Genomic DNA, 139,126 nt, shown 5'->3' on the forward strand with positions numbered 1-139,126 from the left:
CCGAACAAATGTGTTTTTCGAGATACAAGCCTTCTCTTCTTTGCTATGACTCTAGAGCTGAAATTCGTATACAAGCCAGCTTTGGATACCCCACGCCTATTTGGCGCAGTAAATGCCACAGTTAACACCGCAACATCCGCCCAGCATATCGTGACTCACTCGTTCACTTTAAGCATTTAGCTTGCAGTGTTGTGCTTGCATATGTGCTTGCATACGAATAATTTGAGTTACGACCTCCGTCGTGGAACAAATTAAACTCAACGCACCACTTTACTATTATTTTTTCTCCAAAGATGAAGATCCTACAAAATTTCCCTGTTGGTCTGCTCTGTCCAAAGGACATTTGGTATCTTCAAATGAAACTTTGCAAACCTAAGCTGTGCTGCTATGTTCTTTTTAGAAGGAAGAGGATTTTTTTCTGCTAAACACCTCAAACTTGTTTAGTCTTCCTCTAGTTGTACTGTCAAGAAGCATAATATTTAACACGATTACTGAGGCCTGAGATGTAGCACTTGGATTTTTTGCGGTTTCTCTGAGCATTTCACCGTCTGACCTTGGTGTGAATTTGCTGGAATGTCCACTCCTGAGAAGATTGGCAACTATCTTGGATATTTTCCAGTAGTGAATGTTTATAGGATAATGGACGTCAAATTGTTTGAAAATGGCTTTATAATCCTTCCCAGATTAATGGGGAGCAACAGTGGCTTCTTTAACAGCTTCTAATTGCTGATGTCTTTTCTCCTTTGCAATTTGTCAACACAAACCTGAATCCTCCCGACCAACAAATTGCCAGGTCCACTCCTTTTATAGAGCTGCTGACACTTCATGATGATCAATTAATGTGCCTTTGATCATTATCATCAGCACCTGACTGCTATTTATTTTTATTATTTCCTGATATGTAAAAAAGTGGTATTTATAGTGGGTTTCTTTGCTTTCTTTTTACCATGACTGTATGTGTCTGTTTCCATGGGCAGCTGCAGACAGTAACAGCAGACTTGCACGCATGCATGCACTACAGTTGTGGTTACGTGTATGTAGACATGCATGGACACTAGAAAACACGATGAACAGTCTGAGGCAGAGTGACAATTTTAAAGTACAATTTCCAGGCTGATCCAGTCATACGGATAGATGCACTTTGTCCTAAGAGCAGCCCAATGCTCCCAGTGTCTTATCTGCCAGATTTGACCAGATTTTTCCTGCTGGTTTGGAAAGCAACAAACAAAACCCCCTGCTCTAACCACCAAGCCCCCAGTGCAACATGGCCCTTCAGTGTGTCCAAAAGCACACTATGACATTTGCACTCTATTTCATGTGACTGTGATTTTCCTTTTTGTGTGTGAATATACTGCACCATTTTTTCAACATTGTTTTAAAATGTTTTAAGGTGCATCATTTTCGTATTTCCTCGTGTGGGTTTTTGTTATTCGTCCAACATATATTTTTAATTGAAATTAAAGACTTTAAACAGGTAATGATGCACTAAGATTCGCTCCTGTTGTCAGAGCACTCCGCAAAGCCTAGCCGCTCATGTCGGAACATTTTAGTAGACACCACACTGGTAGAAGAGCACAGTGCATTCTGCGTAATTAGGATTTTGTTTGGCAGTGTCTCCAAAGCTTGTTGCCTCTGTAGATAATCCTAACAGGCTACACAATGTGTTTGTCTGAGCTATGGGAGAACTGTGAACTCAAGCCTGAGCCTGTAAGCTGCCACAGAAGAAAATGAATGAACACCCACATTCCAAACAAAGCAGACTTTAACAGAGAAAGGCAGGAAGAGAAAAACAGAGGCAGAAAGGTGGTCGTTCAAGTGATGACACACAGCAGAGCTGTGCTCTGCAGAAGAGAAATTACTTCTGCTTTTAAAGTTTCGTGCATCGGCCCTGCATTTATCCAGCTGTTGTGGTCTGGAAAAGTTTCTCTACAGTGCAAAACTGTTAGTCCTTTTTAGTATTTATTTTATTGTTTTTCCTTTTCCTATGTATAATTTCAAAATGCATTTCATGGTGAGACAATCAATGCCTCAAATCTAACATAAAAATCAAGCTCCTGGCAAAGACAAAAAAGATCCCGTCATAAATGTGCGGGTGTGCCTGCATATGCAGTTTAGATTAAACATAAAATTCTCAAAAAAGAATATTTCCCTTGATATTTATTAATATTCTTTGCACATGTAAGAGATTTCAGCCACTCATACTACAGTAGGTGACTAGAATCTCATTGATTTTCATTTAATTGCTGATGGCTATGTAAGTCTGGGACTCATTAAAACAACAGCATGGATGCAGATGCACAGCTTAGCGCAGTCTCACTTGAATCTCTGACCTCCAAGGACCAGTGCATTTAACAGGGAACTGTCTCTCATTACTTATCCTTTATCTGCTGTCTCATTATACCCCTGTTCTGTTTTTTGAATTTTTCTATTACTGTCTTTGCAATGCAAATCTGCTGCTTAAATCAGCAGCTCTGTGTATACAAAGGCAAGGGGGGGGAGAGACTCATCCTATTAGTGTTGAGAAATGTGGGCATCTGGGAAAGAAGTCAGGGTGTTTAAAAAGGGGGAAAGAAAGCTCTGAAGAATATTCCCATCATCCTAACTGCTGCTTTTTGACCAAAGTATGATTTATATAAGAGGAAGAGAGAGACTTCCATAATCTCTGCAGTGCAGCATCAGGTCTGCAGTAGACTATGTGTATGTACCGATATGCCTTCCTGGATGGTGGATGATAGCTCATATGTCATGACTGCAGGCCTATCACTCGCTGTGTTCCCTGCAGTGTGAGCCAATATGTTCAGTAGACATAGATGTGGGCATTGCCTAATGGAATCCAGTCAACATGGCTGATACCATCACCAAGTCACACTGCCAAGCCTCGATAACACCCAGCTCTCTCCGTCTCCGGAGCTATGGCAAGTGTCCTGAAGAGGCCTGCAAGATGTTACATATTAATACTTCTCGACATTTTCTGGGTGATAAGCAACCCGGGTATAAATATTATGAAATCGCTTTGGCACAGCTTCCTCTTAGAAGACAATCTCTGGCTATTTCCTTTTCATGGACATGTATCTGAAAGTAAATGTTCTGTCCTCAGTAACCTGCACTTCATATCACTGCATCACCGCATGAAAGTAAAGGATAGTCTTCCAGTTCCCTCAGAGTACCGTATATATTTACATTTTAACATTATGTGATAAATATACACCTATAAATATATAATCAATTAGTTTGGCATGAAGATGGAAACAGGGAGAAACAACAGCTGAAAGCAATAAGATCTTCTACTAACAACTCATCTCATCTTTCATAAACCAAACTTTAAATCTACTTCTAAGTCCTTGATATTTTTAACAGCCCCTCCAATGAGTCACTCATCCGACTTATCATCTTAGAGTACAGTTGATGACGGTAGTCCTTGTTTTGTTCTCCAGGACACCCACTGTGGACTGAAGGGGCACTCCATCCAGAACCTAATGTCGGTGGAGAAGGGTTTATGTGGCCCTATGCCAAACTCACAGAGGCTTCACAGCTTAACAAGGACTCCCCTTACCAGCTGCCATCCAAAGTGGTGGAGCTGGAGTCATGTTTATGGAAAAGAGTCACTAAAGAGGGAGCTGAGTAATGTTGAAGACTATCACGACAGCCTCCTGGCCAACCTCCACGTAGGAAAACCTAGGCACAACAATCAAATGGGATTGGGATGGACTGGCCTGCAGTCCTGACCTCAACCCTACTGAACACTTGTAGGATCGGGTTGGGCATGCTGTTCGTGCCAGGGTAACCAACCAACCCAGAATGGGACGCTATCCCACATCACTTGTGGGCCAAGCTGGTGACGATCATGAAGATGAGGTACCAGGCTGTAGTGGCAGTATATGGTTCTACTACAAGCTACTGAGGTCCATGTTATCTGTTAAGGTGCTAATATGCCAAGTTTCTTCAGACTTCAATCATCCAATCTAGCAAACAGCACCAAATAAGAGTCAACAGCAGAATAAGCTGTTTGGCACTGTCAAAGGAGATCTGGCAAGTTTTTCATGGATGCAGCCCACATACTCACCTCTGCTGCGCAACCCATGAATGTATTTTTCTTACAAACGTGGCACCACTTGATTTTCATTTTAATTCATTTTCACTTTGTCAGAGACCATGCACTAACAAAAAAACATTAACCTCCTAAGAGAAAAGATGTATTGTACCACATTGAGCTACTAGTTAATTTCCATCTGCAGTCCCTGGGCAGGTCAAAAACAAATAAAATTACATAAAAATACATCTTCAGTAAGCAAATTATACTAATACAAATGTAGTTGATAAGTCTGCACAATAAACCAAGCATCCCAGCTGAAATGATTTAAAACCACATGGACATATCCAACATTAATGTTAAGGGGAAATAAACAATCTTCCCAACCATATTTATTAAAAACGAGTCATATTTCTTGCGCATCAGTGTGAATCCACTGTCAAATCCAGAACACAGTTCTATGCATTTCCACACAAAAAAGACTGAAGCTGTGGAAGAAGATGCTGCTATCAGCTAAGCCCTGCAAAACAGTCCCAAAGCCAAAACAATTGACTTAAGTGTCTTTATGAAAGTGCTACTAGAAGAACCTCACAGATTAGTCCAAGCAGCTCTGATTTTCCTCCCACAGAAATGACTCTCAACTTCCACTAAATAATGCAACGTGGCGTTTGCTTCTGAAACTTGTTAAAGTGTTATCCTCTCTCTGTGTGTGTAAGGCACCAAGAAAAAAATGGAACCTGGACCACATTATTTAAAAAAAAAAACATGCATTAGTGATGCCAACTGTCTAGTCAAATGTCATTAAAATTGTACGCGGTGACATGTGTAAGGGCACCAGCATGAAAACAAGGCTGGTACGATGTGAGGAACAAATTAGATTTGTTTAGGTTCTGTTATTCAATCTGACTCTATTGCAGTGCTGCATATGTATAGAAACCTTTTGCAAGCTATAACGTGTCGATTAGCACACTTTGGAGGACATGTTTGTTACGTGAAAGAGAAAAGTACCCAAAATAAGGGACAAGAGAGAGAATCTGCTTGCACAGCTACTGTGAGCTGCATAAACACCAGGCATGTGTGGGCTCGTTTCTGTGCATGCACCTGTGTGTCTGGGTGCCGCGGAGCCTTGAAATCCAAATGTGAAATGCAGGGTGAAACGCATACAAAACACACTGATCCCCACCCATCTCTCTCTCGCGCTCGCTGCTGAGTGAAAAAAGTGTTTTATTACCTCATCAAATATGAATTGCACTTTATTAGATCACATTTGAAATTCCAGGTTGCAACTCATGCATCCCCAAATACTTTGGGTAACATCATCAGTGTGTATTTTGCCTCCTAGCTGATGGAGGTAGCTTGTAAGGGCATTTCTTTTACATTAGGAATAGGTAGAGTGTGACAATCAAAGCTATCGCAGTTTAAAATGCTGAAATAATGAAGCAGAGCCACTGTATATGGAGATGTATTTAAATGTGTGCGCCAACTACTCCAGCACTGCATGAGTTATGAGATTGCCTGATCACTTGTCATGGGCTGGCATAAGGGAATGAGGCATGTGTCATATCTTGTTTAGGCAGCCTGATGCAGTGTGTATTTTGGTGGAGGTTTCACAGCTACTCCTCAGCCTCTCAGTGCGGCTCATGTTGTTGAACGGTTCCACCCCTCCGGCTGTTAACTGACTGGGGAAGTTTCTCGGCGGATACCATGACGACAACTGGCATCCGTGCTTTGCACCGTGGCAAATAGAGGTCATCTGAAGAGACAGCACCCTTACCTCTTACCTTCGCCGCCACAGCTGCCATGGCTACACAAACCGGCAGATTCTCTCAGCCCTTAGCCATCCCAGGATGCAGTTCACCTCTCAGCAGGCTGGAGCCAAGCATCCGTTCCAACGTACATATGCTCATGCCAAAGAATTCAGGTGCCAAGAGACGAGCACAGCGTGTGCTTGCATCTTTTACACATCCAAGTCCTTTGGGCTTTACATATCCAAGTCCCTCCAGCTCGGTGTAGAAATCCACTAGAGAACAAAAAAGCCGCACACGAACACGTACACATGCGCAAATACGAATCCAATGCAATAAACGAGTTCAGCACTCCCCACTAGGCAAGAAGCCCACAGCATGCAACGATCAAAACACATTAATTATTCATCAGAAAGTAAAGATTCCATATCTCTGATGTGTGCACATCCACAGGATATTTTAGGGTTTGGTTTCTTTTTCCTGATCCTCTAAAAATCCAAAAAGTTACCAGCTTTAGGATTTATCTGTTGGTGTTTTTGTGTAGTTTTCACTCACGCTTGGGTTATTACAGGTTATCCTTCCTGTGTAACACTGGAGTCACCATACAAAACTCAAATAATTTATATTTCATTAGTTGGAGCCAATACAGTGGATGGATTTTAGAACATACCACCTCTAATTTTTCATAAATGTAAATTATTTATCTTACTACTGAACTAAAGCAGACAAGGTCTTGTGATATTCTTACATAAATAATATTCTCCTTTGCTGTCGATGGGGCTTGACTCGACTACAGTATGTGATGATGTAGCCCTTTGTTTGCTGCTACAGGCAGTAAATATCTGTCCTTGGATGGTTGTGATGGGAAAAAAATAATAGAACATAACTTTCTGGAAATATAGCCAAGAGAATTCAGCTGTAAAAAAATATTCACAGCTTCCTCTGGCAGTGAAAGACAGATTTGCTTTGAAACTGGGTTGCTGGAATTTGAAAGACTGGCTCTCATAAAACAAGATGATTTCAGGTTTGAGTTAGTTTGTAACACTTGTACAAGTTTGGGATAAAAAAAAAAATGGTACAAGAAGTGTCCAGATACTTTACTTAGCTTAAAGTACAAATAAAAGTTCCCCATTTAAAATCCTATTTAAATTTATGATACAGCCATGTGCAAAACTCTTGAGCCATTCTTCATTTCTTCATATTGTCCTTCCGAGGAGCCAGACTTTGTTTTTCTTTGCTTTTCATTCATTTTCAGTCCAGCCCTTGTAGCTGACCATTTGCCCAGGGATGTTATCTTTTGTTTGTTAAACCACTTAACACTGACCTATGAGTCATTCAAGCATAAAAAAGGCACCTACGGGATGAACCAGTGTTGTGTCTACGCATAAAAGATAACTGAGCAAAGAACCCATTTTAAATGATATCTTTAGGCCATACTATTTTAGCCTGTTAAAATGTGCTAAATTAGTAATAACCACGAAAGTACAGCCAACACTGATATTTGACCACAATCACAGTGTTTATGGACCTAGAAGTCAAACATACAAACAGTTAAAGTTTCTCACAATTCATTTCAAAGGAACATAAATGTTTGTACAAAATTTCATCACAGCTCACTCAGTGGCAGATGAACCATTACAGATGCTACAGTATTTCTTTCCCAAGTAGCCTATTTGTGTGTATATATGTCTGTGTAATACTTGATTATTCACTCTTTGATTGATTATTATGATAAATGGAACACATCCCTCCACTAAACTATTACATCACTCATTTGTTCCTATGTCTAATAAAACCCACACTGTCAAAATCCATGTAATTAGATTGAAGGGGTGGAGGTAGTACACCACCACTTCATACATACCAGCCTCTGGACCAGGACTGAGATTGCTTAAGTAGCATTGCTTAATGTAGGCTTTAGTCACATAGATAGAGACCTGGCAACCTCATTGGGAGCAAAAATGTTTATTCCCTGACCGGTTGGCAGGTGGTTTTAGGACGTTTCTTTGCCAAAAACTTCCTTGTATTACTTTGATCTCTGCCGTAATCACCAATAGTTTGTATGGAAGATGCAGAGTGTCTGCAAATACTCACCATTCACTCTCAAAGCTGGAGTCAAATTTGAAAAACTGTGATGCAAACTAGAAACAAAGAATGCCTGTCTTCAGAGTAGAGGTTGTTCCTTACTCCTGCACCCAGCATATGTCAAAAGGCTCAACTTTTACTTTGAATGTCAACAGTCTCACTTTTCAGTTTGTGTATCATATTTCATATTTTCACTCACACTTGGCAAGTAGTTAGCTAGTTTTTAGGGACACGTTGATGTCTTACATGCAAAAGATGGGCACCCCTCTAGCAACCAAAGTGACCAGAAAGAGCATTTCAGTGCTGTATTAAATACTGCCTGGCAACCAATTTGCAACCTTCTACTTGCAGAAAACACACTTCTCGCTAGAAACTGGTGGTTACAGGATATTAATAACATGTTACAAAGCTCCACTCCGTTCATTTTCCATTTTAAATGCAGTTATTCACATGGCTTCTAAAGGCTGCTTATTGTTATAAAGTTTTCATGCTAACAGCTTTTGCAGCTGATGTGCAATTGATGATCATTTCACACTGTTTTCTTTTAATGTTTAATTTTCTTCTGTAGGAATGCCTATGACAGCTCAAATAAACAGAGTAAAAAGTGGGTGAAAAACTGAGTAGAAGAATAAATTAGCCTTAAAAGTGCAAGTTAAGTCAATTTTTTACAAATATATACTTCTTCGGGAAGAAGGCCAAAAGAGTGACTTTATTTCACTCTGAAAATATCTTCAAATAATGCAAAAAAGGAAGAAAGTATAAAAATATGCTTATAAACCGGAATAATTGTGCTTACCAGAAAAGCTTGTTCTTCAGTATTGGATTCAGCTAATGACAGTGAGGGCAGTGCGAGATGAATTGACAGTGACAGTGGAGCCAAATGGCATTGCAAAGAACCCCGAGCATGAATAACAAACTGAATCAAATATTAAATTCATTCAAAAGGGGGATAACACTGGCAGTGACAGTTTAATCAATCCACATTTTGGCCTGATCTATTGTGTAACAGCTCAGACAAAGAGCACAAATGAGCAAAGAAGTCGATTTCTCCTCTGCTGTGAAACCCATCTTCCTTTCACTCTGTTTTTTTCTCTTCACACTCTTAATGTTTCTTTCCTCTTTCTATTCTGTTTTCCCCTGGATCACTTAAAGTCAATTTTCTGGTTCCATCTCAGTATATTACATTTTTGTCTGATAACATGTGCTAGTTTCACATTTGAGAGTAGTTTATATGTTGTAGAACAACAATGTCGAGTCCGCCTGCCCAATTTCTTTCCTTGTGACAGATTTCATCCTCTGTGTATCCATCTTTCTTACCAGCTTGGGCCATGATGCTTCTGAAATAGGAAGAAAAGGTCAGACCGTTAATTCACAAAGTGACAGCAGATACATCACCCAAATCTATGGTGACTTTCAGCAGTACATCCCACACATGGACGCTCCGTTTTTATTGGGAGAAATCAGGAGTGATGGGGTAGGCACAGAAACTATAAACTGATTTCTAATTGTCCGTTGCTTCTAATAACATGAGAAACAAATAACAGTAATTCTTTTTAATATACTAAATATTAGAAAGCAAATGTAGATTTAATTTGTTTGCCACTAAATGAGTCATAATTTTTCATATTTTTTTAGAACAGATGATTTCATAATAGATAAACTAAGTCTGTGGAATTGCCAAATAACACACATAAATGGGGACGTTTCTCTGGTCTTTGGGTTTTAAGTTAGAAGCTGGAGGAAATGGACAAACATATAAATCACTACCATGTCCTTGTTGTTGTTCTTTCTGCTTTTGTTAAACCAGCGTGATGGTGTTTGATGGCGCTCGTGTTTTCCATTTGCACTGCTGTACTACTTTCCGGTGCTTTTATTTCATATTTTCCTCGTGTAAATTATATTTGAAAGTACATTTTTGGGGGGCAAATTCTTCACTGTAAGTAAGAGGCCACCAATTTCAACTTGATTTCGTACACTTCTTGCTGTATTTTACATTTACCCTGCAGATTACTGCTAATGGATGCATTTTGTGTTTGATTTGCTGGTTGGCTTCACCGAATTGCGACTGATAGTTGAATATTTATCTTGGAGGCAAAATATGTTGGAAATCAAGGGAGCAGAAACTGGATATATATGCCTTTGGCTTCCACTGGGTTCCCAAATGTGCGCATTAATTTGAAACACTTTTTCAAAAATGGTCAAATGCATTGCCTTCTGTTGGCTCCCTACTGCAGCTTTTCAAAATGTGATTGATGGAAGCTCTTTTTTTATTTTCTTAACTGTGCTGAAGTAATCAATCAGCCCAGTACACATTAAAAATTAAGGACAAAGGGAAAACACAATTAACTATACTTAGGGTATGCGCTCTATTCATACTCAGCCAAACGCTCGAAAACAGATAAGACAGGGCTTAATGGTGCAAATGGATGATGACTCAAAGCATACTGCAAAAGTAAGAGTAAGGCACAGAGATGGGTTATTCTTCAATGGCCAATTCAGACACCTGATCTCAGCCCAACAGAGCATGTTTTTCAGTTACTGAGGACAAAACTGAAGGCAGAGAGATCCACAAACAAGCAGTAACTGAAGGCGGCTGCAGTAAAGACCTAGCAGAACATCTCAGGGGAGGAAACACAGCATTTGGTGATGTCCATGGGTCAGAGCCTTCAGGCAATCACTGACTGCGAAGGATTTTCATCCAAGAATTTAAAAACAATGTGGATATTTAAAATTATGTTAGTTATCCCTTTAAAGCCTGAATCATGACATAATTGCCAGAAAATTCAAATATTAAATAGTGTTTATTTAAACACTATTTTTTTAATAAATCACATTTCAATTTCCATATATGACATTTAATTTGTATCATATTTGCTTATCTGTTTTTTTAATTGCTTAAAAATGTATAGTGCAATTTATTTAGGTTTTTCAGGGGGGAAAATTCACAAATTCAGTTGAAGTCCCAAAAACTGGCAAAGTATGTATGTAAACTAGGCGTTAATGGGTTAATTCAATTACCTTTGAGCCTTTAAAAATAGGGGCCTAGATGGCTGTACACGTCCTTTGGTTTCCTCGAACAGTGCAAAGGCATTACTATATGAATATGCTGTAGATATAATGCTTTAAGTGTACAGAAACAAATGCGGTATAAATGTATGGTTAAAGTGTGACTCATTAAAAGCTCTTTGAGTGGTCAGTGAGGACAATTTATTCCAGGCTTGTTTGCACTAAGCCAGTTTTGTGATCAATAAGTATTGAGTAAGTATAGTACTCATGCCAACTTTAAAATATAATGAAATCACATGGTTGACATGTGTCATTCTGTAATTCAAACGTATCAGTGCAAAAGGTTTAAGCAGCAAATAACTGTAAAAATAAATACATACTGGAAAATACTGTAAATTCCAGTTGCAACTTTACTGTAATTGCAGTTACAGCAAGATATTTGTTGCTGTAAGTTGCTGCAGAATTTACTGCAACTTGTTTAAAGTGATTTTGTAAAGCATGAAATGCACTCTCTGCTCTCTGAAATATTAATTTAGCATTTATTTATTTCCATTTGTTATCAGATAAGCTATTTACATTTTTTAAATTACTGTGTTCAAAAATCATTTAGACATTTGTTATGTGTGAATTCTTAACCCAGATACAAAATTGACCCAAACCAAAACAATATGCACTGGTTCATTCCTGAACAATTAATATACATTTGTTAAACCCTTTGACCTAAAGCTGAAAGTCTGAAGGTCAGTCACATCTTGATGGTCTGAATTAATATCTATTGTTTTCATGCACAGAATGACAAACAAAAGCTGTCACTGTTCAAAATCTTCTAGGCCTAACAGTACAAGGTATAAAAGGACGCAATGCAAAAACTGAAAAATCTCAGTCCAAAGTTCACTTTTTAGCTTTGTCATGCTTTCAGGGACATGTTACCATCTTAAACTGTGATATAACCACATATTCTATTCCCTACAAAATTCTAACGCAGATAAAAACTTAGTAAAGCTTATTATCATTGTTATTCTGTGTCAAACTAAAATGTACAAGGTCAAGATTTGCATCAGCCATGAAAAACAAAAAAGGAGGAAAAGAAAAAAAATGACTCATTACGATGTTCCAAGGGCATATTATTAGGCAAATGTACAAGAATGACTTTTTTTATCATTAGAGTGCATTTCCATTAACAAATTCAGTCAAATATCCCGTAGATTGCAGGCAGCTAAAGCCATTAGTAAGCAGGCATTTCTTCACACCCTCTGTCTCTCTCTATCAGTCTTTGTCCTTGTGGGTGATTAGAATGCACCCTGGTTGTCTGTCTGCTTGCTCATTAATCACACTGCGAGAGACTGGGCCGAACACTAAATATACAGTTTGTCCTCATCTCAGCACTCCACACAAAGTGCTATTACAGCAGAAAACCACAAAGGGTCATAAATGACTCATAAGCTATCCTATACCGGTTGGCAGGCACTGGTTACAGTAACCAATGCACAGAGTGGAAAGTGATTATCATTTCTGTAAAATATTACACCCATTAAAAATTAAATCTTCAAGACCAGCAGCAAATATAAGTGTTCTCAATTATTCTGTCTACATTACCATTGCATAATAGCGTCGACATGGCTATAACTCTCTTCCGTATCCAACTCTTAAAACTTTATTAATTAAAATATACCAAAATTAACTGAGATATAATTATAAAAAGTATCACGGGTGTCGTTTTAAAAAAGTATTGCCTCGGATGTAACACAAACACTTTTTGACACTCAGTAACCTAAAAAATATCCTTCCTCTCGAAAAAGAATCATTTTAAATGTCAAAATGTGCACATTTTAGTGGTAGAAAATTGGTTTGCCATTAACAAGCAGGCATTTACTGTACTTTGCCTCAAATTCTGTCTGCCACCCTGTACAAAATCTCCCAAGAGAAGAAATGCTTGACGGAGCATTCAAAGCAGGAAGACCCACTCCACAAGGAAGACTGGTCCCCCTCTGTACCAGTGCAGCTCCACTTGGGAAGTCGGTCAACTAATTGTAGTCTGTGGCTGGATTCCCGGTACTATCATTCTCCATTATGAAGTGTCCTTTGGCAAAATATCAAACTCCAATGCATCCTTTTGTGTCATGAATAAAAACACTGTATTCATACATTAAGCCTCATCCTACTAACATGCTACATATATGGAAAGGGTGGAAGTAACTAAGTACAAATACTAAGTTACTGTACTGTACTACATCCTCATGTTTTTTTAAGATATTCAGATGTGTACTTATTTTTTTCTTTCATATTGTAAATTCTGGGAAACAAACTGAGCTATGCTAACTTTGTGTTATTTAAAGGCTGCATGAAAATACTCTGCAGCTTAGCTTTGCTGTACTGTAGCAGGTTTAAAGTAAAGAACAGTGTGTGACTGGTCAGAGTTAGCTTACATCAGTTGTAAAAGCTGATGATACTTGCACCTTCACACCAAGTGTTTACAGTTAGTGTAAAGCAGGGGTGTCCAAGTCCTGTCCTCAAGAGCTACTGTCCTGCAGCTTTTAGATGCATCCTAGTTACAACACATCTGAATCAAAAGAATGGCTTGTTGTTACGACCCGGCTCAAAAGCCGCAACATAAAAAAAAAGGAGACGAACAACAGAGTGTGGGTGAGAAGAGGTTTCATCCTAAAATGGAAAACCAGGTTGGCTAAAATGGCTGGGGCCACCAAGGCAAAGACTAGTGCACTGCCGGAAAGCTTGCCTCAGGTATGCTTTTATCCACACCTGACTAGGTGTGGCCAATTAGCACCAGCTGAAAACACTGAGACGATTAGAAGCTGCAGAGGGACGTAACACTTGTTATCGGGCCTTTGCCAAACTTGATGGCATGCTGAAGCGGTAATCAAGCCATATGATTCAGCTATGTTGGAGTAGGGATGCATCTAAAAGCTGCAGCACAGTAGTTCCCGAGGACTGAGAAGCAAATATTATAGCAAAATAAACTGCAGTACAATCCACGTTATACTTAAAAACTCCCTCACCATCTGGTATCATATAAATCTGGTGTATAAATCTGGCATGATGTAGTTTTTAGTCATTTAAAAAGTACCTAATCTCTCCAGCATCTCCTGGGCCTGCCCAAGGGCCTCCATTAGATGGCCAAAACATCTCACCCAGGAGTTGCCCAGAAGGCATCCTGGTCAGATGCCCACCTCAACCTCCAAACCGCTTCACACAAGGCTGGAAAAAACCCCAGTGTAAGCTTGAGGCCTTGGCTCAATAAAATCATAGAAAGTTCTCAATCCAGATAATGAGTTTTTCTTCTTTAAAATGACTTAGGATGCATGACAAATGTTCACTGATTAAATCCATTTAAAACATCACTGGCAGAATTCTGTGTTTTTGACTCTGCAAGGACCTTAAAGCATGTGTGTTTTTGTAAAAAAAAAACACTAATAAAAACGGAAACTGAAATAATTGGTGTGTCATCATTAGGAACTGACTAACATATTCACACAGAAAAAATCAATCAATCAGAATGATTTACGTGGTAAAAAAAAAAAAAAAGTACCTCCAGGGTTTGCCTGGGCATCATTCAGTGGGATCAGGGCAAAAGCATCGAATTAGTGCCTTTAGGATCATAAGTAGAATAACAGTTGGTTCAATATAGAAGGTGAAGCAGTGTTGAGAAGCAAAATAGGTCAAAATCTGATTGAGATACTATGGCATGACTTTAAAAGGGTCAGAATGCCCAAAGAATTAAAGTACTTTCACATTTGAATGATTGGAAGGGATGTGTATTTTTAGCTATTCCCAGACTGAAAGAAATCAAACTGCTTGGCATTTCTAGGTCTTGATTTGTTTTTCTTTTTTCCATTAGACATAGAGCGCACAGAGGTTACCAAGGATGCAAATGAAGACACTGGTGTTTCATGAACAAACACCCTCTGTAATAAGAGCAGACATTGTTTTCCCCTCTTGTCTTACTGGTACCAATAAGTCAGGACAGCTTTAAAAACCAAGGAGGATATTTGTGATTCAGAGGAGAGCATTCATCAGTCAACAAGCTGCCAAAACGCTCTAGAAATTCAAACAAATTGACAATATGGCTCATGTACTTCATCACTCAAATGCCAAGTCAACTTAAATCTTGTGGTAAAAGTTGAGCTGAAAACAGCATACTAACTGATGCATTATTCTCCATGACTTGAAGAATATGATTTTAAAAAAAAGAAGTAATAACTTTTTAATTCTCCTTCCTCTGTTATTCTACTTTAATGCACCTCCATATTCAAAGACAGGCCCAGGGGTAGTCATTTACCTGCAACCTAAACTCATTAGATATTATTGCTGCGTGGTTCACAGTGACACTGAATGAGGTTGCCTCTCCAATGGAATCCAAACAAATTCTCTTTAGCTGTAGGTCTACTCTGAATGTGATGGCGAACTGAGCTCATTGATAAATCAGAAAGAAAAGTAATATATCCAATCTACAGCTATTACTACTTGATTAAAATTAAAATGAATAAGAATCTAATGTTACTAACTCGGCTCACTGAGCTTTTTTGTCTTTAAATATTAAAATTTGGCTGATGATCTGAAACGTGAGGTTGATAAATATGCAAAAAAAACCTTTGTTTACGGCACTATATAGATGCTGTGTTGTTATTCTGATGCACAGATCATTGGAAGAAAAAAAAAAACACGACCAAGTATATATTTAAATTCTTTCCTGCTGCTTGGATTATTACACAAGACAGTATCAATCATTGTTGGTGTGCTTCACTTTTTCCTGTTGCTGTAAACAACCAGCCACAAATTGTGTTTGTTTCTTCCTTCTGATCAGTTCAAGAGTCTGTGGGGTGTGGAGTTCTCCCTCCAGGTAAAGATCCTTCCTTGTTGTTTGGCAGTATGTTTTTCTCTGACAGGTTGTTTGCTCAGGAAGATGTCAGCATTTCATCTGTAGCATTTTTTTTTTTTAACAGGAGCCGGTGGAGAAACAAGCTATGGAACAACGTGTACTGTAAAGTTACTGTACATGCTTCCAGTGGGGTGTCAAGGCTTTACAGTAATGCAAGCAGAGCTGCTGAGCACAGTGCACACAGAGTTTGGGCAAGGGTCAATGTACAAAACGAGTGATGACTCATAACTAGGATGTTTTAGTGACTTATCGACCTTTCCACATGCCACACTGTTTGCCTGCTTTGTATCCTCCCCATCCCCCGACTCCACGCCATTTCAATTTGAGTCACAATAATTCTCCAGAAATGCGACTCTTACTTTTCACGCTTGATTTCATATTTCTCTTCACATTTATGGAAAAAGCAGTTGTGTGTGCTTACACAATTTCCGTTAATGGCTTCGGAGATTGTTTTTGCTGTGGCTTTAGACAGCCGTAATGTGTGGGAAGTTGCTGTATAAAACAGATGTAGCCTTTTTCACAGATCATCTAGCTTTGCCTCACCTTGGAGATATGAGATTTTGCATGGCATAAAGCGAGGGATTTGCTGACATAACTCTCACTCACTGTCCTCTCTGCGAACATTATTTCCAAAATCGTTTTCAATACATGTCTTTACACCATGATGAATGAAAAACAAACCGCTGCTGCCATTACTGCTGCATCACTGTTTCTTTTCATTCTCACTGATCCAGAACATCCAACAGTAAATACAGCAGCGGATTCCTAAATGAAATCCCGCTCCTTTAACTTTCTCTTTATAGATACAGACGTACGACAAATTAAAGGAAGCGCGAACATAAAGCGCATTGTGATGTGTTGCCCCACCATGTTTTCTGCTTTGATTCCACGAGTCTCTGAAACACTGTCAGATAAATGGAAAACCATGCTCCCAACACATATTTCTTCATTTAATGTTTTAACGGTGGAGGGCAGCGCATATATAACCTCGAGATCTGTTGACCGCGAAAGCCAAAACATGTGATTCATCCAACAATTGTTTGACCCCCACGTGGCCTGTGGGTGGGCGCTCAGGAAAAAAAATGTTCACTCTGATCATATTTGCATAAATTTGTGGTGACCCTTTCTTCTGAGGCAACAAACTGATCAAAGTCTACCAAAGCCATCAGGTTTTTCTCACTGCAAAGCCCCATCCACATTTAAAGCAATTTGCGCTTTGCTTTGTAGCTGATGGTTGGTGGGTATTTCAGCCTCCTGTTACACAGGTAACCCTCTAATGCATTTACCTCCCCCTCATACACGCAGCAACCACATTATTAGGTTGCTGGTACTGGGTTGGACTCCCTTTTTACTGGTGACTGCGACAGCCATCTGAGTACGGTGAACCTATTGTCATGTTCAAGAAACCCATTTGAGAGGAGCTTTCAATTTAGTCCCATTTTGTTTATATTGGGCCAAATCACGACAACAGTTGACTCAAGGAGCTTTATATTGTAAGGTAAAGATCCTACAATCAGACAAGCAATCACTTTGGTGACAGTGAGAAGGAAAAACTTCCTTTTAACAGGAAGAAATCTCCGGTTGCAGAACCAGACACAGGAAGGGGCAATTTGGGGTGAGTGGAGAGAGAAATGTCAAAAGACACACTTAGAGATTCAAGATGTGCCAAGAAAATATCCCCCACACCATTACACCAGCACCATCACCACCACTAGCCTAAGCTGTTGATGCAAAGCAGGATGGATTTATGCTTTCATGTTATTTATGGCGCACTGGAATCTTCTACTACTGTGGCCCATCAACTTCAAGGTTTAATGAGTTTTACATTCAGAGATGTTCTCCTTTGGTTGTAACAAATAGTTCTGCTGCTAGCTTGCTGTTAGCTCAAACCAGTCCAGACATTTTTCTTTGACCTTTGACATCAACAAAGCATTTTTGCCCCAGTGAGAGTGAATGGTACTGCCCCAGAAACCATAAGGAGCAGTACCATTCACTCCCACTGGTAGTCAGTTCAACCATTGGCCTCAAAGTTGAGAAAAGCTGAACCTCTGTACCTGCCCAATCTGGGTTGCTAAAAGTTATTTTGTCTGTCATCGCTAATCGCTAATAGACTGTTTTCCTGCTTGTCTTTAAACTCTATCGCTAGCATCACTTAGATCACTCAGAATTCAATGCATGATAAAGATTTAAGGCTAAGCTATGTAGCTTTGAAAAGAGAAAATATCACTATTACAAAGAGAAGTTAGCCAAGAACTACCACACAAGTTTGCTCCCTGCAGTCTGCAAAGTAGTCTCGTCTGACATATCAACCCTAGCTATAGTAAGCTAATATTAATATTAACTAGATGTAGCTTTTATTTCTGAGTCAGTTGCCTAATATTTATGACTTTTCCCTACTTTTGCTATTAAGGTAGTGAATGCAAGAGAAAATTGGGAAATGTAGGGAAACCAAACTTATTATTTATTAGATTTTGAGGCCTACTCTGAGTAAAAGTTGCAGAGCCGTGCTTTAAATATTCAATTTAACTCAAAGCACTAATGGAAGGGGCAGTAGAACTTCCACATGCCAACTTAGTCTCTTACTTTCTAGTAAGTTTTACTTCAAGAATAGATGTAATAGTTGTTGTTAATTTAAACTTGTACTTTTCTTTACTTTTAGGCGACAGCCAAATCAAGCTGTAATCACTAGCCTAACTAAGCTATGTTTGTGTTTGTTTGCATAGATGTAGAAGAACATCTCACAGCTCAGCATGACTCCAGGCTTGGGTCTCTTAAATTTTTTTCGAATGCACCATTCAGTGAAAGCTCTTAATATAAAACCCTCTAAACACTTTGTGCTGTGACGTGCCCTTCTAAAAGAAGTCTGGGGGTCAAAATGGCTGGTTGTGCAGAGCCGTATTCGCTTTTATAATAACTTACTGGAGCCTGACCTTACATGTACAGGTAAGGCGTGAAGTGAAGTTGAGCATGACATTTATGGGTCATATCTGCTGTAAATGATTGGAGAACCCCGTGTCTTTGTGGTCAGAGTTAATGGGGACGTCAGAGAAAAGGTGAAGCCGCGTCTCATAGATGAATAGAAAAACATTCCAGTGAACTTTTCTGTATAGTGACAATTCTACATTTTGTGTGTAATTGGTGCCAAATTTAGCTGATCCGTCTCTTCAAATTCACCTAAAAAAGGGAGAGAAGATCAGAAATCAGTAGCTTTAAAGCACATATTGACAGCGATTGAGATCATGACCTTTCGCTAATGTGATGGCTTCACTAACCTGTGGTCATCTTTGCCACCATGCGTGACATTAGCACAGTAAAGGTCAGTGCAGCATAACCTTTGGGAAGTGTCACCTTGTTGCCGATCACACAACCTCATAAACAGCAGCAGGATGCAAAAGCTGCCCTTTAACACTCCATCTTTACTGATTGACTGTGAAGCCTGCCTGTTCAGTATAACCCGTCTTTGTATCTGTTGCACAGCTAATGCAGTGTCTTCTAAAGGAAAGAGCTCATTAAGTGAGACTAACACCCTGTAACTTGGTCGCGTTAATGATTGGTATTCTACCTAAGCTTAAATAATACACGGCAGGCATGAGAGTTAGTTATGTTGTGCATGCATGTGGAAGACTGCACAACAATTGTCTCACTTATTTCAGATTTCAGATTTTAATTAAAAACTATGTTGAACACGCCCCAGGAGGAAATTACTCAGCGAAAACAAAATGTATACATAACATTATCTTAAAATGTCAAAGACATGCGTTGCCTTTCGTTCACGTTATAGACAGAACACAAAAACAAAACAAGGTTTAACCACTGGCCATTAAAGAGCCATTAGTTCAGCTGACTCACCTCTTTAAGGAGCATTTTGGCCTAAGGCGCAGTGACGCACTCTGGGTCCCACCGTGGTTTAGTTGCTGCCAAAATCTCAAAGGTTAATTCAAAGTCAGCACCTTAATTCTTCAATAAATCATCCTTAACTCCTAATCATTTCCCTTCTACATTTGAATGTCAACAGTCAGCACAGGTAGCACCTCTTCCTGTCCTCAAAGCACCTTGGAGTAGTAATAGCTTAACAAGCTCAAGTCTATTAGCCAAATATGATAAGCTTATGGATCATAATGATATTGGCTATAATCCATTTTCAACAAGAGCCAGCAGCTTAAAAATTCAAGGGAACACCTTAGCCCGCTCCGCTATCAGAGAGCCAGTCCCTCAATGCTTTTTTAGGCACTCAAGTAAGAATGAATTCATGCTGTCAGTTCTGCTTGTCAGACATCAGCGTTAATGGGCATGTGTCCATATTCATGGGCTTTAAGGATGAAGTGTACTCGTCATAATTTTCAGTTTTGCGAGGTTTATGAAATCCTGGTGATGGATTGAGAGGCTCCTGGTTTTTCTTTTTTTTTTCAGCTTCCTTTCCAGTCTTTTAGCACCACACTGTGCCTCAAACCAGGCATAACAGCAGGTGGAGCGTGTGCATCCACTGCAAAGACTTTCTCTGAGTTAAGTATGTGTGGCATGTTGCTGATGCTGTCTTTTTTACAGGTTACGCACACAGTTAGCGAATGTATCTGAGGGTCTGATAGGGTTTATAAATGTGATTGTGAGTGACAAAGACTGTAACCGCAACCTAGTGAAGTCTTTCAAAGTTGCTCTTTGTTGTGTTTCCTGCTTTGCATCAGCAGTTTGAAATCAACTTAATATATAAATTAATCAACAAATTTATTGACATTTCACATTTCTAAATTACATTTCCTGTTTGAAAGGTGTAGAAATAAACATTTTTTTATAAGGTACACAAAAGTGCCTGGCAAAATTTCGAGCCAGGCTTATCATCCATATATCTGTCTATGGTATTTACGTGTTGTCACTTCTTTTGATGTAATTATCAGATGAAGCACTTTTCAAAGCCCATTTCTTGCACCTGGATTAGCATGACCCCTAGACATATTTTATGCAAATACCTTTCATCCTATCAGACGCTTCTCACGCTACCCAGCAAACAGCCTTACCTCCTCTCGTTCAGATTTAGTATTCCTGATAGCTAGTCACAAAACAGGAAGGTTTTTGTAATAAATTCAGCCTGTTTTTCTTCTATAAGTAGTGGTTCATATGCACTGACTGTAGGTTGTTCTGCACAATAATAAAGTGAATGGTTTATGGTTGGTTTACACAGCTTGTATATGTATGTGTATGTATGTGTATGCATGTGTAGCTGTATATATCCACACGCGCATGTGTGTGTGTGGGTGAATTGTGTTGCTTACATTGTTGAGATATACATTGCTGTGCTTGAGAGTCACCATCTACCAGAACCAAATTCCTTGTATGCATCTGTGCATATGGCCAATAAATGCGATTCTGATTCTGATTGGTGTCTTTAATGTGTGTCATATTGTCTTAATAGCACAAACTGACGTTTATTTAAAGGACTAAATAGAATCAATTCAGTGTGTTCAAAGTATTGTTATAATAAAGCAACTTACACTTACCACAAAATTAATGAAATTAAATAAGGGAAGATTTTAGCTCACTTGATCATCGCAGTGTAACAGAAAGTCAGTTCATTACTGTGAGACGAGGAGAGTCAAACAGGGACCAGCAGGACCATTATCTGCTCCTTTGCATGAGGGGAGCAGGAGGAGTCCTGCTACAGTGCTGTAAAATGACCTCCAACAGGCTACTCGTGCATGTTTCCAACCAAACCTTTAGAATCACACTCCTTGAGTGTGGCATCCTTTTTTCAGATTCACCAGAGAACACCAGTACTGGCAGATCCACCACTGGCATGACAGCAGCTTCACAATTAGCATGTGTGACATACACGACAGAGTCTGGAGACACCGTGGCAAGACATTATGCTGCCTGCAACATCACCCAGCATGACTAGTTTGGCAGTGGCTCAGCGATGGTCTGGGGAGGCATATCCTTGGTGAATGCCAATTGAGCTACATGGTGCTGGCTGTAAGCACAGGTCCCACTGAAAGATATCACACCCTCATGCCACCTTCATGGTGTCTGATTCTAACAGTTTGGTTAGAAACATGCACAAAGGAGCAGATGGGGTCCTGTTTCTGGGTTGGTGCCTTTCAACAGGCCTGTGTAAAAGCCCATCTCCTGGGATCTTGTCCACACTCTTGAGACTGTGCTGGGAGACACAGCAAACCTCCTTGAAATGGCACGTATAGATGTGGTCCTGGAGGACGACCTGGTTCCTGCCAGCAAAACTAGAGAAAAATCAGCCTGGAGGGAGAAAAAGATAGCAGTGGTTTGTGGCCTCCACTTGCAATACCATTCCTTTTTGAGGGTTGTCTTCTTGTTGCCTCGTTTTATAAATGCACTTCTCACCTTTGGTATAATCATTTCTTTCAGATGATCCGTTTGCTCACAGCAAGAACCAGAGTAATAGCATTGCCAAAACATCACGTTTATACCATTTTACAAACTATACCCCCCTCAGTGCCTGCTGAGAACACTCTTGATGCACTACTCCACCTACATCCATTTATCTTTACATGGTGGCCCCGCTGATTTCTGATTTATAATATCACACTTTTTCATTACTTTCACTGCATTTCAAATAACCATTAGTGCAATAGCGTGTATATATATTTCTGAACTTCATGAACTATCCTGGGTCTAATCCCTTATTTAATCCCAGGTGGATCAGGCCTTGGGGATCTCCCCCTCTTTGATAAAGTGTACCAAAGCAGATGAAATGGATTCACAGCAGTTTGTTTCCCAACTGGACAGACTGATATCCCTGAAGTTAAAGTGATTTTGTGTTTTACTGTGATGGTTGCAATAACAATGCATGGTTGTCAAAGACACTATGATCTTGGCATACTGCTTATAACTTTACCGGTGTCTGATTCTATGTTGTTATAAGTAAAACTGCCACACCACCACCTTCGCACTCAATATGTACAGCTAGGTACAAAAGTTTATTTTGGCTACTAGTGGAGCTTCTGTCAGGCTGAACTTTGAGTAAATGTGTTTACATGTCAAACATTGCAGTTTTTTCACTGGAGGGCCTCGATAAAAGGAGTTGTTTGAAATGTTTATTTGCTTCATTTATTTGCTTTTGTGTCAGATGAGAAGATTATACCACCCTTGCTTGTAGGTTGAACACAAAGCCAGCTTTAGTGCTAAAGTTAGCTTAGCATGAAAAGTTAAATGTTATTTTTCAGGTTTTCTTTGGATTGAACAAAGGGGGTAGCACCTGCGAGCTTTACAGATGTTGAGGTTGTTTGTATTACTCTTTAGCTGTTTTTCTGTGTTAGATCTTTAAGATCTGCTTACTGCCATAGATGATGATATACGGTATATAGTCTCTTTTTGATGGGAAGTCATGTGATTGGCTCACCTGTGCATATAGTTCCTTTGTGTATTGCTGCTGAATGTTTGGATCCTGTTTTCAGTGGAGTTGACTGTACATGATGCTGAACATTTGGTAAGCAACTTACACTGAGGGAAAAAGGAAAGAATTACTACATCAGTTTTTAAAAAATATAGCACGGCCCTGACTGAAAAGTCATTTTTCAAGCTGGACATCAGCATAATTCACTAAAACTGACTAAGTGATTTGTTTCTGTAGCTTTCCCGTCTCCATCTTTTAAAACTGTACTCACTGTTTCAATCATGTTCCTGAAAAAAAAAAAATGCTGCCACTCTGACTGAAGTTACCATAAACTTTCAGCAATTCATCATCCACGCCATATTAAGCACAGATCAGACGCCATCCACGTTGCGAATTAGATTTGCAGAAGAGAACTCCTTGGAGATAATCACTTTCTCATCACCAGCAATGAACGTGTGGCAAATTCAGATGTGGATATGATGGGTAAAACAAGCCAGATGTGCAAGCGCAGTCCCCTCCCCCTCACCAAAATCTATTAGAATTCTGTTGTTGCTTTTATCCGAGTGCAACAAGAGTTAACTGACAGCAGCAAAAAGTTTTATCAAAGCTGATATTAGTAGGGAGCATTCAGCAGGACAGGTTAGTTTCTTTAAGAAACAGTTTTCTTAGCGCTTGAAGATTAAATCTGCTGGGAGCCATCATCTTGGAGAACATTTTCTTTCTTCCTGACAGTCGTGCTGCTCTGTATCTGTGCTCCAACATTGTGCCGCCAGCAGCACAAGTGAGTGCTGCACCTTCTTAGCCACGTCGCTCTTGATAAAGTCTCTCACGGTTTAAATGATAAAAATTCAAAATACAGGAGCTTCCATTATACTGAATTGCACAGGGTGCTTGCTGAGGCAAAAAATACCAAATGTTCAAAGTGTCAAAATTTGGTGTTAAGCTAAAGGTCCAACAGTTTAGTAAGGGTGAGTTTACATGTCAATGGTTGTAGTGCAATGAACACACTCTAGGTAAGTGAGTGTTTCTGGCATGACACTGCCATCCAGTGGTGTGCTCTGTGAAGTCACCACACCACTGTGAGAACTAGTGTTTTCAGTAATGTAACAGACGACAATACCGTCGGCATTTCTTTAATAAACATTTGCCAAAGGTGGAGGAGGAGGGTGGTTGACAAATCATTTTAGTACAAAAGAAAAGAAAGAAAAAAAAAACAGGAAAAAAAAGAAGACATTGTTTTCTTTTCAAACTCCGATTATGCTTCTTTGTTTTGCTTGTGATTTTACAACACCTACTGGCAAAAAAAGGCATGTGGAATTCAAACAGCCTTTCTCCATGAAGCTGGATCAGATTTGGTGCATTCGTCTGAGAGGTTACTACTCCTTATTCTCTCAATTAGCTTGTTGTGCTCATGACTAATCTGACCCAAATGGGCCACCACTGTTTGAAGATAATCTTGACAATAGAAAAAGGAGGACAACATTACTTATGGGTTATATTCCTAATTGTGCAGATGGAGCACATCATCCATTTCCTTTCATAACCAAAAATAGTTTCCGCCTACTTCACTCAGTAGTGCAAAACATTAATACTAGTCTGCTCTGAAGCAATTACAGAAAGGCTAAGGTAGAGTTTTAAAATTTACCCAGCCTGATAAATGTACACTCAAAAAGATCAGAGTTTAATTTAAAAGACAGCAGAATAGATTACAAAAAAAATATGAAAATGGTATGAGCAATAAAAGCTCCTCCGATGTTAACTGTCCTTCTGCAGCGTATTCCACATTCCAGACTGAGGAGGAATACAACGCCTTATACAGATTTAAGTTATTAAAAACTTAATGTGCATCTCCAGATCCATCTAATCTGGTCTAAGAGGCTTCAGGGTCAACCCTTTCACCCATAGTCACTTTACATATTTCCAGTCTTTCAGAAAGGCAGCCCTCGGCCTCTGATTGTTGCCGTCGAGTTCACATGTGGGACAAAGCCAAGGGGTAGTGGTGGAGCCCCGACTTGAGAGGGGGAGCCCCAGGGTTGTCCTGGTGCTGGGATGGGTGGTGGAGGAGGTACACCATCCTTTCTTGCCATGGCATGGTTGTAAAGGTGGATAGCACTGGGGTTAGACTGTCCCTCCACAGGTAAAGGGCTGTGATTGTACTCAAAACGGTGGTCCTTGTCCCCAGTGAAAACCATACTGCTGGGTCCAGAAGCTCCGGCACTTGGAGGGAATGGGTCGGGGTGGGCTGGAGCAAGAGCCCCAGGAGCAGTAGAGGAGCTGGCAGCCTGTCCAGGCCCACTAAACACTTCTCTCAGAGTGTGAGGTGGCAAGCCCCCACCCAACATATGACCCATGTAGCTTTCCCCAAACCCTGCAGGTGTAAAAGGTGGAGGAGGTGGATGGCTGTATTCGCCACCGTATCCAGAACCTTCTGCAGTGGGCAGAGGTGGATAGTCTGGCTCTGGGGGTCTCCCTCCGTCACCTGCACCTGCAGATGCAATAGGGGGGGCATGGCCTGTCTTGGGCTCAGGTGGTGGCTGCCGGTAGTCAAGGTCAGCATGTGGAGGTGGCTCCGGAGGCTCTGGTGGTCTCTGGTCTGGGGGCAGGATGGACACCCCACTTACATCAGACACTGAAAACACAGTTGCACAATGTATTATATTGCACATGTATAATATTAGTTCACTTTTTGATGATCAGCTAATAAAAAACTCCGATTATTTTCATTTTTAAAGCAAAATCAGAAAAAATATTTCTGCTGGTCTGACAAGATATTTGACCTTCAGTGGTATAAAAGTTAAAGAAAAAGTATTTGTCAATCTACTGAGGTACACAGACACAGTGTGTTCAGAAGGCAGCTCACCTGGTGAGACAGGACTGGGCTCAGGAGGCTGTTTAACCTCTGGAGGTAGAAGCGGTGCTGCAGCTCCAGCAGAGTTGGTGCTCTCTACTCCTTCTCCACCATCGACTGGTTCCTGCCTTTGTGTATGCTGAGCCTGGAGGAGCTGAGCTAGCAGCATAGTCATGGCTGTCTGTGTGGCAGCTGCAGCCTCGCCTTCTGGAATATTTGACGGAGCAGACATCGGGGGCGAAGGAGGTTTGGGCATTGGAGGAGTACGGGGTACTCCTGCTGGGGCTGTGGGTGGGGGAGGCTTGGCAGTTGCAGGCTGAAGAGGAGGCTCAGCTGGGTCAGTGGGAGCTAAGGCTTTAGAGAGCTGCTGTAATGTCTCTTGGTTGACCTTTGAGCTCATGGACTGGACAAACTGGGCTGTGCTGACTGCACTCTTTGGCTGCCCTAAGAAGTTCAGGAGAACTGCCAGCTGTTCCTGGGTTAACTGTGAGTTTGCTCCCTTTGGGTCTGTAGGAAGACAAACGACAAGATTGAGCAGAAGTCATAACACTGATAATATCCTGAATGCAATATATGAAAGCAAAAGTTCCTTTAACAACTTCTGGCCATATCATATTTATAAAAAAGGCTTTTGTTTAAAATAACTTCATTTCGGGAAACAGCCGTATATATTATAACCTTGCATGACAAGTTCTATCCTTTTTTAAATACATAAATCTAATCGATGACATATTTACTTTTCCCAAGTGAAGAGAATGGAAATATCAGTCTGCAAGATTCATTACTAGAGCAAGAACCAAGAGTCACATATATATATATATATTTCTGTGGAAGGAAATTACAATATGAGCATAAGTGAGTTTGGTTCAGTGTGTTGTCTAGCAACACGGATCTTTTAAATATTTCAGAGAAGAAGGCAAAGGCAGATTAGTGAATAAATGAATGACTGAGCTACATTCCGGATGTAATGGCTATTTAACCGAACAGTGACCTCCAGTTTAACCTCTAGTTTAAAGCATGTTAGTCTGGTGAAAGCTGTAATGTTTTAAAAAGCTCATTTCCATACATTACCTCACAGCTCAGAGGTAACAAGTTGATTTTTAAATACATCAGACTATCCGAGTTTACTTTTAGCTCATGAAACTAAGGTATGAAATGAAACCAAGTGTAAGACGACAACACCTTAAATAAATAAAAGCAGTCGTCAAACTCACCTAGCAGAGCAGAAGCAGCTGCATTCTGGGCTTTGATGGCTCCGGGGGCAGACAAACCCTGCGGCGTGTTACTGCGACTGTCATCAAGGCCCAGCTCTTTGCGGGGTGCCTTTGGAGCTGCCAGTTCTTCCGGCATCTGCTTCTGTCGCCTGCGTTTCTTACTCCACAGCTCATGACAGTCCTGCCAAAGTGGGAGACTAAAGAAGTGGAGAAAGTAAAAGATCTGATGAGCACAGCAACACTACAGGATGAACATGATGATGGAACATGAACCCAAACGTACTCTGGTGGAGGCATCTTGTCTGGATCTACATCCTTGAGAAACTCGCTGCCCAACGCCTGTTCAGCTGTGCAGCGTTTGCTGGGGTCCAGATTGAGCATGTGGTCAAAAAGATCGAGGGCAGCTGGAGGGATGCTGAACAGCAGCAAAAGCACAGGAACATGTTTAAAATAAATGCTGGAAGGCCAAATTCCACAGATACGACTTACAATAAGAAAAAGTAAACATCAACTTACAAAGCAAACTCCTCTCGTAGTCGTCGCCGGTACTGCTTCTTTGGTTTCATGGTGTTGAAGAAGGGAAGCTTTATGACATCTGGCCAGACTGCAGGACAGGGGCTGCCACATATGCGGCTAAAAAAAAAAACCAGAAAGGCATTTTTTCTAAAAAGTACAGTAAAGAGCAGAGGTAACAGAGGTAAAGCATTACATCTGTGTACAGCAGAGCTCACTTCTTTCTCTTTCAACCACCAATGTGTGATGGAAATATGAGGAAAATAAAATGTGAGGAGAAATAAATGTATTTCTTTAATTTCAAAGCTCACAGGAGGGAAACTGTATCTGTGGCCCTGTGTGAGAGCCAGTCATGGTTTAGGAATTTAGGCTATGCTTACCTAATAAGCTCTAACTGGGCAAGCTCCTGGTTAGCTTGAAAGATTGGCTTCTTTGTGAACAGCTCACCAAGAATGCATCTTTAATAGACAAAATAACACAATTCATGACACACATATGCCACCTTTCAGATATTCTTATTATTAAATGTTTATGATTAACAATAAAAGTATCAGCACTTACCCACAGCTCCATACATCAATAGCAGGTGTGTACCTCTCTTCTCCCAGAAGTAACTCTGGGGGACGGTACCATAGTGTGATCACTTTATTGGTATATGGTCGACTGAAAATACAAAAACAAAGACAACATCTGTTTATTAGTATCAAAATCACACCCAAAAGATACCGGTAATGATAAATAAGTATCTTACATAAGGTAAGATTCAGAAATAGAATGTATGAGGGCTCACCTCTCTTCAGAGTTATACAGCCGAGCAAGACCAAAGTCTGCAAGCTTTATTTGACCTCTGAGTAGAAGGGAAAAAAAGAAAAGAAAAACACTGCTTAAAGCGTACTTGAAAGCATCCTTAGCAAGGTTTTAAAACATGAAGCACTAAGTTCTTGTAAATGGGTAAAAAAAGGCAATCTTACTTGTTATTGAGCAGAATATTGGAGCACTTAATGTCTCTATGAAGAAAGTTCTTCTTGTGGCAGTAATCGAGTCCCTCCAGCAACTGTCGCATGAAAGACTTTATGTGGCTCTCATTAAAATGAACGAGACCAGACTCAAGCAAACCCATCAGGTCGTGATCCATGTACTCAAATACAAGATAAAAAGCACCTAAGACAAAAGGGAAAGAAAGAATTTTAAAGAATAAATAAATATCTTTTAAACTATTTTTAAAATTCCACTAAGTATCATAAATATTCACAAAAATATAAATTACCTTTATCATTCTTGAAGTCTAGAGCATCCTCTTTGTCTGTGACAATCTCCTTCATGTTGATAATACTTTTATGGTTCAGTTGACGTAAAATTTTAATCTCTCTGATGGCTGTAATTGGGAAGCCTTCCTTTTCATTGTCAAGTCGAACCTTCTTCAATGCCACCATTTCAGCTAACAGACAACAGAAAGAAATACATAAAACAGATCTTTATGACAATATTGACTTGTATGTCAAAGAAAAACTGCACTTTCTGAAGAATACACTATGAATCAGTGCCAAAGTTGGTGTAGAGGAATTAGGAGAATATTAATCTTCAGTAAAACTCACCGGTGTCTTTATCTTTAGCTTTGTACACTTGACCGTAGGTTCCTTCCCCTGTGATTCCAATGATCTCGAACTTGTCAACACAACGTTTTCCCCAGTCTATGGCAATTTCCTTAATTTCACCATATCTTGGACCACAGATTCTGGCAATTACAAATTTAATTTTACATTGAAATAATAGTAACACAGAAAACAGCAGCAACAGCACAAAACAAAAAGTGATTTAGCACTATATACATCAAGAACATACTTAGGTCTTCGGCGAATTGTTTGGGACTTCTTGTCATCAGATGGGCTCTGGGTAGAATCTGTGCTTCCAGGAAGTTCAGGGGGCAGAGGCAAGTCTGTTAAAAGCTGACGAGCCTTTTTCTCTGACTTTTTCTTCCCTGAGAGTGAGCTGTCTTTCAAGCTGCAAAAATGTTGAAAGAGCATTAGCATACTGAAACAGTCTGATCATATCTACAGAGTACAAACATTTCCTGGTCAGCACATCCATACCTTTCTCCTTTGTCCATGTGCTCAATAACTGTTTGGGGCAATGGCAGCAATGGGAGGGTAGACATGGCTTGACCTGTGGTACGTTCCTTTTCTTTGCCTTGTCCAGAGGCTGGTGCTTTCCTCTTGTCCCGATGTATAGAGTCATCCTTGCCCTTTACATCCCTGTCCCTGCTGGTCTGGTGCTCTGTTGTCTTCTTGGATGACCTCTCTGAGGGTGACTGAGGCTGGGTTGATGTGGGAGTTCGGGGTCCCTTCTCCGGTTGAGGTGGAGAAGGAGGGCGACCCTTTCTGGAGTTGTGATTCGATTTAGGGCTGGGCTGATGAGCGGACGAGGAACCCTTGGTGGGAGTCGATGTATTGCTCGAATTCTTGGCCTTAGCAGCTGCTTCTGCAGCTTTAGCCTTTTTCTGCTTACTGAGTTCAGCAGCAAGGCTAGTTTTGAAGGTGAGCGTGCTTGGTGAAAGACTAGATGGCCGACTACGGGAACGAGAGTGGCGGTGTCGGCTGCGAGAACGTGAATGCCTTGAAGTTGAATATGGACTTCTACTGCGTGACCTAGCAGATCGCCTGGAAAGGAAATGATGAGAACAGCATGTTCAGTTGGTACATCAAAAGCACTTATAATTCAAGGTATTTCAGTCAGATTAGCAACTGCAGTGACACATGCAAGTTGTTTTTTGGGTTGTTTTTTTTTTTAATGAAAAATGAAACAGTGCAGCCTTATTATAACAAATCTAATAAAGTCACCACACCAACAGAGCATGTGCAACAAATTAAACATGTTCAATTAGCTGCGTAATAACAACTCACCTGACATCAGGACTTGGGCTCAAGGACTTCCTATATGGACTCCGTGATCGCCTCCGGTTACCATAAGGACTTGAGCCAAACTCTCCTTGTTCATAAGGACTGTGCCGACCGTAACTCGGAGACCTGCGCCAGTTCACTGGGCTCACAGGTGATCTCTTCCTTTTGTTGCTCGAGTATGAACTGGGTGACTTGGGGGCACCGTACGACCCATACATGTCTGCATCTCGGCTGTAATATGTGGAACTGGGAGAAAGTCTTTTGCTCGCATAAGTTGGACTTCTTCTAGATATCAGCTGGTTATAACCGCCAGGAGACTGGTAGTTATATGAATATGATGTCCCATAGGGACTTTCTGATTTAAAACCAGGACTTCTCCTGTATGCCCTGAGGTCCTCACGATCATCTCTGTAAGACTGTGGAGCATCTCTGTATGCAGATGGGGGCTCTTTATCAGATCTTGTTTTACTTCTGTGCCTTTTTGAATCCCTTTTATCAGCAGATTGTGAGGACTGGGATGTAGATGTCCTTTTGCCATTCCTGTCACTGCTCCTTGTAGTGTCTCTGTGATTTTTAGAGCCACTCAGGCTTCCTCCACTCCTGGCTTTTGAGGAGTCCCTCTCCCGACTGTGACGGTCTTTTTTCTTACTTAGCTCCTTCTCTTGCCTGCTTCTCTCAGGTGGTCCTCTTGTTTTCTCGTCCTTGCTGAGGCTTACTGCCTCCCGCTCTCTGGGGTGACTTCTGTCTGGGGATGCTGGTCCATTATAGTCAACATCGCTAAGTCGGTCCGCTGTGAGACTCTCAGCATGGGGGTCAAGTTTAGGAGACGGGCTCCCAGAAAAACGCTCTGACTGGGAGCTCACGTCATCGTACTCCACCAGTGTCCGAAGTTCAACATCTTTCTCAAAAGCACTTCTTCGATCATTGTCAGGGTCCTCTATTGTACCGGTATGCCACAAGCCTCTTTCCTTGGGTTGCCTGCGTTTCTTTCTTCTAGAAGCCGATGAGCGCCTCTTCTCACGGTGCCTGTCTCGCTGAGCGGCACCGCTCCCCGGTTTGCTACGCCTGTCCTGCCTGCTAGCATTTCTCTGTGCAGAGGGGCTCCGTCCCCGACCCTCGCGAAGCACCTCCGAATTAGGCATTTATCTCCCAAATAAATGCTACCACCACGCTAAGAATAATATATTCTCTAATTTACCAAAGCTATGTCCCTTGGTGTGTCGTGGAACAAAACATTGGGCTAGCTATGGTGACAGGCTAGTCAGCTAACGTAACAGCAAAATCACAGGTAGACAGCCAGCCAGCTAGCTAGCTTAACGTTAGCATTACAAAGCTAGTACAGTTCAGATTGAAGATAAAGTGAGTTAGTTCAGAGGGAAATTAATGACACTTAGTGCCAGCACACTCCGGCTCATATCAAATTCACAAAATGATTCTTGGTTACAGAGCCATACGATACTCAACCATTGTGTTCCAGGACGGACATCTCCCAGATTTATCAGCTAATGCTAGTCGGTTTAGCCAGCTAGTATTAACTGGCTAACTGTACTCGGCTACACAGTCGCATTCCGTTTCATGGTAAAAGCACAGGCCTAAAGCCTCTCTAAATTTAAGATCCACTTTTTCTAAAACGTTATCGTCTGTGCGAGCATGTAAATCCATTTACCGAATAGTGTTAAAATGTAAGTAGTCAACTCCGTCTCCTTCTCACAAACTTCTTGCCCTCCATCACACTCCGGTGTGCAACAAGGAAGTGAACAGCACGCGAGTTGGCCGGATAGTCCGCGGCTAACCAGCTAGCCGCTAGCAACTTAGCCAGCTAGCTTCTCCTTGTGTGGAGTTCAAGACAACTCAGTCAACATGCAAGAAAACAATGCCATTCAAAAACACGCCTGCGTCCACGTATCTTGCTGGACTGCTACCTCAGCTGATTGCAGCATTACCCGAAAGTAGCAAAACCTCTGCGTTAAATAGCTCAGAAAAATCTCTGAATGTGTTTATATTAATATAACTTTGTTCCCAGTACAGCTAACGGTACAGCTCACCCGGGCCCAGGCTGCTTTCAAACTACAGGCCTTGTGCGTCGCTGTCAACCAATGGCACTCGTATTCGTAATCCATTGGTAACGTCACAGCGAAAGGGAAACCCCTACCATCAAAAAACCACCACATAATATGATATGAAAATGCGATATTAACCAGAGTGTACAGGAGATGGTTATTTTCTACGTATCCAGTAAATGGAACTACAGGTTACGTCTTTCCATTGATTACAATAAGACCAGATGCTGCCGTCACGCGCCGTTAATCACAGTTAATCTGTTCCTCATTCCTCAGTTTAAATGATTAATTATTACTATACAGAATATGGTCATTTGTCAAGGGAATGATTGGAAAATTAAGAAGTTAAATTTAAGTATTAAAAACAAAACAGATTTTCTTTTTATTAAAGAAAAAAAACTTTCCAAACCTACCTGGCCTCAGGAAAAAGTAAATACCCCTTAAACCTAGTAACCTATTGGGCCACCTTTGGGTGCAAGAACTGCAGTCAAGCATTTGCAATAACTGGCAATGAGTCTCACACATCAAAGGAATTTCGGCCCACTTTTCTTTGCAGAACTTTTCACATATGGTCAGGTAGGTTTGGATAACCTTTACCGAATACATTAAATCATTTACCAACTGCATTTTGCATTTACTCAGGATATTTTTTAATAATATTAGAAGATGATCTGACTGGCAATGCACAAGCTCAACCGACACCTTAGTTTGCTCACTATTGTACAATAACATTTCAAATTCTGTGTGCGCATAGATACATTTATATGCAATAAAACTAAAATACCTTACAAATTACAACATCATTCATCGCAGACACGGTGTAACACCTGCCTCCCTCTTCCCGCTCCTCCACAACCACCCACACATGCAGGGCCTTGGAGTGGGGGTATGTCACCAGGGTGCAGAGGAGGCTACCCCCCCCCCCCCCCCCTGTCCCCTTCTGGCTGCCTCTGCCTCAATTTTATCCCACAACTTAGACATTCACATTATTCACACTCTCATTACACATACATATAGGATCTTGGGGGTGGGCACAATCACGGAGTCCAAATCACCATCAGGGTTTATACCTCACCCCTGACGTCGTTGCCCACCTCTCAATTTTAAATACACTTAGTCATTGAGGGTTAGCAGGAGGGACTATGCGCTTACCTGCTGCTCCTTGGCAGGTAGCTCCATGCCCTCCTGGGTTTTAATTGCACCTTAGAACACATATGCATCAACACTACAATGAGCGGGTGGAGGGAGGTTTGGAGTCTTCTCCCACCCCCATTCTCTGCGGCCTGCTGGAGCGGGAGGGCTAGTAGGAGGAGTTGGCCGTCCGACTGCGGTCTGGGGTGTGGGGCCTCCCTGCTGCTGCAGAGTCGGGGTGGTCTGCCTCTCCCCACCGCAGGGAAAAGGGTAACACCACCTGGGTCTGGGTGCAATTCCCCCCTCCAGGGGCAAGGGTACCTAGACCCGGTTTGTAGAGTACGCTTGGGGAGTGTGATTGTGTGTACAGCGTCTCTTTATGTCTGTCTCCACGTTGGTTGAGTGTGGAGTGAGTGCATATGAGAGCATGAGGGTGGGAATGGATGTTTGTGTCTGTGTGTGCCTGTATGTCTGTGTCTATATGTCAGGTTGGGTATCAGACGCCACCTCTCTGGGGACACCTCAGGCCCTCCAAGGTTTGGAGGCCTATCTCCACCCACCACCACTTCCCCTGCCGGTGGCGGACTCCCTCAGGTGTCGGTGTGTTGGTGGTTCTTTGTGTCTGGGGGTGGGCGTCCGGGTGCACACCGGCTCACTCCTTGGCGGCCGCTTGTCGGGGCCTGGGGCCTGGGGCTCGCTCGGGCCCCTTTGGAGGTGGGGTGCCCCCGGCCTCTCGGCCTAGGGCTCGGTCACTCAGGCGCAGCTGGGGGCCGGCGGAGCTCACGGGCGCGTCACTGCAACTCCCCCTGACTTCTGCTCCGCGGCTGCTGGGCGAGCCCCCATCTGGGACTCTCCTCAGCTCTTACTGGGACAGTGGCGCGGCTGCCCCTCTGTTGGTCTTCCATGGTCTCTTGTGTTCTGGGGGCCTCTGGATGTCTGGAGTTTTGATCTCCTCCATACCCGCTTCACACCCTGGAGGACGGGGCTGTGGCCCCCCCCACACTCCCTAGCAGATCATTACATGGAGAAACCTTTGGAATGCAAGCATGCTGATCCACACAGGTATGCACACATGGGTATTCACAGACGCGGACTAAAGCTTTCTTGGCTGCTGCCTCAAAGCACACTGTGCGCTGTCTATCTTGCGTGCTGCACAATATCGTTTATTACTTAGTAAATACTGATATCTATGACTAGCTAGTTTATTGTGATGGTGCTTTGTTTTCTCTATTATTATGTTGCTCTTTGTTGTTTGCTGTCTCCTCTGTTTGTTTTTTTTTTTGTTTTTTTTCTCCATACAGGTGACCCAGGAGTTTTTTTTTTTTTTTTTCCTCTCTCTTCCCCCCCCTTCTCACCGTCTCTTCTCCCCTTTGGTTTTCTTTCTCTCTCTCCCCCTCTCTCTCTCATTCATTCCCCCTGTCCTATTTATTAAAAAAAAAAAAAAAAAAAAAAAAAAAAACGACAAAGGATGAACTGAAGCTCTGCCATCACGTAATGTCACATACTGCTGTTTCTGATGTCATTTAAAAAAAAGAAAAGAAAAAAAAAAAAAAAGACACGGTGTAACACGAGAAAGATACCTAAAAGCTAAAGCAATTTTTTACGTTTTTCTCTAAACCAAATGCACAAGCTGAAATTGTGACAAATATATTTATTTACCTGTTTTTATTGTTATTTATCCAACAAAGACACCAATAAATGTTACTTTTTCATTTTCTGGCAAGTGTTTTTGTGGTGTGTTTTTATGGACATGTCTTGCTATTTTCCTGGCAATACAGGCCTGCTGAAAGACTTCATGAGTTTCTAAGGAGCTTAGAAAGAACCTAGACACTTCAAGAGCTTGTTTTATGACCTTAAGATAGTGCTTTTCCTCTAAGAAAGATCAGGGTAAGGAGATAGAGATTATCCATGTTTATACATATAACACAGCACTTCAAAGTTCACCTGTTCAGTGCAAAAAACAAACGTATCACACAGAACATACACAAAGTGTTATTAGTAATGTCCACTTTATTTGCCATTTCCAAACTCACAAAAAAAATGAATTGAAATGTAAGCATCACCTCTTGTATTCACAAACAGATAGGCTACATTAGTGGTTATGTTAAAAATAAGTAAACATGAAGGAAACATTTAACTGATGGCATACATACAACCATCCAATCAATTACATAGATACCTATAGATTTCTTTTTTTACTCCAAGGGTATAGAAAAGGCAAAACAAGTTATCTGAATACCCAGTAGGACAGTTCGCTCATAGCGTTCACACAAACATCTGTTTTAGTATTTCACTGAAATTTTTCGGGCTATCAAGTCTATTAAATTAATATGTGGAAACAAAGTAACAGCAGTAGAATGATTATGAATGATGTCTCCTTGAATAAACAAAAACCCACAACAAACAACTGAAACAAGAAAGACTTTGTTTAGCCAGTGTTATAGTATGCAAGCATTACGGTAGTCACTTTATGTAGGGCAGCTTCTGTAATCCTCAACAATGAAGACACAATGCGGTTAATGTAATAATCTCAAGCTAAAGAAGGAGAGTAATAATAAACTGGGATCTTTATGCTCATTCCAGTTTCTGTGCGTGGCACTTTAACTTTCAGGGCGTTTCAATCATTATGTGGTGTACTGGAGTTTAGCCCTTAGGACATATATTAGAATAAACTGCTTACCAATCAGTTTGATGCCACCTCACGTTACTGTTTTAAAGTCCAACTCCTCCTACTATGTGCTTTGCTGTAGACATGAGTTGCATGATAAACGCACATTAAAAAGACAAACATACAGACAAAAGAAAGCTTCATAGCTGTTGGATGACACACCTTTTTCCAAACTGCAGTCAGATCTGTAAATGGCGCTCCAGCTCAAGTGCTTCTAGTTCTCAATAGTTTCTAGACCCAGTCAGTGTTTTAAACTGTTTCCAAGTTTCACATTTCCTCTTTGCAATTACAGCAAACATTTTGCATAGACTCCAGTGTTGGGCACGTTATTGGTTGTGGCAATCTTTTAGTGTAAATGGTGAGCAGCTTATTAAGTTAACGATTGGTAGTGAATCAGAGAGAAAAATGGCAACAACCTCAATGTGGCTGTTTAACTTTACTGAAATATTAAAAACAAATAATAAGTTACTAAAAATAAATTATATTGTTCACAAGAAAAGAAAAGAAAAGGCTCAGTCATAAATTAAGAAACAAGGGGCAGTTTTCACAGTGTATTTTGGTCTATGCATTCTCAATTTGCCAATTTCTATACACTGTTTCAACCTTTGCCTCTAAAATGCCATCTACAAGATAAAATGAACACATTCGGCATGTTACTACAGCACTGTAACACAGGGTAGCCTTGCACAAAAAGTAGCAAAGTAGAACGCCAGTGACCTCTAAACTCTGCAAATCATTGGCAGTCTAAGATTACAGGCAAACAGGATGAGTATGAGGGGATGTTTCACATTCACAATGGACAGAGAGGCAACAGTGACGCACTGCACAAGAATTACTAAAGCCCTCATAACCTTGCATTTCTTTCCCCAGGCGAATCAGACTGAAATCTCGACGCTTCCCGACACTCCTTTTGACTTTTGCAAAGACTGTAGTGCTTACTTTTGATGCTCGTTACAGCAAGCTGTCATTCACTTCAAATAATAAGTGGGCACTTGTTTGTACTAGCTAGCGTTTTTCTTTGGCGACTAAAACTTTTTTTGGACAAGTATCACCTCACGTCTATGCAGCCTGCAGTCTCATTTTCATTTCATGCCTTAAAAATGATCTATTCATTAATTTACCCCAGCTTTCCAATTAAGGACTTTTCCATTTAACAAAAGGAGATACAAGTTTGCAGATTAAATGTCAGGAAAAATTATAAATGAAAAAAGACATTTTTTACATGTTACAATGTGTTTCTTTGTTTTTAAAATTAAGATGTGTCAGCATGTAAGGGATGTAGTGTTATGGAATCACCTTTTATCTGAGCACCAGGGATTCCTTTATCGCAAAAAAGACAATGCCAAGTGAGGTAAAACTTCTGAAATGTTAGAATTGAAAAAGAGTTCAAGTGTTGCAAAATCCCTCACAGATTCAAGGGTAACAATTAATGTCCATTGTGCATTTGAGAAGACTCAAAAGTCTGTGGGGTAAGGGGAGAGATTAGTGGAAACATTAGTGCGCTTATCTTACACTGGGTGATATGATAGAGGAGAAGAAGGGAAATGTTTGACGTCACGACTAAAAAGAAGTATACTTAACTGTACAACGTAGTAAAACTGAGGTGTAAAACGACAAATAGGAATGGCATCAAATTTTGTCTCGAGCTTTGATAATGAAACTTTTTTTCTAATTGAAAGGTTTCATAGGCTCAGTGCAATGTTCATCTCCTCTGTGGCTCTTGATGAACTCTGGGTTGACACTACACTGCCGAGTCTGTTAACTAACCCTTCTTACCAAAGATGGTGGATTAATTAAAAGGGATTGGGGCTTTCCAGTACTGAGCTCCAGTTACATCTTCCCTGTTTAAACCTTGGCGCTTAGACTTTCATTTAAATCTTTTTTTCAACTTGCACTGCACAGCTCTCTTAATATGTGTGTTACACACACACACACGTCAGACTTTACAATGAAAAGTTTTGGAACATTTCAGGACTTAGCCTCTCAAGCTTAGGTCTAAATTAAAAACACCACTGAATTATTACACTCTGTAATGTGGGCAGAGTGAGAAAGAGAGAGAGTACATAAATTATTTGGAGTGTCAGCACATAAAAAGTTAGAGCTATAAATGGTGTATGAAGCGCCACCTTACTACTTCCTGACACATGGTCAGATGTCCTGTTAACCAGGAACAGAAGGTCATGGTCAGGTATGGGCACAAAAAATTAAATTAAATTAAAATTAAAAAAAAAAAAGCAAAAGTCTGAGAAATGCGTATGTACATAAGCAGCGAGCCTGCTCCCTCTAACGACTATAAAATACAGCATCTCTCTCTAATTCTCTTGGCCAAACTTTTACTTTTCTTCTTCCCGTTTTTCTCTTTGCTGTCCTCCATTTTTCTTGCCCGGATCTCTCTCATTAGGTCGAAAAAAACCTGTTAACAGGAGAACATAAAAAACACAAGTGTTCACATTTCTGTGTTTATGTGTCTGTTTTGCTTGGTGTCAGCATAGGAAGGAATTATTATGTTCAGCAAGTTAAACAAACCTTGTCAACATTGGCACGAGTTTTGGCCGAAGTCTCCACGTAGCACACGCCCCACTGCTCTGCACGTGCCTTTGCCTCATCTGCGCTAACCTGCCGTCGGTCGTCCAAGTCTGACTTATTACCAACCAGGAGAAAGGGCACATTCTCATCCTCCTTCACTCGCAGAATTTGCTCTCTGCAAAATGAACAGGAAATCTCATTCAGCCGTGAATTATGTAAATAAACAGAGCGCTGCATGGTAAATGCACAAAATCCTTACTCATATGAGTCTAGTCAACCTGATGGAAGAAAAACCTTGAGTTGTGATGAAGTATCAAAAAAGCAAAGGAAGAAGAATAGCTTAATTACATCCTAATGGATGGGTAAGTGCTTCATTAAAAGAATCTAAGTGGCTGCACCTGAAGTCTACTGTTGCTGCAAAAGACTCCAGCTCTGTGATGGAAAATACGCAGAGGAAACCCTCGCCACTTCGGAAGTAGTTATCCCGGATGGCTGCGTAGTCCTCTTGCCCGGCTGTATCAAGGATGTCAATTTGCACCTCCTCTCCATCCAGCACCACTTTCTTCCTGTAACTGTCTGCTTTAGTGGGCTCGTAGTCTTCAACAAACTAGAAAACAGAAAGAGATCCATTATGCCAGAGTTTTTTTTATTAAAACCTCAAAACTGGAATTTCAGTTGAGTACTGTGATGTGAGCAGCTCACCTCATCATACATGAACTGGAGTGTAAGAGCTGATTTGCCCACTCCTCCACTGCCAACCATTATCACTTTGTGAAGGGCTAGAGAGTTCTGCCCTTTTGGCTTTGCAGCTGCCATGGCTCTGTGTACCGAGAGATGCAAGTATCAAAGGGAGAAAGTGCAAGATGGCGGGAAGGGATTGTGAAATGTGAGGACTGCAAAAATCAGATCCAAAGACTGCAGGTCCAACAAAGGGCTGAATGATAGTTCCTGTGGAGAATTTAAAAAAGAAAAGAAAAAAAGGAGAAAGATGTTGCATCATATTTTCCAGTGCCTCCAGGTTCCATTTCTGCATTTTGATTGCACAGTCATCATGGTAATAAATCCCAAACCAATAAAAGGCTAAAAAGCAGAAACTACAATTAGACTTGAGACGTCGCACAAAAGAATGATTCTCGGTAGCTTAACAAGAATGCAGGAAACATTGTCATGACACAAGACTGACGCATTAGAAATGCAAATTTATTTTCATTATAAATTCTGCTCTGAAGCCATTTGCCTGTGCAAATAGCACCTATCCCTTACTGCCTTAAGCAGTATTACTTTCCTCTTTACAAACGCGACCGCAATACCACTTGACCTGTTAACAATTCAGGCCATAAGTATTCAGAAGTAACAGAAATCAGATCACACAAATTGTAAACGTGGCTCTAATTTCCAGCTGTACATTTTGTTTTTACATCTTGGTTAGTTGTGAAACACAAGCTGGAGAAAGCAATAGAAGTGCAAGTTACTACTGGTAGAAATATTACCCCTGGCATAATTTCCTCATACAAGAGACAAGAAATAATTTTCTTGTCCATGCAAAGACATTTACTAATCGATTTTATTTATTAATTTTTCCCTCTCAGATGTCTGAAGGTACACAAAGATTTGAAAGATTTATGAATATGTTGTTTGAATCAGTTTTAGGCCTAGTCCAGCAAAGGGATTCCTAACTTCTCCCAAGAAACTAACTCTTTAATTCCTGTGTAAAAACAGTTGTTAAGGTTATACCAAACAAACTGGTCGAAACATGACCCTCACATCACAGATGCACTGGCCAATCTACAACATAGCAAAAGGGTACATTTAACATAATCTTAAACCTCTTTTGCGTGTTGCTAAAATACCGAAACACAAATACCAATTCAGAAAGGCGCCTTGTGGGTGCAGTACTTTCGGCAGCCAAGTGTCACTACAAATACACATTGGAGCCTGAGGACCAAATACTGCTTGTCAATAGCACAGAAAAGGTAACGTTAACTACAAATAAAGCACACAAATTCCACTAATAGAACAGTTTTAAGTGAACCTGCCCTAAGAAAAGGGAGACAAGTTTTGAAAAGTTGGCAGTACTTTATATGTCTTTGACAATAGTGGATAAAATGTGACACATGATAAAGCCATTGAGTGGCCTCTTTTCCATACTGGACTGTCCAAGAACACTATAGAAAATGCATACTGTCCAGAAATGTGTGTTCAAGCCCTTTCCTAAAGGCCAACACAAACCCTTTTGGGGGGGGAATCAGGGATAAGCATGGGCTTGCAGCCAATTCGTCACTACACAAATTAACATAAAAGGTTTATATTTACTGCAAGTCAATAGTACTATAAAGAACTGAAGGAATGTTGCTTTACTTTCATCTATTAAAGCTGCAAACATCTCTTAACAAGTTGTTTTGAGTGGAAGTGAAAAGGGAACTATTAACGAGTCAGTCGTTCTGGGCTTGGAGAGGCGTTTAACAACAATTTCTAAACAAACCCAAGTCACCTTATGTAAAGACAGGGAGACTGTAGAGACAATACTATGCCTTCAGTTTACAATCATCAGCACAAATGTGGGTGGAAAGTCAATACACCAGTTAGACAAATTAGTCAGCGAGTCATTATTTAGCAAATAAAAAACAAACAAGACGCCACACCATAAGCACACCAAGAATACAAAAAAACAAAAATACTATACACAAAAATCTATACATAACATGAACTGAGAAATCAACTATTTAACCAACTATTTCAATAAAAGAAACTAGCACAGCAAATGTCAGTGTACACGTCCCTAACAACAACGTTAACTTATTAGCAACTTAGCTGGTTGACTGCTGGGCAATGTGGCTAACAAGCTAACTATGCTACCGGGCAGGTAAATGCCACCTGACATCAAAGTAACATTTCAGGATGAAGATAACATCTGAAAGACACGTCTCTAAAAGCGGATATTCTGCAACAGATGTTCGCTCGTTGCTTCCAAACTCAGTAGCTTCCTCGTTAGCGAGGGCGAGTGTGGACACACAGGGGGGGGGGGGGGGGGTAAAGGGGAAAAAACGGCTAGCGAGCAGCTAATCATAACTAAATGATGCGACGCTAATAAAACTGAAAGACAAGCAGGGTCCGTTGCACCAGTACCATGTCTTGTATTAACACAAATCCAAAAATAAACAGCACTCACCTTGGCAAAAGGTCTGATGAAGCGGAATTTAAGGTGGCGAAACGAAAAGACTCAGCTAGCTACTTGTTAGCTCATGGCTAGCTTTCTAGCTAACTCCAGAGACCCGGCTGGTAGCTGTTAGCAGCAGACTGACTGCACGTCCTGTGGGCTTGGCTCCGACTGACAACGCCCGCCTGCTTGGGAGAAGCACACAGCGTCTCACTTTGACTTTAGTGTGTGAGTGTAATATTTTCTTTCAGATAAAAAAAAAATATAGCCCCGGGTATGGACATATCAGATAATTACCCTCGCAGTTGAGCATACAGTACAATGCAGATTAGGAACAGCGGATGAAAGGTACCACATAACTGATTAACTGGCTAATCCGCATAAATAGTGGCAGGTTTGTTCAAAAGGAGAAGAGTGAAGAGACCTCCACATGCCAGGTATGTCGGTTTGAATATAGTGTTCTCACTAAATAAACACACAATTTAAGTTAAAAAAAATGCGCAAATGTAAATAAAACATCTTAAAATGGGAAGAAAGTTTAATTTTATTTTTTTCCCATCTATCTCCTGTTTTTCGACGCTTTAGATGATGGACAGGGTCACAATTCCAGAGCTGTGTTTGAAGTTTGCAGAGAAGAGTTGGGCTGACACTTTTCAGCTTGTCCGAAGGTGTATGGTGAGGCAGACTTCATTAAATAAAAATGAAAATGCCTCTACTCAAATGGTCTATTTGAATCATTTTAGTTGTACGGTTAGGGTTTTTTTTTTTTTTTTTTTAAATCTCGTCTTACGCAAAAGAGATTACTCATTTTATTTCTAATTTAAACTAAGACCCCCTCCTTTGTTTTGTTTGGGGTTTAAAGGGGGTATGTTGCGTTATGTGGCTGGTTAGTGCATGGCTCTGCTAATATGATAATGTGGTGTGAAATGGTGTGGCTATCCACTCAGAATGAGATCATTCATCCTGGAACACACACGGCTTTGTTTTTTTTGATCAGCGGTCTTTTTTTTTTTTTTTTCTTCTTCTTCTCTTTTTTTGCATTGACTGGTATCACTTAACCTACTTGGATTTACTTATCAAGCACCTGGTACAGTGTATGGAGTAAAGCCTTCAAATCAAAACAAAGTAGTTTGACTGTGGGTTGTTGGTTATCTTTATGGCATTGGCTTTGATTCCACTTTTTAACAGCATCCCTTTTGGCCAGACATGCACTACTGCTGGCTTAATTAATTTTCCTTTGCACTATTTATTGATTCTTAAATAGAGGATGTCCCTCTTGTACATGTATATTATTTGGTTAGAGGTTTGAGAGTTCAAGCACTGACATGAGGCAAACGGGCTGTACTCTGTGCAGTCACTATTATTATTGTTCTATCTGTATGCTGGGCCTCTGTGAGAAGAGAGGGTTGGTTAGTTTTCTTTAGATTTGTCATGGGTGGAGCAGCAGGGTAGATAATACTTTTGGATTAATGTGGAGTGGAGCTTGGCAGTGGTCAGTCTCTGGAGTGTGTTGAAGAAATGTGATTGCTTGGTGGTCTGAAGTGATGTGTGGTCCAAAGGGATAAGGCATCTGGGGCTAGTTATCAATTTCTCTTCCAGCAGTGATCTTAAAGAGAACTTGTGAAGAAGTGGGGTTCTTCTTCTTCAAAAAAAATTAAGTACAATAATTTCAAACTCCTAGTTCCAAAACATTTGTTTCATTAAACACACACATCCCAGTATGAAAAGCATGCAAATGTCAGTGTTTTCCTTGAGATGGTGTCATGCAGTTTGTGTTGCATGGTGAGATGGGCAGACAGGACCAAAGGCTGTTTGCACAAGACTTTGCTTTTGCCATACAAACAGTCCATTGTTGTTTTCTTTGTCTCTCGCCTTTGTTCCTATAATAGGAGAAATCCAGAGATGAATCCAGATCCCGTAAGCCACTGGAAAGATCCCTGGAAAAACTCCAGGAAGAATCAAACGGTATGTGAGTAACATGTGTTTTTATTTATTTATTTATTTATTTTTTTGAAGTATTTTTACTTTACATAAGTAAAATGAATCTCGTTATGTTTCAGTGTGCACCATCAACACCACAAAGCTCCGCCTAGAGATTATCGCAAAACAACAAGGGTATAAAACTGACCTCCATGGCTTTGTTTTTGCTTTTTAGACTCATATCTTTCCTCATCTGTTTTTCTATTAATCTACTGTGATGACACCTTGTTATCCATATGAATCTTTTCTCCCAAGGATGAGTTTTCATTTTGCTGAGGCCACGTGCTATTTATCAGCTGATTTATTCTACGTTGAGGTATTGTTGTTGCCGTGTGGTGAAGTGGAGGAGGTGAAGGTGGTCCCTCACGGAGAATCCCCTGTTGTAAGTGGACTGTGCTGTTTCCAGCAAGTCATTAGAACTTCTCACCTTTTGCTAATCATGCTGATAAAATAAAACTGTCTCTTAGCCCAGTGAATCCCTGCTTCAGCTGCTAAGGTAAGGGAATGGATTGCTTTTAAATTTACATTTTTCTTGCAGTAAGCAGTGCCATTATCCACTAAATTTTTTTTAAGAGCATAATGACAGCACTAATGGTTTTAGCTCTATTTGCTGATTGTGCTGCTTTCTGGGTGCACAGGTCCAAAAACTTTGCCGCCTTCTCCCTGAAGTTACAAGGCCTCTTTGCCCAGTACAACATCCCTGGAGACAAGTGCCTACCTCAGCTTATCAAATATTCTTTAGCTCTTATAAATCTGAGGCTCTTGTGATCATTTAGCCATGTGTTCCCTTTTTTCTTTTCCAGTGAAATTAAATTTAAATTGTTGGCATCTCTACAGTGCCTTGGGAAAGACTTATGGAAAATCGCTCATTTGCCAAGGTGTGTGACAAAGCAACAACTTTCCAAAAGTCTGTCTGCTTAAAACAAAATGAATTCCTGTTCAGTGCTTCAATTTAAATTTCATAAACCAAAACGCATGTATATAAAATGATCAGGAGAGTAAATAATTGTAGCTCTTCATATAAACTGCAGTTTTGTTTTTTTTTTGTTTTTTGTATTTTTTCCTCTTTTCAGGGAACAAAAGTATTTTGACCCTGAAATGGACTTGATAAACAATGGCAGGATAGGGGATTTAATCATGGGAAAAGAAGGTATAGTTACACTTGTATATTGAATTGGTTGTATTTAAATTATGCAAATTAAATTCTAGATCAAGAGTGTCAAATATAAGGTGCGGGGGCCAGAATTGGCCCAGTAATGACTCCAATCTGGCCCACTGGACGGCTTTGGAAAATGTGAAAGATGTAAAACTTGTGAAAATAAAGTTTTACAACTTTCCTTCTGATAAACACCTCCCCCACAGTCAACCACACCACACAAAGTAATAGATAAACAATTAGGTGATGTAAAAGTTTTCACTGTCTATTATAGAAAAGTCATTCAAATTGAAGTTAAATGTATTTACACTGACAGAAAGGGAAGTGTCACTGGTCTGGCCTAATTAAGAGGAAACTAGGCTGAATTTGGCTCATGGTGTAAAATGAGTTTGACATCCCTGTTCTAGATTGTCCTTTCACCATGCGGTTCTTTATTCCTCCAACCAATGGAACAAAAACTTTGGTGTCAGGTAAGCTTCTGAGTTTAAAAACGTGATAAATTGCGTTCTCTTTCATTCAGTTCATTCAATACAGGTGTCATCGGAGATGTTAAAAGTAATAGATTTTCCTCAAATGACAGACTTGAATCCAGTTGTTCAAGCCGCCCAGGTTACTGTAGTTGTCAGCAATGTGACCCACAAGCTTCAGATGGCATCTGTGGTCCCTCAGCCTCCCCAGCTGGATCCTCAGGGGTATCTGCCTGCTTTCTGATTTTTAATCTCTCACCCAGCGGGACACGTTTCATTTTCCATTTATGAGTGAGTCTGACTGTCACTAGCGTTGGTGTTAATGGAGTACAATTGTGTCCTGGAGCAGTTATCCTGTGTTTGTTCCGCTGAATGAGGTGCCAAATGAAATGCTGCCTGCCTGTTTCCTGCTTAAACTGCAGCCAGCTATGCCCGTGACGCCGTCTTTTGTAAAGAAGCTCAGCCAAATTACAGGTCAGGGAGGCTTTCATGAGTATTTTGTGAAATGGACATGAAACAAAAAGCCTGCTCATTACTGCTGCTCTGTCTCCGATTATTTCCTACATGTGACTGTACCAGATGTTGACCTGCAGTGGGCACCCCTACCCAAGCTTCTCATGAGAGATTCATTAAGCGCAAACAGCTCCTGGGAGATGACATGCGAAAGCAACATGATTTTTACAGTGGTATGAGGATACTATTTATTATAAGTGGAAAAGGTAAAAGAGGGGTTAGTATTTAATATGTAATTTATGCATTAAAAAAAAAAATCAATGTTTATTCATCTAGACTCTTCCTGGTGGTGTGATGCATAGTTATGTTTTCCCTGGAGCTGCATGGGATGTGCCTGCCCACAGGGGGGCTGTGGTGGACAGTGTTCCCTTCACCCACCCTGGTCATGTCCCAGCCCTGCTGGAGCTGCTGCGCCACCAGTGTGCCATTAACACCCTGCTGAGGAGCTGTTTCATATTTCACTGTGCCAGTCCAGGTAGGAGTGTTTTTACATTACAAAACCGGTCGACACAGAGATGGTGTAAAGTGGGCAGCAAACATTGTTGTGCTTAAAATATGTAACGCTTCATTTATGCATCTTACCAGGTTCAGTTTGTGGCCTGCATTTTGAAGTCCTTCCAGAGTCTGACAGCAGCTTTTCTGTGACCTTCCAGCCACCTGACGCTGACTCCCTGGGTGTTTGTGAGCATTAAGTTCATTTCAAATTTGGGAAAAAATTAGCTGTTTTAAAAGTTTATCCTTTTTAATATATCTATTTTTTTTTTTTTTTTTTTTTTTTTTTTTTTTTTTTTTTTTTACCTATATGCAATAATCAAATGCATATAGGCATAAAGACATGGTCAAGACAACCTGCTGAAGCTCAAACTGAACATCAGAATGGGGAAGAAATATGGTTTAAGTGACTTTTCATTTGGCATGGTAGTACCAATTGGGCTGGTCTGAGTATAAACTGCTGATCTACTGGGAGTTTTTGACATCACCACAGTCAGAATCATGTTTATGGCCAAGTTTGTACACAAATAAGGAAATTTGTCTTGGTGTCAGGGTGCAAAATCTCTAAGTTTTGCAGAGGATGGTCTGGGAAAAGACTGCAGTGAGTGGAAGTTCTCTGGGTGAAAACACCTTGTTGAGGTCAGAGGAGAATAGCCAGAGTGGTTTGAACTGATAGGAAAACAATGGTAGCTCAAATAGCCAGTTGTTGCAACCAAGATATGCAGAAGTGCATCTCTGAATGCAGAACACCTTGAAGCAGGTGGGCTACAGTAGCAGATGACGCATCGGGTGCTGCTCCTGTCAGTTAAGAACCGAAAGCTAAAGTTGCACAATCTCATCAAATTTGGACAATGGAAGATTGTAAAAACATTGCCTGGCCTGAGTTTGCCTGGTCTATTTTTTTTCTGTGACATTCAGATGGTAGGGTTAGAAAACAACAACTTGAAAGCATGGCTCTGATTTCCAGTTTCAGGGTGGTGGGGGTGGTAGTGGAGTAGTGAAGGAGATTTTCTTGACACACTGTGGTCCCCTTAGAATCATTTAAATGTCACAGCCTTCTTGAGTGTTGCTGCTAGCAATGTCCACCAGTGTACCCATGACTCCTTCCAGCAGGACGAAGTGTCATGCCACAAAGTACAAGTAATCTCAGCCTGGTTTCTTGAACGTCATCATATTTCCTGCAGGGTTCGTTTTTTGGCTATAAACATGGTGGTAGATGGGCAAATTAAGTAAAAAAAAAAAAACAAAAACCTGGTTGTAATATCAGTTTGGGAAAATGAACAAGTTAAAGGAATGTGGTGTGTAATTTAAACTGATTTGTGCCCACAGTGCTGGTGAATGTACCGAAACCTCACCAGATTACCTGCAGCTTATTTGGAGCAAATACACGTGATCCTTCCATTAATGAATACCTCTCCTCTGTCATCATGAGGTATGTTTTCTGTCTTTAAGAACCATGCTTACATGCAGATGTTGGTGTAAATGTGATTATTATTTACTCACTCAAGTGTGTGTAACAATGTACAGAAATTCTGCATTATGAAGATCTGTGTGCAGCAGAGTAACTGAATGTAGTTTATTATGCTGATTCATTCATCAGCTACCTGAACAGTGTCTAAACTTTACAGCTTTAACTAGCATAACAAATGTGAGCACATGATTACATGGTAGAATTACAGTAACTCTTTCTCAACCACTAGTACTCATCCTACATTTACAAACATGCTACACACGCCAACAAAAAAGATGCTCTTAATTAAGAGGTTAAACTGTGTGTTCAACACAATGCTTGGCTAACATACCAGCAGCTTCCTTGCTGTTTGTGTTACAACTATAGATTAAACTCTCTTCAGTATGTGTCTTCATCACATTCTCCCGATTCCTCTGCGTTTACATTCTCCCACCGAGCTGCGGCACTTAACCTTTACAGCGCCTGTGTCCCACTGACGTCTCTACTAACACATTGTGACCTTGCACATTTATTTACCTGTGATTTGCTTTCTGTTTAAAGTTCCTGCATGTTTTATTAAGAATATAGATATCTGGTAGCAGACTGTTTCAACAACTGGGTTGTAAGCGGAGGGGATTTGTCTTGTTGCCGTACTGAATTTTAGCTCCGCTCCTTCTAGGAACTTTCAGTTGTTTTGTTTTTCTCCACTCAGCTGTATGTCCATCCCTGAGACAATGAGGATGCTATACAACAAGCTCGAGGACATCACCTCTGTCCCACTTTCTCCCAGCTGCTCGGCCACCACAGAGACTGAAAATGACCATTCAGCTCCCTCGAGTACAGCTGTGGCTGACACCAGCAGAGCTTTGGCCACTTTCTCCCAAAGTGCAGCTATGCCGAAGGACGGCTTCAGTGTTGCTGATTTAGCACGTTCTGCCCTGACTGTAGCCAAATCTGAATCTATTCTTGAAATAAATTAAAGTCCCTCCGCCTCCTCTTACCCACCACCCCTTGTAGACACGTTTCAACACAGGGTGGACAACAGGCACAGCTGATCTAAACGTGCATCCACAGCCTTTATGAAAACTCTCACGGGTTAAATCAGCCATAAATATGGACCAGAATAACTGGTATTTGTTTTCCGTTATCAGTTAGAGATGCTAATGTGTAACTGCAGAAGGCTGTGTTTGAGTAATTCAGAGTTCATAATCGCATCCATCTCCTGCAGGATGCTTAAATGTCACTTACTATGCATTCCAGCGTGGCAGAGATTACTGGCTGTAAAGGTCTGACATCTGACCTCAGACAGCCAAGAGCCCAGTTGATTGGTACCATGTGAGCCAATCAAACATTGTTAAAGTACATAATGCACTCTTGATGTTTTGTAAGACTCCACACATTTAAAAAATAAAGAAAAAAATAGCTTTGGTGTAGCATATGATTCAGCTCTCAAATGCATTCTCTCTAAACCACAATTTAGTTTTTGCTTCTTTTTTTTTCTTCTTTGATGTAAATTAGGTTTTGTACAATAAGAGTGACATTTGGCGTGAAAATGTAGGCGTGGAAGACCGATGTGGAATGGAAACTCGGCAGTAAGAAATCTCTTGATTGCTGCTGAGCACAGTAGTGCTTTTTCTGTGCGGAAGCCAACACGGTTACCAGTATAGCACAAATGTGAGTAGTCTGTAAAGAATTAGAAATATTTGCATTCTAACAAAGGGAGGAAATTTAACTTTTTTTTCACATTCCAAAAGAAATGTTTGAGACAAAACTCACTGGTGCAATGTTCAACTAAATCCTGAAGACCTACTGGCGATGTGCATTTAGAAAGGAATTTAACATGTATTAGGAATACGAAGTCAACTGTCAACAGCAGACAACTGGTTTTGTCCCGTGTCTGTACTTCTGCATATCCAATGACCTGTACGGCTGCTATTCATAGAAACATTGTAACATGTGGTTAAACCGCTCTCTTTTTTCAGTGGGCTTCTGTTCTCCGAATATATCAGCGATTATGTGTCCTCACTTCTAACTGGATGGGCATAAATCTGTTGAAGTCGCACCTGGTAGTAATGAGGAGTAGATTCCTTGGACTGTGATTCTTCGTGTACAGTTGGCAAACTCCAAGTGTGCAAAAATGTTTAAAATGAGCGAGCTAAGTTGCAAATAGGTAGAAATGCTGTACTTAAATGTTCCTAAAGCGCAGTTTTGGGATGTTGTACGCTTTTATTTTATTTATTTATTTATTTTAACCTCCACATCTCCCTCCCCGGCCTGCGGTCTCTTTAAATCCAAATCCAGTTGGAGGGGAGCTGCGCGTCCTCAGAAAGTTGTGTGGCCGCTGTGATTGCCCGCACTCAGTCTGATAAACAGCTGCTTACCATTTAGGGCGCTTCACAAAGTTTTCTCCAAACTCCTCCAATCGGGATTTTTTTTTTTTTTTTTTTTTTTTTTTTTTTTTTGGTCCTTTTTTTTTTTTCGCCGTTCTGAGCCTGTGGATGTTCAGATATAGAAAGTCTGCACCGCTGGAAGCAAGTCTGGGATTCTAGGTTTGCGTAATGCTCAGACGTCCTCTGCTCAACATCTGGATTAACTATTTGGAGCCAGAGCTAACGGCCCTACACGAAACTCTTGACTGTATAGCCTGCTATCTTGATGGAAAGAATCCATTTTAGCCTACTCTGGAATTTAACTTGATGACCCGAGTTGGTGCTCGTAGATTATGTATTCTTTAAAATGGGTGCGAACAATGGAAAACAGTATGGAAGCGAGGGTAAGTGCTTCAAAAATTACTTTTAAACACATTTATGTGAATGCCACTTTAAAACTCGCTCTTTTTTTTATGCAAGTATATATGAAAAACTCCCTTTTTAGTGGGTAAAAGAGGGGCTGTGATATCATCGTCTGTGGCTTTTTTCTTTTGTGTCCTGGCCATCTAAAAATAGAAAATAATGCAGAGTTTCTTGGGTCTGTAGCTTCCTCGAGCTTGTCCCTAGACGTCAGTTAGCTAGCTTAAAACTAGCACCATCTCCTCGGAGTTGTGCACTATATTTAATCTCCTTTGTGCGTTTTCTGTTTTTATGCACACTTTAATTTACTCCACATGTCTTCGAGATGTTTGGGGTGTGTGCAGTTAAAGCTGGTGGCTACTTTTGCCTTGTATTTTATATTGGTTTTAGAGATGTCACATTTATTCATAAAAGATAAGAGTGACATCTGGCGGCGGTCGTTTTTAATCCCTTTGAAAAGCGGCCTGTTGTGTTAGAAAAGTCAAGTTTGAACAAAATTCGTGTTTTTCTTTTCTTATTCTCAAGGAAATTAACTCATCTCTGCCTTATTGTGTGTTTGCCTTCAGTTAAAAGCATATAAGTGAAAGAAAGCCAGTTTAATAGGATCTCAACATTGCATAACGACTCTGACTTAGCAAGTTCTTGTAGCCTTATCGTTTGTTTTTGAAGATAAAATCTATTCAGGTTTAGTGGAGGTGGTTCTCATAGATGTGGGCACTTAAGTCCAGCTTATCTTGATAAGAGCCAGTATCAGAGATTGCAGTCCACGACCCACAGCCTGGTGTTGTTTGATTTGGAGGCCATTTCATACATGCTAGTCAATTTCATGTTATTTTTTTGTGTAAAGTCAAAAGTGCACAAGACACAAACAGCTAAATACTGTGAATAATCTTTTCTTAAATGGATTCTCATTGAGACTGTACATCTCAAGTTCACTGATTTATTTTTGCTTCACTTCAGTTTTTATTTCAATTACAGTTAACTTTCCTGCAGATGCTGTAAAATGCTGTGTTTGGGCGGAGCCTCAGAAACTGGGGTTCACAGAGGACAAGTAGACATAATGCTATTTTTTTTTTTTTCTTGCACAAGTGTTTAGACTTGGCAAAATAAAATAGCCACATATTAATATCAATGACTGACGAGACAAGAAAAATGTTGCATTGCATAGATTAAAAAGCACTTAGAGTACATCACACTTAACGGACAGACAAGTACAGAAAGCTGTTTCAGCTTACAGGAATGCAGCTCGAACCGTCTAAAAGATAACATTAGACCTTGTTTTTCATGACGTTACCACAATCAGAATCAGAATCTGTTCGCTCTCATAGAAAAATGCAGAAAAATCTCCAACATGTGGCATTAATGATCCAGGAATTTATCCCGCCTTTTGTCTGTTATCATCAAAAATAAAAACTTTGTGTTACGACCTATCTCTGCCGTGCAGGTCTCATGTGAGGTCTGATCTTCAGCATTACTTGTTCAGAAAAAAATTGTGGTCGGACTTTACCAAACACATTATTTCTACCTCAGAGCAGAAATGTTTGTATAAATAACATTCCAAGGAGCTCTCTTCCTAAGTCAATAGCTGCAGAGAAAAGGTTGGAATTCATGATGTTAAAAATAACACGTGGAGCAACTCCACCTAGGAATTTAGTCTGTTAAGGTACATGAACAGATTCTATCACAAGCTCAAGGCCTGTACTCAAGAGCTGAAGTTGAGTTGTCCTTGAGCTGTGCAGCAGTCAGAGAATACCCAGACTGAAGAACACCATACTGTGCAGTTAGTATCTAGCACAAAATAAACCAAACAGTTAAAAAATTGTGCTTTTTGTTGATTAAGATTTAAAGTCTTCAACATAAGAAGTGATATTAAAGTCTTTGACAGGCTCAAAATGAACAATCCTTATCTACGGTGCATACTTCCTTCTTAGTCCCATACTCTACTGATTTATCTATTTATATAATTTTCAAACTCAAGAACATCACTTCAGAAAATGTATCAGCCTTCACAGAACATACATATGCTAGTAATACAAACACTGATGTGTAAAATCAGTAGAATTCCCCTTTAACAGTAGATTTATGGTTCTGCATTAAATCTACACCGTAGGGGAGTTATAACCGCAAACCCTTCTATAACCCTACGCTGTAACTTATGCCATAACCTGACATGCAACTCCCTAGAAATGTAAATAGATGTTGCCTCAAGGCCCGTTCAGTAGTGCTGTTTCCTCCTATGCATTGCCAGCTTCTGCCGATCAACTGGAAGAGACAATCTCCACCGCCAGCTCAACGTTTTAGGGATGAGAGGATGCAGATGCAGAGGAACACCATGCATCCTGGCTGTGATGTCACCCACTTGCATAGGATATTTCTGTATAGATCCAATGCAGAATTAAAAATTAAGATTATACCTGATACCAGAATATACCAGAATAATAACTAATGTATTATTTGTTGTACAGCTAAAAATAACCCTTGCATCCTCAGTTTATAAATGGCTGCTTTTCCATCATGATATTAAAAAAAACTTGTTGCACATTGTTCTGTAGGTTTTGCCAAAGTTATTGCAGAAAGTGTAAATTTCTGGCAGAAAAAAAGACACTGGGCTCCAGATTCTTTTCACCTGTTTTCAGTGCTATTTGTTGATTTATGTATCTGATATCCCAATATTTTCTTTTACAAAACATTAACGTATTTCCTAACATTTTTTAATGTAGTTCTTTTAGATACATGTTTACCATCTGCTTGATTTGGCTAAGATCAGATGGTTTATGCATTTGGGGAGTTAAAAACGTGTATTGTCAACTGAAGTTGCAGAGTGCCCTCTGGTGGACAAACTGTGCAATGTTAGCACACATAGAATGTTTGAAGGGTGTTTCTCCTGGCTCATCTTTACTTTTTAAATCTTCATTTATAAATGCTAGGCCCAATATATTAGCAAATACTTAATATTGACTGATAATATCAGCTGTTAGATAAATCCGTTTCCAGAGGAATTCTCCATAACAGTCTGTCAAACATGTATCTGAAGTCTTTAAATGTATTGGAGGGGTTGCACAAAATCTGATAGGCTTCCTCAAGTGATGCTGAGGTTGGGCTGAAAGCAGCGGGCAGACAAGCAGTGGATGTGGCAACCAGGGAATGTGGAGTATCAATAAAATTGGGTGATTTGTAGCAATGACAGAGCAAAGTGTGGTGTGTACACCTCTGAGTATAACAGGTGAAATGAACAAATGAATACAACTGACTGACATATGATGGTGATATCTACACAGCCAGAATCTGGAATGCCAATTAGCAACCAGCTGTCAGCTACAAAGTGGTGTGAGATTAGCAAATTACTAATAGTAGTAATAGAGTTCTGTTTTGGGTAATGTAGGCACAGAATAAAAAAAAAAAAAAAAATTTCTGGTTTTGCTGTGTTTTTTCCTTCTGTCGACCTTGGATCCCACAATGTCAGGAGAGTAACGTAAAATTAAGGTAGTATTGCATTGTTATCGCTTGATAGTATCTAAGACCATTGTCTTAACCCAAACTTTAGAATCCTGCAGTCCATTAGTCCACATCTGTTTTCAAGTGTGATTCCACAATTAATTACACACTGGTTGTAACTATGCAGCAACTATCAACCAGCACATTATATAAGCATAAGACAGGAAGCAGGAGCTTTTCTGAAACTTGTTTTTCAATGAAAGACAGAAAACAGTTATTGCCTTGCAGAGACCGACCCACATGCCAACCAAACAGCCCCTGCAGCCACGAGTTCCTCGCTCGCTAAAGAATTGTGTAACCGGCTAAATATCAAAATATATTTGCTTGCGTTAACTCAGCCTTTTATGCTCTGCTGGGAAAAGTGGTCTGACATTAACATCTGCAAGCTCTTCATGAATATCTGACTCATTTCTGTTGCCTGGGGGGAGCTTTAACAGATGTGTCAGCTCAGTGATGTCACCGCAAAGTGTCATTCATGTTCATACCATATCTGCTCCATTGGTTTTGTATTATTTTATAAGTAGCTGTGCGATCTTTCGTTGTTTCGTTGGGCTCATTATGCAGACAGGTTGCTTTTTTTTTTCTTCCGTCCCAAGTTTTTGAGAGTTTCTTCATATTTCGGGAACTGTCTTGTCTGTTTAGGTTACTGCGCTTGATGTGGGCGTGACTGTTTGGGAACACCTCCTTAGCCTGTCGTGCTGGGCGAAAGGCACATAGTTACTCTCAGGAAAGCCACAAAGCTGCATTTATGATCTGACAGAGGAATGAAACGCCATAAACAACTTCTCCACAGGCAGCCTGTAGTCACCATGGCAGTGAAGCCTATCGTACTTTGGGAACAGAGGCAGTCATGCAAAAGGATATACTTTTTTTCACTTTAGCACTCATAGACGAGTCGACTGTGTAGAAATTCAAAGTCGAAATCCTAGAACGAAAACGTAGAAATCACTTTGGTGTGGTGTTTGTGAGACAGTGCTGACTCGCTGCAGATGATACCATTCATTAATCTCTTTCTGTGTTTTGTCACTCGTCCTGTGTGGAAGTAAGGGCTGAAGGGGGGATTTTAGAAGACTTTATTCTTTTTCCAAATGTCAAAAACGGATACTAACTCAGACGAACCAGCAGATACTTTGTGCATGTGCCAAGGCTAACCATTCCTCCAAAACCGAGGAACATAAAAGTCATAAAAGCAGAGAGTGATGAGATTTATATTTCCCTACACTTTGTGCCTCCTTACTGTATAATATACGTCATCAAAGTTTGAGTCCACCTTATCTTTAGCAAACATTCTTCAGGTATTAAACTGAAAATCAAAGTTTCGGGGGATTGCGGGCTATAAAATTGCCTCAAATGACTACAAATTTAATTAAAAAGGCAGTTTATTATCTTAACCTTGATATTTTATGTCCAAGCACTTTTGTTTTTCTTCCCTGCAGGTAAAGGGAGCTCAAGCATCTCCTCTGACATAAGTTCGAGCACAGATCACACACCAACTAAAGCTCCGAAGAATGTGGCTACCACTGAAGGTAAGGCATCTGGTGCTCATTAACCAAACTCCCCTCCCTACTTCTTCTTTCCCTCCTTTTCTTCTTCTTTTCCTCCTTCCAGCGCTCTTTTTCCTCCTCATCCACTTTCTGTGCTGCCTATTTTTGGAGAGAAACCTGTGTGTTCTTAGGATAACCTTAAATTGAAAACAAACTCACAGCTGCCATCAGAACCCAGAAACCAAAGGCATTTCTTGAGCTTTGTTTTAGAAGAAGGGGGGAAAAAAACACTTCTGGCTTCTCATTGTGGAAGAATGCTTATCTAAACTGTGGTCGTATCAGGCTCAAAGCGTTGCCAGGGCGGGTGGGAGGTGCATGCACTTGGGAGAGGTGGGCGAGAGGGATTTTGTTGGAGACAGTGAAGGTATGGGGAGTAAGAATGGAGAAGAGAGAGCTTCACCTTCTGCTCAGATCCTGCCCTTACTCCTCTCCGACTCTCTGACTCCCTCTCACCTCCTCAGCCTCCTGCTTGCCCAGGCAAGCGTCCAACTCTGCAAGAGTCACCATAGGAACTCTTTCAGGAGTGGATGTGTTACTAATGTAAACTGTGTGCTTACCCTAATGGTTTGGAAATACTTTTCAGCTGGCAGATACATCTTGAAGCCTGCTGTCAGCAGCTGTCTCGAACATTTATCCATCTGGTACAGTCGGAACAATTTGTCAGTCAAAAGAACAGAATATAACACCAAAAACATATTTTAGAAAATGTTTTCATGCATCAGTATTATAGTGCATTCCAAAAACACAGGTCCAGTAACCTTTAAGCCTATTTGCTCTACAGATTTTGGAAATTTAAAAAATTTTGGCGCACATGCTCTCAACTATCAAAACTTCAGTTATTTATTAATTATTGACTATTCACGATTAAATGTGTTCCTGACCACATAATGAGAAAGACTCGGAAATTTTGATGGAATTTAGAGGTGCCAGGAGGAAGACAGGCAAGGCGCTCTTTTCCATTGGACGATCTATATCATACACTTTTTCCACATTTTTTTTAAAGTGATGGATGACTGTATGCCAATTTTAAATGTATTTTCCCCTACTCTAAGACATCAGGTAAAAATACAGTAGTGCAAAAAACAAGGGACGAGAACACCGACGGTTTAAATGGGCTTTTTATTTTTTAATCGACGGGCCAGGGACCAGAATTATCTGATTTCCAGCCTTCTTGACCCAGACTGCTGACTGGCCGGTCAGCCACCCATGTGTCTGATTACAATTTGCTGGAAATGTCAGTACTGCTGTGCTGGTGCACAGACAAATAGTTGTGCACTCACAGCCACATGCTGCTAGCTCTTTGCTGTACCAGTACTACCGTGAAAACACTTATCACAAGAAAAGCTAAAGCTACGCAAAGCTCAGAACAAGCCACAAGTCAGCAGCCTCAGTATGAGCAAAGCAGTTATGAAGATACTTATGGAGAAAAAAAAGGGTCGATATCCTCTAAATTTCTTGCAGCTGCTTCTGTTAAGTAGCATCTCTAGTTATTATGGCTAATGTGTTGCAGTGACCCATCATTTTTAGTTTGTGGTCTCCCACATGTTTAGGGACTACAGTGCTGTGATAGTGCTCTCTTTCCACAGTTCATCAGTACTCTTTATCCAGGTCGGGTATCTTCACAGCATCTTTGTCGCTATCATCGCGATGATTTGTAGACATCAGACTTCCACTGGTCAGAATGCGTTCAAAGATGATGACTCAGACAGTGAGAATAAGATGTAAAACCCCAGTGAAGTAATCACAAAGTCACTTGACAATTCTGATCAAAAGCTGATCAAAAGCTTTATCAAAATCCCCCACAAATACATTGTGGTCTCCCTACTGTTGTGTAGGAGACTTGACCAGTGAGTCATCGGCTGTTTTGCACGCTCATACACTTTTACAGTACACTCGCCCTTTTTCTCTCATGCATTGTCATCGCCAATCTTAAATTTGCTCTGGCATGCTAAATGTAGTATTCTTGTGGCTTTGCACTGCCCACAAGAAAACAAATACTAACTACAGCGTGTTTTTATAACTGTCACTCAGCTGGAGATTTTAAGGTGTTTCTCAGAGAAAAAAAAAAGGATCACAGGGGAAACCACACATCAGACAAACTCCTCAGGAGACATCAGATTTTGTGCAAAGTTTGTGCCAAGTAGTTTCACATCTTGCTTTAAAAATACACTGAGATGTACTTGTGAGAGTGCATTGTAGGAAGATAGATCACTCTTACTCATTCGGCTTCGCTGGAAATGCTGACGCATAAAGGTCCGTCCACCGAGCAGCTTCTGGAAGTTAATCCAGAGTACTTTGTGGAAATCGATAATTGTCCTGGATGTGTCTTCTCTGAGCACAACCTGTGCAGATAGAAATATATATATATATATAGAGAGAGTATAGGCCATAGCCAGTGGCTTCCAGACCATAATTCCCCCCCCTGTGTTATGACTGAAATTGTTATTTTTTTCTCCATGCTAAGTGGGAGTAATTACATGGTCTGGAACCGCTATGGCCACAGTCAAATCCCCCCTCCTTAGAAAGACACACGCATGAATGTGCATGCACATATACACATACGCGCACACACACACGGACCCACATCCACATGCTCATACACAGTGGCAGATTACACAGCCCTTCCCCACCTAGTCCTGTGGTCCACTAAACTAATCAGGAAGCAGTCTGGGCTGTTTCCCCACCACACACTGGGAGTATTCATATTAGGGCCTCCAGTGTCCCCATGCTGCAGTATGGTCACTGTTGCATTGATGTAGTTCCATTAGTTAGTTATTGTTTTGCTCTTTGTAAAACACCATAGTAACACAATGAAAGAGGAAAACATTGGTTATACAGGAACATTTATAGAGGTGTATAAATTTATAAAAGAGTGCAACCAAAAGACACCGAATGCTATGAGCTGGAATATTATTGTGATACCTTATGAGAGCAGATTAAAAGACTATTAGAGGTCAGAGCATCTCTAATATTAACTTTGCAACATATTTCATAAATTTTATGCTCTGCCAGTAAGTGCCCAAATAAATTAAACCTATTTGAATTTAAATATAGAGTTTTCCACTTTTATTTGCCCTTTAACTAAACAGACTGCACCAGTCATGTGTTAATTCTTAAATATAGAGTAACAGACTAGATCTGTGGTGTAGTTGTTCCTGCCTCGCAGCAGTCTTGGTTGAAGCTCCTGGTCATCTGGTAGTATGCTCTCTCTGTGGCTGTTTGGATTTCCTCTGGGTGCTCTGGCTTCCTCCCACAGTCCAAAAGCAGGCTTGTTAGGCTAATTAGCAACTCTAAATTGGCTCTAAGTGTGAACGTGAGAGCGTGTGGCTGTCTGTCTCCCTGTGATGGGCTGGTGACCTCTCGTGCTGTTGTTACAAAGATTCCTTTCACTGTAGAAAAATGCATATTTCTGTTGAGACAGACATGATTGTTCTACCAGGCGGGCTACAGAAGGATGTTTTTTTATTACCCGTTGCAAGAACTAATTCAGTTGAAAGAACAGTTTTGTGTCAGGCTGTGAAGAGGTGAGATTTACTGCCAAACGGGTGACACAGAAAGAAACCAGCAGAATTGGATTTAAAAGGCTATTAAAAAACTACATTTTTGAGATGGTGTCTGACCAAATAGAGGAAATGATAAAAAAGCCTGGGGATATTGGCTGTGCACTTAAATGATAGATTGCTCATGCTGACATGATATTATGATTTTATGTTTTTTACTTTGTTTTATTTGTGTGCGTGGTGGAGTTTTGTAAAGATGTTTTATGTCTCTGTGTAAGTTGTTTATAGTGAACTGTCACAGTGTAAGTTTTTTTCCCCCTGTGGAAAAGAACAGCTGCTGCATTGATGTGGCTAATAGGGATCCTAATAAATGAAGCTAAACTAAACCCTATGACAGCTGTGATAGGCCACAGCCCTCTGGCTCCACCCATCTGCAGATGGATGAAAGGAGTATATATATGTCATTAAGTTGTGACTGAAAAATATTAGTCAGAAAATATAAAAATGTTCTAATCCAATCTAATGCTTGCTAACATTAGCTAACATAAGCTAGTTGTCATACAAGATAAAGTAAAGCCTTTAGCTATGGTAAATTTATATTACTACTATTTACTTATATGCTACTATGCTATGCTACTACTATTTATTTATATTAATACACCTGTTAACCCCTGATCTAATTATTAATCTAATTACCTAATCTAATTATTAATTTTAAAAATCTGTCTGCATGACCTTTTGGCCTTAAATTGTAGGAAATTAATGTATAAAATTAAAGAAAAAGTTCTCTTAGCTTGCTCCTCAGATTATCCTGTAACTAACCCCCCCCCCAACATTCATTTCTATATTGGATAATGAAAAACAGGAGTTTTCCAGTTATCTAATTGTTTATTTGTTACTTAATTACTTTGGTGTAGTCTCAACCCATACGGAAAAGAAATAGTAAAAACTTATATGTGATTACTCATGAAAGTGGCCACTTTCATGAGTAAATCATATAAGGCTTACGTGATTTACTCATGAAAGTGGCCACTTTCGCATTACTTTCATATATTGTTTTAGTAAGTATCCAAAACATACAAGTTTCATTATATAATTTTTCAAGGGATCTTATATCTGTTTTCACACTTATATGCTTTTCATACAAGTTTCACACAAGACAGATACAAACTTTATAAGATTTATATATATCTTTTCCATATGGGAATGGTCATGTGGGAAGCCTTTATCAGGAAAAATTGAATTTGTATCAGTTTTTGTCCTTCACATTTTCCAAGGGTTTCCATGGGGACCAGATTGGAGTTGTTGCTGGGCTGATTATGGCTGCCCAGAACTTCCCTGCTTTGCACTATCTAGAGTACAAAGCAGATCCATGAATCTGGTTTTAACAATGATCTGTCCAAAAAAGAAAAGGAGTGAGGTTTTTAGAACAATACTTGTTGTTAGCTTACCATTAAAACAACCAAAGTTAACCTTACTAGAAACTTTGTATATGCACATGGAAAAGATGTATATATTAATTCACAACCAATGCTATGCAAGTTTGCATTCCTTTTTTAGATTTTTGAGGTGAATATTTTTCTCTTTAAACATTATTTTTCAAACGATACTGTCTGTTTTTACAGCCACTGTATGTCAGATCCAAACCAGAGACCCTGGAAATGAACGGCTGGAGACTGCACCAAGTCCCATAAGGGCTGTTTCATATTTCTCTAAACAAAAACTATTGCCATCGCAAGAATTTCAAATAGGTTGTAATCATCTCAAAAACTAATGAAAACCATATTACTGAATTATCGCCCAGCCATAATATCAGTATGCAAACGGAAAGTAGACTGGTGCCTGCCGTCTTTCAATGATCAGTCAAGTATTCCAACAAAACCAACATTAGGAAGTCACACTCATTCTTTTCTTGAAAACAAACTGAGCTGGGCAGTCATCTGGCAAGATTTTGCAATACGTCTCTGTTTTCAGTTATTATTTAGACAACTTTGTGGTGGCCTGACCCAGTTGAATCGCTTATTAGTTGCAGACTGAAAGGCACAGGCTTGGGACAGTAAATCCTTCCTGTGAGATGAAATTGAGTATCTCCCAGCAGGGGTTACACAGTGACCCAGTCTGGGCCTCAAGGGTTCGCTTTGGTACAGCTGGACGCCGGGTACCTTAGGAATGTGGCTCAGACATAGTAAGCGCTAAACAGACAGCACCCTGAGGTGTTCAGCCTACATGCTGTGACTCTTGAAGACCATTTTGATGTTGCTGTATCAGCTGGAGCCTTTGCCAAAGGTTTACCCAATGAAGTAGCACAGTTTCATTATGTAAAAACAGCCAATGTTTGGGGTCAGTTCCTTCACTCGTACATAATGGCACCAGGAAGGTGGCTCAGACACAGGAGAATGGTGGGAACAATGAACGTGCTGACTTCCTCTCTGTCTGCCAAGGACCAAAGAAACAGAGATAACAGTACCGAGGAAAAACCTAATCTGTCCTTCTATAGCACTTCCAACACTGTAGTACAAGGCTGTACTGTAAACACTTTGTAATTTATATGCTCTTAACTAGAGGGTTATCAAAAGCAATTTTTTTAGATGATATTTTGCTATAAATATCTACTTTCTGCATGACGTAAGTAAAGTTTCTATATGAGTTAATGCAAGAGTAAGACTAACACTGACTGGTTGGGGCTCTGTGTAGTTTTATATAGCAATGGAGCAAGGTGACGGGTTAAAAATAAGACTAAAACTAGAACTGAAAAGCATAAAAACTAAAACTAAAACAAGAAAATCCTGTCTGGAAACAACCTGAAAATACAACGAATTGGAAAAAAACAAGTCAAAATGAAATAAAACATAAAAAAACTGCTATTTAAGATGCACTACTATATTTTTCTCACAAAGACACACTTAAACCGAAAGCTTTAGTGTACGTGGGAGGTTTGTATATGGACACCGATCCTGTGGCAAGTATGCCAGATAGATGCATTGTGTCAGCACAATGACTCACTTCACATCTTTCTATCTTTAGGCTATCTGTGTAATGCACTAGTCATATGCTCCAATGTAGCATATAAAGCATTACAAACTAATAATCCCCCTTTTTGTGGGTCGAATGCCGTGTCGGGGTCACATTTGCAGTCTAAACAGCTTCACTCCTGTCTCCAACAAGTTAATATTTTTGCTCTCCCTGGAGCAAAAGATCCCTCACACTTCATCTATAAACTAACTCTGCATACTGTTGGCCCATTTCCTTGTGTTTGCTCAGCCAGATATATAGTGTTTCCCTGTTGATTGTTGCCAGATCCTGCAGAGAGATGTCCGTAAGTGTCGCTGACTTAGGGGCATTTTTACAACAAAAATGAGATTTAAGGTGTTAGCCTCCTTTTATTTTTTTATAGCCTCCTCTCAAACATCACATCTGTTTTTTAACGGAAGATATTTAACTACTGTCTATTAAAGGAAATACTAATGCACAGAAATTCACCACCTCAACAAGTATCTGCACCTTTTTTACTGTCCTAAATTAGGACACAAAACAGCTGCCTGCAGTTATCCAAGGGCATTTTTAACAAGCCTATAGCGATTGCAATAAGAAATATCATTGGTTTGCATTTAATCCTTGTTGGAAATAGTTTAGTAAAGATAGAACACAGTGAGGAACAGAATGCCAATGCTATTCTGCCCAGATTTTCTCCATCAGCTGTCTTCACTCCTCCCCCTTCCTTTCTACCACTCCACAAGCCAGGAAATCTGAGCGAAAAAGCACAGAACAAGGCTCCAAAAGAAAAACAAGTGAAAGCAGTTTACAGAAGAAGAAGAAGAAGAAGAAGGAGGAGGAGGAGGGGGAAGTCAGTTCATAACTCTTCTGTGATTACGACTTGGTCTTCTCTTTCTCTGCTGAGAGGGAGGAAGTGCTGGCCCTTCTGTTTTGAATGTGCTTGCCATTTTCTTCAACAGGGGTCACGTTTATCAGGTCTACTACAGGAGCACATTTGACAGGAGTTGGGAAAGATGCCACCTGGAAGAAACACATGCTCGCTTCCTGTAAGATTTTGGCTCGCGAGCGATGTTTTCACTATGATCCACCTGGGTATTTGGGCTTTTATGTGGCAATATGACCGCGATTGTGGAACAGCTGAACTGACACATTGGACTTCCCCTCCCCTCATTTCACTCTGTGGTTTGTTTCGTTACGTAAGCAGGGAAGCGTCAGTTGTGGCTGAAGCTCCAGCGTTACAAAAATGAGAGGAACATTGCTGTGGAGACTGTTCCACCCTCGGGGAGTCTTTCTTTTATTAATCGTGTTTTATGTAACTATGTAACATCGCAAATGCAAAAACAACTAAACATCTTCTTTATCTGAAGCATTTGGGTCTAGAAATACACTTGTCACCATCATAGGAGGAAAAATATTAGCTCAGAATTTTGGCCTGAATGATGATCTGTACAGCCTTAGGCCTAAAACAAAGCAACTGATGAAAACGTTTTTATGAGAGATTGCTGAAAATATTGTACAAAATTATTGGAAGTTTGATACTACAAGGCCAGAAAATAGCTTTGCAAAGTCATTTTTCATTATTTGCACAAAAACAGAAACATGCTAGCTAGTCACAGTTAAACTCTTAGGAAAGTGTTTACTGAGGTCACAGGTAAATCTAAAGTAGCAGAATATGAATTGACCTCTGTAAAAACTTTCCAGTAGTTGTACATCGTTTGGGGTCATGAATAATTAGGCCTATCTTCTAAATCAGCGGTCCCCAACGAGTCGTTTGGTACCGGGCTGCGAGAGTTGAGACTCGGGTGTCAAATGTATGGTTTTCAGGGTTTTTATCGGTTTTTAGCGTTATTTTGTTATCGTTTTTTTTTTTCATTAACTCGGTTTTCCTGGATCTGGAAAAGCGCTATACAAATACAGGCCATTTACCATTTACCATATCTGGACCATCAGGTGTGTATTACAAAGAAACACCATTCCTTCTGATTCAGGGAGTAATTGAAAGTAAAAAGCAAGGAAAACAAAGACTGTTAAAGCAGTAGTACTGGAGAGAGCCCTGCTGTTGACAGGTGTGTTAACTCAAGCTAATCATCTTCATGCTGTAGCTACAGATTTAGCATATGGACAAAAGAGAGATGTTAATCCTGTCATCCAGTACTGTTTCCAGAAGTATTTTGTGGTAAAATAAATTGTGTTTTTATTATTTTTTCTCCTTAAATGCACTTGTCAGCTTTTTCCATGAGTTGGGTATCCAGGACTTTGATGTGAAACAACCTCTTTCAGAAGTTCAACCAAGCCCTTTTCTGTCAGGGGTTTATAACCAAAGAGTCCAGGCACTTCCCTTGTTCTATTGCTTTAACCACATGACATCATTACATTTGCTCCTCATCACAACCAAATCAAACATTTGGCCAAGCATTCACTTTTCCATTTGTGTCAGATGTGCTCTGTGTAGCTACGTTACCCTCCTCGGTCGTTTGACATGACTTACAGTCACGTTGCACTCTAACCCCACTCACACACTCTGCCAAAATGGTGAAACTGTCCATAAAAGAGAAATCATGCACACGACTCCCCAAACTTGGTCACCCCAACCTTGACATCCCAATTTAACGACCTTTAAAAAGAAAAATTACATCATCTTGAATTTCAATTATTTGCCAAAAGCCAGATCATCTTTGAATTGGGCCAAATCACTTGTGGACTGCAAACTTTCATCTGCATTCTGGAAAATTTGCGCACACACAAGAGCTAATTTTTGAAGAAGTGAGTTCGCGTTCGAATCTGGCTGTAGAATATCTGAGCGTCTGCTGTCCTCCTCTACTGAGGATTTATAAAGTGACGAGAGCAGGGTATGGAAACGTTTGAGGGGCTTTAATAGGTGGAAAAACTCCCTTGAGGAAATTAGTCGCATTGTGGGGAAAAACGTGTTATAGTTCTTGGCATATGTACTTGCCAAATCTGTTGCAGCAAAATCTTCAAAAAAAAAATAAAGAGAGAAAAATGCAAAGAAAGAATCTCAAGACTGAGTGAGTGTGAGAAAAGCTGCCGTCCAGAAGCATAGGTGGGTTGGGGGTTGTGCCGAGTGAAGAAGTCTATTTCCTGTCCGAGTGTGCGCATTGTGAAGGAACCAGCAGCCCTATTGTCTTTCAGATTGCGCAGTGACGTAAGACCTTCCTGTAGTGAAGGCTTTGCTGATAGCCCAGCCGCCACACTGTACAGTAATATCAACTTCCATGTATTCAATAAAATCTGAGACAGACCCAGATGTTTTTCATCCGAGCAGTCCTCTCTCTCAGTTGGATGTTTCCTTTTTTAAAGAAAAGAACTAGAGCACATGCCCCTTTAGTGCTGATAAATCAATAGCATTTTTTTCAGTCAACTCTCTGCTGCCTGGTTGTTTTTTATTAGCTGATACTTCTTCTTGGCGTGTTACTCCTCTTGAATTAATTTTGGTTTGATTTCCTGACTTATGGGTAGAAAATGAGCTTCTTTTTATTCCCTCACACTTCTGGCAGGGAGGAGCCCAGTGAAAGCTTACAGAGCAGGAGCATGTCACACGGCTAATGTCACTGAGGTAATGCATTGCTCTGTTCTGCCAGATGCAGCAGTAATAATCCTGAGAGCCCCAGACAGGGTCTTAGCAGAGCTTCACGGCACTGCAAGATCCTGAGTAGAATCCCTATAGCTTTAGTTTATGACCAGACTGCGTCAAAGTCTGGATTGACCCTGCCCGTGCACTTGTCTTTGTCTCTGGTAAAGTCTGCAGGCTCTTTTGCCAATTTATCTTCCCTCTTTCCTTCCCCACTGCTCCTGCTTTCTTTTTGAAAGCCTTCAGCTGATTTCCTCAAATCTGTTTTTGTGTGCTACTTTAAAGAAAAATATTAATCAGGATTTTGTTATTAAGTCGACCTCACTCCAAATAGCCAGCTGCGCCTCTTCATCATCCAGGCACGGTGTCTTTTCAGTGATCATTCCGATTGATTTACATTAAACTTCTGGTATCAAAGCACAGTCCAGATGTGCTTTAGAAGTGAAGCTGAGCTGACGTTAATGAGATCCTGCTGCGGCACTGCCATGGATCAGCACAGATTTGGGTATTTGTGGCAAATGATTTCAGCCAAGTATGCCATGCTGTGGCTATATGTGCATTCAAAATGCATGAGTTTCTCTTTCATTTCATTACTGTGCAGTTGTTCTTTGCCCAGGGTAAAGACCAGATGTTCCACTGTTCTCTGATTTCTTAAACTAAATTGAATCTTCCACCATCTGCACTTGCAGTGACTTCAAGAGAACTTTAACAGCTGCATAGTATTTGTTCTGCTAATGATAGGCTTGCAATGATACAGAGATATAAAACACGACACCACTGGTTAACTCGTAAAGCTGCAACTGGAAGTTACAGGAAAGTTTATTCTTGCAAGTTGCAAGTAAACCTTCTGAAGAGATCCACGTTTTCTAGAGACCTTCTGCTGTTTCAGATGGACCTTATTAGAGGAAAGTTTTTCTTGTTGTCATAGCGAAGAATATTTTGACATGTGAGCCCAGTAGCTGTTATAATTTTCTCCATAACACTTTTAGGACTTCTCATCCATGTTGGCTTATGCATAAAGCTCATTCTTGACCTCTTTGAAAGGAAGATTACAAAACAGTTCCATCTTAAGGTCCACTAATGAGTGTGTTGAAAGCTCCAGGCTGGCTTCACCTAGCAAGGGAAATATAAGCTGTGATTGTTTTGTCAGAATACTGTTGTTAATGTTCTGACTGAGGGATTTCTGAAAAAAATTAAAATGTACAGCTCTGCTATCACTTTCGAGATAAATGAAGACAGAAAACTAAACAGCAGTGACGTTTGTAGGGTTACTGAAGTTGGGCTAGCTGGTATATAATGGTGTGCTACCTGGTGGCTAGCTACACAGCTATGGTTAGCACAATATGAACACATTAGCACAGTAAAGCTGAAGCCATTCGGTAAAAGTTATTCGAGGGTGTTTCTGATGGTTAGGGACAAATGCAATCGCATGACAGGATGCTGTAAACGGACCAAACTTCAGTCAGGAGAACAACTGCAATAAGGGTTGATATGTCATCACTTAAAGACCGGATAGGAAAGTGGCAGAGTGTCCTCTGGTGGACAGACTATGCACTATCAACACTCATGGTTGAAGGGTGTCTCTTTTTTACTTTTAAAGTTTTCTTTTTTCTTTACTTTCATTTCTTTTTAAGTTTTCATTTATCTGTCATTTTTAAATTGGTCTCGATATATCAGCAAACAGTTAATATATCGACCCCATCAGGCTCTAACTTTCAATGTTTTCATTCCACAAGTTTTTGTATAGCAAATTCCGCCTGATGGGCTTTCAAACTATGTGCTTGACTGACCATTCAAGTGCTTTCATGTTGTTTCTTTTATTTGTGTTTGTATTCGCAAACCCCTAACATTTGAAAGTATGAAGAATATGTGTTGCAAATGCATTGCATGAACTGCATGAATCCCTCAGAAGACAAGAAGTACAAGGGGATCTTGTGATACTTTGTAATTCAGGTACCAGATGGATGTGAAAAATGTTTAGAGGAAAATGAAGGAAAATATCAGAAATGAGATCATTCGAGTCTTCAGTGATACCCGGATAAACAAGATCCTCACTCAGCTGAAAAACATAGACAACTGTAACACCTGGATTTCCTTAAAGTAATCCAGATGCTAGCTATCCAGAATCATGCACAGTTAAGCAACTGCGAAGCTGACTTCACTTAACTTTTCCCACCAGCTGTTTGAAACTGTGTCTCAGATTAAAGGGGTTGGGTGTAGCCTGGACTTGGAGTGCTCTTCTGATCAGTGACACATGTAATTACGCAATTTGGAAGTTGCTCCTTAGCCAGTGGCAGATGAGTTGCATGCTGAATCTATCGCATTAGCTAGGATTTGGACAATAAAGCGGTGCCTCATTCATCCATCAAAACTAATGATTCACAAAATGTGTCTATGTAATGCCTGCACACAGCTTCATGGAAAATCTGATTTTCTCCTGGATGCTGTGATGTTTTCATCGCAAGACTTGCACATATACATTTTTTTTCACATCACAAGATTTACTGCAGTATCAGGATATTTTTCATTCCCATTATTAAGTGAAACTTCACTTTTTTGGAAGATAGTTAAACATATTTTCACATTTATAGAGTTTTGTGCTGCATGGTGTGGGGTTGCAGCCAAATTATGCAAAAAAAATAACAGTCACTAGGTATTGTGGGAATGTTGTACAGCACTACTATTGTTGAGACATATTTGGACAGCTGTGTGAAATTCAAAATAGATGAGGTGTTTGTAACGACGTCAGACCATTAAATCCTTTGCATTAAGCTAAAAAATGAATTGTTATTGGAGAAATCTATTGGCCGAGAAAAGGTACAAGTCCTCAAGAGAATAGTCCTGCATATTTTAATCATAGATGGACCACCCACAAGAATGTGATGCATTATAACCAAAATGAGGTGGACTCTATCCCACAAGAATAAAAAAAAAAAAAAAAAGCCCAACATGTGAAAAGTTTTGATGCATTCTCTTCATCTGGCCAGGATTTGGATTTGAATGAGAATTTTAAAGCACACAAGAGGCAGTTTAAAAAGCAGGATTCGAGGACATGTTCCCCAGAGGATGAATCTGTGGATGTCATCAGAAGTGAGATGGGAAGCAGACTGAGCAGAAGCTCTGGTATCTACATCTGAAATACGACTGTAAGGACGGTGTCACTGCCCACCTCTCCCAGCGCACAAATCCACATGGCAGACAGGATGCTGTCTATTTGTCATGTACTGCACATGCTGACACACTGTGCAGAAGCAGATGATTGACTTACCCTTTCATTTTAACCAACATAGTTCAGTTCACACGACTGGGAGTTTAAATATAGATTGTAGATTGCAGACAGTGTTAACATGGAAATCACCTTTTTGTCAATAGTCTGTTGAAGTACAACAATCGTACAGGTCACGACCTCACCACTTACCTGCAGACTTTGCAAGTTTATTTTTGACCAAAATATTGTCTCAGATCCTGCAGATAGCTGTGAGCCCGTCTGTGACGTATTGGGTGTTGTATGACTGTTGGTATTATTTTGACCTTTTGATAATTCTGCTCAGTAATCTCCATAATGTGAATTACTAATAAATGAGGTCCTGATATTGATCTTACAGACATACTGGGCTTTCTTAAATAAACTCAGTTACTCAGAGTTTGTCTTGGACCAGTAGTTTCGGATTTTGAAATACGAGACTCCACCTCAGTAGTAGACGGACCCTTTAGAAAATAGTTAATGAATGTTTGGGTGTTAGAAGTATGAGTCTATAACCACACACTGCTAATTCACGAGCTCCTACAAAAGGCTCCTAGAAAAGTTCTTGTAGAAGAAAAGGGGACATTTGTGCTCTTCTTCTTGGGCCCAATGTTTGTAAAGAGAATTCATTCAAATGTAGCTTTTGTAAGACAACCAGTCACCACATATCTTAGGAAATTAGCTCCACGGTGTTGTCTAAATACTGGCAACCTCTTCAGGGTGTAACCTCTCACCCACTAAGTGCTGAGATAGGATCCAGGATGGATGGATGGATGAATGTTGAGACAGCTGGAATTTGCTTCCTGAAGAAATAGTGCCGAATTCTATGCACTTGCGTCCTCTGCTTTGTCATTAATTACAAATTTTTGGGCATTCAGGTGGTTCACAAGTTTGAATGTTTATAGCCTAGAAAATTTACAAACCATTAATCAGCTGCATCAAAGCAGATAAACTAAAGGTAAAATGTCTGAACTTCTGAAAAAATGTTTAAAAAAACATTTCGTTGGAATAAAAATGGCATATTAGCAAGATAAGAAATTCTCTCTTTATCCCACTGGTGGGAAATTTCTACATCGAAAAAAAGCCTACATTCAATTTTTTACCGTTCTTTAGACTCGCTTAAGACTAAAGTGCTTCATTTTCATGAGGTAAGCTCATCAAAGAGTCTCCCAAAAAGCTCTGATGTTGATGGAAGCATAAATCAGAGCTGGCTTGACACCTAAACAAATCGTAAACAACTGGCTACTCAGTAGCTTTTGCTTACTCTACCCTAAACAGGAAAAAGCATGGATAAAGGCAGGAACATTTGAACAGCCCAGAAAGCTTTAAGTGGATTTCTGCTGTTAAAAGGCAAAAAATCTCATCTTGTTATAGTAACAACCTTTGTCCAAAACTGAGACATCGTCTTTTAAACAAATTATTGGGAAGCAATCTTTGTGACGCGATTCATTTTAGCTTGCCTTTTTCACCACATACTGTTACTTTTTAGGTCAATCAGATTAGTACTAATGGTTGGACAGCTGTGGGTGACATCATACTAGTGACTTCTTGGAATGTTTTTAGTGATGACTATCAGTCCACCTAAAATCCTCAAGATTGTAAAGAATAGATTGGAGGGTTGCAGACTTCATCAGAGGAGAGCGCTCAGTGTCCCAGTGCGACAGTTCGACCCCGGGAATCAGATTCAGCGCCCTGGCTGACAAAGGATTCTGTCGTCTCACGCTAGAGTGATGGGATCCAGCCTCGTCTTCTCACAGCTGCATCTTCAGACACGGCAGCAATCAGTGCACATCTGTCAGGGCCTCAGTGTTTACACAGGGCTAACCATATATTGTCAGACCAGGCACCAAACTCCTCATCTGCTTTGCTTTGAAGCCGCAGAGTTAATCTGATGAAGAGGAACTGTGTGTGCTGCCCAAACGCCTGGCAGATAAATGTGACACACTTTTTTCCAAAAACATCCCAAAACCTGATAATAGGATCCATGGAAACGCCTCTTCACTGATGATAAAAGCTTGTGTAGTACTGTAACTGTGGATTCCAAGTTTCTCGACCAGTTTTTCCAACTTTTTATCTGTTTATTCTTATTCTGTTTATTCTGATAATAGCTAGCAAATGTAGAATGCAGTACATCACTTCCCTCTAATCAAGCAAGGTTTCATATACAGTACTAATGATATTCCTTTTCTTTACATATGAAGGTATAATGGCTGCCATTAGTGCTACTGGAACTATATCAAGTGTTATTTGGTTTTTGGGAGACTCTATAAAAGCATGAAGATGTCATTACTGTTAGTTAGAGAGTTTGGGGAACAAAACAGAAGGCCATGTGTTAGAAAAAAAAATGAAGAAACGTCTGGATTGTACCAAATATCACTGTGAAAAACTGAAAACGCTACGCCCAGATGAACAGAATCAACCTTTATATATTATATCTTGAATGCACTCTTCAAACCAGGACTAGTAGATTCGGAGACCTTAAAACCTCAATCGATGTCATAATCTGATTACAGTAGAATTATTAGGTCTCAACAAGAGATTGTGAGGCAGCGTTGGGATCGTTACTCAAGAAAAGTGAAGTACACATTACTTGTTATTGTAATGCAGTACATCACGTAATTACTCACCAGAGAAAGTAATTTGTTACACTGTTACTTTCTCATTAGTGCATAATATGATACTTCAAACGCCCCCTTACATATTTACCAGTTAACAACATAAACCTTTAGTCTGCCGAACCACACACTGATACAAATCCTTTTCCTAATAAAGACACACATATTATTGTTCTTGTACTTTTCACATATGACCACAAAGCCGACAACAAGACAAAGATAAAAAACGGCTAAGAGACAGACCCCACTATCACTCCTCAGTGCATCCGATGCATCAGATAAAAATAATGTCCATATCACCACGCCTCAGAAGCTGTATCGCTGCATGACTCTACAATTTTCCTCCTCTCGCCCACTAAAATCAGATAATTGTAGCGCAAGTGCACACACAAGAAGAAAACACGCAGCTAACAGACGGGTTTTAGCACAAGTAACGACATAATTGTAACTGCAATGTAACATGACTGTGTTACTGAAAAATATCACGACGCGTTACACAAACAAGAAAACAGAAGATATCAGGTGTCTCCCACAAATTTCAGATAAGAAGACTGGAAATCGTTGGAAACACGTCATTATCACAGACAGAAATACCTGGAAACACTGAAAACAAATCATGCTTTTTTTCTATTTTCTCAAATTTTATTTTGCATTTTATATTTATTTACTTTTTTACATTTTTTTTAACATCTTTTTGATACCTAAGCGCCTTCTCTAACATTCACACAAACACTCGGGGTTCAGCATTTGTCCCAAAAATACTTGGACATGCAGACTGGAGTAGCCAGGGATCAAACTACTGACCTCTTGATTGGTAAATGACCCGCTCTACCTCCTGAGAACATAACAGCCACACCAACAAAGCAGGAACAACCAGTTAATGAGTCATTCATTAGTAATGTTCTAACTCAATAACTCCTTACCCGTCTAGAAGATAATGACTTCCAGAAATTGTGAGTCATTAGGTTGCGATTATTTCATAATTATCTGTAAATCAACAGGACTCCCCACTTTCTGCATGAGTCATTCCTGATTAATTGCAAAAGTTGAACGTCACAAAACAGTAACTTCTCATTTCTTTAACATTAGCTACTCTTTTTGTGTTACTTACTTACAGTTACTTTGTAGTTACACATTACATACCAGTGCCTTCAGTTTTTGTCTCCTAAGTGTAATTAATTACTTTTATTAACTTTACTTGAACAATTATCTACTGTAATGTCCTGGATTGAGATTATAAAGGGACTGATTAACTTAACTTCAGCTTGTTGTTGACTCTTTCAATTAACTATACAATTATTTGAGTCCCTTATTGTAAGGCGGTATCGCAAAGGGGAAATCCCTTTTTGGTTGGTTCACCTAACAGCTCAAATATTAGCTTAAACAGCCAAAAGATTCATTTAAAAGTAAAACTTAAAAAAAACAAAACAGAAGAATTATTCTGTCTCATTTTGTTTTGTTTTATTGTTTTTATTCAGGTTTAGATTCCAGCACAAGAACACTGAGCACCCCGAGCCCGGGATTGATTCTGCCTTCCAAGTCCTCCTCCCTCTCCTCACCTGCTCTCTCCAGCAACGGCCACGAGACCAACTCCTCGTCCTCATCTTCTGCCCCCGCTGAGACGGTTGCTGTGATCCACCCTCAGCCCGGCACTCACACTCGCTCCAGACAGTTGAAAACCCACCACTACGCCCCCATCGATCTCCTCCCTGACCACACCCTCCTGCAGATCTTCTCCCACCTTTCGACCAACCAGCTGTGCCGCTGCGCACGCGTTTGCCGCCGCTGGTACAACTTGGCTTGGGACCCCAGGCTGTGGAGCACTATCCAGCTAACAGGAGAGCTGCTTCATGCCGACCGTGCCATCAGGGTCCTCACCCACCGGCTCTGCCAAGACACCCCGAACATTTGTCTGACCCTGGAGACGGTGGTGGTCAATGGCTGCAAGAGGCTCACTGACCGGGGGCTGCACGTGGTGGCCCAGTGCTGCCCCGAGCTACGCCGCCTGGAGGTTGCCGGCTGTTATAACATCTCTAATGAGGCCGTGTTTGAAGTGGTATCCCGCTGTCCCAACCTGGAACACCTAAACCTCTCGGGTAAAAAGAAACAGACAAGTCATATTGAGTAAAAAGCAAATAACCCCATCTGACTTTAATTAGAATCTTTGGGCAAGCTCTAAGTCTTAAGGAGTGGCCACTACTTGACATCATGCACATGTGTGGATTTGCCTCAAAGAACTTCTCCTTTCAGTCCTTTTTTAGTGATTTCTTGTAAAGCTGGTAGAATCATTAGAGGAGCAGGAGAAGCTCTTCCAACCTTAAGTCCCCATGTGGGAGAAGAAAGGCTTTCTTTAGCTGAAAGCAGAGCTTACCTCAACATGGGTAAGAGGAGCGGTCTGCTGCTTTCATTAAGGAAGTGACACAAATAACATTGACTAGAGCAGAGCGAGGTCTGCACTATTAGCAGCAGGAAGGAAGCTCTTTGTAGTAAAAGGAAAAATAAGCCCTTTTCAAAGTGTTAAAGACACCAGACTTTGATTGAATTGGCCTTTTTGGTCTCTAAAAACGACCGCACTTGTGTTTTCTTTGTCTGCGCTCACATTTTCATTCTTCTGCTTGATTGGCTGTAATCTAACACAGCAGGTTTTTACTCTGGCGCCATCAAGTGGCGACTCAATTAACATCAGCTTTTAAGAGTCAGTGTTGGGCTACTGTACCGCCTCCCTCTGTCATTGTAGGCTGTACACAAATAGCCTTGAAAGTGCAGCAGATGGTAATAGGAGGCCTGATAAGAGAATTTAATTGGTTTATAATTTCTTTCTTGCTGTCCCACAATAAGAGATAAGAACTTTTAAAATCATTTTTACATAGACAGAGAGAAAATGCTTCTTTTCTTACTCTTGGATTGCATTATAACATAAAATCCATGTGCATACATACATGTGAGCTCTGCATTAACACCTGTTCTTTCAACATCAACAGCGAGACTCTCTTTAATGGAAAAAAATCACCTCTGCTTCCTTTCCCTCCAGGCTGCTCCAAGGTGACATGCATCAGCCTAACCCAAGAGGCCTCACTCCAGCTGTCTCCATTGCACGGCCAGCAGATCTCCATCCACTACCTGGACATGACCGATTGCTTTTCCCTCGAGGACGAGGGCTTGCGAACTATCGCCTCCCACTGCCCTCGCCTGACTCATCTGTATTTGCGGCGATGCACCAGACTAACAGATGAAGCCTTGCGCCATTTGGCTCTCCACTGCCCTTCAGTGAGGGAGCTGAGCCTCAGTGACTGCCGCTTGGTGGGGGATTTCGGCCTCCGGGAAGTCGCCCGCCTAGAGGGTTGCCTGCGCTACTTAAGCGTGGCCCACTGTACCCGCATTACAGATGTAGGCATGCGCTATGTGGCTCGCTACTGCCCGAGACTGCGCTACTTGAATGCGAGGGGCTGCGAGGGGCTCACGGATCACGGCCTGAGTCACTTGGCCAGGAGCTGCCCCAGACTCAAGTCTCTGGATGTCGGTAAATGCCCGCTGGTGTCGGACAGCGGGCTGGAGCAGCTAGCCATGTACTGCCAAGGCCTGAGGCGAGTCAGTCTCAGAGCCTGCGAAAGTGTAACAGGCAGAGGACTCAAAGCTCTGGCGGCCAACTGCTGCGAGCTGCAGCTGCTCAACGTGCAGGACTGCGAGGTGTCACCGGAGGCTCTGCGGTTCGTCAGACGCCACTGTCGGCGCTGCGTCATCGAGCACACAAACCCCGCTTTCTACTGAGACGGGGAGTTCTTGGACTGGTCTTCTGACAAGTGGATGTTCTAATATTCCTGCTATGGTGTTGGCAGAGTTCAGCGGCTGATGTGTCAGAGCTAGTTGAAAACCGGCGTGCAATACTGGCCAGAATTTGTCTTTTTAAATTCGCTTGATGGCTGTTAATGCTATCCTTTGAAAATACTTCCACAGAATGTATTTAACATATTTATCTATACAAAAAGGCAGAGAAGTACAGTATTACTCCCCCCCCAACATCACAGTTTGCAATGTAATAACATGCTACAACACTGAGCACTGGGTACAGCTCTGTTACAGTTTAAAAGTATTGTAATATCTATTTTATTTTAAGTCATTGTCACCTTTAGGCCCGGAAACATAATCATTGTAATAATTTCTACAGCTATTCTTGAACAACAAGTATCTCTTGATCCTAAACCACTGAGAATGTAGCAGCAGCTAAGCAGATCTGGTGATTTAGACTATAGTCAGTTTCACTTTCTTTGTGTTGTGTGCATACGCACTTTATGCATGTGCGCTGACAATCACTTCAACTGAGCTCAAACTCTTATATTTAGCATTTTGCCACATGCATTTGTGTTAGTTAAATGTCACGAGTAAAGCAAACAGTGTTTCCAAAAAGGCCGGGATACAATAAAATGTAAATAAAATGCAAATCATAGAAAGTATGTTTAATTGTGCAAGGATGACATTCAGTTTAATCACAGAGCCATGCTGTAATATGTGCAGGATGTGGTTTGGGCCTCTCTTGAATATCATTACTGATGCCTCCACAGAAAGCTTAAGTCGGACATCCCACATGGATTCCAGCTCCTTTTAAACTTTGCTGGATGGTTCCTCAGTTCTTTAGCCCAGAGAAAGTATCCAGAAATCTGGCATGTTGGCTGTTATGTAATCTCAATAATGAAATCCTCCAGTTCTTTGCATTTTTTTATATTCCTTACTGCTGTTGTTAAACAGTTCAAGTAGATCTCTATCTAGTCTTTTTTACGAGTGGTTAAAAACTCTCTTTACTTCTGAAAGACTCTCCAAGATGCTCTTTTGGTAATGAACCTAATTAGCTGTGTGCATGCGGTCAAAAATAAATAAATAAGAGGAGTGGAGAGGTTCTGGATGCTGAGGCAGACAGGTAAGGTAACATCCAGAGCACACAGAACATGTGGAAACATGAGGGACGGTAACCATCTATGCAGGAGGAGCAAGATCTAAGATCTAAGCAAGAGGAATCCAGAAACCATGAACTGCAAGGAGCATTAACGTTTAAACACAGACAGGAGGAACCATGTTGTCTTTGTACCAGTCTAACTGCAATGTGGAGTTTAAATGCGTAGCAAATCAATGCACAATGTTTTTGTTTACATTTTGCAAAAGTAGTACTGACTTTTTTTTGGAAAGCACGTTTGCTCCTGAGAGGGGCTTTTACTGAAAAATAGGAATGGGATCAGTGTTGAAAATAAACAAGAACACATTGCTGCTATAACTGTGCCAATAAATTTCATGTAAAAATCCACTCCCTCCCAGCCTGCGCATGTTTATGAGTCATTAAGGTGACTGAGAATATCTGAGAATGCCATATATGGGCGTGTAACGTGCTATTCCCCTTTAAGACTTAAAAGAAACAGCATGAGTGCTGTTTTAATTCAACTGAATAAACCAAACCTGTCTATAACCTGTACACATTTGTTAGGTATACCCAGTCAACGTCTTGTTCACACTAATATCTAAAATCTAATCTGTTGTTGCCGACTGTGGCCATCACTTTATGATCACAGTGCAACCACAGTGCAACTGAGAAAAGCTGGTTTTCTTTGGCTTTTAAGAGAGCTCTGAAGCTGCTGTTGTTTGTGTGTGAGGACATTGCAGCGCAGTGAGAGTGAAAAGCAGCAGATGGAGGAGAATTTGCACATCCTGTCCGTCTGTCCACTTGTGGGGGCCTTGTGTTCTAAACACTTGAGGGGGAAAGATCTCACAAAAATTCCTGTAATGGAATGTGAACATGTTCTCTGGCTCTTGCAGGAGAGCTTATTTGCCTTAAATCAGTTACAACAATGAGTTGTATAAAACTAGATCCACACGGGTTAATTGGCTTTATCTTTGGGTTCAATGCAGTGTAGTTTCTAATGAGTCAGTTACACCATGTTGTTGAGTGTGGCTGGTTGTTACTGTTTGAGTTTATGAGAATCCAAAGCAGTGATATTCAGCGATCAAAAGCCTTTTGCAAGCAATGTTTACGTGTAATTCAGGTATGTACCTGATTTACAGCAAATAAGCTGCCAGACAAGAGCCAGAGAACATACTTCCCCTCAAGTTAAAACCTTCATTCCCCCCCTACCAGAAATCGATCCTTTTTGCTGTAGTTCCTGCTTTCTAAAAACTTTTCCAGCATTTTGAAGGCTCTGGCTGTACAGCTGTTATTACAGATGTACAGCCAGCTCTTTCTGTGGTTTCTGGCGGTGCAGCAGAGAAGCATCATTTGTTGAGTGATGACCTTTAGCAAGTGGAAGTCTAGGGCTTGGGTGAACTTGCTGCCAAATCTTTTTTTTTTTTTTTCATGCCTCAGTGAGACATTACCTAAACAAAGCCCAGAAATTCAAGATGAACTTGCTACATATGAAAAATCTTTCCGCCAGCATAGGCTGTGCTTTTTTCTCACTGCCAGATGTAAATTATCATCATGTAAATAAAGAAATAGAAGGATCCTGCAGCTCTCTTAAAGTCTTTACTTGAAAGCTTTGCGGAGGATAGGATATCTAGTAGAAAACATTTAGGGAAAAATGTTTAGTATCCTTTCACAGAACTGCCCTCTGCTTATGTGTACAGATACAGTCAGAGACAGACTTCCAGTTAGTGGACATGTAAACATGTAACGTAATGGACAAATTACTAAAATAAGGTAATCGAGATTCTGCTGGCTCCGAGGTCGGCTTAGTCATATTTCCTCATTATTTAGGGAACTGAGAATTGTGAGGCAGAGTGAGGTTTTGTTTGTTGCGCTGGTTACCACTAGAGGTCAGTAGAGGTATGCTGATTCTCAGTGCTGAGCCGTCATTGATACTTGATACTTATGAACAATATTAAGTGACTTAAAAAAATAACTATTTTTAACACAAGTATTTTTTATTATAGTCTCTTGAATCAATCATTGGTTTGCTGGAGGCATCAGTGTGTCTTTGACTCGTAAGTAAATTAGATGGTCTGCTTTAAATTTGATTTAGGTTTCCAACTACAGAATCTTTTTCAGATGTCTTTCAAACAAGCAAGGTTGGTTTCTACAAAGCAGTCTGCCACACCAGCACTAACATATGCAATGAAACTATAAGTGGAATCAGTTTCCTCAGAGTAGGCTTCATATTCAGTTTTCCTCATGCAGATGACTTCCAATTTGACTGAATGACTGCAGCAACGACACAGGAAGCTCTGAGGCTCGTAAGAGTGAGTGCAAAGGCAAGTTGTTGGCGTCTTGTTGCTCTTGCATCTTTGTGCTGTGACACTGAAAACTTAGTTACTGTAGGTCTGTCACTGAAGCTGCCCAGTTTAAATTGAAATGAGAAATACACAAATTTTGCTTGTCAGGCCTCAGAAAAAAATCAGTTTTGATTCCTGAAATTTAACAACTGAGCTTTTCAACATATCGGTGCAATATAGGGAAAATCACGTTTCCTTTATCTGATTCAATAATGCAAATAGGTAATGTTACCTGTTAAGAGGTGAGCAGATTGTCAATGAATTAGTTGCTCGTCTTGCTCAACTTCCATCATGATTCACAAGTTGTTACCTGTAAAACTATGAATGTGACTTTGATCTTGAGCACAGTTTGGATGAATTAGGTGGTTAGTGTGTTTGTTTCACTGAAATCTCACTAATACTGTAGGAGGAGTGGCGGTTCTTGTAAATTGTAGACAGATGCAGGGAGGTCCCACCCTAGAACAAACTAATCGGTCCATCAGCCGGATGAGCTGAAAACATTAAGACATTAAGTGCTTCACAGATACACATGTGTACTATATTCTGCTATATATTCAACTTTATCCTTTACCAAACACAGCTACAGTCAAAGACTGTAGCTCAGGTGGTAGAGCAGGTCAGCTACTAACTGGAAGGTTGGTGGTTTGATCCCAGTCTGCTCCAGTCTGCATGCCAAATATCCTTGATCAAGATACTAACCCCATGTTGCTTTCTGATGCATCCATCAGAGTGAGAATGTGTATGAAGCACTTAATAGCTTATAAAAAAAGTGCCTGTGTGAATGGGTGAATGAATTAGTTGTATAAAGCGCTTTGAGTGGTCAGATAGAGTAGAAAAGCACTATATAAGAACCAGTCCATATAAAGATATAGACTTTATTATTTATTCCCGTTTAACTGCCCATTAAAGCAAATATCTAATCAGTCAATATCATGGCAGCAAGTCGGTGACATGATCAAGACGAGCTGGTGAAATTCAAACTGAGCATCAGAATGAAGAAAGACGGTTTAAGTGACTTTGAACGTGGCATGGTTGTTGGTGCCAGACAGACTGGTGTGAGTATTTCAGAAACTGCTCATCTATTCATATCTACTGTGATTTTCCCACACTGCTGTCTTTGGGGTTTACAGTCTGAAAAAGAGAAAATATCCAGTGAGCAGCAAATCTCGGGGTAAAAAAATATCTCTTTGATGTCAGAGGTCAAAGGTGAATGGCCAGACTGCTTTGGGCTGATAGGAAGGCAACGGTAACTCAAATAAGCAGAAGACCACACTGGGTGCTGTCAGCTAAGAACAGGAAACCGAGGCTGCCCACACAGGCTCACCAGAACTGCACATTAGAAGACTGGAAAAAACATTGCCTGATCTGATGAGTCTTGATTTCTGCTGAGACACTGGGTGGATAACACACCACGTCACATATCTCATATTCACCTCAAACTGGTGTCTTTAACGTGAAAATGAGTTCACTGCAGTGCGCTGTATCGTGCAACCGAAATCCTTAAAAAGTCCAGTGGAGTGTGTGTTAAAGTTGAGTGTGCATTACCTAAATTAGACAATCTGGTCTGTCTGATCTTGTGAAAAAGTGATTTCAGTGAATGAAGTGCGTACGAACATGTTAAAACACAAACAGCGTATAGTTGTTTATTTTCACGACAAATAAATAAGAAACAGACAAAAATGTGCAAAAAAAACTTTTCCAAACATATATAAATACTCTGCTCAACATAAATGTATATATTATATATTATATATTAACTTCTTTCTCTTACAGGCTTGATTCTCGCTGTTGTAAAAGCGCCTGCATACGACCGACATAACATAGTGTAATATAAGTCAGAAAAACACCAGCCTTTATAATCACAGCATAGCTCGAGTTTCTTTGCCTCCTTACAGAGCTGTGATAGTTTTGATCTTTTTTAGTCCCATCACTGGGGCAAGACTCTGTTTTTTAAGAGGTTTCTACAGCGTAGTGCAGCACAGGGTGTTTACAAGTGCTAAACACAGGAAATTTCCACATTTTTGTTGCATCATTGATCAGTATGGTGGATGTCAGTAGTGTTTGGGCAGTGCAATAAAACCTGTGTCACACTCGAAGTGTAATCAGCCTATCTTGACAGTTTCATTTTACCCTTCGCTGCCTTTCTCCTCTTGGTAAGCGTATGCATCGATATTTGTGTATTAGGTTCCTCCCTTGCCCCACATAAGTCTCTCAGTGGACCCAGACTGATGCCGTGGCCTTGTTACAAGCAGGACCAGCAGAGGAGTTAGCTGGAACAGAGCTCACTTCCTCACTCTGCTGGCGATGAACACTGATCTGGCTGCTCATACTCCGGGAAAAACTTCCAGAAAGTCCGCCTAAACAATATCCCAAAAAGTCAGAGGAGTTGGTTGAGCTTCACTGCTTGTTATCGAGAGTGCACCGCCTCTGCAGCTTCATGTGGTTCTGGCTAACCTGGTGGCCCTCCGAGTTCGGACATTTGGCTTGATTTGCACAGGAGCAGTTAAGCACGGGGTGCAGTTGCCGAGTCCATGTCATCTGGAAGAATATACACAAAGCATATTAAAGTCAAGCACTAATCCTATAGTTCACATGCTGAATTTTCTAAGGTTACGAATGGTACCTGAGATCTGAGGACATGCAGCTCGTTGTGAGCTTTGGTATACTTCTTCTCCAGTTCCAGATACTTGCCCTTAAGCTTCTCCCGGTCTCTGCGCTCCTTCCGAAAGTCTTCCTTAAAGACTTCAGCCTAAATATGGACGTGAGACAAATAAAAACAGATGTCCATTAGGGGTAACTCAACAGTTTGGGCAAGTCTTATACACCCCTTACTACATTTAACCTTGGATTTTATAAGATATGGTTTACACATTCATTTAAGTGAGTAAGTGAAAAGCAGCTGAGTGGATTCGAGCTGAAGACACAAATCCCTTTTGGAGTTGCGTCAGGAAGGGGATCCGGTGTAAAACGCTGCCAAAAATCAAACATGCAGGGTGCCTGCTTTGTGGCAAAGTGGCAGCTGAAAGCAGCTATTAGCCAGACTACTACAGAGTGAATTTTATAGGTTTTTTGATTGCCTTTGGACACGGACAAGTAATACCTTTTTCCTTTGTTTTCAGTCTTTATGCAAAGAAAAACATCACACACATGAAGACAAAGCACTCACTTGATGTTTCCAGATGTCTAGTGTTTCATTGTCCACTCCAAGGGACTGAGAAGCCTGAAGCGTCTCCTTTAAGGCCTGCACAGACACATTGAAACCACTGTTAGAGCGTTTTTACTGCGAGGGTTAGAATGAGACTTCCTTTTCATCAGTGAATATCAGAGAAAGCCTGATGCCTCACCTTGTTCAGTCGTCTGATCTCCTCGTGTTGATGCTGCCCTTTGCGGGTCAGGGCGCTGTTCTGCGCTCGCAGCTCTTTTACTTCTTTCTGTGCTTCGAGCTTCTCAGAGCTGGCATCACCCTCTTCCGTCTGTGAAAAAGCATCCCATGAGGGAACCGTTAGCGCTCAGATCAAACGACTTAATCTATCAAAGAGCGGTCGGCGCATTTACCTGTGCGCTCTCTTTTCCTTTGATCACCTTGAGCTTCAGTCGGTTTAACGTGACGTGCTTTCCTTCTTCCTCTTCAAAGCGATCACACTGCTGTAATGCTTTTAACTCCTCGACCTGGACATTGGGTGCAGAACGCAGACAACACTTAAATGATAAACAAGTGCGATAATAAACCGACATGAGCTGAAAAACAACATTAAATGATGTGAACTTGCTCCTTTCTTACCTTCTCTTTGTAGTAGTGCACCATGGTTCGGTACTCTTTTGCCCATTTCTCATTAATAGAAAGAAGCTGAGTAAAAACAGAAAGACTGTGAACCTTTAAACGTGCATACGCGGGTCGTAGGATGGATACACAGAAAGTCTGAGAAGTACTCACCTCGTTCTTTTGCTCTTCTAAGATAAGAATCTGTGTTTTCATGTTGACATCACTTTTGTGAGAGGACCCTTGCAGCTGAGGCACATAAAAGAGAGAAAAACAGGAACTACTCAAATGTGGCACGCAGTAAATCCATCAACAGCCAAATGCCTGCGACTCTGGGAAATTATGCAACACGACTCCCTCTACCAACTTCCTTTTACACATTTTTGGAAGTTTTGCTTCACACTGCTTCCAGTAACCCAATGAATATCATCATTCAGTTGTGGTCAGGCAATCAAAAGGTGGTGGTTCTCTGTTCTTTTGTTACCTGTGTGTTTTCCAGCTTCACAGACGGGTGTAGTTCTTCCCCAGTATTGCACCAAAACTCATACCTGAAAAACAAATTATTTGCATCACGTTTCTCCATAAAAACTGACTCCAATTTTCACATAAGTGCTGCTGTGATGTGTCTCACCTGTCTATATTTGGCAGAGATGGATACAGTCTGTGGGCTTGTCTGTGTTTGTCAGTGTCATTTGACTCTGATGGGTCCACAGGCAGCCTTGCCGTTGAGTTTTCAAGCAGAGACTGTCAAAAAAACAAGAAGTCAAGGACATAAGGACTTACTCAGTTGTATATAGCATTTGTATTCTATTTTTATCTTATTGTATATTTTATTCTATTTTATTCTACTGTATATAGTATTTTATTTTATTCTATTCTGTACAGCTGTGTACTGTATTTATTCTTATTGTATTCTAATTTTTACTTCATAACTTTTGCACTGTCCACTTCCTGCTGTGACAAAACAAATTTCCCACGTGTGGGACTAATAAAGGTTATCTTATCTTATCTTATAAGTTTTATATGAAATTAATAATACTAATAATAATAAAAAAAAACGGTTCTTCTATTGTAAGAATAAGTACGCCAGCAGAGATGTATTTACATTAGGATGGCCTAAAATGAGTTTTTCTTCTGACATAACACCCCAGTGTAGAAACAGATATTTCCACAGGTTCAGCAGTTTCATTTGACATCAATGCAAATTCCCAAAGATATCAGCATAAATGAATATTACAAGTATTTCTGCTTTTGTCTCAGAAAACGATTAATCAGTCATTACTAATAACAATTCAATTACTCAAAGAGTGTGTTGCAGCCTTGACGTAGTCATTGTGCTCCACGGAGATACTGTGCTGCAGTGAGCTCAGTTTGTTTGTAATGGCACAAAGTGACACTTGACTCATACCCACAAAGGATGTCGATTATCTATACCCCGCGCTGTCACGTGGTTACCCGACCTCAGCTTGCACGTTCCTCGGTAAATCATCAATATTTAAACTGCCTTTAAAAACCTCTGAGGAGCTAACATGTTTATCAGGACAAGATGTCCAAGTTGATATAAAAGCCTATTGAACTCCTCCTGCTCTGAGTCCAGGTCAGTGTTCTGTACAAAGCAAAACTTTTTTTTAATTTTTTTAAGTAGAACGTCAGAGTTGTTGGATAATAGCAACTGTAATAGCGAAGTGTAAAAAGCAGCAGACTCACCATACTGCGTTTCGGAGGCGTCTTCAGAGTGTGCAGACCCGACTAAAAAACATGTGAATTGAAGCGACGCGACCGGCTCGCCTCTCAGTTATACCGAGGATCCCCTGTGACGTGGGAAAACCCTGACTGTCCAATCAGCTGCCGGGATTCCCTCCCCGGTCCCGTGCAGTCAGAATGAGTTGAGCGACTGACCGACTTTGTCGAAGGAAAGGAAAGTACAAGCAGTTAATCAACGCCTCGAGCGGTAATAGACGATGTGTTTATGGTATGAATCGATGACTAAGACAAAAAAAAAAAAAAAAAATCTGCTGTTGCACTGCAAAAGATGGCAAATCTTTATTTACGTTTTTTTAACCGAGAGAATATTTTTCTAGCATTTAAACTTAACACCAAGCTAACATTTACTGTATTTACAGAGATAGTTTTGCTTTATATAAAAAAGCATGTATAATGTACAAAAACTCAGTTAATTAATTCATGAATTAATTATTCTACCCATTGGGACAACACATTACTAGGTGTAAAACAAAACAAAATAAAATAAAATAAAATAAAATAAAATAAAATAAAATAACACTATTGATAGCTATAGATTTATAGCTTTTATAGCTTTATTTGTGTGTCCATTAACAAAAACATTTAAAAAATACTTTGTTTACTATATATGTTATACCTCAAGGTTAAAGTTCATATCCTAATTCATGTGAATGAAATTTTGAAACCATATGAAAAATTATAATGATACCAAATAATATTGTAAGAGATTCTGACTCTTGATTTTTTACAGTGGGCAGCCTCCAGTTTCAGCTGTGTGAACTCATCTGTATGCTGAGTATTTTTTTTTCTTTCTTCTTTACTTCCTGGGTGGTTAAACTGCAGCCTCTTAAAAGCCCGACCAGCTTTCAGAACCACTAATATCGAAATGAAACTGTCCAAAAAAATGCAAAACTTATGGCCTGCGGGTTATGGGAAAATCACACATCTCGCAGGCTTATCATTTACACAATCTCTTGACAGTCTGTTCTGAAAGGTGTTGACTCAGAGCGGGCTTATTTCAGGGAAGAAAGAGAGGGGAAAATACGCCACTGCTCCTCCTCCAGTAACCGGCACTCAGCGCGGGGGACTCAACCCAGAGCTAATTATTTATTATTTCTTATGGAAACCTGTGTGATTTATTCCCACATATAGGACACGCCATCCTTTTCTTCTTTAGGAGACTGGTTTCATGATCAGCATATTTTAATTAGAGATGATGTTACCAAACAGACACAGACATGTGGTTCCTCAGTGCCCTTTTTCACATCAAGATATTTGCTTTTCTTTTGTTGAAGTGGGAGCTTCCACTCCTATTAAATATAGCCAATGGTGGGGACGTTCCAGCATGGCATTATGTGATATCCCGCACTCCACCGAAACAACCATTAATTTTTGTAGCCTAGGACATTTTTTGATATTTCCACCTGAAAAAAATAAGAAATAAAAAAAAAAGAAATCCCCAGATTTTGCCAGTAAGACCAAAAATAGCCAACTCTCGACTCTATGGGTGAAAGAAACTCAAGAGAGATTATACAAGTCTGTTCCCATATATAAATGAATATTGCTACCGTCACATCATCATCATCATCATCATCATCATTGCTTTGCAGACCTGATTTGAAGCCCAAACCTGAGACCTCTACTTTCCGTGATATCCAAGGAAAGTGTGGATTTGAGAAGTCGACCAATGGTGCATTCTCAAGTGGTAGTGATTTGCCTATGATAGGGTGTGCTTGCCCTAAAGTGCTTACACTTGAAAACAGTGAGTGAGATCAGAAAGTCACTGAGAAAGTTTTCACTGAAGTCACAGAGCAAGAAATACAAAGCTGCTTTCCTATAGATTTCAATATACGTATATATATATATGTATACATGTGTGTGTGTGTGTGTGTGTGTGTGTGTGTGTGTGTGTGTGTGTGTTTGTGTTTGAGCCACAGGAATCACCTCCTGCTGGTAATGGGAAAGACTGCAGATCTAAAGCGCTTCTGCTGTCATCTTTTATCTACAGTCTATGTACACTGCACTCGCATGCCTCAGTTGTACTGTGCTGCAGACAGCTGGAAACCCAAGCAGACCCTAGAAGACTCACGTAGACGTTTTATGTGGTAACAATTTGTTAATTACATGGAGCCCCTCATTTAAATTGGGCCTGTTTTCTCTCCTTTTTTTATTCTAAGTTGAACCATAATTTACAAAATTAACTCGTGTTGAGGAAAATGTCCAACTAGTGACCAAGCAAATAAGGGTTTTTTTTTTAGCATAGACTCTTTTTGGAACTGTAAGACCCTCCCTCTACAGGCCAATAGGAACAGTGCAGCTTCAAGGCACTTCCACATTGGCTTTACTTCTCAGATTTTGAGGCCTTATCCATCATTTACATATTTTCTACATACATCAGACAAGAAACTAATTATTCAGAGAAAACCACATAAATACCAATACCAATACATTATCCTATTAAGCTTTTATCTTGCCTGTTCTATAGCAGGCACAATAAATGGAGCCTTACTTATATAACACCTTTCTACTTAACTTGAATGTCTTTGAGGTACTACTTTAGGTACTCTCTACCTCACCCAATCACGCACGCATTTATGCCTAAGTGCTTTATAACATTCACACACACTTACATGGATTCAACAGGGGCAAATCAGGGTTCACTATCTTGCCCAAGCAGACTTCAATACATGAACTTGAAGAGCTGGAGATCAAACACTGACCTTCTGACTGCTACACCTCTCTCTAAACCACCTGAGCCATACACATTTATTATCATGGTGTGTTTGGGTCATTTATAAAGAAAATGCTATCTTGACTTTTGTACTATTTGGACACAAGCTACATGTTAAAAGTGTTGGAAATGTTTTGCAACCTAAAGTTATATCACCATTTGGAGATGAGATTTAAAAAACACTAACAAAAATGTTCATTTTTACTTCTGTGTAATTAAAACTGTTATTTGGAAAATAATATAGAGAGTATATGTAGGTAGGCTTAGTAAACACTGATGTTACTAGACAACAATTAATTGTTCCAAAAAAGAGAAATTCCTGTCTTAAAATGCTTATTATTATACTTAAGTTGGCCCCTTACTTATACCAATTATTCATGCCACATAGCCATTTAATTGCTGTAATTTGGTTGAGACTTTTGTCCAATGCAATGCACAAGAAAAAAAAAACAGAGCACGTGCACAGACAGAAAGACAGCATATTAGTTGGATTTAAATGCTTGTGCTTGAGGCAACAGCTCATCCACCCTGGAGGTTGCAGTATTAGGCCCAGGCTGTAACTGTTAAACACTCATCAGTATCTGTTCTCTGTTCTAACATAATTAAATGTGGCATCGATAGTGATGCTTTCATTAGTGTATAATCACCTGCAATTACAAATTAAATTAAAACGAAGGCTTATGTCTTGACAAGGTGCAAATCCTTGTTCACAGTGTGTGTATTTGCTCCAGTGTTTATACAGTAACCAAAGGCCCAGAATAACCAACTGTAGCCTCTTTAGACTGGTTTGCAAAAGCCAGTTAGATCCCACAGACTCAATTGTTAAAATGTCCAGCATTAGAGCAGACATAAACTTCTCGTTCTGGTCCAAAAGTTGAGCTTTTTAATACTTCTAATACCTAAACTTGTGCATTGTTAGACACGTAGCTTGACTTTGACATTGCTAATTTGAATCACTAAACATTTTAACCAGGTTTTCTTTTTCTTTTTTGTTGTTGTTGGTTCAGTTTGGAACCTCTGCATCAAATCAGGAAGTTATCATGTATCGTGACTTAACAACCTGTCATGCACAGATGTTTTATATTGCTGAGACCATACTGAAAAAGCAGTCTAATGCTAAATTCAGTGCTAAAAAGTATAATGTTTAAAGTAAGCATGGTAAAGTGTCATAGTTGCTGCCTGCAGGAGTTGAAAGATTTTTCTAAAAACATTCCCAGTTCATCAGGGAAATTCACTTCATTCAGGGAATGTGATTGGCCTCTGGTTACTCATGTACTTTGCTTAAATGCTTTAAAAAAATGTCAAGCATTAACATCACTTTGTTTGGTTGCTCAGTCGGTGATACTGTACATTTTCTACTCTAGTAAAACCTTTAACCCCTCCCCCAAAAAACTCAGTCCATATTTGTCCACATTCCTGGACCCAAGAAGGATTTGGAAAGGTTTATACCCACTAAGAAGTACTAAGTACTTTCTTAAAATGTCTATGGAGGGCGCAGCATCAGTAAGCTGGGAAGTAGCAGTCAGCGGAGCAGGTAATGTACTGACTGTCAGGGGGCTGGCAGGGTCTGCTGGGTTTTTAGAAAACTTCAATCCAGCTTACTTAAATAAAAAGCCCGTTTTAGATAAATATGTGGAAATGTCAAAAAATGACCTTGAAGGTTTCGCTGTCACCACAATAACACTTTGCCACTGTCCTAAAAGTGCCACACAAAGATTATTATTAGTGTGATTGTGCGAATGGCAACAACAGTGACTCAAATCGTGACAATGTTTACCGACATTACAGTACTTGTCACAGTACCCCATGTTGTGGTTTTACACAAGGGGCCTTCTTCATATTACACCTGTGCAGTGAGAACCCCGAACGCCTCTTCCCAGCACCAATACAGCCCATTTACGGTACGTGTGACACAGCAGCTATACGCTAGAAAGGAAAGAGGAGGTTTTACTCTGCTCGAGGAGCCTCCCTCTTCCTGCCACAAGAGTATCACTCACACAAATATGTCTAACTCTGCTCTTTAAGATCCTGTCACAGATCTTTGGTTCACACGCGAAACAGATAAGGCTCTTTGTGGCGTACACCTACGAATTAAAAACCCAAAACGGGTTTGATCTTGTTCTGGAACACTTTCTCTTGTGATCAGTGGTTTAGCAGGTTTGCATAATTGCACACGTGTTAGTGTAACCTTTGCTATCGGTTTCAAGTGAAAGAAGAAAGAAAACAAACACAGCGTTTAGATGAAAAAGTGGAAAGTTAGCTAAGCAAATATTGCTTGTTGTCAGAGACTTCTTTCCATAAAATCCCGATGACTTCACAGAAAGTTACTGACGCTGAATTTGAACTTACTAAGCCTGTTCGCTTTTTAGGTTTTGTTTCAGGTTTCCAAAATCAGAGCTGAGGCTTTCATATGTGCTGCTTGAGGCGTGGAAACAGACTTTTTTCTGATAAATAATTAACCAAACATAACTGCATGACCTGTTCATCAAAGGTGTAGCTTGTTTTCAAGTATATATTTCAGCTGACCTAAATTTTCACCTAATCCCTCTAAAAAAAAAAAAAAACGAAACAAAAAAAGACTGAATAACAAATATTTTTTTAGATATTATTAGTGAAACACATTTATAAGCAGATAATTATAGTTTTAGAAATAAAACGCCCTTCAGTCACAGTCACAGAGTTTTTATACACTATAGAAATCAAGATTTAGAGTAAAAAACAAGGAAAAAGGAAATTCACAATCTTTCAGGGCTTAATAAAACATGTCTTAAAATTAGGTAAATACAACTTCAGACTAACAAAAGCATGAAATATTACACAGTGTCATTAGCTCGAAGAAAACCAAAGCCAAAATGCAGAAAGTTTCTGAAAAACTAATTACACCTTTACTGCTTCCACATAAGCAAAAGTTCAGGTTTCCAATCAATCAGTTTCCAGTTTCTCCAGCAGTGATGGCGCTTAGTCTAAGGTCAAGTTGTGCACTACTCAGAGAAACTGAACAAAATAAGCCCAAGAGCTACATCTCAGACTCTACAGGCCTCAGTTAACTTTAACTGATGTTAAATGTTAAAGTTCATGACAGCATAACTAGAAAAACACTGAACAAGTACGGCTTGTCTGACAGGGTTACCGGTAGAAAGCCTCTTCTTTCTAAAAACAATAGAACAATGTCCTTTATATCAAAGTATATAGTATATCAAAGTAATCCTGCATCAAATATGAAGCTATCTGTCCAATAAGCTAAAGCTTGGCCCAGATTGTGCCATGAAATAGGGCAATGATCACAGCACAGCAGTAAATCTACAACTGAATGGCTGAAAGAAAAAGATGAGAATTCATCTACTGCAATCTACTGAAAGTACTGAAATATCCCAGTAAAGAACAGTGGGCCTAAATTCCATCGCAATAATGTGAAAGACTGATAAAGTTACACAAAAAAAAATGTACCTCATGCTACTTCAAGTTGTTGCTAAAGGAGGTTTTACAAGTGACTGATTCATGGGCTGTGCTTGCACACTGTTTCTTGGCTATGTTTTTGTTAAATAAATAATGACACTGTGTAAAAGGTCATGTTTGTAGTTCCCCCAGGTTGTATTTACCTAATTGTAAGTCTGGCTAAGAACCAGATGGTTTTGTTTTATCTCTTAATACATAAAACATTGGAACTGACGGAGAGTGTGCTTTCTTTTTACTATGACTGTATGTATACTTTTACTGAAAATGATTTTTAACTATTGCAGACCACTGACGGTGACATAGGAAGATCCTCAATAAGGTGTAGTTTCAGTTCATGTTTTCTGAGTTCCCGTCAGTCTTTTCTATAGTTTGCGTTTTGTCCTGTCTACCTGTGCTTTTCTTTTTCTTTTCTCTTTCCCTTTGCCCGAAAGTTCATGGCAGACGGCTGATCCTCCCTGTCCCTGGTTCTGCTGGAGGTTTCTTCCCATTAAAAGGGAGTTTTCTTTCTTTATAGCTCAGGGTTTGCTCATAGGGGATCATCTTCTTGTGATTTCTCTGTAATACTGTAGGGTCTTTACCTTACAGTCTAAAGCACCTTGAGGTGACTGTTGATGTGATTTGGCGCAATATAAATAACACTGAACTGAACAGAACTGTAGCTTAGTGGTAGACCGTAATGAAATGAATAGCTTAACTTTTTACTATGAAATTAACTACTGAAACTACAGAATTTGCTAATTATTTCCTCTATCATTGCATTTCTCCTGTAAGTGAACCTCTTTTAAACCGCCCTGTTCTCTTTTTTCTTTCCCTCTAACCCTTTTGCAGGCATGCTCAGTCACTAGAAAAACAAACAAAGTACTGGTTTTACTGTCATGGTTTACTGGAACACAAAGAATTTGAGGAACATTAATTGCACATGTGCTTTTCTTACTGTGACATGTTGAAATGTGTGCTACAAGAAAGGACTGTGCATTCCTCAATCAGCCACCCACACAGAAACAGTGCTATGGTGGATGAATGTAGTGAATCTGCATGTAAAGAAGAATCACAAAGGTAAAGGCCAACTGGCAAAACCCTTTGAAAGTAGCTCCAAAACACACACGCATTAAGACAGTTTTGTCCACTTCGCAACAATAAACTGGGCTTTATTTAACCTATTTAGCTCATCAATTGATCTGGATACAAGAAGAAAAAAAACGTTGTATTATATGTGCATTATTTGACATGACAAGACTGGTTTCATTCATCTACTGAAAGTGGGAACCATACATATCAGCGGGGCATTGTCACTGCTTATGGTCCAGTATACATATAAGATGCTGTGTCCAAATTAACCCCTTAATGCCTAGTGTATCATATTTGATACATACAGTTTTTTGAAAGTTTTTGGGACTTCAACATAATCAGTGTGAATTTCCTCCCCTGAAAAACCTAAATAAATTGCACAATATATTTCTAAGCAATCAAAAAACCCCCAAAACAAAACAGATAAGCAAATATGATACAAATTAAATGTCATATATGGAAATTGAAATGTGATTCAATTTTTAAACAATTAAATAAAATTAAACAAAAGAAGGTTAAATAAACAATATTTTCAGAAAAATGTTATTTTCTGGCAATTATTTCATGATTCAGGTTTTAAAGGGTTAAATGCTGCAAACACTTCTGGTCCATGTTGACACTGACTGCATCATTATTTAGTCATCGTTGGTCAAACCAGTGTGCTCATCTGCTCTACTGACACTGTTATTATCAAGCCATCTGTGGATTTAGTTTAGATCGTTACAACTTTTAATAAAAGGTTAACTGCTTTCACTTTCACCCATTAGCACTAATTATAATAGAATGACCTTTAGATAAATCCACCTGACATTTAAGCCAAGGAGCTGCCTTTACTAGGTGAGTCAACTGCTAAAATAGGGTAAGCGGCTAATCTTATCTGGATGGGTGTGTTATGGAAGCCAGTGTTAGATGAACAGGCCTTGACATGGCTTAGCTCATTGATGTGAACGTTTTTCAAGCATCTGTCACAAGAATAAATGAACTTCCAGAGAAATGCAGAATAAAAGCTTTTGGTTGTTTAAATACAGTAATGAGTAAATAAAAAGTCTTGAGTCACCCCACATTTCTTTATATTTTATATTTTGTTGGAAAAATGGGAAATTGCTGCTGTTATTAAAATATGTGCAAACATGCATGAAAATAGAGTGTATAAGGCAAGAGTTTGTACAATTCTAATGACCATGAAAGTCTATATTTTCTTGCCATTCCTTGAAGTAGTCTTGAGGAATAGTTCTCTAGGCTTCTTGGAGGATTTTTAAAGCTTTTCTTTGGATGTTGGCTGCCTTCTGTTCTGTCGAGATGATCCCACTCTGCTTTAATATTGTTGAGATTCTGGCTCTGGGGAGATCAATCCATACTTGTTGAAATGAAGCCCCAAACCATGACAGAGACTCCATGGTGTTTTATAGATGGCTTTAGACACTCACTGTTGTACATCCTCGACACATGCTGACAATGTGAACAAAAAAACGTCAAATTTGCATTCGTCACCCCATAAGAACTGTTGCGACAGATTTTCAGTCCAGACTTTAAACAACAAAGACATGATGTGTTTGCACTTTACTGGATTCAAATGTGATTACATAACAATCATTATTACACTGAAATACAAATAAAGTTTACAACCTTGTGTCTTAACATTTTATTTTGAAAATAAAGCATATTCTGTGACCAGGAGATAGCAGCCTTCATACTCAGTGTGTTTAATTTAAAAAAAAAAGAAAGAAAAGAAAAAAAAGTTTCACATCAGATCCCACAAAATGAAAAACAATATTTTCATAATGTGATGTATTACAGATGTTCATTCGAAAAACATATTTCACATATATGTGAAAAGAAAATACTCAGTTTATTTAAAAATTGAAAAGGAAACAAGTGAAAGGTTTCTATGGCTGAATGCTACTATGTTGTGTCTGATATAATCAGACTTGTTCACCAGCAGGTTTTACATGCTATCTGTGGTTTGGAGCCGCATTCTTGAATCCGAGATCTGTTTGAACACAATCCAGGATAATAACGAGAGGTCAGTCGTGCTTTGTGAGGACACAGACAAACAGGTCGTCAGTTCCTTTGTAATGCACATGTACTTACTCAGGCACGTCTTTGCAGCTGTATGTTATCCCTGTATGTAGCGCTTTCTTTAATTTCTGCAGGGATGCGTTTTTGCAGTTTGATCTGAACAAATGGAACAGAAGCAGTGAATGTAGGCTCAGTTTTAAAATATTCATGCCCCGATTGGCCATTCTGATGTAAATTAAACAAATAAAGGACAACATTGTGGTGAAAGATTTGCATATAAGAGGAAATCTTACTTGGCATTCTTCTGTATGACCATAACAACATTCAGGCTCCTGACCTTAGGGGCTTTAAACCTCGTCACCTCAACTTTTGCAAAAGTACTGAAGAGTAAAAAAAAACAACAACCCAAAATTCAAACCACAACTGTAAGACCACTTAAAATTAACTTGACGAGTGAGATGGATTTTAAAAATGCTGCTCTTAAGATGAGGAACTGAGTCTGTGACTGCTACCTGCAAGCTGCCATCTTCAAAGCAGCTGTGATGAATCAAGACATTGATAAAACAGTTAGACAGAATCAGTCTGCTATCACTTTGTGACTAAATGAGGCCAATTTGGCAATCTGTTTGTGATTCAATGATGAAAACCACAAATCTGTTACCATCTGTTGCAATTTTGTTGCTGTCGGCGCACATAGCATTTTACGTTAGACAACAATTCAGACCCAGTGTTTTGTGTTTTTTTTTTATAAATTTATATTATTTGATTTAGTGTTATTCATGGTTTTGGTTCTTATTCTTAATCTCTCTGTGTTATATTTTTTGTTTCCAGTCTTTAGCTTTTTGTTACGGTGCCTTCCCCATGTTCCACGTGTTCTCTATGTTCCCTGTCTCCCCGGTCAGTCATGTCTCCATGTCTCAATGTCAACTGTGGGTCTTTGTGAATGTCTTACACTTCCTGTTTTAATTTGACTGTCTGATGTCCCATGCTCAGTGTTTCAGTGTTGCTCCCTCCTTGTTTCGTTTTATCAGATTAGTCCCAGCTGTGTTTCCCTCCTGTTTCCCATTCCCTCATTACTCCCTTGTGTATTTAAGCCCTGTGTTTCTCTCTGCCCAGTTTTGCGTCGTTTCCTCATGTTGCTGTGTGTCTCTCCCACAGGCCTCGTTTCCCTGAGTGGTTTTAGTTTGCTTCCTGTTTAGGTTATGTTTTGTGTTTTCTACGCTCGGATGTTCACAGCAAATAAAGCTGCCTCTTTGAGTTTATCCCCGTGGGTGCTGAGTTCTGCTTTTGGGTCCACATCTTGCCTGCTACAGCACTAACCTTGACAGAACTACTTCAGTTGCAGATTGTTAAAAAACTTTCCAACCTGATTTGGTTTGTAGAACAAGAACATTTTTTTACAACAACCTTTGACCTTGTGCAAGAAGGACAATAATAACTGTTTTTTAAATAGAACTTTTACTCTGCAGTGGCAAGGCAGACATAAAAGTCACTTTTTGCACTTAGTCATTTAAAAAAATATGAAAAAAGTGATGAATAAAGAACTAAATACAAAGGCAAAGCAAAGCCTTAAGATTCCTTGAAACTAGGTGCATATGCCAGTGTTACATTAGTGGCTCTCATTAACATTATAATGGAAGACATTTCTTTATTTTTCTCACTAAAAGTCATAAAACTGTGGGAGAAGCAGAAGCAGCTCTACCTTGTAGGATCGAATGGTGTGATGGTGGACCCGCTTAGCATTGCCGTGACATCACCACAGGCAACATCTGCATACTGTACAGACACACAAAGGGGATTTTGAAGAAACACTCACTCATCTTGTAAGAAAAAACTAAAAAATAACACGAGATTTGGTCCTGAAATTAATGTTAGTTATTTGTCTCTTCCTGTAAAGTGAGGTTTATCAATCAGAAGTCACTATTGATGTGTTAATGGAGCATGGGACATATGAAGTCCCTTATTTTGAGAAATAACTGTACTTCATACTCCACAGATTGATATTATGCAAACATCTTTGTATTCAAAACAGGAAGTATGGGGCTGCAACATATAACTGAGGTTTTACCATTTTTAACTGTCCAAATGTTGTAATAATTTTGAACAAAACAAGTTGTACTACTTTCCAAAGATTTGCTAAGAGTGTCATGAAATGGTAGATTTAGGTGACTTATGTAACAAATTCCAGGATGAGCGCTCGCTAGTTCTGGGAGAGGTCACTGTTAAGTAATAGCGGTGTAATCCAGGAAAAAAAAAGCATTTCATTTATAAAAACATTTAATTCTCTCACTTAATTTTATATTTTCCTTACTTTATGGTATTTTTGTGCTTTCTGAATTAATGCCAAAATGAAAAGCTACTTTATTTAAAGCTATGTGGCACTTGCTTTTGCAGCATGCGTCCCATAAGTAAAGGATCTTTACAAATTAATTAAACTCAAATTTATTGCAGTGCAGCATCTCTAGCTGAATGTATTTTTGAATGTATTTTTGGAGGGGTCATTCCCTTTAACAACTGAAATGCTTAACCTTTAATCTCATGGGCTCTTTTGAATGTGTGGGCTGCCACTCACTCAGGAGAGCGCTCCATGGAGACCGACACAAAACCTCATTGACAGACAACGAGACGTGAACATTTCTTTTCTCCAACACCATCACTTATACTCAGGAGGGATTTGCTGCACTCTGCAGTCCACTTGTGTGTTATTTTAAGCAATGCAGGACCTCAGGACTATACTGTTTAACAGAGAGAAAGAAAATGTAGTAAATTCATGTTGAAAACTTACAGCAGCAGAGGCACGAATCCAAAATGAGTCAACAGGGTTGTTTTCACAATTTCTTGGGCAAGCAGTAGTGAAGGTACCTATGACAACAATATGCATATTTGCTTGGGTTAGCTCCTCAAAACAACGTGCAATAATGAACTTCAGTGTCCCTCTAATAATCCAATATTAATTTTAATTTGCCAATTGGTGTAGTTCCAGATTTCCCTTGTAGGTCTGGTGCTAGTAACAATACATAAAAATAAAATAAAAAACAGAGGCTGTCAGGATGCTAAATTCACTCCCTGCTATCACCCACCCCCCAAACATACAAACTCTGACTCACCACCATTGCCCTTTCACTGACTACCCCACAGACACTCGCACATGAACCTGCCCACAATCATTCAATCACTATGATTGTGTTGGACACTGCTGTTTAAACACTTGTATAGTATTGTATTGTGTTGTACATAAGACACACTGTGTGTGTGTGTGTATATATGTATATATATGTGTATGTATGTATGTATATATATGTATATAGATAGATAGATGTTTGACTTTGACTACAAGTGGCAAGTTTAAGAAATTCTCCTCAAAAACCATGACTTGACTCCTGGTATGTAAATGTAACAACAAATCATGTCTTGCAAGATGAATTACATATATTTTTAGATTCTAGCATGATTTATATAAACAACTGTCAGTGCTCTTTTGCCGGTGTCTAGATTTTTATAGCGCTTAAATAATAAACTGTGATTCTTATCTACTGCTTTGAGAGTGTTACCGTTGCTGCCTTTTTTTCCACACCAGGTCAGACCATTCAGGGCATATCCCAACACAGTGTCCTCCAAAGTGACAAAACAATCTTTTCTCTTCTCAGTGAAACCATGGACCACAACCTTGGTTTTGCTCCAGAACATCATCTAACCCACAAACACAGATATTTATGTATTGTTAAACAGATCATGAATGATTGTGAGAGATGAGATGATTGAGATGGTGTAATCATTGATTATTACTTTGTTGCACTGAGGTTTGAAGGGGGCTGCAGCAATCAGAGGATCATAAGCTTGCACTGGAACGTTACATGGATCCTTGTTCACATAGGCCTGCTCAAAGGCACCCCATAGCCTTTGACAGTCATATCTAAAAAAAATAAATAACGTTTTTTAATGTTTAGGTGTATTTTCTTTTAAAGAAATGCTAAATATGCAAAATATTGTATCGCGTTTACATAACTCTTATATATTTGTTGTTTATGGCAGTTTATGGCAGGGAAATTGCCATGGGGTTAGACTCTGGACACTGACTGTGCACTTCTTAATGTCATGTTTTTAGTGAAGCACTTTGTAACTGTTTTTCTTTTAAAGCAAAATTCAAATATTCCAGAAGGAAACAGGCAAAAACACCTGACAGATATGTTCATAGTTCACATCTCCGTCTAGGTACTATAGGTGGAGTGGTATACATCATTTTTGATACTAATGACATGAAAACCAGCTGAGCAGACATCAGCAGATCAATCACTGACTATAATACCAATCCTGCTGTTAAGCAAAGCAGCCTTGCCACTTCATGAGTTCAAATGCAGTTAGTGCTGTATTTGCCAAAAATGCTTAAACATGCAAAGATGCAAGTGCACATGTACACATTCATTAATTACTCATTCATCATTTAGATTTGAAGCTGAAGCCCCATTTCTCTTTACAAAAATAATGAAAAGTGTAAATAAAAAAATGCTGAAATACCATCACTTACTGATTGAACTTCTTACACCTAGACAAAAACGTAGATTTAGGGTCACTTTCGTTTGTTTGTAGAACTGGTCCCAACACCGCACCAATGATTACAATAGAAAGGACAATGATACCACTTAATATGCGTTTCCATGGACGAGGAGTCTCCGCTTGCTCTTGCTCTAGCTCTAGCTCTAGCTCTTGCTTTTGCTCTTGCTCTTGCTCTTGCTCTTGCTCTTGCTCTTGCTTTTGCTTTTGCTCTTGCTTTTGCTCTTGCTTTTGCTCTTGCTCCTGCTCCATTTGTAATGCTTAAAAAGTTGGAAAAATCTAGCTTTCTGGAGAAGTCTGCTTCACAAAATGTTGTTTACTTTCACTATCACCTGAAGTTGGGCATCTATTTATGGAGATGCAGAATGACTGTGCTCACACAAACTATTCAGGCTCTGTCCAATCAGAAGTCTTGTCCACTCATAATGGAGAAAAAGGTGCAAAGGGGTTAAATGTATCAAGTTCTGATGATACATATACATATATATATATATATATATATATATATATATATATATATATATATATATATATATATATATATATATATATATATATATATTTACTATGATGTGAATATCTGACCACATACAGGTCATCATTGTTTGTTTTTCAGGTAAATTAGCACATCCCTAACAGTAAAACAGGAACTCTTGTTTTTCAGAAAACACTAAATTCAAATAGACTAATGTTTCTAATGAAGCCACAGCAGTACTAAAGGCTGTAAAGTTCCTCCTCTCCAAGTTGAGAAGCACCTGTTTCAGCTGCATTTTGTTTGTAGATTTGTGGGGATCAGTGAAGTGTAGTGGGTACGCAAAATACACACGCACACACTGCTTTCAATCAAGTTAGATTTTTGAGAAGCCAGTCTCTGGCTTTCATCTAAGGCTGACAGTGTTTACAGTACTCACTGTTCCTTTTATTGCACTCTGAATTTACTTGACACTATAACTGACACTATATCTACACATGGCAGATATAGATATTACAGCAGTTTGTGATTTAAACAGATATAAGGCTGTTTCTGTTTAACAAAGTATTTGCACATGTGTGGCAGGATGACTGTTGCGGGTCCTGGATGCATTGAAAGATAATCAAGGTCCTGTGAAGGAAAAATGACCTGTTAATGATTGACAGTTTCATAAAAGGTTTTCCTGTTAGGAACCTCTGTGTCTAAACAAGTAGCAATAAAACACACCTCATGACTTATACTGCATAGGGTTAACAACTGTCACATGATGTGATGCTTTAAGTGATCTAAGACCACTATTCCAGATTGATAAGTAACTTTGATGAAATTAAACTTCCAAATACTGAACAGTGTGAAAGGGCTTAAAATGTCACGTACTGGTCATTGTCTGTACAGGTCTGGATTGGAGGAGTTCGAGGAGTCAATTCTACAATGGATCCTTGATTGATCGAGGCAAGTTGTGTAAAGCACTTTGAATCCTCAGAGTAGAAAAGTGCTTTATAAGAACCACAACATTTTACATGTCAGCGAGGCATTGTTATGATTTCTTGTTCACTGTACTGTACAAACAAGATGCTGTGTCCAAATTAAATTCTGCAAACTCTTCTGGTCCATACTGACATTGACTGCATTATTAATTAGTCATCAGTTGTCAAATCTATCAGTGTACTCCATTAACTGAGTGTCTGCTGACACTCCAATAACACTGTAAAATATAAAACCATCCCTGGATTTAATTTAGATCTTTATGTGACAGCATGAGGGGGTGGGAATTATGTCACATGCACACACTAGAATGACAGCCAACTGGAAGTTTTTCTGGGATTCCAGATGAGACACACACACACACACACACACACACACACACACACACACACACACACACACACACACACACACACACACACACACACACACACCCAAACATCAGAAACCAAATGTACAAACACAAAACAAATTACATTTTCAGTTTAGAGCAGATAACTTCTCTGATTCAATTATTCAATACATTAAATGCACATTAACAGGCTCACATATGTTGCACATACGACTCCAACGCCATTCTAAAGCCAGAGCAAAGCACAAAGATCAAACATTCTGGGTCACCATGCATGAGACAAAAAGTCGACTCTGAAGCTACTTACTGCTGATGCGAAAATGCAAAGTAGCAGCACTTCTGTAAATGTAGCCCATAGAAACAGTAGTGGTCTCTCTGTAAAGCTTTCAGACGCCCACCCAGGCCCAGACTTCCTGTATGTTATGGTTCGGCTGTGTGGCATGCAGGATAGGCTGCAAATGCAGGACTCACGAAAGAGTGAACTAAAAGAGGCAGCTTCATTGTGAGTGTAACAACTAACTTCAAATCCAAAACAAAACTAGAAACTGGGAACAGGAATACAAACTAGGACATGTAAAATAAGGAATGGCTAGGACCACAGAAGAAAAAACACAGCATAGTAAGAGTACAACACAACAACTGACAGATGAAAACACAGGGCTTAAATACACCAGAGAGTAACAACAGAATGGAAAACAGGGGGAAAGCACGGCTGGACCTAACCTGACATAACAAGACACAGGAAGCACAGCAGGATACACTGACATAGGACACGCACTATCAAAGTAAAACAGGAAGCACCACACAATTTACAAAGATGCAGATTAGACACTGAGATGTGGAAACATGACAGACTCTGGAACAGACACATGAAGCACAGAGACAAAAGTAACTAGAAGTGGAACATAGTTTTCTGTCTTTTTGTCTTCCCTGAGATGAAGCATAGAACACACGGAGAACAGAAACAGAACAGAAACCTAGAAACCAGGAACGGTAAATTCAATACAAAACAGAAAACCATAATTAATAAATTATTACTTAAACCAAAAATACAAAACACTGGGTCACCAACACAGGACCATGACACTGTAATGCATCATAAAATCAGCATTTTTGGATAAGTGGCCAATAGGAGGCTTCAGCAGCTACAACCTATAAACACACCTGCTTATTGCAAAGTAATATTGTTAAGTCTAATTGTTGAATGTTTGTCATTATGCTTCTTAAACTTGTAAGGTCTTAGTTCAATCTATAGGATCAAGACATCCTTTTGACCCTGACCACCTCTCCAGCCACTCTGTGCTGGGGGAGGATTATTACACATCCCTTGTGAAGATTCTGTTTGATGTTTGGTAAGCTTCCTGCCCTTTGTATGGCTTCACTGTGTTATCCATGGTGAACCATACATTGGGTGTGGGAGAGACTACCCTCTTTATGACCAGGATGTTGTAGAAACAGTTGTGATCAGGAAGACACACACACACACACACACACACACACACACACACACACACACACACACACACACACACACACACACACACACACACATTCTTACATGCATACAGATGTTTACACATACACACACACATAGTGCCTTGTCTTAGAACCATTTGGGGGGTTTATGGTGGGCGTTGTTTTGCTGTGATGTGTATTGTGTGAACTGTATTCCCAATAAAAGGCAGCAAGCGGAGGCCGTCGTTGGGGTCATTTCGTGGTAGACACCGACGAGGCCTCCCTTGCAAGTAAATCGATCGATCGCTGACTGTCTTGTTTTCTTCATGATGAATAAGTCTCTAAACCAGCGGGGCTTGTGGAAACACAGACCCAATACTGGTGTTCCCAAACTCCTCCCATATGGGACATTCAGCACAAATTCACAACCAAGCGCCCTTGTACGATCTTGATCCATTCCTTCAAGCAACTCAGAAAGCTCCTTTCTAGCACCAACAAAGTTTGTCCCTCTATCACATCTTAGCTGGCGCACGGGTCCTCGAATAGCTATGAATGATCGAAGTGCATTCATGAATGCGTCTGTTGTCAAATCGTCAAGCGTTTCTATGTGAACTGCTCTAGAACATAGGCAGGTGAATAACAATCCATATCGTTTCAACTCTCTTCTTCCTTCCTTCACAATAAAGGGGCCAAAACAATCAAGCCCACAATAAGTAAAGGGGGGAGATGTCTTAATTCTCTCTCCTGGTAGATTTGCCATTTGTTGAACCTCAGTTGTTCTTTTGTATCGTCTACATTTTACACACTTGTAAATGTGTGAGGAGACCACACTTCCACATCCTAGGACCCATATTTCGTTTGCGCGCAACTCATTCATGGTCATGCCCCTTCCTTGATGGTGTATGCGCTCATGATGATGTTTGACCAGCAGAGCTGAGACATGAGATTTTTTCAGAAGTATTGCAGGATGCTTTACATCATGGTGTAAGGCTGACTGAGACAGCCGTCCTCAAACCCTGAGAACATTGGTTTCGTCCAGGAAAGCATTCAGCTGGCGTAGCCTGTTGTGCCTGCTCAAAGTGTGTTCCTTCTGGCCTCTTATTTTCTTTATCTCTTCAGCAAATGCCTCTTCTTGTACAAGTTTGATGATGAAGATCTCTGCTTCTCTTCGTTCTTCAAGATTAGTCGACTCATTAGTTCTCGACTGAAATCCCTTAAACTCTCTGACAAATCTCTTGAGCCTGGCAATTGCTCTCACCACTCTGGACCAGTCAGAAAATTTAGTTAAACGGTTTACCATTGGATTCTGTTCTCTTGCTTTAACTGCATGAACATGTGCTCTCCGAAGTTCAGGATCAGTAGCCTCAACTTCTCCCACCATTCCCACTTCATGTGGGAGATTTTGCTGCCAAAGGAAGTTGGGTCCTTTCAGCCAGTTAGATTCTTTAATTTGAACTGCAGTCAATCCTCTTGAGGCTCCATCGGCTGGGTTGTCTTCAGAGTTGACATATCGCCATTGTTCAGGTTTTGTGCTAGATCTTATTTGCTGGATGCGGTTGGCCACGAATGTTTGGAACCTTTTAGCATCATTGTTCACATAGCCAAGGACCACCTTTGAGTCAGTCCAGTAATACTCTTGCACATTTTCAATCTCCAGCTCGCCTCTGATGATATCACCAATGCGGACTGAGGTCACAGCTGAAGATAACTCAAGCCTTTAGTTTGGTAGGGGCTACTCTTGCTTTCCCCAAGACAAGTGAACAACTTATCTGTCCTGTTTCACTCACCGCTCTAAGGTATGAGCATGCACCATACCCTTTGAAGCTTGCATCGGAAAAGTTGTGAAGCTCATATAGTGAGACTTCACCAAAGTTTGATGGAAGGTAGCTTCTTGGAATCTTTAGAACTGCCAAATGAGGCAGATCTTTGAGCCATGACTCCCATTGTGGCTGGATGTGCTCGGGGAGAGGTTCGTCCCAGCTTACCTTGTCTCTACACAGCGTTTGAAGAATCTGTTTGCCGACAAGTAGGAATGGAGCCACGAAACCTAATGGATCATAGACTGAGGCAACAGTTGAGAGAACCCCTCTCCTTGTCAGTGGGTTTTTCTTTTACCTCCACCCTGAACTGAAATTCATCCGCCTCAACACACCACTGAACTCCAAGTGCTCGCTCGATATGAAGTTCTCCTAGAGCCATGTTTAGATCTTTGGTCTGAGCACATTCTTGTGGTAGAATTGTTGCAATCACACACTCATCGTTGGATACAAACTTATGTAGCCGTAGATTTCCTGTTTTGCACAGAGCTCTTGATTCCTTTACCAGGCGTATGGCTTCAGCAGTCGACCTTACACTTGTCAGGCCATCATCTACATAGAAGCTTCTTTGGATGAACTTGATGGCTTCTTTGCTGAACTTGCTTTGGCCTTGTGAAGCTAGGTATTTCAGTCCAAAGTTGGAGCAACTGGTGGATGATATGTCTTTTAATTATTCTAGGTGAATAGAACACTTAGGATGTGATTACACAACAGTCAGTATTACACTTTGGAGTCCAAATAAAGTTTACAAGTTAAGATTTTATTTAAAAATTAATACATGTTCTACCAACAATGAGATGGCAGCCATGGTACTCAATGTGTTCAGTCCAAAAAAAATAAAAAATCAGATTCCACAAAATATTGTCATAATGGAATGTATTAGAAACCTACATGTTTAGAAAAATAAATTTCACATGTACAAAAATTCTCAAATTTTATTAAAAAAGTTGCAAGGAAATGAGAGAAATGTTTCTGTGGCTATATGCTAGTATGTTGTGACTGACATCAGACATCTTCACCAGCAGGCTCCACACGCTATCTCTGGTTTGGCACCGCATTCCTGAATACGAGATCTGTTTGAATACATTACAAGATAATCACAAGAGGTCAGTTGTGTTTTGTGAGGACAGATACAAACAGGTCGTCAGCTCCTCTGTAACGCACACGTACTTACTCAGGCACATCTTTGCAGCTGTATGTTATCCCTGTATCTAGAGTTTGCCTCAAATTCTTCAAGGATGGATCTGTACAGTTTGATCTGAAGAAGTTAGACGCAGAACAGAAGCAGTGAATGTAGGATCAATATTAAAATATTGTATGCACATTGTGGTGACAGATTTGTGTATAAAGAGAAAATCTTACTTGGCATTCTGCTGTAAGACCATAACAACATTCAGGCTTTTGATCCTAGAGGCCTGAAACCTCACCACCTCAATGCTTGCAAAAATGCTGATGAGAAAAAAAAGAACAGCAGCTTAGAGTACAAAATTAACTAGATATTGCTGTCACCACAACACAACACCACATTTTTCTGATATATTCATCTATCTGGCACTTGAGCCCACTTCTAAATAATTTCCAAGGTGCTAAAAGGATCAGTAGTCACCTCAAAGAATTATTGTCGCTGCAGATATGATAGGGTCACACTAAGGAAAAACTGTGGTTGTAGACCGTGGCATTATTGGAAGTATTGTGACCATCTACCATTTACTCAGTTGTATATAGTATTTGTATTTGTATTCTATTTTTATCTTATTGTATATTTATTTTATTTTATTCTACTGTATATAGTATTTTATTTTATTCTATTCTGTACAGTTGTGTACTGTATTTATTCTTATTGTATTCTAATTTTTGCCTCATAACTTTTGCACTGTCCACTTCCTGCTGTGACAAAACAAATTTCCCACGTGTGGGACTAATAAAGGTTATCTTATCTTATCTTATCTTATCTACAATGAACTTGAGCCATGAGACTGCTTTTGAAATGGTTGCGCTTAAGATGAGGACCAGATCAGTAACAGCTTCCTGCTAGTTGCCATCTTCAAAGCAGCTCCGATGTATCAAGATGGTGATAAAACAGCAATAAGACAGAATAAGTCTGCTATCAGTTTGTGATTAAATGAGGCCAATCTAGCAATTACAATGTGTTTGTGATAAATTGATGAAAACCCCAAATCTGTTACCATTTGTTGCAAATTTATTGCTGTCACAGTATTTTACATTAGAAGAAAATCTATACTATGGTAAATGGCCTGTATTTGTATAGCGCTTTACTAGTCCCTAAGGACCCCAAAGCGCTTTACACATCCAGTCATCCACCCATTCACACACACACTGGTGATGGTTAGCTAACTCCCGAACTCTTGAGGCACGATCGCCCATATTATCTACTTACAATCAGAGTCCAGCCAGAATTTCATCGATTTGAAAAAGAAATTCTCCCACAAACAGTGATAGTTTGCTGATGGACCACAATAGCGTGTGTTGTCTGTCTGCGTTCATAAGTTAGCTGGTACTTATTTGAAAACCTTTGCCAATCTATCCGAGTCTGTGATTGTTTAGAGTCAGGTCGGCCCCCACCAGGGGACCTGTGCAACTGCCTTTCTATCAAAATTGGTCTCCCTGACGTTGTGGGCTATGCACGCTCAACCACTGAACAATGAATTGTTCACAACATCTACTTTATGCGTTGACTATTTCTTCTTCAGTCCCCTTTCTCACTCAGTGTATGTTAATAGACCTCTCTGCATTGAATCATACTTGTTATCTCTGGCTGTCTTCCACAGCATATCTTTTGTGCTGTCTTCCAAACGGTTGCAGCAGATGCCCCTCCCTGAGCCTGATTCTGCTGGCGCTTTCTTCCTGTTAAAAGGGAGTTTTTCCTTCCCACTGTTGCCAAAGTGCTTGCATTGTGCAACAAAGACAATGATAACTGTTTTTAATAGCACTTCTCTTAATCTGCAATGACGTCTTAACTTAGCTTGAAACTCAGCACATATATCACTGTTAAATTATTTGGTGGCTCTAATTACCACTAAATGAAAAGAGATTCTTTTACTTTTCTCAGTAAAAGTCATAAAACTGTCAGAGAAGCAGAAGCAGTCCTACCTTGTTGGATTGAATGGTGTGTCGATGGATCCACTTAGCATTGCTGTGACATCACCACAGGCAACATCTGCAAACTATGCACAGCATTTCATTCAGAAAAATCTTTAATCAATTTGTTCACTCAACTTTTCCTTACTTTATGGTATTTATGTGCTCTCTGAATTCATGCAAAAGCTACTTTATTTAAAGCTGTGTGTTACTTGCATTTTGCACAATGTATCCACATAATTACAGCATCTAATTGACCATTTTGGTATTTTTCCTTTTACACACAGTACAAATCAATTTTTCTGGGACTGCTGCACAATTCACCGAACTGGAAAACATTATGAATCAAAGAATATTTGTATGTTTGTTTGCTTTTTTTTTCAACTGTTGGGAAAAGTTGGCTGTTGCACAACAGAGTAAAACCCAGCCAAACTCAACCAAAGCAGGGCTCCTTTGAATGTGTGGGCTGCTGCTCATTAAGGAGAGCGCTCCATGGAGACCGACACAAAGACTCATTGACAGACAACGAGGCAGCGTGAAGATTGCTTTTCTTCCATCACCGTCACTTATACTCAGGAGGGATTTGCTGTACTCTGCGGCCCACTTGTGTGTCATTTTCACCAATGCATGACCTCAGGGCTATCCCGTTTAAAAGAGAGAAAGAAAAGCAAACAAATGTTGAAAACTTACAGCAGCAGAGATACGTCTCCAAAATGAGCGAACAGGGTTGTTTTCACACTCTGACCATCCGGGACACCCAGTAGTGAAGGTACCTATGACAACAACATGCATATTTGCTTGGGTTAGCACCTCAAAGTAAAATACAACAAAGGAGAGAAATTTCACAACACTACATAACTACAATGGACAGTAAAGAAAAAAGAACAACCTAGGGCCGTTTATGTTGTGCCCTAGCTGTCCACCCTCAGCCGCTTAATCAGAGGGTTGACTCAAAATCTTCTCTGAGTAGCTCAAATGTAAAATCACTTCTATAGTGTGTTTGGATCAATTACTAAAAGAATAAAGCCTGAAAATGCTGCTTTACTCAAAGCAAGTTTTGCATAATCAGTTATTTCCAAAACTAGAAACAAAGTGAAACCTTTCACACCTAATAGGGAACACATCCCTGATGACCCAGCTCATGGAGATAACGTGTTTTCACAGAAACATAATTTCTATCTTGAAGATAAGTGTGTGAATGTGTGTGTGAATGTGTGTGTGAATGGGTGGATGACTGAATGTAGTGTAAAGCACTTTGGGGTCCTTAGGGGCTAAGTAAAGCGCTATACAAATACAGGCCAATTAACATTTATTTACCATAAACTTATTTTTTTATAAATATATTTGATAAATGATGCTTGCTGTCATAGGATGTGTTTGTCCTTCTCAGAACAAGTGAGGGCATGAACACCACAGTTAAAGGTTTATCTGATCTGTGTGTGAGTGTATTCTTCAAGTGACAAGTTTAAGAAATTCTCCTTAAATTTCAGGGCTGACCTGACTTGCTGTTGGTATGTAAATTTAACAACAGGCCACACAAATAGCAAAATCATGTCTTGCACGACAAATTACATATATTTTTAGATTTTAGCATGACTTATATAAACTACTGTCGTTGCTCTTTCGCTGGTGTGTAGTTTGTTGCACTGTTCAAATAATAAACTGTGATTGCTTTGGGAGTGTTACCCTTGCTGCCTTCTTTTCCACACCAGGTCAGACCATCCAGGACAGATCCCAACAGAGTGTCCTCCAAAGTGACAAAACAATCTCTCTTCTCAGTGAAACCATGGACCACATCCTTTGTTTTGCTCCAGAACATCATCTGACCCACAAACACACATATTAGTGTATTGTTTTACAGACTATGAATGATTATGGCAGATGGGATGATTGAGATGGTGTAATCACTGATTATTACTCTGTTGCACTGAGGTTTGAAGGGGGCTGCAACAATGAGGGGATCATAAGCTTCCACTGCAACTTTACATGGATCCTTGTTCACATAGGCCTGCTCAAATGCATCCCATACTTTTTGACAGTCAGTTCTGAAAAATAAATAAAATTTGCTAATGTTTAGGTGTATTTTTCATTTAAAGAAATGCTAAGTATGCTAAACAGTCAAACACATTTACATAACTCTTATATATTTAATTTAAAAAAAAAAACTGGTGTCAACAAAACCAGATGATTATAGATATTATTGAAAGAAGTTCATGGCAGGGAAATTGCCATGGGGTTAGACTGTGGACGCTGAATGTGCACTTGGTGATATCATGTTTTGTAACTTTTTCTTGTTTCTTGCAAAATTCAAATATCACAAAAGGAAACACGCAAAAACACCCGACAGACATAATGCAGTTCATATCTCCACTTACTCAATGCACATTATCATTATGTCTACGTGCTGTACACGTAGACATAATGATAATGTGCAGTGGTATACATTATTATTAGATATTAACAATGTGCAAACCAGCTGGCATGATACAGAACGTTAACAGATCAATCATTGACAATAATACTGATCAATACCAGACCCGCCTGTTTTTAAGCACCTCAGCCTTGCAACTTCACAAAAGCAATCAGTCCTGCATCAAACATGGAAACATGCAAGTGCACATGTACACATTCATTGATCATGTGTCTTTTATCATATGTGCGTGCGTCTGAAAATACAAAAATAGTAAATAAGAAAATGTTGAAATACCACCACTTACTGATTGAACTTCTCACACCTAGACAAAAATGTAGATTTAAATTCACTTTTGTTCTGACGGAGAGTCAGTCCCAACACCACGGCGATGATTACAATAACAATAAGGACAACGATGACAATTAATATTACGCAGCGTTTCCTCCGCCGTTTCCCTAGTCGACGAGACTGCTCGTGCTCCATTATAAATGCGTAAAAAGTGGTAAAAATGTAGATTTCTGTCTAACAAGTGTGCCCAACAAAAAGTTGTTTACGGTCACTATCGCGCGAGCTCGGACGTCTATTTATGGAGACGCGGAATGACCGCGCACACAAACTATTCAGGCTCTCTCCAATCAGAAGTCCTGTACAACCTTAAAGGAGGTAAATGCGCAAAGGGTTGAAACGCAGCAAGTGCTCATGTATTTAAAAGTCTGCTGGACTTATGGTACAACATCAACCCAAGCATATATAAACTTTTATTTCATATAGTCTGCTCAACAAAATGTTGTTTACTGTCACTATCGTGCGAGCGCGGACGTCTATTTATGGAGACGCAGGATGACAGCGCTCTCTCTCTCTCTCTCTCTCTCTCTCTCCACATATACATATATATATATCAGATAAAAGTTTAAAACATTATCTTTCATTTGATGAAACAACAGAAAATATTTTCAGAAATATACGAAATTTTATTTCAACTACATTTTCAACCTGTTATGACAAATGAATCAACATACATACCCTCAGGACATTTTTTCTCTTTTATGTATTCCGCGGTTGTGCTGGGTTGGACTCCTTTTGGCGTACTTTTAAGATGCTGGAAAGATTCCTCTGTGATTTTAGTTTCTATCAACAAGACAGCATCACACAGATGCTGCAGATTTGTTGGCCGCAAAGCCATGATTTCAGTTTTTCATTCCACCACATCCCACAGGTGCTCTATTTGACTGAGCTCTGGTGACTGTGGAGACCATGTGAGTACAGTGAACCCATTGTTATGCTCAAGAAGGCAGTTTGAGATTATTTGAGCTGCCCATTCCTTTATAGCTGTGTTTGCAAAGGGGTGGACATTGTCAGCAGCACTTATGTAGCCAGTGGCATTTTAAGTTGTAAAAAGTTGTCAAAAAATATTCCTCATATCATTACACCAACACCACCATCAGTTGATACAAGACAAGATAGATTCCTGAGAACTGTCGTTCTCTGGATATTTTCTGTTTTTCAGAACATTCTGTGTAATCTCTAGAAGTGTTTCTGTGGGAAAATCCCAGTGGATCAGGAACATCACTGAGGTGCAGGTGAGGCATTCCTTTTCTTTCTGCTTCTGGCCACCTGTGTCTCAGTGTTATTCCACAACTTAGATGCTTTCAATACCTACACTCTAATGACACATACATATAGGGCTTTGGGGGTGGGCATACTGAATGGCATCCAGAGTTAGGTCTCTTCATTCAGCCACATACGAGCAGGCGAAGTGAGGCATGGGGTCTTTTCACACCCCTGTTCTCTCTTCATTGTCTGGGACTAGATGGAGGAGGAGCTGGCCATCCAGTCGCTGGGCTAGTCTGCTGCTGTGGGGACCATATCCTTGGTCTGGGGCAGATTGCCAATGTTGGGGTATTGGTGCCTGGACCTGAGTGAATAGAGGGTGTATGGGAGTGTGAGTGTGTGTACAGCATTCATTTTGGTGTGTCTAGATGCTGGGTGCCTGGGTGAGTATTTGTATATGTGTAGATGAGGGTGGGGATGATGCTTGTGTCTTGTGTATGCCCGTGTGTCTATGTTCATGTTTCAGGTCAGGCCTTAGACTCCACCTCTCTTAGAACATCTCAGGCTCTTTGAGGTGGGCCTATTTCCTCCCACCACACACCCTGCCAGTGGCTGGTGTCCCCACCAGTGGATTGATGATTCAGTGTCCATGGCTGGCTGCTCAGGTGTGTACTGGGTCACTCCTGGTGCCTTCCTGGTGGGGCCAATTATTGTTGGCCTTCAGACAAAAATTCTGATTTATACATTGCCAAATGTCAAAAAAAAAAAAACAAGTTACAAACTGTTCATTGTCTGTACAGGTCAATAAACTATTTTTTTTGATTATTTTCTAATTATTTATTTGAATTTGTTTGGATTTACTTAATGAATTTCACTTTCATGTTGGAAGTCTCGTCTTGTTTCAGGAGGATTCTAAAGAAGAATCACCAAGCTACAGGCTCACTGGCAAAACCCCATGTTTCTACCTGTGAGGTAAATACTTTAAAGATAAGGAATTCGTCCTCAGTGCAGTTTTATTGTATTTTTACCCAGTATAGCACTACTATGGTCCAGTATACAAATAAGATGCTGTGTCCAAATTAAATGCTGCAAACACTTCTGGTCCATGTTGACATTGACTGCATCATTATTTAGTCATTGTTTGTCAAACCTGTCAGTGTGCTCGTCCACTCCATCAACACTGTTATTATGAAGCTGTCCATGGATTTAGTTTAGATCTTTACAACTTGAAATAAAAGGTCAACTGCTTTCACTTTCACCCTTAGCACTAATTATAATATATCGACCCTTATATGAATATAGTATATAAGACAAGAGTTTGTACAATTTTAATGACCTTTAAAGTCAATACCTGGTATGACCACCTTCATTCTTCAACACAGCCTGAACTCTCTTTGGGAAGCTTTCTTGTTATTTCTTTAAATAGTCTCAAGGAAGAGTTTTCAAGGCTTCTTCAAGGACATTCAAAGCTCATCTTTAGATGTTGGCTGCGTTTTGTTCTGTTCTCTGACAAGATGATTCCCACACTGCTGTTGAGGTTTGGGCTCTGGGGAGACCAATCCATGACTGATGGTCTTCCACTGTGTGTTTTTTATATCTAGGTATGTTTTTAGAAATGTACATGTTTAAAACAACTCGAAAACATTAATTGAAACAAAGAACATTTAATCAGCATTTTATTGAACAAATAGTGCATATTCTGCCAACGAGAAAATGTCATATGGTACTCAATTTGTTTAGTTAAAAAAAACAAAGAAGTTTAACTTCAGATCCCATAAAATTAAAATGTACATTGTCATAGTGGAATGTATTAGAAACATACATGTTTTGAAAAATACATTTTACATGTACAAAAATTCTCAAATTTTATTTAAAAAGTTAAAAGGAAACACTAGAAATGTTTCTGTGGCTGAATGCTAGTATGTTGTGACTGACATCAGACATCTTCACCAGCAGGCTCCACACGCTATCTCTGGTTGGGCACCACATTCCTGAATCCGAGATCTGTTTGAATACATTACAAGATAATCACAAGAGGTCAGTTGTGTTTTGTGAGGACAGATACAAACAGGTCGTCAGCTCCTCTGTAACACACGTGTACTTACTCAGACACGTCTTTGCAGCTGTATGTTATCCCTGTATCTAGCGCTTGCGTCAAATTCTTCAAGGATGAATGATTACAGTTTGATCTGAAGAAGTTAGGAACAGAACAGAAGAAGTGAATGTAGGATCAATTTTAAAATATTGGAGGCACATTGTGGTGACAGATTTGTGTATAAAGAGAAAATCTTACATGTTGTTCTTCTGTATGACCATAACAACATTCAGCTTCTTGACCCTAGAGGCATTAAACCTCGGCACCTCAACGCTTGCAAAAATACTGAAAAGAAAAAAAAGAACAGCAGCTTAGAGTACAAAATTCAACTAGATACTGCTGTCACCACAACACTGATTTTTTTTTCATCTATGTGGCACTTGAGCCTACGACACACTCTTAAAGAATTTCTGTAGTACTAAAAGGATCAGTAGTCATTTCTCAATGCAGAATGCCTTATGTTGCAGGGATTGTAGACCGTGGCATTACTGGAGGTATTGTGACCCTCTACAATGAACTTGAGCCATGAGACTGCTTTTGAAATGGCTGCTCTTAAGATGAGGAACAGGCGATAAAACAGCAATTAGACAGAATCAGTCTCCTATCAGTTTGTGATTAAATGAGGCCAATTTGGCAATTACAAGCAATCTGTTTGTGTCTGTCTGTCAGCACACGCAGCATTTTATGTTAGATAACAAATCTATATTAACTACTTATATTCAGAGTGCAGCCAGAATTTCATAGATTTGAAAAAGAAACTAAATATTGATATAATTCCTGCAGGACAGCAATTTAACTACAAAGTGACAAAGGTGCCCATCAACTTTGCCTTTTTATACAATCTAGAACAAAACCCTTGCAGCGAGTCAAGTCGAGTCCTCTACAGCAGAAAGACAGACTGACTGCAGTGTGTTGAATCTCTCTGCATTAATAAGTTAGATGGTACTTATTCATTGTAGGCCTTACAATATATAGTGCCTTGAGGCAACTGTTGTTGTGATTTGGCACTGTATGAATAAAATTGAATTGAACTGAACTATTTGAATTTGGTTGCTGATTGCTAAGAAAATTCAATGCAGTCAACTCTTCAACTGCAACTTCAAGTGTGCTGATTTCTTTCCGAGTTGCAAGGACGCTGCAGTCCTAGTTTCACTCTATTGTGACTTAGGGCTGCTCGATTATGGCAAAAATGATAATCACAATTTTTTTCACTGAAATTGAGATCTCGATTATTTGATGATATTTATTTAACAATAACAATGTATTGAATAATGGCTTTAAAGATTGTCAAAAAATAATATAAAATAGTGTGCAAATACTGATAACATTGCAAATGTTTGCAATATAAAAAATAAATGAAAAATGTAAACATTAATGTTTAGTGAACTTCAAAATACTGCATAATATTTATGCAAATAACCAAATATCAAGGCAAGCTGTGTAGCCACACAATTGCATCAGACTGACAGTGAGGTAAGTCAACTAAAGTTGCCGCTCTTTCATTGTTTGATTGTATGTCACTTTGTGAGCGGTCTTCAGATGATTGAATAAATTTGTAGTGTTGCTCTGTGGTGCAGCTACGACACCGTAGCAAAGTTTACACACTATGTCTACTTGATCCACGTCTGACTCCGCGAACCCATAATGTTTCCACACCACTGAAGTCGTTTTAGCTCTCTTCAACCAACGGCATTCTTTCTTCAGAAGCCATTATCCTCTCCTCTCCAAATCAGGGGCGGAGCGTGGGGGTGGCTTACTGGGCTTAAGCCCGGGTTGTTTTGTCAGAAGCCCGGGGTCTTTTGGAGTGTAATTTTTTCATAGTTAGATGCCTGGCTGACAACTGTATAAAACAAAAAGTACACACAATATTCGAAGCACATAGTGCACACTGTGGGAATTTACGACTGTGCGTGAATCCCCCCTGATATTGGTATGATCCGAGCTCAGGCACTAAGCGGGCGGGGCAGCTGCTGCCTACGAGTGCGCTGTTGGAGAAACGCAGCCAGGCAGACAGAGGAGAACTGAAGTTTGACCAGGTACCAAAGCAAACCATTCATACCGTACAAATAATGTAAATATGACGGTGTATCACGAAAGATTGATATCAAACTGATCACTTGACCAATATTACGTTACTTGTTCTTCAAGTGAATCAACAATGAAAAGCCGAACAAATGCTATTTTTTTTTATAGAGTCTTATCTTACGTGTGTTAATTTCATATTTTCAGTTCTTACCCTCCCCGACTAAATCGGTTTCAGTTATGTACTGAAATATAAGAATGGACATTAGAGGGTTCTTTCAAAGAAAAAACTCAGGTAAATGTTATTTTATATATTATGCTTTGTATGTTGTTCAGTATATTTCTATGCAAAACAAGAGGGATTTCAGTACACAGCAGGATATTCACATTTGTAACCAGATATTTACACTTTAGGGAGAAAACATAAAACATTTTTACTGTACAACATCAATTTAGAGTAAACTTTTGTTTTAGATAAATATTGAAATATCTTTTGAATTAGTTAAATGTCAGAATAAAGAGAGACAGAGCTGTCTATTTTTTTATCACTTTGATCAAATTTAGGAGTACATATACACTAAGTTTATTGTTAATTAATAAGAAACTCCAGACGATTCCATTCTGAGCTGAAGAAGCTTCTGATAGGTTAGTAGAGTCCATGTGAGTAAATTGGTGGCACACCTGTGGATGCATATAAGGCAAAACACAGAGCCTGTTTCTTTGAAATGGGAAAATTAAGAGATATCAACCAAAACACCAGGAACAGAACTATGGAGCTCCATAAGTGTGGCTCAAGTTTGAATACAATTTGGTGCCATTTGCAATTAAGAAATACAGATAGTTTCTCTCTTTACTCTTAAAGTTAACAAATATGTTTTTTATATTTATCAATCTAAAAAAATAAACATTTAGTCTGATTTGATGTTACAATTAAAAAAGTGTACATAAATATGTGGTTTCAACTGTATATTTGATGATTGTCAGCACAAAGAGGGAGAGAGAGGAACAGAGAGGGAGATGGAGAATGAGGACAGAACAGAGATGAACAAGAGCAGGTGAGACACACATGTTAGTCAAATGGTCGTTTACCAAAAGTATCACCGTATCATAGGTACTCATGTATCTCGTACCTAGTGTTTCTTTTTAGGTTTGCTATTTTTCAAATTCTATATTTATTAAGTTATGCAGGCTTGTTTGCACAACAAGGCTAAATAGTTATATAAACTTTTCTCAATCTAAATAGTGTACTTTGGTAGAATTAAAAAAATAAGTGTACTGCAGGTCTATGATGATTTTTAGTGCTACTATCATCTAGTTCTGATTCTGGTTCTGTCTTGGTTAAATCCTAAGTAGTCCTGATTTTGAACTGTTGTAGTCCTGTTTTAATTCTGGATCAGTTCTGGGTCTGGTTGAATTGGGGTTTAGTCCTCGTGTCTTAATACAGCCCCGACTTTGTTCTGCCTTGCTGCTTAATTAAAAAACTAGTTTAAGGTGTACTGCACATGTGGTATATATTTTTCCCTATATGAAGTCATTCTTTTTTGAACAAAACTCAAAACAGAGCCTATTAGTCAGTCATTTCTCCCCCCCCCCCCCCCCCCCCCCCCCCCCCCAAAAAAAAAAAAAAAAGAAATCCCACATGCATACTACCCTTTAGGGCTAAGCCCCGGGTGTTTCAAATGTCTGGCTCCGCCTCTGCTCCAAATAACTTTTGCTTCGCTTTCCGAGCTTCCCTCGGGTCCTCTTAATTGTTGTGACGCGTGTTCGAAACGCAGAGAGGTGCGCTGGATTTGTCACACGGAGCAGCGCGAGAGTAAAGCACGAGGGAGGTGCTAATAATCGGCACAGTCATTTTTAATGATCGTTGAAAGCTCAGATCGTAATTTAGATTAAAATTCGATTAATTCAGCAGCCCTAGTGTAACAGAAATATAAATGAAAATGAAGCAGCCTGCATCAAAATGGCCCAGAGTGGAGACAAACATTTAAACCTGATTTGGTTTGTAGAGCAAGAACATATTTTTCACAACAACCTTTGACCTTGTGCAACAAAGACAATAATAACTGTTTTTAATAGCAGTTCTTTTAATCTACAATGATAACTTAACTTAGCTTAAACTCAGCACATATATCACTGTTAAATTTTTGGTGGCTGTATATTACCACTGAAAGAAAAACATTACTTTATTCAGTAAAAGTCATAAAACTGTGAGAGAAGCAGAAGCAGTCCTACCTTGTAGGATTGAATGGTGTGTTGATGGATCCGTTTAACATTGCTGTGACATCACCACAGGCAACATCTGCAAACTATACAGACACACAAAGGGGATTTTGAAGAAACACTCAGTCATCTTGTAAATAAAACTAAAAAGTAACACAATATTTTGTCCCAAATTTAGACTTAGGTATTTGTGTCTTCCTGTAAAGTGAGGTTTATCACTATTGATGTGATAATGGAACATTGGACATATCTAAAGTCCCTTACTCAGAGAAATGACTGCACTTCTTACTCCACAGATCGATATTATGTGAACATCATTATATTCATAACAGGAAGTATGAGGCAGCAACATATCACTGAGGTTTTACCATTATGATGCAATGTTGTATTTAAAATTATTTTACAGTCCAAATGTTGCAATAATTTCACAGATGTCATTTTTTAACGCGACTGTGGTCGTTTTTCCAGTTTTTCCATTTCTTCTAGTTCACCTTTAAGTTCACCCAGGCTTTACTGGTCTGTACATTTTGTTAACAAACAACAAAATGAACAGCAAAAGATCAAAACAAGTTATACTGCTTTTTAAAGATTTGCTAAGATTATCACACACCCAAAAAACGGTATGTTTAGGAGCCAAACGTAACAAATTCCAAGCATAACATGACAAGCCCTCGCTAGCCTTGGGAGAGGTCACTGTTTAGTTGCGGTGTAATCCAGGAAAAAACAGCATTTCATTCATAAAAATTCATTGCTAATGAATTTTTTCACTCAACTTTATCTTTTCCTTATTTTATGGTATTTATGTGCCCTTTGAATTAATGCGAAAGCTACTTTATTTAAAGCTATGTGGTACTTGCATTTGCATAATGCATCCCCATTATTAAAGCATCTACTTGAGCAATTCTGGATCAATTTCATTATGTTTTTTTTTTTACATTAAACTGAAATTCCTACTACAATTACACACAGTACAAATCTTGATTCTGTTTTTCTGGGACTGCTGCACAAGTCACTGAACTGGAAAAAAATATAAATCAAAGAATATTTGTGTGTTTGTTTGCTTTTTTTTGGACTGTTTGGAAAAGTTAGATGTTGCACAACAGAATCAGACGTTGCAAAACAGAGTAAAACCCAAACTCAACCACAGCAGGGCTCCTATGAATGTGTGGGCTGCTGCTCACTCAGGAGAGCGCTCCATGGAGCCCAACACAAAGCCTCATTGACAGACAACGAGACAGCGTGAACATTTCTTTTCTCCATCACCATCACTTATACTCTGGAGGGATTTGCTGCACTCTGCAGTGCACTTGTGTGTTATGTTAACCAATGCACGACCTCAGGACTATGCCATTTAAAATAGAGAAAGAAAATGTAGTAAATTCATGTTGAAAACTTACAGCAGCAGAGGCACAAATCCAAAATGAGCGAACAGGGTTGTTTTCACACTCTGACCATCCGGGACACCCACTAGTGAAGGTATCTATGACAACAACATGCATATTTGCTTGGGTTAACTCCTCAAAATAAAACACAACAAAGGAAAGAAATCTCACAACATTACATAACGACACAGGACAGAAAAGAAAAAGCAAAAGCTAGGGCACATTTATGTTAGCTGTCCACCCTCAGCTGCTTAGACAGAGTGTTGACTCAAAATCTTCTCTGAGTAGCTCCAATGTAAATCACTTCTATAGTATGTTTGAATCAATTACTAAAGAATCAAACCTGAACATGCTGGTTTATTCAAAGCAATTTTTGCGTAATCGATTATTTCCAAAACTAGGAACAAAGTGAAACCTTTCACACCTCATAGGGAACACACCCCTGATGAGTAAGCTTATGGAGACATGTTTTAACAGAAACATAATTTCTATCTCGAAGATAAACTTATTTAAAAAAAAAGAAAAGATAAATTATGCTTGTCTACATAGGATGTGTTTGCCGAATTTGCACTGAAACCAAAAGTTAAAAAAAATCTTTATTTGGGTGTAACAACCTTGACTTTATTATTACTATTAACTGATTCATTTATTATTATATACATCATTGTGAGGTGGCCGAGCATCTTACAACAGTTTCTGTGCCATTTCTGGTGAGCTGAGCTTAAACTATTAGCAAAAGTTTATTTGGGGGAAAAGTGCTATTAATCAACCTTAATATCTTTGTTCTACTGTGGTTTTAATGAGTCTTTTTAAAAAGAGGAAGCTAGAAAGATGCTCTGCTGACAGAAAGTCTTGTAGAATTCTATGTTTCTGTTTTCTGTAGCCTGATACTGTTTATTAACGTTACAAGGTTTCTTGATCATTCTCAAGCGATAGCGTTTGTCCTTCTCAGAACAAGTGAGGGCATGAACACCACAGTTAAAGGTTTATCTGATCTGTGTGTGAGTGTAGTCTGCATGTGGCAAGTTTACGAAATTCTCCTTAAATGTCAGGGCTCAAAAACCTTGACATGACTTGACTTGCTGTTGGTATGTAAATTTAACAACAGGCCACACAAATAACAAATCATGTCTGGCACGACAAATTACATATATTTTTAGATTCTAGCATGACTTATATGAACTTCTGCTGGTGCTCTTTCGCTGGTGTGTAGTTTGTTGCACTGTTCAAATAATAAACTGTGATTTTTATCTACTGCTTTGAGAGTGTTACCCTTGCTGCCTTCTTTTCCACACCAGGTCAGACCATCCAGGACAGATCCCAACAGAGTGTCCTCCAAAGTGACAAAACAATCCTTTCTCTTGTCAGTGAAACCATGGACCACATCCTTTGTTTTGCTCCAGAACATCGTCTAACCCACAAACACTGCATTGTTAGACAGCTCATGAATGATTATGGCAGATGGGATGATTGAGATGGTGTAATCATCGATTATTACTTTGTTGCACTGAGGTTTGAAGGGGGCTGCAGCAATCAGGGGATTATAAGCTTCCACTAGAACTTTACATGGATCCTTGTCCACATAGGCCTGCTGAAAGACACCCCACAGCTTTTTACAGTCATATCTGAAAAACAAATAATGTTTGCTGATGTTTAGGTGTATTTTGATTTAAAGAAAGGCTAAGTATGTTAAATAGTGCAACGTATTTGATATAAAACAAAAAAAAACTAACGAAAAAAACTGGTGTCAACAAAACCAGATGATTAAAGATATTACTGAAAGAAGTTTATGGCAGGGTAACTGCCATGTGGTTAGACCGTGGACGCTGAATGTGCACCTGCTGATATCATATTGTGTAACAAGCAAAATTCAAATATCAAAAAAGGAAACAGGCAAAAACACCTGACGGATAAACTGCAGTTCACGTCTCATTTACTCAAGACACATTATCATTATGTCTAGGTACTGTATGTATTGTATGTGCAGTGGTATACATTACTATTAGATATTAACATCGTGCAAACCAGCTGACTGGATACAAAACAGCAGCAGCTCAATCATTGACTATAACCGATCAATACCAGACCTCAGACCTAACGCCTGTTTTTAAGCAGAGCAGCCTTACCACTTCGCAAGTTCAAACGCAGTCACTCCTGCATTTGCCAAGATTGCTCAAACATGGAAACATGCAAGTGCACATGTACACATTCAGTGATTAATCATTATTAATTTGATCATGTGTCTTTTATCATATGTGCGTGCGTCTGAAAATCCCAAAAAAGTAAATAAGAAAATGTTGAAATACCACCACTTACTGATTGAACTTCTCACACCTAGACAAAAATGTAGATTCAAATTCACTTTTGTTCTGACGGAGAGTCAGTCCCAACACCACGGCGATGATTACAATAACAATAAGGACAACGCTGACAATTAATATTACGCAGCGTTTCCTCCGCCGTTTCCCTAGTCGACGAGACTGCTCGTGCTCCATTATAAATGCGTAAAAAGTGGTAAAAATGTAGACTTCTGTCTAACAAGTGTGCCCAACAAAATGTTGTTTACTGTCACTATCGCGCGAGCTCGGACGTCTATTATGGAGACGCGGAATGACCGCGCACACAAACTATTCAGGCTCTCTCCAATCAGAAGTCCTGTACAACCTTAAAGGAGGTAAATGCGCAAAGGGTTGAAACGCAGCAAGTGCTCATGTATTTAAAAGTCTGCTGGACTTATGGTACAACATCAACCCAAGCATATATAAACTTTTATTTCATATAGTCTGCTCAACAAAATGTTGTTTACTGTCACTATCGTGCGAGCGCGGACGTCTATTTATGGAGACGCAGGATGACAGCGCTCTCTCTCTCTCTCTCTCTCTCTCTCTCCACATATATAGATACATATATATCAGATAAAAGTTTAAAACATTATCTTTCATGTGATGAAACAACAGAAAATATTTTCAGAAACATACTCAATTTTATTTCAACTACATTTTCAACCTGTTATGACAAATGAATCAACATACATACCCTCAGGACATTTTTTCTCTTTTATGTATTCCGCGGTTGTGCTGGGTTGGACTCCTTTTGGCGTACTTTTAAGATGCTGGAAAGATTCCTCTGTGATTTTAGTTTCTATCAACAAGACAGCATCACACAGATGCTGCAGATTTGTTGGCCGCAAAGCTATGATTTCAGTTTTTCAACTGTCGTTCTCTGGATATTTTCTGTTTTTCAGAACATTCTGTGTAATCTCTAGAAGTGTTTCTGTGGGAAAATCCCAGTGGATCAGGAACATCACTGAGGTGCAGGTGAGGCATTCCTTTTCTTTCTGCTTCTGGCCACCTGTGTCTCAATGTTATTCCACAACTTAGATGCTTTCATTGGGGGTGGGCATACTGAATGGCATCCAGAGTTAGGTCTCTTCATTCAGCCACATACGAGCAGGCGAAGTGAGGCACGGGGTCTTTTCACACTCCTGTTCTCTCTTCATTGTCTGGGACTGGATTCCGGGAGGAGGAGCTGGCCATCCAGTCGGGGTCTGGGCTGGTGGGCTAGTCTGCTGCTGTGGGGACCATATCCTTGGTCTGGGGAAGATTGCCAATGTTGGGGTATTGATGGTGACGATTTGTCACCTAGCGTAAAATGTTACGCTTTGGGAGTGAGAACGTGTTGATCTGAGTGAATAGAGGGTGTATGGGAGTGTGAGTGTGCGTCCAGCGTTCATTTTGGTGTGTCTAGATGCTGGGCGACTGGGTGAGTAATTGTATATGTGTAGATGAGGGTGGGAATCATGCTTGTGTCTTGTGTATGCCCGTGTGTCTATGTTCATGTTTCAGGTCAGGCCTTAGACTTTAAAAAATTTATTATTTTCTAATTATTTACTTGAATTTGTTTGGCTGTAGTGTTTATCACACGCACATCCTTGTGACTGTTAGTTTGATGTTTGGTAGGCTTCGTCAGTTATATTTTAGATAGCAAGGAGCAGACGGGTGAGGTTATTAAACTCCACTGAGACAGCTGGTGACGCAAAACTGAAGGCTAGACCGTCTAATTTCACAGCCGCTCACTTCCGGCCTACCCGGCCTTCAGAGGACCCGGCCTTCAGAGGACCTGGCCTACGTAGACCACGAAGGCTGGGTCCTCAGGAGGAGACAACAAACATTTAGGCCTGATTTGGTTTGTAGAGCAAGAACATATTTTTTACAACAACCACTGAACTTTCTGCAACAAATACAATGATAACTGTTTATTAATAGCCTTTCTTTTAATGTGCAATGACAGCTTAACTTAGCTTAAACTCAGCACATATATCACTGTTAAATTATTTGGTGGCTCTAATTACCACTAAATGAAAAGAGATTCTTTTACTTTTCTCAGTAAAAGTCATAAAACTGCGAGAGAAGCAGAAGCAGTCCTACCTTTCAGGATTGAATGGTGAGTCGATGGATCCACTTAGCATTGCCGTGACATCACCACAGGCAACATCTGCAAACTATGCACACTCAAAGGGGATTTTAAAGAAACTAAAAAAGCTAAAAACAAAAATTAACATAATATTTTATCCTGAATTTACAGTTAGGTATTTGTGTCTTCCTGTAAAGTGAGGTTTATCAATCATGAAGAAGTCACTATAAATGTGATAATGGAACATTGGACATATCTAAAGTCCCTTATTCAGAGAAATGACTGCACTTCATATTCCAAAGATCAATATTATGTGAACATCATTATATTCTTAACAGGAAGTATGAGGCTGCCACATATCACTGAGGTTTTACCATTATGATGCAATGTTGTATTTAAAATTATTTTACTGTCCAAATGTTGCAATAATTTCACAGATGTCATTTTTAATGCGACTGTGGCTATTTTTCCAGTCATTTCTTATATTCACCTTTAAGTTCGCCCAAGCTTTACAGGTCTGTACGCTCTTTAACAAACAACAAAGGAGCAAAACAAGTTATACTGCTTTGGAAAGATTTGCTAACATTATCACACACTGTTGAAAGATTTAGGAGGTAAACGTAACAAATTCCAAGCATAACAATTACTTGCTAGTCTCGGGAGATGTCACTGTTTGGTGGCGGAGTAATCCAGGAAAAAACAGCATTTCATTTATAAAAACCTTTAATCAATTTGTTGACTCAACTTTATCTTTTCCTTACTTTATGGTATTTATGTGCTCTTTGAAGTAATGCAAAAGCTACTTTATTTAAAGCTGTGTGTTACTTGCATTTGCACAATGCATCCACATAATTACAGCATCTAAGTGACCATTTTGGTATTTTTCCTTTTTTCCTCCTTTTGTGCTTTATAAGGACCTTCAAAATGTTTTTTTTTGTTTGTTTGTTTTTTAATTAAACTCAAATTTCTACTACAATTACACACAGTACAAATCAATTTTTCTGGGACTGCTGCACAATTCACTGAACTCGAAAAAATTATGAATCAAAGAATATTTGTGTTTTTGTTTGCTTTTTTTTTTCAACTGTTGGGAAAAGTTGGTTGTTGCACAACAGAGTAAAACCCAGCCAAACTCAACCAAAGCAGGGCTCCTTTGAATGTGTGGGCTGCTGCTCACTAAGGAGAGCGCTCCATGGAGACCGACACGAAGATTCATTGACAGACAACGAGGCAGCGTGAAGATTGCTTTTCTCCATCGCCATCACTTATACTCTGGAGGGATTTGCTGCACTCTGCGGCCCACTTGTGTATTATTTTAACCAATGCATGACCTCAAGACAATCCTGTTTAACAGAGAGAAAGAAAAGTTAGTAAATTCATGTTGAAAACTTACAGCAGCAGAGGCACAAATCCAAAATGAGCGAACAGGGTTGTTTTCACACTCTGACCATCCAGGACACCCAGTAGTGAAGGTATCTATGACAACAACAAATTCTTAAGGACACATTGCCCACCCCACAGACATGTGCCAAGTTTGCTTTGTGAATCCCCTTGTTGGTGCAAAAATACTATTATATTTCAGCCAAACTGTGTTATGTTTGGAATTTATAGACTTAATATAAAAATATAAAGAAATGGGAAGAAATTATGTGTTGTTCAGAAAGTCTGCTATGGGTACTTTGCTGATCAGCTCATCCCCTTACTTAAGGTGGCTTTTTTATGCTTGAAGCATCACTGTTAGTAAGTGGTTCCAAAGTATGTCCAAAGAAAAACTCTGACAGGCCTTCAGAAAGTCTGCAAAATAATTGCTGAAGAAATAAAGAGAAATTCTCCCTTCTTGGAACCAAAATGAATAAATGAGGGGAGTCTCAAGACTTCTGCACAGTACGGCATACATTTTTAAATTATTCCTGCTGGACAGAAAACACCTCAAGACTTTAAAATGACTAGAAAACAACAAAGACATGGTGCACTTGGTGCAGGATCAGGATGTGATTGCACAACAGTCAGTGTTACACTTTGGAGTCTAAATAAAGTTTACAACCTTCTATGTTAAGATTTTATTTTTAAAATACTGCATATTCTGCCAACCAGGAGATAGCAGCAGTATTAGAATTGTTGATTAGACAAATATATTTCACATGTACAAAAATACTCAGTGGTACTGTGTTGTGTCTGATATAATCAGACATGTTCACCAGCAGGCTCCACACGTTATCTCTGGTTGGGACCCGCATTGCTCAACCCCTCAGACACTTTGCATATGTATGTTATGTTTGGATCTGACTCATTCTGTAAATTCTTTAAGGATGCATTTGTACAGTCGGATCTGAAGATGTTAGAAACAGAAATGGAACAGAAGCAGTGAATGTAGGATCAGTTTAAAAACATTCATGTGCCGATTGGCTTCACTGATTTAAATCAAACAAATAAAGGACAACATTGTGATGACAGATTTGTGCAAAAAGACGAAATCTTACTTGGCGTTCTTCTTCAAGACCATAACAACATTCAGGCTACTGACCCCAGGGGCTTTAAGCCTCGTCACCTCAATGCTTGCAAAAATACTGAAGAGAAAAAAAAACAAATAAAAAATTCAAAACACAAACTGATGTATCGTGACTGTTTACAATAATCTTGCAGTCTCACTGCTTTTAAAATGATTGCTTTAAAGATGAGGACCGGGTCTGTGACCGCTTCCTGCTAGTTGCCATCTTCAAAGCAGCAAAGCAGCAAAAAATTTACATTAACTACTTACATACAGAGTCCAGTCAGCCTTGCTTTTATATAGGAATCCAGAACAAAACCCTTAGGCAAACAGGTGAGTCGAGTCCTCTATTGGAAAGAGACAGACTTACTGCAGCTTGGTGAGAATCCGTCTGTGTTCATAAGTTAGGTGGTACTTATTTGTAAACCTTTGCCAATCTGTCTGAGTCTGCGACTGTTTAGAGTCAGGTCAGCCATCAGCAGGTGACCTTTGCAACTGCCTTTCAATCAAAATTGGTCCCCCAGAGGTTGTGGGCTATGCATTCTCAACCGTCAATCCATGTAATTATTTCCTAGACGCTGTCTTCTTTTTACTCTAGTGTGACTGAGATATAAAAGAAAATTACCACATTACCACAGGAAGCATCTGCATACTATAAACACACAAAGAGGGTTCTGAAGAAACACTCAGTCATCTCGTAGTAAACAACTAAAAACAAAATTATTTGTGAAAATCTCAAATTCATCCAGGCTTTACGGGTCTGTACGCTCTTTAAGAAACAACAAAATCATTCCAAGAACAATTCTAGAGTTTTGGTAAGATTATTACACACACAAATATTTAGGAGTAAAATTCCAGTATAAACCCTCTCTAATCTCAGGAGTATTTACTGTTTAGTAGAAGTGGTATAATCCAACAAAAATAGCATTTCATTCATAAAAACATTTAATGATTTTTTTTACTCAGCTTTATCTCTTCCTTAATTTATGGTATTTCTGTGCTCTCTGAATTAATGCCAAAGTCTAAAGCTACTTTATTTGACCGCACATGCGATTCGCGTTAACTTGCTAAAGGAGATTTGACGTGTTAATGCGGTTATGGCGTTAACGTCATTTTAACGAGATTAACGCTGACAGCACAATTAGGCTACATCTTGCTTGTGCTGGGTTTTACACTGTTTGCATTCAGAACTGCCCTCGTTCTTCATGACATACTTTCAACAAGATGCTGGAAACATTCCCCTGAGATCGTGATGACAGCATCTCACAGTTGTTGCAACTTCCATGATATGAATTTTCTGTTTCACCACATGCCACAGGTGCCCTTGTAGACTGAGCTCAGGTGACTGTGGAGACCATTTGTGTGCAGTGAACTCACTGTCATGTTCAAGGAGCCAGTTTAAGATTATTTGAGCTGCCCATCCCTTTACATATGGAGTTTAGGCGATGCTCGGTACTAAGTTGCACAGCGTTAGTACAAAGTTGTCAAAAAATATCCCTCACAGCAACACCACCAACAGCCTGAACTGTTGACACAAGACAAGATGGATTCCCGAGAACTGCTGCTATCTTGATATTTTCTGTTTTTCCGATCACTCTGTGTAATCTCTAGAGGTGTTTGTGTGCTAAACTTCCAGTGGATCAGGAGTTCCCTAAATACTCAGACTACCACTACTACTAGTCTGTCACCATGCCTAAATGCTTAGAATTACTACCATGTGATCTGCCTTGCTATATAGATTTAAACAGCAGCTGGGGTTGGTATTCATTCCTCCTTATTGAACAATTAAATTAAAGCGTAGCTGCAGCACTAAATGCATGAACCTCTTATGGGCATTCAGTGTGAAACTAATTCAAAATGCACAAAAAGGAGGTTAATAAGGACGTTCATAGCAGCAGTTAAATGTCAATCATCTGCTGTAAGATGGTTATGGGCTCTAGTTTAGATGTCACAGAATAAGTGATACTTATAAACATGTTGAGAAATGCCAATGACCTTTGAGTACAAAGAAGGAAATTCAAAGGAAATGTTTAAGAATGCAGAAAACCTCTTTGTCATCCCTGTTGTGGGCGTATTGGCAGACATGAATTGCCTACTGAAATTCTACCTTGGAGCACACATAAAGTGATGATAAATGCAATTATATGTTAAACTGTGGATGTATACTCATATGAACGACAAGTATAGCCTTGGCAGCTTCCTGTGACACAACAAAACAAATCACAAAACTCATGTTAATGGGTGTTTAATGAACACTGAGCACACTACACAGGCAAAATGCTAATAATGAAACCACAATTAAACAGTGCAATAACTTCATAGATTTTTATATTTTCTTTGTGATCCCTTAAAGATAGATGCACAGAATGGTGTTTCTGAGATTACAATGCTGAGGCACCCTGAGTCAAAAAAGAGGTTATTGGACCCAGTTAAATCAAATATGCTTTTTTTTCTATGCTGTGAATATCTGGCCACATACAGGTCATCATCATGTGTCTTGTTTTAAGACAGAGCTCTAGTTTTCAGTTAAATTAACACAACCCTGACAGTAAAACAGGAAATCTTGTCTTCAGAAAGCACACTAACCCTGCTAATTAAATGGCATCAGTACAGTTCAGAGGACAGAGGACTGGAGCACAGTCAGCAATGCTGTGATTAATTTGCAGCTTTTAATTCAACAAATGTACAAACATTTCTCACAGCAGTACTGACAGATGAGTCTGTTTGCAGCATTAAAGGCTGTAAAATTATCAGTTCCTCCTCTCCATGATGAGAAGCACCTGTTTCAGCTGCATTTTGCTTGCAGATTTGTGGGGATCAGTGAAGTGTAGTGGGTACGCAAAAGACACACATGCACACTGCATTTTATTCAAGTTAGATTTTTGAGAAGCCTGTATTATCTAAGAATGACAGTGTTTACAGTATTCATTGTTCCTTGTTTTGCACTCTGGATTTACTTTGAAAGATATAGATTTTACAGCAGTCTGTGATTTAATTAGACGTAAGGCCGTTTCTGTTTAACAAAGTGTTTGCACAGGTCTGGCAGGATGAGTGTTGCGGGTTTCGGATGCATTGCAAGACCATCAAGGTCCTGTGAAGAAAAAAGACCTGTTACTGATTGATGGTTTCATAAAAGTGTTTCCTGTTAAGGCATGGGTCTCTGTGTAAAAAAGGAGCAGTAAAACACACTTGATGACTAACAACTGTCACATGATGTGATGCTTTGATCTAAGACCACTATTCCAGATTCATAATTAACTTTGATGTCATGAAACTTCCAAACACTGAACATTACGTACTGGTCATTGTCTGTACAGGTCCAGTGAAAGCCTCTGGATCGGAGGATTTGGATCAGGTCTACAATGGATCCTTGACTACATGACTCTCTGTCAAAGAAAAAAACAACAACACAAACCTCTCAGGCCCACTGCAACTTTCTGATAGGTTGCTATTCACAAGCTTTAAAGGATAACAATGTCCCTAAGCAGTAAATCATATCAGTAATTTGCCAAACATAAAGACAACCTTTGGGCTGTCACGCCCTGAAAAATAGTTATTCTCTCATTTAAGTTCAACTGTGTTGCTGTTATACAACTGCATGATAATATATTCGGATCACTGAACTATAGTGAGGTCATAAATGATGGGTAACTGAGGGTTTCAAGCTTTATAACATGTCATTCTATCATCATAGCAGTTAAGGTGCTAATTAATGGAATTTGGACAATGTGAACTCATCAGTAGTTACTTTTTTAAAACACAAGAATATCCTTTTATTATCCTCACATATGGGGTCCGTCTAGACTGGTCACCACCTTAATGTTGACATAATTCACCCTTTGTGGATCCAGACTGTCCAGTTCAACACTTCCAAACATGCTGCATGAGAAAAAAGATTGATTTAATATGTAGTTCAGAACCTGCACCAACCTACTGAATTATTCATTATTTCTTACCTTTTCCTATTGAAGGCATTAACAATAGATCCATTCAGTAAGATAGTAATGTTGCCACACGCCATCTCTGCAAACTAGCAAATGGATGAGGAAAATCACAGAAGAGCATTAAAGCACTACCGGTTTTGGAAAGGTAGATGATAAATAACACAGCTGTTTGCAGAACAGAGATGGAGCCATTCCAGAGTTTGGATATTAAACTCACATTTTGTGAAGCTTGCCTCCACAGGGAATAGACCGGATGACTTCGACAGGCCGACCACTCCGGACAAGAGCTGAAATCAAAACCTGTGTCAAATTCACAAGTGTCATTACTTGAGATATGAGATATTCAAGAAAGACATGTGCTGTGTTGACATGCAAGAAGACTAGTTATATAAGAAAAGTCTTAAAAGTTCTGCAAAACGTTTGGGAACACAGCTGCAGCTGTCTGAGTTATAATGCTTTTGCTGAATCCCGTTGCTACCAAACAATCTTTCTTAATTTGTTATCATTCAATCCACGTAGCGATGTTTAAAGCAAGAGTTTGATACCACTCTTATGCTTGTGTGGAAATTATGAATCTACACCCAGCAGTTTGCTAGCTTTGTTTATCTAAAAGTGTAAAGTGAAATAGCTAAACAGGAATATGGGTGCCAGACACATTTCATAAAGGGGCTATGAAAGCAGGGAATACAAATTCACCGTCTGGAGAGGCTGAGACTGGGAATCAAACCTTGAAGCTACCAACTTCAACACCTCACTGGCTGCTTTATTACATACACCTGTTCAGCTCATTAATGCAAATCTAATCAGCCAATCACATGCTGCCCATCGTGCTGCCAGCAGCCACCATCTCAAACTGGCTTCTTGGACTCAACAATGAGTTCACTGTACTCAAATGGCCTCCACAGTCACCAGATTTCAGTCCAATAGCGCATCTTTGTGTTGTGGTGAAGAGGGAGATTTGCATCATGACTGTGCAGCTGACAAATGTGCAGTAACTTTGTGATGCTATCATCATAGCACGGACTTTGAACAAGCGGTTATTCATCCGCTTTTGAAAAAGCACAGTGCTGACCCATCACCTCGCTCAGAATTTTATATTGATAAATTTGCCTTTTATCTCCAGAACCAGCTTAGAGTGGCTGTAACTAAACATAATGTTTTAGATACATGTTAATTAACATCACATGCACTTTACTCATACAGCTCTAAGAAATAGCTTTTCCTAGAGTTTGAAATAAAATTTAATTACATAACGACACATTTGAAAATTCTGTTTTTGTACTGTTGGATCTTTTGCTACCGTTGACACAGCTGATCATGGTCTCCTGATTGAGAGACTAAAAACTTGGGTGGGAATCTGCTTTTCAGTTTGTGTCATCTTCTGTCACTTTATCTTGCGGTGTGCCCAAAGGTTAGGTCCTCAGGCCCATCTTATTTGCCTTGTCTATGCTTTCACTTGGACACATCGTCAATACCTTTGAAGCCATCTCATACTACTTTTTTTATACAGATGATATCCAGTTGCAAATGTCATTCAAACCCCAGAATATAGCTGCCCTTTATGACTGCATTAATGTTAGAAAGACGTGGATGGCAGCCAAGTATCTGTCCTTCTTATCTGTGCCCATGCAATTTCACTTTCAGTTCTTCTAACTGCCAGAAATGTTGCTTTTGATCGGGTAGTCAGCTTTGATAAGCATCTTGACCGTCACTGCCCATCTTAAACACAGTGCTCTAAAAAAGATTTTGCCAGGAAGGGTCCCGATTCGCATATTTGTCATACTTACGTTTCAGATAATAAATGAATAAGGGGGCACTTTTCACAACACTGCATGAATTGCGAGAATTGCAATCAAGCATTTGTGATAAAGGAATTTTGGTCCACTCTTCTTTGCAGAATTGTTTAAATTCAGCACATTGGAGGATTTTCCAGTATATGCTTGTATTTTTTGTTTTGCTTGTTGGTTTTTGCTGGTGTGTTTGACTTATGCTGTTGCGTAACTCAAATGTGATTGAACTTCAAGGTGCCAACTGATGGCCAGAAATCCTCCTTTAGGATTGTCTGATGGAGAGGATGGAGCCTCGCTCCATCACACCACCACCACAAAGCTTGACCATTGGTATGATGATCTTTTTATGAATTGTTGTTCAATAATATATAGTGAGAGAAAATTCTAATATTAATATGTATGTAAAATTCAAGTATTTACTTGATTTTTTTTTTTTAATTTACTTGGACCAATTTAATGCAGCGGCACCAAACCTTGGGGAGGTCAAAGCCTTTTATGTCTCTGATCATTTTTCTCGTGAAAATAATTAAATTACACAATCGGAAATGATTTCTCTCTTGTTGAAACAAAACAAAATAAAAAATACAATACAACACAAAAAAACAAAACACAAACATCTACCAGAATCCTCTTCTTGGCCACACCAGATGAGATCGTTGAACATGTAGCCAACCAGCGTGTCTTCCAGTGTCCAGAAGTGACGAAAAACTGCAGCATAGCTGTGCATCAGTGTCCTGGTTTTGCTCCAGAAGAGGAACTAAGAAAAAAAGGTAAATACAAAGCAGGTTAACAAAAAGACTAGACTTTAAAGTAGCATAATTATATTAATATAAATAAAAAAATGTATATATAAGGCACAAAAATGCCAACACAGCTCACATTATCACAGGGCCAGATTTGTGGCATTGCGTTAAACATGTGAAAATAATCCTCGACGGTCACATTGCAAGAAGGATGACTGATAACGGCCTCCTCAAACTGCCTCCAGATCTCCTCACAGTCATACCTACACATAAAAAACAGAATATGACTTTAAGCTTTTTTTTGAGATGTGTGGCTTTTAAAGGGACAGTTCGCTGAAAGTCAAAGTCTTTTTTATTATTGGCCTGTCGTGCTATTTTTTTCAGTATACATGAATTCGGCATGAACTGCACAGCTTTAGAGATATTGGCTGTATATCTGTCACAGATCTTTGTTCAGTCTTCCTCCCCTCACCCCCAACCGGTCGTGGCAGATGGCCACCCCTCTGTGAGCCTGGTTGAGCCAGAGGTTTCCTCCTGTTAAAAGGGAGTTTTTCCTTCCCACAGTTGCCAACGTAGGCTCGTTGTTGGGGTTTTCTCTGTTTTCTCTGTTATTGTAGGGTCTTTACCTTACAATATAAGTCATGTCGAATTGTTGTAGTGATTTGGCAATATATAAATAAAGTTGAACTGAACTGAACTGAAATGTAGGAAGTCTCTTGAATACAGTGGAACTAAATGGCACTTTCCTTGTAAACTTGGGTGCATTAATATGGCAAACAACTGTATGATTAAGCAATAATGAAAATAACAGCCTTTGATGGATCTATGTCATGATTTGGGGGAAAAAGGAGTCTTATTTGGATTCACCTGTACATTTTAAATCATTTGTTGACATTCAACTCCTGCATACCTTTGGAATAACTAAATGCAAAGTTTTATTACTTATGTGGGATTCTTTTTGAAATGAACAAAAGAAGGAAGGAAGGAGAGCCAGCAGTTACTGTGGCTGTTCCTTTATTCACAAGGGTTCATCAGGAAGCTCTGCCTTGTTGATTTGGTGAAATTTTTACACAGATGTTCTTCCTGACACAACCACAGATAGATTAGTTTTTCCTCCTGGGATTAAACGAGGATGTTTTGCTTGTTAGTTAACTGTGTAAACGGTTACACTATGAAATTACACAATGAACAAAATGCAAACAAAAATTCAGTAACAGTGCTTTACACTGCTAAAGTGTAATCCATGTGCCTCAGCCTTTTAAATCTGCCATGAATAGAGTCAATAGCGATTGGTTTTTGTATACTTTAAGTAAGCAGTGAAACATATTAGAAATTCCCATGAAATTTCTTTGCAAAGCACGTATATGGCCTTTGTCTCAGCTTCTTTCATCCTTTCTAGAAAAGTCAAACCGATAAAAAGAAAGGAACTCACTAAACATCATTTATTGAACGCCACATCAAAACTTCCCTTCATTTGTACTTGAGCGCTAGCCTCATAATGTGCTGTCGATGACAGCCCAAACTCTTTTGCTCTGGCCTTTAGGAGCAAATCAGAACTTTCAAGCTCTGAGGCTTGACTCAAATCACAGATAAGTTGTGAATTTATGACAAATCTGCAAACGGATTCCCAATCAAGACTGGAAATGTTATGACATGACAACAGATGAGTCCACATTTACCTTAAGCTGGGGTTAACTAGTGTGGTGTAAGTGTAACACCTCCCAACCACAATGTGTTTAATGTTGGGGGTTGTCCCGAGCTGTGCTCTGAGTTGACTCGGACAGAAGTGAAGCGTAATAAAACCTTTGAAATGGAGAAAGAGATAAAAGAAAAGAGGGTGTAATCTATCAAATTTCGGAGCAGCACATTTAAAGGAAGACAGAAAAAAATGTAGGAATATCAGAAAGAATTGCTTACAAATTATGATGCTGGTTATTGCAAAGGACACAGATGTTTTTGTGACAGTGACAACTTGCTGTGCTTCAGTGCTCTTCAGTAGAGATTCGTGTTTATACATTTTTATTTTCCACCTATAGAAGAGTCAAAATAAATAAATAAATAACTTATATCACCTTTGATGCAAATCAACCTCACATAAATAGTTCTATGGTAAATTATATTGTGTCATGCACAAAACAGCTTCCTCAAATCTTAGACAACAGTTATATCAGTGGATCAAACTGAGCAGCACACTGACAAAAGTAAGTCAAGCACTGACTCACCATAGATTAAATTTCTAAGAAACAAGATAGCTCATGTTAAGGCAACTCTAAATCTATATATTTAAATATCACACACAGTAAGATCATCACCTACAGGCTGTAGCGACAATCTTAAAACCTTGTGTGAATAAAAATGAAAAAGTGTAGAAATGCTCACTTACTTCTTTCATTGCATAAATTCAAACTGCAACAAATGGCTCCATGGCTGTGATGCTGTTGGTTGGCTCCGGTCGGATTTTTGCCAACTGGAGTCAGAATGTATCCTCTTTCCACAACATGCTCAAAAGCCTGGTCTTAATGGGTCGGCAGCACATCCCATCTACAATTGAGAACCCTTTTTTAAAAAAAAAAATAGAGATGTGCATGTGTTTTTTTTCCTTCCAGGCTCCTCTTGTGAAGAGTAGATCCACATGACTCTTATTATAGTGGCGTTAGGAATCTTGATAAACACAGAGTGCAGTGTTCTCTGTGGCATGGCTCCCCTGAGCTAGAGGGAAAAATATGTTGCTGTTTATGTCATTGGACATATGTGAACTTAGTTGTAAGGGTTTAAATAAGCTTTTATCAAAATAAGCCTGACGTAAGAAGTGAAAATAACTGTCAAATAGCCAGATGGGTGAAACTTTTCTGGCAAACAGATACAGAATAAGAAGCTTTATTAATTTTCGGAAACTTTGATCTCTCATGAGTGTGCAGTTAGATGTCTATGGGGTGTAACATGATTTTATTGCAACATAAACATCTGACGCGTCTCACTGGATAGTGCAACAGTTATGAAACATGGGAACATTGCAAATAGTGAAAATCTACTGCAATGTAACAGTTTTGCAGTTTACTACTAAAAAAATTAAACGAATAAATCATGCAGAACCTAAGGATAAAATAGTGTTTAAGTTTGTTGCAATGCTGCTACTTTTATGAATGTAACATAACTTTATTGCCTGGTTTTGTTACTGATTCATGATACTTACAGTTTGAGTACTTTACAGTTTTTATTAGGCCTCTTGGTCTGACTGAAGAAGGAATGTAAAGTATGTGGTTAGTTTTCCATTTCTGGCAGTAACACCCACTTTACTCCAGACTGAAATATCTCAACAACTATTCCCCGACTTTACCTTTATGAGTCAGACATCTGCCACTTCACTTGCCAGCTACTTGGATGGACTGACATGAAATATGCTGCAGTGTCCAGGTTTTTTCATTTACTTACTTTGCGGTTTTTTTGCTAACTGGAAAATTCCACCAGCTAAACACGAACATGACTGTCATCATGAGCCCAAACTAGCCCAAGTTACTGTTGTACCCATTTAAGTTTGGAACCATTGTTCCAGTTTTATTTGAGGAACTGATACATTTCACTTCTGTTCCCATACTGTTAGCCAAAGTGACATAGTTAATATTAAAACCATAAATACATGGTGTAAAAGTCTTGAGCCATCACCCATTACTTAATATTTTTCTTCCAGGAACCCAAACTTTAATGTATTTTTTTCTAAAGTGTAGCCATAGTTCTATTTCTGAAGGTTCTTAAGTTCTTCTTTGGACATTAGTTGCTTTTTAATTGTCAGCCCAGTCCTTTTAAAGTTTTTTAAGCCAATTAACACTGAACCATGAGTGATTCAAGCACGAAAAAGGTACCTAACGTGAAAGGTGCCTGCAAACATCCCATTTAAAATTTATCTTTAGGCACTTTGTTATGTGCAGCTTTTTTTTTTAGTTGGATATACAAATAAACGCCATAGTGGAGGCATAAAGTAATATTTTTGCAACAGTATTGTGAGCCCCAAAGAGCTACTAGCAGAAAACATGGCTCATCTTTGCATGGTTTTCTCAGTGTGTGCTTAAAAAATTGAGGAAAGTGAACAAGTGGAAGACAAAAGAAGAGATTTCAGGCCTAAAAACCATCTACAGTAGATAAACACTATCTGTAAGTCGTACTCTTAAGAAATAAGAAAAAACCCAGCAAAGACCTAACGCATGACTTGAGAGATGCATCTGGCCTTTCTGCTGAAGGCTCATCAGAAATGGTCCCAGTGACACCATGACAATAGTCCCAAACACACTGCCAGTGCAGTAAAAGCGTATCTGGGTAGAAGTGATGGATTGGCCTCCCCAGAGTCCCAGTGTCGACATTACTGAATCATGGAAAAGAACAAAAGAAACTGCAGAAATATTCCTGAATACTATTTAAAGAAATTACAAAATAGCTTGCCTAGAAGAGAAAGGCTGTTTCGAAGAATAAAGGTGGTCATATCAAAAACTGACTTTCAGCTTGTTACAACATTGTTTCACTGATTTTTAAATGACCTGTTTGCTATTAATATTGTCAAATACATGAACAGTCTTAATGGTAATCTTCTTGTCTTGTACACCGAACGATGTGAGAACTTCCAACAGTGACACACACTGATTCTGTTTAACGTTAATATATGCAGCATCCACAGAAAATATGTAGAGAGCTGGAAAGTATAATGCATCCCTAACTGTTGCCAGACATTCACATTAACTGCTTTAAGAAAATGATGATTTTCAATTTCTGAGGAAAGGGTCACTTAAGGTTAAATCTTTAAGACAGTATGAATGAGGTTGTGCCCTTGTGCCTCTCGAGCTAATTGCACTGTTAGCACTCTGCACGTGACTGCTTGAGCTTAATGATCCAAAGAAAGAAAAATGCTGAGAAAATGATGCTAAACAAGGCCTAAACCTAATCCAGATGTTAAAGTAAGAGCTGTGAGCTGTGAAAGCTGCAGATAAAGAGCAAGCACTAATTCCATTCCTACATCAAATGTGCCAATATTTCTTGAAGCTTGCTAAAATAAAAGCAGACCAAAATAAATATTATTAAATACAGACTACTTCCTTCTGTGCTGCATTTAAAACAGAATACAAAGCAGAATAATCCAAAATCTCTTACATAGATATAGAAAGTTGATTAAATTACCATATTTTATGCCATGTTTTGGAAGAATTAACATTTTAAAACTGCGCTCTCATCAACTTGATGTGGGTTGTAGATTCTGTAACAACTCACAGAAATATGTCGGTAACAGTTATTTGCATGCAGACAGTCAGTCTAGCGATAGCTCAAGAGACCACAATTTGTATTCTCACTGCAATCCACTCCCCCCAATGAGGACGGTATTATTTGGCAATTTCTTGCCCTCTTGAGGTAAGGCGCTCCTATCTGAGAATGTGAGTTAGTGTATGGAAATTAGCTGTGGGCTAGAGAGGAACCAGTGCTATAAGGAGACATTATCAGCTGAGTAATTTACTGGCTGACAGGGTGCAAGGGTTGAAGTGTTAACCTGTGTCGAGATGAAGTGTCACCAAGCATGACGCTGAAGTCTAATTTGATCTGTGTTTGCTGCTCTCTTCAGCAGCGGACCTACGGGATGTCCTATTAAGTATGCTCTTCTTCTTCTCTCTTTGTGTGTGAAACTGAGACTCAAGACGCACACCCTGGACTTCCGAAAGCGCTTTAACAAGGTGGCTACTGCAAGCATAGTTACAAAACTTTGTGAGATGCAGATAAGCAGGCATTTCCTTGGATGTATGAGGCTGCCAATTGTTTTGGATAAGTAAAGCTGTTTCTCAAGTTTGAATGAGAGGAATTGCATGCAGATGTTCACCTTAAGCTTTTCAGGCCAGACTAAACAGAATCTGATGTGGACCATTAAATGTAATTCACAATTAGAATTTGCATGCAGCTGAAAAACAAAACAACAACAACAAACAATTAAAAAAAAAACCTTAATGTTTGAGGAGTTTACCTTTCCTCATGAGAGAAAGTGCTCTTGCTGCTTGCTGCGTCACTTAGAGTGTTGCTGCTGCCACCTTCTGGCATAAAAGGGCGCTAAATATTTATTGGCTGTGATCGATACTAAGAGTGTAACACCACGTCAGACTTTCAGAATAGTATATAGTCAAATTTTCTGCTTTAATGTATTTCGCAGATATTTCCAAAGATCTAGGTCCAGCACCTGACCAAATGGTGTTCAGACAACCTGTTCCCAAACACCAGCAAGACTAAGGAGGTCATTACAGACACATGTTGTGTCCGGAAAGAGACAACATGCTCCTGTCTGTCCTCAGACACAGGCAGGAGGTGGAACAGGCGAACAACACTAAGTTCCTGAACATTCACATCACAGCTGACCTGACCTAGCCTTACATTAATATTGCATATACTGTTTCCCTATTATGTGATATTATTTATTGTATGTTTGTGTGTTGTAAATGCTGTCTGATTTAAGTTGAGAAGTAGTGCAAAGAATTTTGCTATGTGACTCCATAATGACAATAAAGCATTCTGAATCGGTTTACCTCCATTAAAAATACATAAATAGAAAATGAAGCTGGGTATAAGAAATATGATCTCACATCAATTTGGAGTGAAATGACACTATTTCAACTGATTTCTGTCATTTTGCATAGTGAGTTTTATTTCGCGTGAAAGCAAAAGCACCTTGAACTGTGTTCTTCAGATTTAGCAAGTATTCGTTATGCCTTGTTTGCAGTGCTTCATTGCCTTTATACTTTTTAAGCCGGCGAGGTCAGTCTGGGGAATTGTACTTATTTACAGTTAATATTTATTTTACTTTTTTGTCAGTTTGATAAGTTTTCTTTGTCTTCTGAATCTAAAATCGCAAATTTCAGCCATTATTTCTGCCTCTTTTGTTCAAGTTAGAAAGTTGGGTACTCGCAAAGACATTTTCCTTTCTCCAGCAGACCCACTGTTTCCTGTAACAACGCGACTGAAGAAAACACATGACAGCCTTCTAGCCAATGATAGCGAAGATTGTTAAATCAAACGGCACAGATTGACCAATTAGGCTGAGAGTTCGGCTTAGCCCCACCTTTCAGTGGCGAAATGTCATTGCTTAGAAGTCATTCATCTCTAGAAGTGCGTTAAATTAGCTCCCGGAACTGGTATGCTACTATATCTTTTTTACAAACACAAATCAATGTAATGATATTGCGCTGTAGAAAAGCCGTTAAGCGTATGTTTGTCATTAGGTATCATCAGCGTTACCTCCAGTGTACATATCCCTTTTTCTCCCTTTAAAAGCTAGCATAGAGGGCTAATTTATGCTATTTGACAGATTTCATTGCTTCTTCAAATT

General features: G+C 39.6%; 10 protein-coding genes across 11 annotated transcripts in view; 3 read left to right on the forward strand and 7 right to left on the reverse strand.

Annotated features, from left to right (window-relative positions):
• Window positions 1–24,246: 24,246 nt before the first annotated feature.
• On the reverse strand, window positions 24,247–32,672 carry cdk13 (cyclin dependent kinase 13). The gene is made up of 14 exons (XM_080864466.1): window positions 30,599–32,672; window positions 29,789–30,355; window positions 29,541–29,699; window positions 29,294–29,433; window positions 28,966–29,136; window positions 28,670–28,859; window positions 28,489–28,545; window positions 28,260–28,361; window positions 28,079–28,156; window positions 27,702–27,818; window positions 27,469–27,600; window positions 27,186–27,382; window positions 25,984–26,478; window positions 24,247–25,752 (listed from the first exon to the last, which is right to left on the reverse strand). The coding sequence occupies exons 1-14, from the start codon at window positions 31,735–31,737 to the stop codon at window positions 25,052–25,054; spliced, it is 4,245 nt and encodes a 1,414-aa protein (XP_080720592.1). The 5' UTR covers window positions 31,738–32,672; the 3' UTR covers window positions 24,247–25,051.
• A 4,827-nt stretch (window positions 32,673–37,499) lies between these two features.
• On the reverse strand, window positions 37,500–42,563 carry ralaa (v-ral simian leukemia viral oncogene homolog Aa (ras related)). Of its 2 annotated transcripts, none has more exons than XM_080864469.1 (5): window positions 42,150–42,563; window positions 39,683–39,800; window positions 39,379–39,587; window positions 38,981–39,155; window positions 37,500–38,867 (listed from the first exon to the last, which is right to left on the reverse strand). In XM_080864469.1, the coding sequence occupies exons 2-5, from the start codon at window positions 39,794–39,796 to the stop codon at window positions 38,745–38,747; spliced, it is 621 nt and encodes a 206-aa protein (XP_080720595.1). In that variant the 5' UTR covers window positions 39,797–39,800; window positions 42,150–42,563; the 3' UTR covers window positions 37,500–38,744. The 2 variants fall into 2 exon arrangements, with proteins under 2 accessions (XP_080720595.1, XP_080720594.1); XM_080864468.1 differs by having other exon boundaries at window positions 39,683–39,928; window positions 42,150–42,562.
• Window positions 42,520–49,630, forward strand: med1l (mediator complex subunit 1-like). The gene is made up of 16 exons (XM_080864467.1): window positions 42,520–42,574; window positions 44,027–44,102; window positions 44,198–44,252; window positions 44,373–44,499; window positions 44,585–44,613; window positions 44,756–44,827; window positions 44,921–44,995; window positions 45,191–45,267; window positions 45,681–45,743; window positions 45,854–45,965; window positions 46,090–46,214; window positions 46,320–46,426; window positions 46,530–46,728; window positions 46,839–46,934; window positions 48,075–48,177; window positions 48,908–49,630. Exons 4-16 carry the CDS (start codon window positions 44,374–44,376, stop codon window positions 49,173–49,175), a joined length of 1,452 nt encoding a protein of 483 aa, XP_080720593.1. The 5' UTR covers window positions 42,520–42,574; window positions 44,027–44,102; window positions 44,198–44,252; window position 44,373; the 3' UTR covers window positions 49,176–49,630.
• A 1,038-nt stretch (window positions 49,631–50,668) lies between these two features.
• LOC308385640 (F-box/LRR-repeat protein 7) lies at window positions 50,669–78,180 on the forward strand. Its single transcript, XM_080864722.1, has 4 exons — window positions 50,669–50,968; window positions 55,916–56,005; window positions 73,444–74,061; window positions 74,997–78,180. The coding sequence occupies exons 1-4, from the start codon at window positions 50,932–50,934 to the stop codon at window positions 75,731–75,733; spliced, it is 1,482 nt and encodes a 493-aa protein (XP_080720848.1). The 5' UTR covers window positions 50,669–50,931; the 3' UTR covers window positions 75,734–78,180.
• Window positions 78,181–80,850: 2,670 nt separating this feature from the next.
• Window positions 80,851–84,768, reverse strand: LOC308386259 (TNFAIP3-interacting protein 3-like). Its single transcript, XM_080865675.1, has 10 exons — window positions 84,681–84,768; window positions 83,605–83,717; window positions 83,458–83,521; window positions 83,148–83,222; window positions 82,995–83,060; window positions 82,769–82,882; window positions 82,558–82,686; window positions 82,380–82,454; window positions 81,837–81,962; window positions 80,851–81,751 (listed from the first exon to the last, which is right to left on the reverse strand). Exons 1-10 carry the CDS (start codon window positions 84,681–84,683, stop codon window positions 81,611–81,613), a joined length of 906 nt encoding a protein of 301 aa, XP_080721801.1. The 5' UTR covers window positions 84,684–84,768; the 3' UTR covers window positions 80,851–81,610.
• An 8,458-nt stretch (window positions 84,769–93,226) lies between these two features.
• On the reverse strand, window positions 93,227–97,887 carry LOC308386082 (ADP-ribosyl cyclase/cyclic ADP-ribose hydrolase 1-like). Its single transcript, XM_080865365.1, has 7 exons — window positions 97,777–97,887; window positions 97,542–97,680; window positions 96,776–96,852; window positions 95,693–95,766; window positions 94,284–94,370; window positions 94,063–94,146; window positions 93,227–93,961 (listed from the first exon to the last, which is right to left on the reverse strand). The coding sequence occupies exons 2-7, from the start codon at window positions 97,678–97,680 to the stop codon at window positions 93,904–93,906; spliced, it is 519 nt and encodes a 172-aa protein (XP_080721491.1). The 5' UTR covers window positions 97,777–97,887; the 3' UTR covers window positions 93,227–93,903.
• Window positions 97,888–104,388: 6,501 nt separating this feature from the next.
• On the reverse strand, window positions 104,389–109,726 carry LOC308385738 (ADP-ribosyl cyclase/cyclic ADP-ribose hydrolase 1-like). Its single transcript, XM_080864868.1, has 8 exons — window positions 109,438–109,726; window positions 108,639–108,765; window positions 108,407–108,542; window positions 107,411–107,493; window positions 106,733–106,806; window positions 104,984–105,070; window positions 104,796–104,879; window positions 104,389–104,694 (listed from the first exon to the last, which is right to left on the reverse strand). The coding sequence occupies exons 1-8, from the start codon at window positions 109,614–109,616 to the stop codon at window positions 104,637–104,639; spliced, it is 828 nt and encodes a 275-aa protein (XP_080720994.1). The 5' UTR covers window positions 109,617–109,726; the 3' UTR covers window positions 104,389–104,636.
• A 2,637-nt stretch (window positions 109,727–112,363) lies between these two features.
• Window positions 112,364–121,194, reverse strand: LOC308385550 (ADP-ribosyl cyclase/cyclic ADP-ribose hydrolase 1-like). The gene is made up of 8 exons (XM_080864541.1): window positions 120,720–121,194; window positions 119,902–120,028; window positions 119,676–119,814; window positions 118,419–118,501; window positions 117,034–117,107; window positions 112,978–113,064; window positions 112,790–112,873; window positions 112,364–112,688 (listed from the first exon to the last, which is right to left on the reverse strand). Exons 1-8 carry the CDS (start codon window positions 120,896–120,898, stop codon window positions 112,631–112,633), a joined length of 831 nt encoding a protein of 276 aa, XP_080720667.1. The 5' UTR covers window positions 120,899–121,194; the 3' UTR covers window positions 112,364–112,630.
• A 6,432-nt stretch (window positions 121,195–127,626) lies between these two features.
• On the reverse strand, window positions 127,627–137,876 carry LOC308385406 (ADP-ribosyl cyclase/cyclic ADP-ribose hydrolase 1-like). The gene is made up of 11 exons (XM_080864266.1): window positions 137,774–137,876; window positions 134,165–134,337; window positions 133,699–133,811; window positions 133,461–133,584; window positions 131,918–132,044; window positions 131,660–131,795; window positions 129,466–129,548; window positions 129,261–129,334; window positions 129,091–129,183; window positions 128,604–128,690; window positions 127,627–128,395 (listed from the first exon to the last, which is right to left on the reverse strand). Exons 3-11 carry the CDS (start codon window positions 133,796–133,798, stop codon window positions 128,296–128,298), a joined length of 924 nt encoding a protein of 307 aa, XP_080720392.1. The 5' UTR covers window positions 133,799–133,811; window positions 134,165–134,337; window positions 137,774–137,876; the 3' UTR covers window positions 127,627–128,295.
• Window positions 137,877–138,847: 971 nt separating this feature from the next.
• Window positions 138,848–139,126, forward strand: part of impa2 (inositol monophosphatase 2) — a 9,212-nt gene continuing 8,933 nt past the window's right edge. Inside the window, exon 1 of the mRNA XM_080864274.1 lies at window positions 138,848–138,932. The gene's annotated coding sequence lies outside the window, so the exon portion shown is untranslated. The remainder of the gene's footprint in view (window positions 138,933–139,126) is intronic.

This window comes from Rhamphochromis sp. 'chilingali' (genome assembly GCF_963969265.1).
Source record: "Rhamphochromis sp. 'chilingali' genome assembly, chromosome: 18".
Lineage (NCBI taxonomy): Eukaryota > Metazoa > Chordata > Actinopteri > Cichliformes > Cichlidae > Rhamphochromis > Rhamphochromis sp. 'chilingali'.

Excerpts from the sequence above, each read along its gene's own strand:
- cdk13 (XM_080864466.1), bottom strand. The coding sequence starts at position 31,737 with ATGCCTAATTCGGAGGTGCTTCGCGAGGGTCGGGGACGGAGCCCCTCT. Across the intron at positions 29,700-29,788 it reads CACATGGACAAAGGAGAAAG|CTTGAAAGACAGCTCACTCT; the intron begins GTATGGATGTGC and ends ACATTTTTGCAG. Across the intron at positions 27,383-27,468 it reads GACAAGATGCCTCCACCAGA|TCTCCCACTTTGGCAGGACT; the intron begins GTACGTTTGGGT and ends CCACTTCTTTAG.
- ralaa (XM_080864469.1), bottom strand. The coding sequence starts at position 39,796 with ATGGCAGCTGCAAAGCCAAAAGGGCAGAACTCTCTAGCCCTTCACAAA. Across the intron at positions 39,588-39,682 it reads TCCAGTTCATGTATGATGAG|TTTGTTGAAGACTACGAGCC; the intron begins GTGAGCTGCTCA and ends TCTGTTTTCTAG. Across the intron at positions 38,868-38,980 it reads CTCGTGCCAATGTTGACAAG|GTTTTTTTCGACCTAATGAG; the intron begins GTTTGTTTAACT and ends TCCTGTTAACAG.
- med1l (XM_080864467.1), top strand. The coding sequence starts at position 44,374 with ATGAGTTTTCATTTTGCTGAGGCCACGTGCTATTTATCAGCTGATTTA. Across the intron at positions 45,966-46,089 it reads CCCCAGCTGGATCCTCAGGG|TTATCCTGTGTTTGTTCCGC; the intron begins GTATCTGCCTGC and ends GTCCTGGAGCAG. Across the intron at positions 46,427-46,529 it reads GCAACATGATTTTTACAGTG|ACTCTTCCTGGTGGTGTGAT; the intron begins GTATGAGGATAC and ends TTATTCATCTAG.
- LOC308385640 (XM_080864722.1), top strand. The coding sequence starts at position 50,932 with ATGGGTGCGAACAATGGAAAACAGTATGGAAGCGAGG. Across the intron at positions 50,969-55,915 it reads AAAACAGTATGGAAGCGAGG|GTAAAGGGAGCTCAAGCATC; the intron begins GTAAGTGCTTCA and ends TCTTCCCTGCAG. Across the intron at positions 74,062-74,996 it reads GGAACACCTAAACCTCTCGG|GCTGCTCCAAGGTGACATGC; the intron begins GTAAAAAGAAAC and ends CTTTCCCTCCAG.
- LOC308386259 (XM_080865675.1), bottom strand. Across the intron at positions 83,522-83,604 it reads TCTCTGCCAAATATAGACAG|GTATGAGTTTTGGTGCAATA; the intron begins GTGAGACACATC and ends TTTGTTTTTCAG. Across the intron at positions 83,223-83,457 it reads TGAAGCTGGAAAACACACAG|CTGCAAGGGTCCTCTCACAA; the intron begins GTAACAAAAGAA and ends TATGTGCCTCAG.
- LOC308386082 (XM_080865365.1), bottom strand. The coding sequence starts at position 97,680 with ATGATGTTCTGGAGCAAAACCAAGGTTGTGGTCCATGGTTTCACTGAG. Across the intron at positions 96,853-97,541 it reads TGGAAAAAAAGGCAGCAACG|GTACCTTCACTACTGCTTGC; the intron begins GTAACACTCTCA and ends TTGTTGTCATAG. Across the intron at positions 93,962-94,062 it reads AGCTGCAAAGACGTGCCTGA|ATCTCGGATTCAAGAATGCG; the intron begins GTAAGTACATGT and ends GTGTTCAAACAG.
- LOC308385738 (XM_080864868.1), bottom strand. The coding sequence starts at position 109,616 with ATGGAGCACGAGCAGTCTCGTCGACTAGGGAAACGGCGGAGGAAACGC. Across the intron at positions 108,766-109,437 it reads AGGTGTGAGAAGTTCAATCA|AACTGACTGTCAAAAAGTAT; the intron begins GTAAGTGGTGGT and ends TTTATTTTTCAG. Across the intron at positions 104,880-104,983 it reads GTCTTACAGCAGAATGCCAA|ATCAAACTGTACAGATCCAT; the intron begins GTAAGATTTTCT and ends TAACTTCTTCAG.
- LOC308385550 (XM_080864541.1), bottom strand. The coding sequence starts at position 120,898 with ATGGAGCACGAGCAGTCTCGTCGACTAGGGAAACGGCGGAGGAAACGC. Across the intron at positions 113,065-117,033 it reads ACACCATTCAATCCTACAAG|TATTTTTGCAAGCGTTGAGG; the intron begins GTAGGACTGCTT and ends TTTTCTTTTCAG. Across the intron at positions 112,689-112,789 it reads AGCTGCAAAGACGTGTCTGA|ATCTCGGATTCAGGAATGTG; the intron begins GTAAGTACACGT and ends GTATTCAAACAG.
- LOC308385406 (XM_080864266.1), bottom strand. The coding sequence starts at position 133,798 with ATGTATAAACACGAATCTCTACTGAAGAGCACTGAAGCACAGCAAGTT. Across the intron at positions 129,549-131,659 it reads TGGCCAAGAAGAGGATTCTG|GTTTTGATTTCAGCTCTTGT; the intron begins GTAGATGTTTGT and ends AATTTGACACAG. Across the intron at positions 129,335-129,465 it reads GGAGGCAAGCTTCACAAAAT|TTTGCAGAGATGGCGTGTGG; the intron begins GTGAGTTTAATA and ends TCCATTTGCTAG.